This window comes from Amphiura filiformis, chromosome 10 (genome assembly GCF_039555335.1).
Source record: "Amphiura filiformis chromosome 10, Afil_fr2py, whole genome shotgun sequence".
Taxonomy (NCBI): domain Eukaryota; kingdom Metazoa; phylum Echinodermata; class Ophiuroidea; order Amphilepidida; family Amphiuridae; genus Amphiura; species Amphiura filiformis.
The window spans coordinates 40,780,660-40,924,838 of NC_092637.1; the positions used below are offsets into that span (position 1 = coordinate 40,780,660).

The window sequence follows — 144,179 nt, forward strand, 5'->3', positions numbered from 1 at the left end:
CATCGCTCGCAGCGAATGCCCCAAAATTGAACTTCATTAAGGGGGTACTACACCCCTGGCCAATTTTGTGCATATTTTTGCATTTTTCTCAAAAATTCGGCAACTCAAGGCAAGTAGTTACTGATTTATTGATCAAATATTGGTTTTCCCTCATTTTTGACTGTAACTCCGCAACTGTTGTCTGTGCTGAAATAAAATTCCCAGTGCAGTAGTTGTAGTCCTTGCCCCTATAATATACATATCTTACTTGTCACCAATGCACTATAATTTTGAGAAAAATACAAAAATAAGCACAAAATTGGGCAGGAGTGTAGTACCCCCTTAAAGTTTCAGCACTTTCAATGTATTCGATTTATCGTAATAACTTTGCCTTTATTTCTGAAAACGAAAGAGTGAGTGTCAACGGTGCTTGTTTCATATTGGTATGAATTATCTTTTAGACCTAGAGAGTGAAATGACCACTACATACTAGAGAGTGATTCAGCTCCGAGAGTGATTCGACTACTTGACCACTCACCTAGATCTAAAATATAGACGGCAAGGCCTGAAGTCTTCCACCAATGTAATTAGCCAGGGTTAATTATTTTGAAACCCACACATGCTCTGTTATATGGCTTTACCTATATCTTCACAATCAGAGTATTTCAAATGGAAGTTACCAAATTATTTTGGGCCTAAAAAACCCTAAGGGGACTATTATTTTCTTTAGACCGGGGTGGTCCCAAATTTTTCCAAAAGTCGGCGTCAATAAAATAAATTGCAACCCCCCTATTTTGGCAACAAATATTTTATGACCCCCCCACCACCGATACACCAAACCCCCTAAACAGGCTAAAATTGTATTGAAATCACTCTTTTTGAATATAATAAACACACTACATGTGGTCATCTTGTGACTCCCTTCATTTGGTCATCAACAATTTTATGACCCCCCCTATTTTTCTTTCCAAAAATTTATGACCTCCCCTCCCCCCGTATATTTGGGACCCTCTTCCGAAGAAAATGATAGCTCCCTAAGAGCTTGAAAATGTACTCCAAATCAGCTGCACATCCCAATATCAACCTTTTCACTAGGGTTGAAGATCTAAAAGCTCTATGTTGATTACTCTGATGATTATATCATATAAATAACCAATCAGGGCTCTGTATAGATGAGTTGACTTCAATGGTTATTGACAAAAGCAAGGGACTGGTCTACGATATGCTTGAACGAACTGCATACAACCACTACACAGTTCAACAGTCTTATTGTGTGATGTGGCGGGAGTTTTAAAAGCACAGGTCCTGAACAAAATATGATGCGCGTGCATACTGCCGGCCAAGGAACAATGGAAATTGCTGACATACTGCCTGGCAATGATGTCACAAATCAACTCATCTATTAAGCAAGGCTGTAGTGTCCGTGGGGAGTTAACTCAAATATAAAGCACTGGTTTCCCTGATACCTTCCTGGATTTGATCTTCGTCTGTCATGAAGTACGCCATCGTTGCCACACGAGGTAAGCGCAGATCTGGTGGTCGGTGAGTCATCCGTCGCAGCCATCGTACGTATAGGAAGATAAATATGCCAACCGTTATGAAGCACACCACCAAAATATATTCTGTGGACACCATGGAGGCACGCAACCAAGGAGGGCGGTATGACTTCTGGAAGATGCCCTGTTGGATTTCCCTGTTCAAAAGAAATACAATTCAAGAAGTTCTTTTATACTGACGTCTCTAGCTGTTACCTGGGTGAATAAGCTTATGGCTTTCGGTAAGAACAAGGTTTTAGAGTAAATCCAGAATGAAGTGTCACAAAAAATTAAATGGAAGAATAAATCAAATATATCCAAGCTCCTTTATTATATCTGGGTCTCATGCAAATCTGTCTGTTATCCAGCCAAATGATCTATCAAACTTGAGGAAAAACATGTTTGTCAATGCCATGACATTAATTACTAGCATCAAAAAATCACCCCATAAACCATTTCACAATATACAGGAACTAAAACCTTTACCTATAATGAACGACAGAGATAAAAAGACTTAATCGCATCTGACGTCATCAAACTCGATCAGGGTTTGAAATACAAATGTTATGATGATGACCTACTGAACGCGTCTGTGTAAGCGGGCACCTTGTTGTTAATTTTGCACCTCCAAACATACAAACCATCTCAAAAGTTAGGTCTATATAGTAGGAAACTTTCTTTCCTGAAGGTACCATGTCAACAATGCCTAGAAAAGTTGCTTTCGTCATTTTCTGCTATTCCTTTTCTCCGATCAGCACCAGATAAATCGGCCTTCCTTTTTACGCGCTATATATATATTAACCAATCAAGGATCATAGGGAATTTGATTGACCGTGACGTCAGATGCGATGAAGTCTTTTTATATCTGTCTTTCATTATATGTACTACTGCCCTTATGTCCCCTGGACCTCCAAACAAACAAACTCACCTTAAAGGTAGAAACCTAGTCCTATGTAGTATTGCACCAAGTGTCCATTGGACTTCTTTATCATGTATCAGACTAACTGTTCTTAGATGCTCATAATCTCTAGGGAACCTATAGCCTTCATGGAGTACTGTGGTAATCCAGGCAGACTTGAAGCATTGATATCTGCAGTAGGAATGAACAGAAGCAGATTATTTGTATTTATAAAGCTTGTGAAGTTATAGTAAATCATCATGTTTGTGGATTAACCCTAACCAACCCAAGTCTCACTAAAGTTCACTATTTAAACTACTGTTAAAAAAAACCCGCGGGTTCGGTTAGGGTTAAAGAAGAATACAGGGTGTCCCAAAAAAAGGAGGCCCCTCATTGCTCCCTCTTTTTCTCCTATTTCTGAAAAGTTGATCAAATGTATTTTGGTATTTAAAGGAATCTTAAATCGTTAGCTTTAATAAACCGAAACAATTATTTCAATCGGCTCATAACTTTTGAAGATATGCCCTTTTAAAGAAATGTATCCTTTTTCCACGGGGGAGGTTTGGCTACTTCAAAGATTGAAAAGTGCATATACCATGCATGAATATAAAACATTCCTCGATGGTAACTTTATAAAATAACAACTTTATTTTAGGGAATGGGCTTTACCGGTGGGCTTATGGGTTATGCATTTTGTTAAGAGTCATTAATTTGGGCAAAACTGATGTGGGATGGGACTTCTTTTGCTATACTTGCAATTACTTATGTTTTTCTCGGTGATTTTATGCCTTTTTGTTTTATTATGTATCTTACTTTATTGTTTCTTGCTTTCTTTTTATTGACAACATAAGCCATTTCTCTTTTTGGAATAAAAGGTAGCACTGAAAAGGGCTGTTTAGTTTATCTTTGGTTCTTTTGAAGTGAGTTTACTGTGCTGCTCTGCACTCTACCTGGTTGCCTCCGTGACGAATACAGGTTTCAGCGCTAGTTCTCATTGCATTAATTGCGTTGCATTACCATTCTTGTGCTACCGGATACTTGCGAATGCAGCAGTAATACTGGGTTGCGAAGATGTTTGAAGCTAGCTGGTGATCCTCGCTTATAGTGAATGCTTTCCCGAGCCTAATGCTATTATCTATCCATGTCATTAACCGTGTGTTTCGTTTAAATCTTTGATGTAGCCAAACCTCATCCGTGGACAGAGTGAAAAACGGGTACATTTCTTAAAGAGGGCATATCTTCAAAAATTGTGAGCCGATTGAAATCATTGTTTTATTTTATTAAAGCTAACTTTTGAAGGTTTGTTTACATACCAAAATACATTTGATCAACTTTTCAGAAATAGGAGAAAAAGAGGGCGCAATGAGGGGCCTCTTGCATGTGTAACACTTATCCCACTATCTCTACATACAATACATTACAGGGAAATGACTAACAAACAGAGTTTGGGTCAATCCTTCATGTAATTATTTTGTGTAAGCTAATCCTAACCCTTATCCTAAACCTAATTTTGTGTAAAATTACATGAAGGAATAACCATAGTTTGGCAGGCACATGAATGGCGGAATAGTCTTACACTTACACATTCTGATTAACCCGACAGCCAATGTCCTGAGCCCAGAGCATCCCCATCATTTTGTACCCCCAATTGTGGCCCCATAAAAACTTTCCTGACCCTGCAGTATCCATTTTCAAGCCAGAGATCCCTTGAACTTGGCATTAGGTCCATCATGATAGCAATTGGGGTACCAAGACCCAATACCTTTATAATTTTGAACTGTCGAGTGCTCGTCGCCCATTGAATTTTGTGATAAAATACTTAATGCATCATTGTTTATTTATAGATTTATTTTACTAGGTATTGTAATATTTGGATTGAAATCTCCAGACTGTAGAAAAAAAACCCAATTAATTCAGCAAAGTATAGCCTCTGCACCCCGACACATATGTCTTTAATTATTTCATTTCTGCTCTGCATTTGGTCAAGATAAATTACAACAAAACTTGCAGCGTTTGGATCCCAATTTGGGGGAGAGATTACACACCGATCTTCAAGACTTTTTGGATTTTTCTCCCAAAATAGTGGGGTAGGACATAACAAGGTACGTGATATTATTATTACCCATTTCAGTACGAAAAATGTATAGTAACAAATAGGAGCATGACCCGAGGGAAAAAATTAAAATAGAGTTAAACCACCCCTTTCTTCTTCTTTTGCTCTAACCGGGACAGATAACCCCCTGGACACTACTGGTCATCTAACAATATTTCTGATTGGTTGATAACTTGATGCTTATTTCAATTGCCAATTATAACTAGGCTTTAAACTATTTACATTGTATGATCTAACTTGCATTTGCAGATGATCTTATTAATACAATCCTTGATTGATTCAAAATTGGACATAATATTCATTTTGGCCAATCGGCAGGTAGTTCTCATGGGGTTAACGGCACGCCAAGGCTGGTTTATACATGCCTGGTGACCAGTAATATAAGGTTGTCATTTACTTACTTTAATCTATGCTCATCAGCTTTGGAATAAAGTCCATTTTTATAGTGCTGTTGTGATGTGGACCACCTTGTTGTACAGTAATCCTGAATTCAAGAAAAGAAAAACACCGTTCATAACCGAGATATAGCTCAGAGGTTGTTGGGATTGTCCTATCTTTTGTAATACATGCCATGATATTGTCAAGGCATTGTATTGTTCAACAAAATTACAAGAAATACTACAACAGGGGTTATTGATTAAAGTTTAAAACTGTTGATCCAAGCACAATAAAGTTATTCCTACTGTGGAGATATCAGCTGGAATCTTGCTAAAAATATGGATTGATTCAGCCACAAGAAGGAATCGTAGAACGTCTTGATCTTGATTTAAAAGGATTTATTTCAACTTTTCTCATCCTCTCTCTCTCATTGTGCCAATACAATACCTTGAATGGCGGGATCCATGCGATCCCGCATTTATTTGGAGTGCCAATCCTTAATCAAACAGATTAATCTGCACCCAATTACCATAAATCGGATAAAATTACATTAACCGCCAACACCAGGACATAACATCTTCCTCGGAGCTTTCAGATGGCTCTCCATCTTTCATCAGCAAAAATGAGAATATGATGATATTTTATCAGTTTCGCCGACGAGCCATGATTAAAGGAGGAAATAGGAAAAGTGATCCCGCCCGGGAATTGAGCCCAGGACGAAACCACTGGTTTACGAAACCAGTAACTATGATGATATTTTATCAGTTTTGCCGTCATTCCACTTACTTTGGCTTCTTTTTGGAATGCATCATGATCGTATGTTCCTCCCATACGCAATATATCCTCCATACAGTACCAATACTCGCTGAATCCGTAAAACTCACTATTCCCAAATTCTATCTCCGGCTGAAACACCCCGTTAAATGAACATGGTGGGCTTTGGCAGGGTACTGTCAGGTTCAGCAGGGGCTGGACGGTGGCTTGACATGACTTGAAATCCCTGTACCTTTAAAGTATTTTATCGTACCCTGATAGTCAATGGTGTCTTCCATGTTTAATGACAGGCAGGGGTCCAGAATGGGAGACTCTTGACTTGTACCTGCTGTGTTATAATTGCTGGAAATAAAGAGAAAGATACAACGTATTATTCAATATTCATACAATGAGAATCATGAGATGTAAGTGTAGATCTCAAAAACTTGTGTTGGTTTATGGAATGATGCACAGCGTCATCATCCCTATATCTTCGTGTCAAAAATTGCCGTGATAGTACGGCGAATCCTCTCGTTTTTCAACAGCTACGCATGGCGATTTTGTTCGAGATAGGCCGAGCGGCTCAGGCTAAGCATACCATTTACACGATATGAGATACCACAGAGCCTGCCACAGAGTTTCTATCCTACGTTTTTTACGATTTGCACATGATCAGTACCCCATATGATATTGCCATTACAAGAACAAAATTTTGTTTTGTTTCCAATACACTAACTGGAAATGCAATACACTAATTAGCGGCGATTGCTGTTTGCTGCGGATATATTTTACTGCATTTTATCCATAACGATTTTTAAATCGTTCATCAAAATTATGATATATTCAACTGTTTGAGAATTACAATTATATAAAGGTGCTGTATAGAATATTAAATCACAAGTCTATAATACAATGTACATATATCGACACACTGTGCCACTTTCTTTATCTGCGTAAATAATAGAATATTGATTTCAATCGAATTGAATACATCTCTCCATTTTGAGTTTGTACTTCACCACTGAGCGATCTAGCGATCGATTTCTAGCCAATCAGATAGGACTCCTTTTCTTGCGTTCGGTGAAATACCAATCACCCGTCGCTCACCAACGGAGTATTAAGTTTATATTTATAATACAGCGTGTCGACACTGTGTGATGTGGGTCCGTAGTAGGCAGCGACAACCTGTGAAGTTTGCTGCGGCTTGTGGATCAACGTCTAGGCATTGTGCCTGTGCGTAGCACACTATAAATCATTGCGCTTTTTTGGCCAAATTGCACTCTAGTTTTGAAGATGAAGTGTAATGAGCAAACTCCCCTGTATGGAAGTTGTGACCTTAATCACCCACACCAGGGGGCTGAGATTTCAAATGGAGTCACTCATTCAGGTAACCTTATTTGAAATTCACATTCCATGTGTGGAAGATTAAGGTCATGTCATAAGGGGGTGTAAGGATTTCAACTGGAATAGCCCAATGCTATTTAAAGGAAGGTGACCTGATATATTTGGAAAATCGAATTCTTTAAAACTTACCTATAACATAAAATGTCGTCCATTTCAAACATTCATGCAAAAAGAACATGTAAATGTTCCTTGTAAATGTGACTAATTCCTTATGGAATTACTGACATATTATACAGTGTGATTTTGGTAGTCTACAGTGTTTTTATTGATGATAATCATCATGATCATGTAATAAATTGATATCAAATGAGAGATCATATTTTTCTCATTAACATATTGAAATTAAGAGTTCCAAATCGGTGTATTTCCGAAGATATGATCAAAAACTGTTGAATTAGTCTAAAATATGGTATACCATATTTAAGACTAATTCAACAGTTTTTTGATGATTTCTCCGGAAATATACCAATTTGGAACACCTAATTTCAGCATGTTAATGAGAAAAATATGAGCTTTTACCTGATACCAAAATCAGCATTTTGATGGGGTAAAGTGAGGGGATGAGGTTGTCAATCAGGTTACCCAACTTTAATAATAGGAGCATTTATGTGTACAGAGAATGCTTATTGTTAAAAAGTTGTACAGCAAACATCCCCACCTGTATCGTAACAGAAACATTTTCAGTGTAACTTGCGACACGATACGGCCCTGGGGAGGTTGTGAGTTGGTGCATAAAAGGCCATTCTAAAGGCCATTTCTGCAAATATCTACAAAAACATTACAAACTCAAAATGTTACCGATTTTAAAAAGTACCCATTTTCTTCAGAGAGGTCCATGAAATTCTAGGTAGCTATCTCTTTTAGTATTAACCTTTTTAATGAGGTACAATAGGTATTAAAATACCTATTGTACTGTTTGATATTGTTGCATAATGAACATTTTCTTATATTTTTTTGCTCCATATCCCAGGCACCCCTGGTCCAGGCACATACTGTCTATAAATTGACATTTTTTGGTATGAAAAGAGCACTTTTACCCATTGCAAAACATGTCAAGTGATGGAAATATAAAGGACATCTCTTGAAAATAAAGGTATGGAAAAAAAAAAGCACTCTTGTACAAATATATCCCCGAAAGTCACTCACAAAGACAGTAATGCTCATCGCAAGCAAAAGATTATAATGTACCGTATTCGTTCCAATAAGCGCCCATTCCCCAATAAGCGCCCACCCAGGGTATTTTCAATTTGCTGAAGGGTACCATTAATGTTGAAGTGACAGATAGACATTGATACAGTGAAATAGCTGGAGGACTACAAGTTCTGTGTAAACTTGCAATACATTTTCTGCATCAGAAAAGAACGTCTCCGGACCCTTTTATAGCCTACATCAATTTGTCTCTAATAAACACCCCTTACAAAAAAAATTAGGTAAACAAGGTAAAAAATAAGCGCCCATGCAAAATGACTTTGTTAAGCGCCCTGGGCGCTTATTGGAATGAATACGGTACTCTCAATTCACTTCACCAGCCAATCCAGAAACTACACATTTTTAGTCCAGAAAGGTCCAAGTGAGTCTAGGAAAGTCAAGCAGCACCTACCTCCTACTATTTGATACCGTTGCATTAATGAGCATCTTCTCATATCTTGCTCTAGCCACATTGGCTCCATACCCCAGGAATGTTGTCACATACACTCTGTAGTCGTGGTCATAATCATGAACATCACAACCCAGGTTGAACTCTGCCATTAGACTTTTGGCCTGTTCTCCCTGTAAACACACAGCAAGAAAAATGAATTATTATGGATTTCTGTGGATAGTATGCAGAACTTTAACCCGCACCATTGAGACATAGTCAACATATAGTGCTCCTAGAGAACAACCCTAACCCTAGAAAACCCTAAATCCTGGAGCACTAACCCTATTACTCCAGGAACATTATTTGTTGACAAAATCTCAATTTTGGATTTTAATGCTTGGAAATTAAAAGGGCATTTCGTGATCCACAGCCTCATCCCCCACTTTTTTCAAAAAAAGTTGAGATTTTTATACCACTGGAAACCTCTAGCTACATAATGTTTATGTACAAAAAATTTCTTGCAGATAAATTCGTTTAGCAAAAACTATCATCAAAATTACAACAGTGGGCTATGGAGAAGTGTAATACACATAATCATGCATAACTCGCAAACGCAAAATCAGAATCAACTCAAATATCTACTGAAAAAATGTCATAAAAATAGGATGCTAGGATCACAAAATCCTCCTTTAAATATATACAAATTATAATATGTGACCTGCTACCACGAAATCAGCGTAAAGTCGCAAGGTGTTAGTCACTCAAAATGCCCTGGCTACTGCATTGGTGTTCACTCACCTGTTAAAGCCAAAAAGTATGTCTGTGAATGGGGGCACAATGGACCATTCACGAAGGATAATACTACTGATTTGTACAGGTGGCGGAAAACAAAGAACATCAACTTAGTCAGACCAAATATATCAAAACTACCAACTCAACAAAATGAGTATAAAGTCGCGGCGACTTTACGCCGATTTTGTGGTAGCAGGTCACATATATATGTAAAATGACTGAAGTTGAAAATTGATAAAGCAAAATGTTTCCAACATACCTGCACTCCAGTGAAATCTGCTTCCACATGACGTGGGACCTCAAATGCAATCTGTGCTGAGCCACCACCCATATCCAGTATCCCGACGGTGCGTTTACGAAGCATTGTGACCGTTGTTTTCTTCTCATCTTTGACCTCTACTTCAATCATGGGATCACCTGTGTATGGATGTTAGTAATTTTAGTTTGTTTTTAAATGTTGATAAATGATTGTAAGAATACACCAATTGCATGGTTGTAGTTAGCCAAAATTGAGTACCGGGCAGCAAATTTGCTTGATTTAGCAATAAAGGATAAATTTGGTATTTTTTGTTTGTTTGAGTAGTGGACTCTAGCATCAAAATGAACCTTCAGTGGTGGGCTCCAGAAGTGTGTGGTGAGTTCCACCGTCCACTGCTGCCCACCGTAGCTACAACCCTGACCAAATGTTGTCTTTATTTACTGAGGTATTCTGTCGGTCGGGCATCCGGGCATGAACCGGCTGACAATAGCACTGGTGTGAAAACAATATTCGCATTCACTGAACTCTGGAGTGTATCACAAGCTATCACACTATTGTGCCAGGTTCGACTCTCTGCTAATAAAAATATGCGATAAGTTGTTTTCACTCCAATGCATGAATGGATGTTACCTGGCACAGACCAAGAGAATAGCTATTTGTGTTATAGACCAGATGGAAAAGTCCTCTTTTGATCTATGCACTGGTGCGTTCACCTTCTAATAACCATGAGATCATTGGTTCAAGTCTTGGCAGGACCAAGTGAAGATAAAAGCATAATCATGTATGATGCGGGTTATTATGCTGACTATTACTAAGGTATGCAGGAGCCCCGATTCTATGTAATGACAGACAAGAATGCTGTACTTACTATTTTCCGCATGGTTGAATCTCCCCAATACATAGTTGATGCCAATCCAAGCATAGACTCCTTCTTGTTTCCCACTAATCACCTCAACATGAGTATCGGAAAACAAGAAATCATACTGAACAGGAATCCCTGTCCTTAACTCTAATAGGATTGCATCTTGTTTACTGTGAAGATAAGGAAAATATACAAGCATGTCACATCAGGACCACAAGTGTGTTTCCACATTCAAAAATAAACAAAGCAAAGCATAACGTATCAGAAAAGAAGAAATGGTACTGAACGGAAATCCCTGTCCTTAACTCTAATGATATAGCATCTTGTTTACTGCAAAGATAATGAAGAATTACAAACATATCTCATCAGGATCAGTTTTTGTGAATTAGAATTAGCCCCGCTCGCAAGTTGCGACACCCCTCGAATAGCACAAGCAGCGAGCGAACTTACAGCAAAACTATTGTTAGGATATCTTAGATCACCATGTAACAGCAGACCTTCTCAACTAGTTTATTTGAAGTGCTAACCGCTAACTAGAAAATTTTAGTGATCATGAAATGCCAATGATGTCAAGGGAGTTTGCGAGTTAGCGCATGCACATAGTGGGTAAGTAAGGTGCAGTGGTGAAGCTTTATTGGGGGTCCGGGGGCAACACTCCAGGAAGCTCCAGTATTTTAAGGTTTTAAAGGCCCAAATTGGTTATTTTCAATTGTTCCCCATTGTGTTTATTTGTTCTTGTGCCCCATTATGTTTATTTGTTCTTGTGCAGGATGCATATATCCCCAACAACATGAGCGATGGCTTTCTTATTTGGCAAAATTGGGTTACGCCAATCAAACAATTTTTTAGGCCTTATTTATCTTGTTTAGTATACTAACCTCTGTGGGAGCATTCTCATTCCAGCTGTGGCCAGAATATAGAGTGGAGTCTCTGGATGTTTCTTGAATGGAATGTGTTCTGCGGCGAAGTCTAAGAGTGGGCTTATGTAACTCACTGCTTGGGAAGGATTGTCAGCAAGACTAGTTATACCTGGAAAAAACAAATTAAATAGTTTTAAAACAATAAAATATGTCGCTCCATGCAGTATGCAGCTCAAACCACAAGAAGATATCAGAAATATCCCAGCATGCAGCATGAGTGGGTGCATTTTGTTTTGTATCAAATCCGTATCTTCTTGTACAGACGGATTCCCTCGATAAAGCTAAATCTTTAAGCCCATGAATGAGGCAGTAAACACAAATAACAACAGTGATTTCATGATGATCCCCTATTTCAATATTCATAAGTTATTCTCTAGTTTTCTAACATTTTTTCTTCACTAAATATTTGAACCAAGCGCACTTTTGACAGAAGTATAATTTGAGCCCTAATTGTTTGGTAATCAAAATGGAATTTTCAGCGCTGCACAGATAATTGGTGGATGTTACAATGTACAACGTGTGGATAGGTTTGCACCGGGTTCGTCTGCAACCAGCCTAGATTCTGAGGATACACCAGTGGCATTTTAAATCTTTGAATCCTCTGGAAAAATGTGCTATATAAATCTAAAATTTATTTATTTATTTGTATTTATTTATTTACAAATATATATACATGTATGTTTCACCCACCTGGTTTAATTTTCTTGACGACTGGATTCCTTTCATTATCCCTCATCTGCTGAATATGCAACAGTTCATTTGATCCACCCGAATGCTTCGGCCAGAAATAAACAAACACCCTCGTACCACTACTCCCAGCATCTACCACGATCCCATAATATAAGTTGGGGTCACCTGTATTGGTCGATTGCATGTGTTCGTATTTGTTCACATATTCTTTGTACGAATCGTACTTGGTGGCCGAGTTTGTACGAATTATAATGACAACGATTAATGTCACGATGGCCACAGCTAGAAGGAGACAGGTGAAACGTGGTGCGCAACCACTGATGCGGATATGCCATACTGCTGGGAGATAATGGCAACATATGCCCCATCTGCAATGAAAAAAATATACGGCAAGGGTGAAAATAAGTGGGAGACATGAGCCGTTTAGCTCCCCAAAACCCTGAGATGTCCCCTGGTCCCATCTAAATTTAAGCTGACCAGGGGACACTTTTCTTCAGAAACTGGCCCCTGGTCACTACACCCAAAAATTCAATTCCATAGCCATTAATGCATGATAAACTTATTCAGAACAAATATTGGCCCCTTGTTGATTAAAAGTGGCCCCTGGTTCCATGTTGAATGAAGTCAACCAGGGGCTATTTTGTGTAAAAAGGAGCCCCTGGTTCATCATTTCTTATTTTCACCCTTGATATACGGTCAGTACTATATGACGAGGGGAGGATGATATTCCCTATACATGTAAGATCTGAAATGGAAAAGATACGACTATAGGGTCAGTACTCTATGATGGTGGCGAGGTGTGGTGAGATGAGCAGTCACTGACGCAGATTGCTCTCGCAATTTGCTTTCTGACTCATAGAAGTTTTGTCCCTGGAGTTTGATTATTGAATCAAATGCCGCCAAAAAAACCCAATACCAACTCAAAAGCAAACATTGCTTTCATTCTATGCAACCGCCTAGTACTAGGGTGGAAAATTCTGTGGATGAACAAGTTGAACAACCGGCTAGCGAGGCTGGCACTGGTGAAACCCAGCGTGAAACTCTGCCGGCAATGGCAATAATGCCATGCATTCAGTGCAAGCAGGGTTGCATACAACTTTTTGCTGGTGCATGTAGGTTTTCTGTTCCACATGCACCAATGCACAGACATGCCAACTTTGAAATCCAGATTTCCGTACTCAGAAGAACAAAAATCCGTATTTTGCACCCAAAAACCGTATTTTATAAATATGTACCTTTGCATACCTGCCAACCCCAGAAACCCCAAAAGTAGAACACATAATTGCGAGGGAGCACTTGTGCGACCGAGCATGTAACAGCCAGGGTCAGGCCGCGCCGTTCCCAGAAAAAAAAAATTGAGGTCACAGAAAAAAAATTGAAAAAAAAAAAAAAAAAAAAAAAATCAATTTTTTTTTTTTTTTTTTTTTTCAAAGTTTTTTTGAAATGTTTTCCTACCCACCCACAAACCTTACTGCATGTATTCAAACCACCCAACCCCAACTAACCTTTAACATAACCCAAACCCTTGCCCTATCAAAAATGTACCCCTCAAAAGGGAATTAGGGTAGAAATTGATTTCACCTGAAAATGACAGAAAACCTGACCTATAGTATTAAATGTATTGCATGAATGTGTTTAGTTTATAACGTTTTAATTACTTTAAATTTGCCTCATTTCAATTTTCATGGAAATTGTTATTTTTATTGCTAACAAAATAAAAGACAAACCTTTCACATAATTTTGGAAATTTGAAAAAAAATCTAAAATTTTGGAAATACAAAAAAAATACATTTAAGTGCAAAAGCTTTTTTCTTCTGGGTAAGAACTTTTTTCTTACATGCAACAGCTTTTTTATTGCAGGGTAGAAATTTGATAAATAGGTCATCATATACAAAATGCATGCATGGACCTATTTATCAAATTTCTAACCTGCAAGAAAAAGGATGTTGCATGCAAGAAAAAAATTCTTACCCAGAAGAAAAAAGCTTCTGCACTTAAATATATTTTTTTTTGTATTTTCAGAATTTTAGATTTTTTTTTTAATTTCCAAAATTATGTGAAAGGTTTCTCCTTCCTATAAATATAATAAGCCATAAAAATAGCTAATTTGATGAGATGAGGCTAAATAAAGTAATTGAAACTTCATATATTCAGGCATTTAATAATACTAATAATTAGACATGCTATATGGTCATTTTCACGGTAAAGGGTGTAACTTTGGATTTTTAACATTTTGATCCGTAGTTTTTTAATAAAGCCACAGAATTCCATGATTTTTGGCCACATAAGTCATCTAGTTAGCAGCTACCTTGGGTAGCATAATCATCTTCGGGAGTGACTGCGTTCAGTTTTAGCAGGCTTAAATGTACCTAATATTGCCATTTTGAAAAACTGTAAAAAACAGTAACATTTTTGTAAAACCCTGTGTTTTCTTCAGTTAGTTCATGGATAATTTTTCTTATCCTGAAAGTACGGTCATATGTTCAGTAAACACTGCCACATTAGATTTAATTGTGAACAGCCCTGTATTTTTGAGAACCGGACTTGATATTTGTCGCTTCGAGGCTTCATTTTCCGTTAACAATTGTTAACAAATTTTGTGGGTATAGCTTTGGTTCATAATTCTTGGTTATTTCTTCACTTCTTCTTGATTCATAACAGTTGATATCTTAACTTGAAATGGGTAACAAAAATTAGTTGATTTGCAAGCTTTTAAAATTTTTATAAAATCTTGACTTCAAAGAGCCGATTTTCCGTTAACTTTTTTGACGCCTCCGAAACAAACTGTTCAGCAAGCTTGGGCAAATATAAATAAAAGAGCTCATCCAATCTATTTATCAAAATGTAGCAAAGTAGATCCTCAAGTCACTTGTTTTTAAATCATGGAGATATATATCACCGTTTGAAAATGGGACCCAATACAAACTTTCCGTTAACAATTGAAGCCTCCGAAACAAATGAAGCCTCCGAAACAACAGTAAACTTAATTATCATCTATGCATATCTAAATTGGTATGTTCCATATTGATATCTGCATTGTAATTGTTGCATGATATGTGCAGAATGTCATAAATTAAAAAAAATTGATATTATGGTTAATGCTTGAAAAATATACTGATATCCAAGAAAGCCCGTTTGGAGGCTTCACATGCAAATAACACCATACTTAACAAATGGGTGAAAAAATTATCATGTTATAAATCTGCAATATCTGCCGCATAGAATCATTGATTCAATACACACAAGAAAATAACAGCTTAGATGATCCCAACAGTGTTGTTTTCAAAAAACTACTTCTGCCATGTTTAACCATTGTAAACATGAAGCCTCCGAAACAAAAAAAATGACTTGCTGTGATAATTTAATTTTTGTCACAACTGAAATTCAATACTTAGAAGCAAAGCATGAAAATTGGTAATTGTGATATTTTTTACCTATTTTTTCATGTCAACTTGTAGTAGTTAGCCAAATATGTTACTTTTATGATCACCTGTGTTGTTAACTGAAGCCTCCGAAACACAAATCGCTTGAATTGCCAATTCTAAAAAATAACTCCAATTTCTGTGAAACTTGGCTGGGAGGTTCCTTTCATCAAGTAGTATTTGTACATGAAGTTAGACATTTAAATTATTTTAGGAACCCAATTAAAACTTAAAAAATATGTTTAAGGTTGGGAAATTTCCATTGCAAATGACCCTTGATGTTAAAAATTTTCAAAATTGCAATTACAAACATAGCAAAACATGGTATAAAATTTAACTTATATCTGTTGACTTACTTTGGAATGGGATTTCACATGTATTCCAGCTTTCATGTCATAATTTTCTGAGCTTATGTAAAATACATTTTTTTTTTTTTTTTAACCAAAATGTTATGGAAATGTCAAATTTTTTATCAGAAATCAAAAGGTTTAAGCCTTGAAACACTATTTTACTGGAATTTAAGTTGCTTCTATGCATGATTACAGTAAACAGAAACATATTTAAGTGGTTTGAAATGTTGACCCTAAAAATCAAAAGTTACACCCTTTACTGTGAAAATGACCATATACATCTAGGTCCGATTTTGGGGTGAAATCAATTTCACCCCTAATTCTCTTTTGGGGGTTGGGCAAGGGTGTTAGGCTTGGTTGGGTTTGTATATTTATAGTAAGGTTTGTGAGATAGGTTAGAGTTTGTGTAAGGCCAGGAAAAACATGTTATTAAAATTTATGCTATAATTACTTGACCATCTCGGAAATGAACATGATGGATCCCACAAGATAATTCTGAAAATGAGGAAGTCCAACACTCAACTCTTGTTCATTGTTGTATTGTAGAGCATAAAATGTAGCGTATTTTACACATTACTCTTATCATACAATGCATTCTTCATGCACATTAGTACCCCCCCTGCATGGGGGCCCCCTCCCACATACCCGAAGAGGTGGGTGTCAACAATTTTATGAATCATCATTTTAATATTGTGCATTATATATATCAATTTCAGCCATGTAGGCCATGTTATTAGGCAAAGAAAAAACTTTGAAGAATGCCTCTCATGTACAAAAGTATAGGAAACTGAACATTTAAAACCACTTTTTTAGGATGAAGGAAGCATTTTTTTCAAAAACGTCTGAAACAGGCCAAGAATTACTTTAACATAGATATATATGCATTTTTTATGTCACAAATGGCCTCTTTTGGGGTACTAAATCCTAAATCTGCTAAAATCGCTTGCGCTCGAACCCTGCGGCCTCGACCCCCGCAGGAGCACTGCCTCCTCGACCCACATGGATAATATTTCAGAGGTTTTTTTTTATCAAAGCCCACTCTCATGCCTGAATTAGAGCCTCAGAATGGTCTAAAAAGTCTAAAATCCATGAGCTTGTTAGGCTTTTTGAGCCCCTGGACCCCAACCATTAAGAGCGAGCGACAAGGTGCTCGCGAATTTCACAGAAAATTTAAAGCAACATAGTTTAAGTTCCCAGACAGGAAATATTTTTCCTGTGCCCTGGCCAGGGTCCAGGGGCCCACCTCACAAATTTGCAATTAAATTTGGCAATACCTAAGAACCATTCCATCAAAGTAATTAATCACTGTACAGAAAGATGCTTCCTTTACGAGTTATCACTCATTGAAAGTGCTACTTTGCTATACTTTACATATAAGGCGGCCATCTTAAAGTCGTCATATTTCCTTAATTACATGACTGATCAAGCTGATTTTTGGATAGGTGATGCACGGTTGAAAATAAATTATTAAAAGATTTGGTGACCTCAGTCAACCTTTGACCTTCTATGTGACCTTTGACCTCACGGAATTGGATAAAGTATGTAGACCAAACAAATTGATATATTTCTGGAAACATTGGGTTTTGTTACTTCTAATGTTGTTAGAAGCATGCTTTGTTAAAACTTTCCAGAAAATAATTGATCATCATCATGATCATCATCATTATAGTATCAGTCGGTAGGCCGGCCTAACATCGGATTAATGCCAATGTCAATTAGAAGACTGTACTGGGTATAGCAGTTGTCTATGCATGGTTAAAGAAAAATATTACAAATATTAATGTGCCACTGAGTGCACCATTGAGAAAACAAAGTCGGAAAGCATCTTGCAGGCTTATTCTGACCTAAATAGTTAACTACCTCCAGAAGACATAGCATGTGTAGCAGTTAGATGAAGATGCTTAATAAAAAATATTAATGCGCATGAAAAATCCGCAAGTCAGGAGAACATTATTTCAAAAATTCTTGTAGGCCTATAAATATTTCTTTAATGTGCATGCATCGTGCGAAAGTCGGACGTAAAAGGAGGTCGGAAACCTTGTAGGCTTATTCGTTTGCACCAATAGAGCTAAATAGTTAACTAAATACCTTCAGAAGACATAGCATTTAAGGTAGTTACTAAAAATATTAATGTGCATGAACAATCTGCAAGCCAGAAGAAAATTATTTCAGAAACCATCTTGTACGCCTATTAAATATTTCTTTAATGTGCATGCATGGTGCGAAAGTCGGAAGTAAAAAGATGGTCGGAAACCTTCTTATAGGCCTATGCTTTTGCACCAAAAGAGCTAAATAGTTAACTAAATACCTTCAGAAGACATAGCATTAGGTGGTTAATAAAAAATAATAATGTGCATGCAAAATCTGCAAGTCAGAAGAAAATTATTTCGGAAAGCATCTTGTAGGTCTATTTAAAAATAATAATTTTTTAATGTGCATGCATCATCGAAAGTCGAGAGAATAACGATGTAGGCAACCACTTTAACAGGCCAAGAAAGTGGTCAAATGATATATACCAGTAATTCAGTCGGGAGTCTAATCTTGCAGCTGTTTATCTTTTTAAGACACAACATTTTATTATTTCGGTCAAAATTCTGGAATTCCGTATTTTTGGGGGTTGACCGTACTACCGTATTTTTCACGTTTTACCGTACAAAATACGGTGAAACCGTACTAGTTGGCATGTCTGAATGCATGTAACTTTTTTTTTATAAATCGCAGGCCTTCATTTTTGAAAATTACAGGAGCTCTGTTAATCACTCTCCTGTGTTAATACTAAGGTGCTCAATCTTTTGATTCAAGAAGTGAGGAGCTCAGTATATCATACTCCTGAAATGTTGTTTAGAAGAGCTGTAGGAGCTCTGGTGCAATTGAGCTCCTCGAACATGAAGGTCTGATTAATCGAACCCTGCCCCGGATCCTCCATTGACAATGACAAATCTTACTTGTTGGAGTATAATAAATCTTAAAGTAGGCCTACCGGTAGTTGTTCAATTGACTTGGGAGTTTTTGTATTTGAAAAAGAACATAATTTATCTACAAAATGACACCAAACTTTCTACAATAGGCCTACTAGGTATTATACTTTTAGAATAAACCAAACTTGAAGTTTTTGGGTAACCTATTTGTGACACGATCAAGGGAAATGAGTCGGATGTCGCTAATATTGATTTTGAGATATTGGCAAAGAAGATGTCAAAATTCTTTTGTTTTATATTGTTTTCAGCGATTGATAAATTGAAAAAGAAAAGTCATATCAACATTAGGCCTGACATTTTCGGGTAATTTTGTACCCGGTACCGGCAGCGTTTTTTCGGCGGGTAAACCGGCACCAAATTGCAAAAAAAAAAAAAAAAAAAATTTCAAGATGTTTTGAATTTTTTGAAATCATTAATAGAGTATGACATGAATACAAATTATCAATTTTCATATTTTGTATTTTTAATATGAAAATTGATAATTTGTATTCATGTCATACTCTATTAATGATTTCAAAAAATTCAAAACATCTTGAAATTTTTTATTTTTTTATTTTTTTTTAGGTCAACCATGAATGATCCTAGCGTTTAGGTCTAGGTCCGGGGACACTACAAAACCGAAAAAATAAAAAACAATTTTTTCTTTTTTTTTTTTTTTTTTCTTTTAAATTTTGGGTACCCAGGCAGGGTATTTCCTGCCCGGGTAATGTAATCTCGGGCGGGTACCCGAATACCCGTCCGAAAATGCCAGCCTTAATCAACATGGGGTTTTCAGTTTCTGAAAGCTCTAAATGTCCTCTTTAGAAGCATATGTAAAACTCATTTTCGACCAGGGTCGACATGCGACTCATTCCCTTTGATCATGTCACATTTATGACATGTGACCAGCCATTTATAACTAGCTCGAGAAGTCTAACCAAGAATTTGCTCACATGCTCACCGATAGCTTCACATTCTAGGTTAGAGACCATTGCATTCAAAATCTAGTCGGATTCACTGAGTGAAGCATGACACCGTGTAAAGCAATGGAAGTTCAGAAGTAAACACAGCCGATCACGACAGGCGATTGCATAAAAAATGTTGCTAAAATTACAGTTTTTACACGTCAGCAAAATTTTAGACTGTCCAAAGAAAGTAGGCAAATTTTGCTCCTCCCCCGGATATAGTTGACTCAATTCACTCATCAAAATAACTTTCATCCAAATTTCAACATTAACAAAATAAATAGCCTCCGGTGCAACAAATTGCACCGCTGCCCGACCAAAAAACAATAGCAATGCACTCTACTAGCATCGAATGCGTAGCCGTAATAACTATCGACCGTGTGCAAATTAAATTGAATTTTTTTCGAAGCTACAGTTCTCAAGTAATTTTAATATATAACCACCATGATCATGACCGAGTGTGGTTAAACAAACAATCATTATTGCTCACATTCATGACATTATAACAATACAATAACAACATTGGCATTGCATGATTTTACATGAAATATGCATGACTGATTTTTTTTAAGCTTACCTAGCCATACGAAGCCCAGTCTCCAGACCACAAGTACAACAACCACCGATGGTAGTTGAAATCAATTAAATTTATAAAGTAAGTTTAAACCTGCTAGATACGTGGATGAATTCCATTGCGATAGGCCTAATGTAACATTTTTAGGCAGTAAGCTTACAATTTACATTCGTGCACAGTTTGCTGATTTTCACACAGCTGTTCTGTTCATCAGTTCATGTGCCTCTCACAAGTGCAGTATTGCCAAAATTGACACCTTTAGGGCGCGAGGGTTACGATGAAAAGCAACAGAATTTATATTCTCCATTCAAGACGGCACCAAAAACTAGCCCAAATGGGCGTCTATTTTGCACGAAAGCAACATTTTGTGCAGGCACCGATTACGTGGATCTATGGAACCTGATTTAACTCTAGAATTACTACGAAAACCAAGATTTTCCTATATCAATAATTTTTATGCATAATTTCATTTTTAACTTTGTCATTTTGTATTTAAAACTGTTTATACGTAAGCAAATTTTTCATATATTTATTTATATCATATTCTGATAATAAAAATAACGACAATTTCTCCATTTTCAGTCATTAAATGTTATATACTTTTCACATTTTAGAAACATGGTTAATTGATTGATCGAAAGAACAGGTTGCCAGCTTCGCACTTGCAGTATACTAGATTTGGGGAAACGAGTCCACATTGAGGGCGCATTACGTGTGTGATTTTCAATCAGGCCTGTTTTCAATCTGATTTTCCCAGGGTGATTTTTCCCTGATTTTTGCTGAACCATGAAATGGTATCAGCCTATATGTGTGAATGTTACTAGCTTACTTACTAGCTTACTTACTAGCTTACTGACTAACCATTTGGTCTCAAATGGACATATCTCTAAATGCCACGAAGGTATGACCCCATGAGTGGTGTCATATGAAAGAGGAAAACATAAAGAATATAATAAAAATATTTCCAAACATCAAAGGTCATCCTGAGGTCACAGGGGTCAAAAAAGGTCATTTTAACCGAAAATGCTCCGATTGAGCTCAAATTTAAATGCAATGATCCTTACAACATTCTAAACATGTTTAAAACGTTCCTCACGGACCAACCTGGGTAAACAAACAAACAATTAAAAAATTTATTTCAGGTCATTAAGGGGTCATAAAGGGGTCAAAGGTCAAGGTTTTCAAAATGCTCCAATTGAGCTGAAATTTAAATGCAATGATCCTTATGACATTCTAAACATTTCAAAAATATTTTAAAATTCATTTAAGGTCATTAAGGGGTCATAAAGGGGTCAAAGGTCAAGTTTTTCAAAATGCTCCAATTGAGCTGAAATTTATATGCAATGATCCTTATGACATTCTAAACATTTTAAAAACATTTTAAGATTCATTTAAGGTCATTAAGGGGTCATAAAGGGGTCAAAGGTCAAGTTTTCCAAAATGCTCAGATTGAGCTGAAATTTAAACGCAATGATCCTTATGACATTCTAAACATGTTTAAAATATTTAAGGTCATTAAGGGGCAATAAAGGGGTCAAATGTCAAGTTTTCAAAATGCTTCAATTGAGCTGAAATTTAAATGCAATGATGACAGTATAGGCCTACCACAATATACTGCCGAAGCCACATGGTTCAGCTATGGTGCGCGTGCGGTTATCGCTCTAGTTCCAATTTGGCCGCAACAATATAAAATCGACACAGAAAATGGAAAAGAAAATTAGCTCCAAAGCCTATGGTCCTGTGTTATATAGTAAATGTAATCCTAAAAACTACAGAGGTATTGCTGTCTCTGGTAAATATGCAAGTTATTTTGTCTTATTCTTCATAATAGATTGACTGCCTTTTGTGACTCGAATGATATTATTCCTCGGGAGCAAATTGGCTTTCAAAAAGGATCACGTACACAAGATCATATTCTAGTTTAAAAAAATTTAATTGATAAGTATATTTCTGCTTCAAAAAATCTCTATGTATGTTTTGTTGATTTTTCATCAGCATTCGATACTATTTGGCGCAATGGTCTAATTAACAAAACTTTTCCATACTGGTGTTGGTGGAAAGTTCATTAAGATTATTAGATTATTCATAACATGTATTCTTCAGTTTTGTTTACTGTCAAATGTTCTGGTAAAATTACTGATAATTTCAAGTCATCAGTGGGTGTGAAACAGGGCTGTGTTTTAAGTCCCTTGTTTTTTAATATTTTTCTTAGTGATCTACCGTTAATCTTTAATGATCTTTGTGATCCAGTTATGGTTAATAACTCATCCATAAATTGTTTGATGTATGCAGATGATTTGGTCATTATCTCAGATTCGGCCAAAGGTCTTCAAAATGCTATTAATAACCTTCATGACTATTGCTTAAAATGGAAGCTCAGTGTTAATTATAACAAAACTAAAGTTATGACTTTTTTAATAAGCGAGGGCATTTACTTTCTAATCAAATTTTTTATTATGGTGGCTCAACTATTCAACTTTGTAACGAATATACATATTTAGGTATCATATTCACACCTTCTGGTTCATTTTCAAATGCCATCAATTTTCTCAAAGAAAAAGCTTGTAAAGCTTTTTTCAAAATAAGGGAGAACTTATATAATAGCTCTGGTAAATGTAGTATTAAATTATTTCATACACTTATTAAGCCAATATTGTGCTATGGTTGCGAAATTTGTGCTCCTTTTCTACTCAAAGGTCTCAAAGATGGTAATTTCATTGATGTTTGTGATAAATTAATTTCTGAAAATCTTCACATTAAAATTTGTAAGCTCATTTTAAGAGTACATCGTAAGGCTACAAATAATGCTGTAAGAGCCGAACTTGGTAGTTATCCACTATTGATATTTATGCTTTCTTTGTCTTTAAAATATTGGTGGAAGTTAAATAATGACTGTATTCTTGGTTCTACATCTCTTGCTGTACAATCGTTAATTGATAACAGAATGTTACTTATACTAATACATTTAGTTGGAGTAATGGCATCAAAAATATTTGTAATTTAATTGGTAATGATGAAATTTGGCACAAGCCTAATATTCTTCATAAAGCATCTATTATTACAGAGGCTAGTTCATGTATGCATTCTGCTTACAATAACGATTGGAATTCACGTGTAACCAATGTTCAATTAAAGTTAAGAACCTATTGTTTATTTAAAACATCCTTTGAATGTGAAAACTATGTTCACTTACTCAGTCGTAGTAAAAGATCTAACTTCTGTAAACTTCGTATAAGTGCCCACAATCTCATGATTGAAACGGGTCGCCATTCTACACCTCGTATTCCACCTGAAAATAGGATTTGTAATAATTGTACTAAATGTGATCTTGATGAACCCGAGGATGAATATCATTTTATTATGAAATGTAGAGCCTATGATACTATTAGACAGGGTTTTTTGTCTGATATTAAGTCTATTTTGAATACCACAAACTTAAATAACTATGATATTTTTATTGCTATTTTGGGTGCTAAAGATAATGATATTTTACAAATTGTGTGTGTTTATATCAATGCAGCTTTTACCGTTCAGGTATTACATGTTAATGTTTATACATATAGTAGTGTTTCTTGTTTTCATACTGTTCTTTGTATTTGTTTTCTGACTATACCTATAGTTGTGTGGTAATTGTCAATAAAGACCGCATAGGTCATTGAATCTGAATCTGAATCTGAATATAGTAAAAAAAATGAAAATTAATGTTTCAAACATTTTACCAACACGTCTCATTTGAAGTGGTTCATCCTCTTGAACATTTTGACACCCTTTTTTTAAAAATGGAAATGGGTTAAAAAATGAGAGAGTGCGGGCAAAAACAATCACAAAGTAGGTGGGATTTAACCCCACCTTTTTTTCCACATTAACAATCATTCTTCTGAGCAAGTATTAGTCTTTTAAATGACCTTCTGTATTTTATCATAGACTCTGAACTTGGTTTAGATGTCTGGGAGTTCATTTAGACATTTTTTACTAGATTCAAATTTTTAATGGGGGTTTTAGATCAAATTTACGATACGAATCCCTTCTCCTAATCCTCCTCCTCCTAATCCTCAACCACCCTTGGCACCTTATGCCAAACGTCATAAGAAAACAATTAAATATTATTTTAAAACAGGATAGAAACATGAGTAATAGAATAAATTAGCCTCAATTTAAGACCTAATTGAATCTTCTAAGCCGGCTGCACATCAAAATGTAACAAAACCACCTTTTTGGGTGGATCCTATAATTCGGCCCAATTTTAGTTCACAGAGCCTCCACAAAAAATGTTGAAATTTCAGTTCGTCAGTTCTAATAGATCCCAAAGTTTGGCGCTCCGCGCTGACACGCCGGCCGGCACCCCTAACAAAATCGGGTTGAGTGCCCCCCCAGCTAAAAGGTGCTGACAAAATGATGAGATCTTCACTTCTTTCCTCACTCCAACTAGACTTGTTGTTTTCTGTTCTGAAGAAAATCTTTGATCCAGTCGAAGATCTTGAAAGAGATTCATTATGCTCTCAGTTTGGAGATGAATCGTTTATTGGGTCAACTGTGTCGAAGGCCTTTTAATTATTGCGTAGTCAAGATTATGACATCCACTCCAAATCCTTCATCTAAGCTTAGTTCTGCCTGAGACGAATATTCAGTGGTCATACATAATGGTGTGGTGTTACAGGAGGCTTCTACGATTAATGACATGGAAAGACCGGAGAACAAATCCCTGGATCCCCGACAAGATATTGGTACAAGTCTAACCATTGCTAACCATCAGAAGCGGCACTACGGGCATAATGGAGAGAAAGCTATAGTACTTTGGCCATATTGTCAGGAAACATGGAGGTGTAGAAAAACAAATTTTGCAAGGGACTATGGAAGGCAACTTGGCGAGGAAGAGGACGTCCACCAACATCTTGGACTAATGGCGTAGGCCTAAACTTGTGAAGACCATAGCAGCGCTACACAGCGCCACCTGACACACACAGAGAGAGTGATCTTCCACTTCTGAACCCGTGTTATTAATTTTATTCTTATAGCTTCTTATGAAAGTTGGTTGATTAAAAATGGTTTTTCAATGATTAGGGGAGAGCGGGGAGTGTTCGCCCTATATTTTTCTGATCAGCCTAGCGGTGTCAATTTTAAGGTTAGGGATGACCTGGTTAGCCCATGTGAAAGCCCTATGTCTTAGCTATATACAACCACAATCCCAGAACTATAGGCCTTACAATAGCAACAGGATAGAGCAAACAAAAAAGTTTTGCAAAGTGGCGAACTTGCCCCATATTGGGGCAGGTTCGCCCATATGGGGGGGTAAGTTCACCCTAATCACAAAAAAAAGGTTTAAACATTGCATAACAATAACATATTAAATGCAAACATTTAGCAAGAGTATACAGGGCATTCATTCTCTTCTGGGGAGTCACTAAATTTGTTGCAGGGGGTCGGGTCAGGGTAAAATGTAGGGGCTCAAAGTGAGCTTAAACGTTTCATGTTTACAACTTCGGGGAGATTATGGATTAGGACATAAACGGTGGTATGAGTAATACTGATACCACATAACTTTAAAAAACATGCTTTTTAGTAGTTTTACCTTGTTTAATGGTATAATTATAAATATTTTGCATAATACGCCGATGGGGCATGTCCGCCCTCCAGTTTGGGGTAAGTCCGCCCGGGGAAGATATAGGGCGAACATGCCCCATCCTCAAAAGGGCGAACGTGCCCCTTGTGCTCATTTTTGTATTTTCTTCAGGGTATGAAAAATACAAATCGAATAAGGAGTTTATAACTGCATTAAATCTTTGACAAATCCCATATGTTCCCAATACAGATTTCCATTAAAACCATCTGTATTTATGTATCAATGATAATACAACATTATTAATGCAAGAAAAAATTGTGTTTTGGTGTAAGTTTTTTGTTCTGGCTGCAGTTCGATGAACACGTCCCTATATGTCGCGAAGCTAATATGAGAAGTTTATAATGACCTATGTCACCTAATTTTGCCATCACCAAATTCCCCGATAGCCGTAGTGCTGAGAAACAAGGGGTGGGCGAACCTGCCCCTAGGGCGAACACTCCCCGCTCTCCCCTACCCTTTCTTGAAGATCGGTATCGGTGAAACCGCTCTTGCCAGTTTCCAGTTGTCTGGATAGGCCTACAGCATGATAGCATTCCTCGAGAGCTTTCTTAAAGATCAGAAACAGAGGGCCAGTCAGCTCATTCTTAATAGCACTATTTCCTTGAGGATATTATTATGTTTTTCGTCTATATCTGGCGACCAATCTGCTTTCTCTGCTCCACTCTGAGCTCTTCCATGTCTGTTAAAGTTGGTGGTTCCCCATTCGGTTCATGAGTGAAGACACTCTCAGAGAATTGTTCGGGGGGGAGCAAACTGGAGGGGAAAAAGAAAAATATGGGGGGTGCAATCCTGGACCAATGGACCATAATATGGTTGCTTTAGTTATCTGAACACTCTGCATGTCGTGAACTTGATGGCAGTTTGACAAACCGGATAAAACGACACATGACACAAAAAAGTCCCATTCCTGCCACCAACCTTCTTCACTTGATGGCTTGCCTCAAATTTTGCTATAACATTTTGTGTGATGATCATCTTGATTGTAGGCCTACTTTCATTTTTCAAATGATCTGTCATCAAGACTGTCCCTGAATCTCAGAAAACAGCAAATGAAGACCTTGCACTATGTCCCGGCACTATGGTAACTGAGTACCGTAATATGGGGTAACTTCGGTCAGCGGGGTAACTTTGGTCGGTCAAATATATTTTTTTTAAATGGTCATATTTCCGTAGGCCTACAGCAATATTGTTTTTAGTCATATTTGGTCTCAATTTGTTAAGAAATACATTTGGAAGAAATAATAGTCGCTCATGCCCAATTTCCTTGAAATTTACGAAAATATCGGCATTTTTGACCAAAAATTAGCACTTTTTTACATTTTTTTCAGAAAAAATAAAAATCGATATTTGTGAGCAAGGATGTGTGCTTGATTAATTTTGCAAGGGGTCAAATGTCACAAAAAACAAAAACTTGCCTTTATACAGCGAAGATCAATTTTTTTGATTTTTTTTCCTTCATGGAATGTAATACTCTGACCAAAGTTGCCCCAAATGCGGGGTAACTTTAGTCAGGCTATTTTTAACCCCTATGGCACCCTTTCAAAATTATTTAAAAATCTTTTTCAACTTCAAGGTGTAGAAGGGAACCCTAATGTCATAATAAAAAGAGATAATTAGAAATATAATTGGTTTTGTTTGGAAGCAGTGGTTTAAAAACTCTGAAAAGTGCCCAAAGTTATCCCATTTTACGGTAATGAATTTGATCTTCCGAGGGATGGGAGATCCCATTCCAGGTGATTCCATACTTAATGAATAACTTATCACTTTTAGCCACATAATTAGATGAAACGTGTCTCGGTACGGCCCACAAAGTATAAGAGGTGTGGACCTGATTATGTCAACCTATCAATTTTGTGCATGAAGATTCTGGGACTCCATCTAGAAGACACCCCAGAACACTCAAATGTTAATGGATTTATGTTGAAACCACTTTTATCAGATATCTTATGCCACTCATCTTTCTTAGTTGCTTCTTTATTAATTATGATATAGGCCCTATTATTATAATATTGCACAAGCACGTATAATTAATGGTGACGTCAGCAAGTTTTTTGGACCTTGGATGATCTTCAAGGACGCTCATCCCACCCTAAAACTCGAAGGACCGTTCGTTTTGAGTTTCACAAACGGGGGGGGGGGCAAAAGTTTTGGTTACTATAAAGGAGGGGGGTCAAAAAAGTTTGGAACAAGAAAATACTGAAAGAACAAGAGCATAAAAAATAATTAGTGGTATACCCTATTTGTGCAACGCTCCGCGGGCAATAATTATTTAAAGAATCGGAGGCGACACCTATCCTTAACCCTTTAGCCCAGAGGATGATTTAAGCACTTCCCAGCAAGTCTTGCGGTTAGCACAGCTGTGTGAGTGAACATGACACCACTGCCCGCCCACTGCATACACACGTGCATGGTGAAATTTGAATTTTGACAGATATATTTACAATAAAAACACCTTCAAAAGGTTGGTCGATTTCACATTTTATGTTATCTACAGAAGGTGTGAATTATCCTTCATGCATACATCACTTTAGATCTGAAATCGACCAAGTAATAATGACACACGGGCAATTCTAAAACAACATCTTTTGCACAGAGTTCAATGGGATTTGAAAAGTAAAGTGGCAGTTGAAACTCTAGTGATAACACTTTTACAGTGCATGATGGGGCTTCCTTAAATCATCCTCTGCCTTTAGCCCTAGCTACGCCACTTGACAGGAAGTTGGGAAGAGTTAAATTGTTATGGATATGATGTAATGGTGTATGGTGTAAAAACGAAAAAGTTGAATGTCAGATCAAAGTCATCCGAGGTGAATTAAGTAATGCCAATCACAAATTGTTACAGGTCATTTGAGGTGGACTAAGTTTATATTTGGATTGTCAGAACACCTTCCCCAATCAGACACATTTCTCTTGTTTGGCTTGACTTTGCAAAGAGCGTCTAATTTCGGTCTTGCTAGATTTACTTCGCAACTGTTTTGCTTAAAAGTATGCCCAGCTTAGAAATAAAACCACAATTTGCTTGGATTTTATTTTATTATTGTTTTCTGATATGTTCGGGATAAAATGTTGTGCGTATATTCTTTGTTTAAAATACAAAATTAATGGACTTCTTTCTATGCTAATATTACATTATTGTTTTAAAGAGAAAAAAAAAGTATCCAAACAGTTTGGCGCCCATTCCTTTTTTAAAGGAATTTTTATTTGTGTTACTTTTATTTATTGGTTATGAATGAAACATGTATTTTCAAAAAATTAGAATGCATAAATTTAAATAAAACTTCATGCAAGTCACAGCATGTGAAAACACCTTCAACTTTCATAGTTTCATGTTTTTAGGAAACAAACCTATATTAAAAATGTGTAAACAAACATGTAGGCCTATAATTGTGACTGAGTTAGTTACTGCACAAATGGAGTAGGCCCCCACCCCAAGTTGTTTTTTACCCTCTTGGAAAGGAGGGGGTCAAAAAGTTTTTGTATGTCTAAAGAGGGGGGGGGGTCAAAATAATTTCGACTCCAAAAATTTCCAAGTGCCCAACCGTGTTTTTTGTTGTTGCGAATTTCCTTCATTTCTAAAATTAAACAATATTATTTATTTAATTTTTTTGCACTTTCGCTGGGACCACTAAAAGTGCCTTTAATTATGAACGATATACAATTCTGACCAATCGTGAAGCTGATTTTTTGTACGTCACGGGGGTGTGGCAGAGGTGTGTCTCCCATGTGCTCATCACGTCGATGTAAACAAACTGCACTGTGCATAAATTTACGCTTGCTGGTTTCCAAAATCATTCGCCAATAACGAGGAAAGAATGGGGCATCCAAAGCTAGCAGGGAATAAATTCAAGGTCACTTTCGTGTATGAACTGCGCCACACACTCTTGTGTGTGCTTTTATACTGTGCTGGTTTCATCTGGTTCCAAACGCGTGTGGGCATATAGCCACTTTCGATTTTAACCCCTAGCATGCATAGGTCAGCTGTGCTTGGCCTTGCTTAGACTCGCTGAGTCTCATGGACGCCGTTCCTATACATGTCCATCAGACTCGTATTTCCCATTTTGGATGTCAATGGGAAATACACACTTAACGATTTGCGCCGGTTAGAAACTTGAAAAAAATCTTTAAAATTTCATCAATGTATATAAAAGTGGTACCAACCGTATTGTGCTTGCTAATTTAAGACTCGGTTGAAACAAAATTGAGGATCGAAAGCATTTTAGTGTCCAAAAAGGCAAAATTATCGTCAAAGTTCTGCCGAAATCGGCACCCTTGCGAAGGGTTCAGAATTCGAATCGGGAACGAAAATATCCGATCTTTGCGATCAAAAACACAAAATTACAACTTTAAACGTACTATTGGCAAAAGACATTATTACCAAACAATACAGAATAGAAAATTTGACATCATTTTCTCAAAATATTGAAAAATTTGCTCACTAGACATCGAAAAAGTACGCAATCCAATTCCCGTCCAAACGCGTGGGAAACTGAAAGTGCGATAATCGTGACTAGCCTTGCTTGGGTCTGCTGAAAGTTTTGGATTGCTGCCATTTTCTGTGTCACACCTATGATCACCGAGAAAGAAACGTACCGGTACATCAGAAATTGATCGAAATTCAAGGGATCATTGGCAACGAATTTTGCAGCGAAGTCAACAGAGCCTCACGGAGAAAACATCGTCATCGCATTGGTTTGCACGAGTGAAGGGGAATAGGGGACATTGGATTCGATTGGACTTGCACTCGACGAGTTTGAGTGCGCTCTCTGTCGATTTCCAGGGACCAACAATAACTTTCACATAGCGTTGATGTTGTTGATTTATGCAATAGCAGTGCAGTCAATAGTCAGCGCGTGACCTTCAATTTATATGTTTGTCCATTGATTGTACACAGCCGTTCTTCCGGGAACATTGATTGTTGTGTCTGATATTTATACGCTCATTCACTGCACGATGATTTCAGCAAATACGAAGCCTGTTTTGCGTGCAGCATGTTTGGGTTCATTAAAAACATACTTGAGAAACTTTGGAACGCAAACGCGTCGAGGAATTCCAGGTCGGTATGCTTTATCTGGGGCAGGTCAGAGCCCAAAACTTGGGCAGGTTCCCTCATGGATGAAATTTCCAAGATGGACGCCTGCTTCTCTGAATTCTCATAGAAGTCTTCATGTTTCAAGTGGATGTCTTCAGGACCAAGAACTTGGCCATGAAACTGATCATGAATCAGATGATGATGTGATGGCAGGATCACATGATCAGACTTCACAGACTGTGATACATTATGGACGTGGAGGGTAAGTTTTAAAATCTTCATCATGTTCATATCAGCATCATTTATTTCATGATTTTTAGGCAAACCTATTTATAAAACACATTTTGTTACCAGCCAAACACAGCAATTCATGTCCATCAAGATCAAAATCATCCTGCTTGTTTATCTTCCACCTGGCCTGGAATTGTTAATGTACGATCTTATATTAATATGAATTTGGTTAATTTTTTTCAAACCTGATTTTTTGGCATATTTGTAATGTTTATACATGTCACAACTTGCACCTAAATGGAATCAGCCAAATTTGTTGTGTTTGTAGGTAAACAGAGCAAAGTTCGACATAAAGTCATAATTCAAGAAATTATGACTTTATGTCCACCCATAGTCTATGGCATAGAACTGCATGTTAAACGGCCAAAATAACAAGCAGTGTTTCTTTCACGTTACCTCGTTATTTCAGCTCAAAATGGACAGAAACCATTCCCGATCAATATTACTAGTAATATTTCAGCATTTTGAGTATAGGCCTATAATGACAAATTTAAAATTTGAAGGAAATCGTACATAAAGCCTTTAAGGGGGGGGGGGTACTACACCCCTGGCCAATTTTGAGTCTATTGTTGCATTTTTCTCAAAAATTATAGCGCATAGGTGACTTGTGTAAGATATTATACTAGGGGCAAGGACTACAACTACTGCTCTCAAAATTCAGCAACTCAGGGCAAGTAGTTATTGATTTATTGATCAAATATTGGATTTCCCTCCACAACGCACAACTGTTGTCTGTGCTGAAATAAAGTTTCCAGTGCAGTAGATGTAGTCCTTGCCCCTATAATATAGGCCTACATATCTTAGGGGTGGTGCAATAATTATGTGTACCCCCCGGGGGGTGAATTATAGGGGGGGGGCAAAGATTTTTTGGCAGGCCAAAGGGGGGGGCATTTTTGGCAGGTCGAAAGGGGGGAGGGGGTCAAGCGATTTTGGCAGGTCGAAAGGGGGGCAAGCGATTTTTGGCACAGATATTTTGGGCACCGTGTCTATATTACGCCCTTAAAAGGTGTAGGAAAACATTAGGAGCACGTTAAAATATTTAAGTTCCTGCTCGCTACGCTCGCATTATATGATAAGACAATTTAAGGTTATAAATTAGGGTTCCCCATATTAAATCTTAGTGTGTAAAGGGGGGGCAATGATTTTTTGGCACGTCCAAAGGGTGGGGGGCAAAGGTTTTTTGGCACATCGAAGGGGGGCAAAGATTTTTGGCACATCGAAGGGGGGGCAAGCAATTTTGGCAGACCACTTTGAGAATTCACCACCCTGGGGGTACACATAATTATTGCACAGCCCCTTACTTGTCACCAGTGCACTGTAATTTTTCAGAAAAATGCAAAAATAGGCACAAAATTGGCCAGGGGTGTAAAAGCAGTATCCAGAAGAAGAAGAAGAAAATGTTCAAATGATGGACGGCTTTCCTCCCAGCTATCGGGAGATTACGGGATGTTACGGGCCAGCTACTTGAAGTAAAGCATCGTCCCGGTACATTATTATATTTTCATAAAGGCTTGTGAAAGTTGATTCCAAATTCCCTGTCGCCCGCCCGCTAGACTGCTTTGCATTCCTTTTTTCAACAATTCATACTGGTCATTCCATGCATAAAACACAACACATCCACATCCCCAGTGACTCGACTGCCTTGCCCATGGATAGATAAGCTGTACTAATGTTGGATCAGAACAGGATTGGTGATTTTCCATGGTGAGAGGGATGATAAATGGTCTACTACAGTAGACTACCCACCCGCCTGCATCACCTTTTCAATTTGACCAAACTTTCATTATTTTCAGAAAAAAGTCAATTATCTGAAAACTAAGATGGAAATAATCAAAATTGAAACTCTCAAAATGTCTGACATCCCCTGCTGATCAGCAGTTTTTCTTAGTTTTAAAAATAAAAGGTATTACCTCTATCATTTTTCTAGTGATTACAAAAATTGCAAATTTCATTTTATTTTAATATTTAAAAACAAATTCAAATCTTTGCTTTTAAAATCTGTTGCAAAATGTCTGTAATGTTGATCTAAGCATTAATACCTGTTTGAGATGGTCTTTCATCAACAATATAGGTAAAAAGTTTTAACAAAATAAATGAAATTTTCCAAAATAATGAAATCATGACCTCATATTTCACTGCAAAAAAAAATGTGATGTGAAACTATCATTTCATTTCATATCTAGCCTAAAGCAGTATGCAGACTTTTTATTCTACGTACAATACTGTGTGTAATAATGTATCTACGTTTAGCCGTTATTTAATCTATTGCCATTCTATTTCCACATTTTCCAGTAATGTTTAAGTTCTATACTTCTAACGAATGTTTGATGACGTAAAATCAATACGGTATATATTTCTACCAGATAGTATACGTAACATATAATTATCGATTTTACGTCATCAAACATTTGTTAGAACTTAAACATTACTGGAAATAGAATGGGACTAGATTTAAATAACGTATCTATATGTTACATACAATATTATACATCTAATACTCGGAGTCTGCATACTGCTTTTAAAAAGTTAACTTCGAGGACCGGGACTACATAGAAGAATTCCCCAAAAAGTCCTATTGAACTAGGTCTAGAAAGAATAAGGATTTAATTTTAAGGGGGTACTACACCCCTGGCCAATTTTGTGCTTATTTTGGCAATTTTCACAAAAATTACAGCACATTGGTGACAAGTAAGATATGTATATTATAGGGGCAAGGACTACAACTACTGTACTGAAAATTCAGCAACTCAGAGCAAGTAGTTATTGATTTATTGATCAAATATTGGTTTTCCCTCATTTTTGACTGTAACTCCACAACTGTTGTCTGTGCTGAAATAAAATTTCCAGTGCAGTAGTTGTAGTCCTTGCCCCTATACATATCTTACTTGTCCCCAATGGGCTATAATTTTTGAGAAAAATGCAAAAATAGGCACAAAATTGGCCAGGGGTGTAGTACCCTTAAGCTGTTTCATTTCACAAATCGGGATCATATTTTTCTTATGATTTCTTCCCATGTACAGAATTGCCAGTATTGAAGATTTGTTGTTCCATATCTTGAGTGGGGAGGATGGACTACTCTCAGTGGGAACCTTCCTAGAGGTAGGTAAACAGAGAAGATGCATAATGTAGCCTTAACCTTCCCAGAATCCTTTGGAACATGATAAATGGCCTCATTTCATCAAATTAAAGAAATGACACCTAGGTATTTCTTTGTATGCATGTTTGTTCCATTCGTTTTCAATAACTTTTAAAGTTGAGAATAAACAATAAACATGGGTTGAACTTTATGAAATTAAACATGGGTTGATATAGTTTATGATAGTGTAACTAACCAGTAAGGCAACATCGTAGAATGTTTTTATCACATTTTTCACAGTTTATGTATAATATGTTAAATTAGGTTGGTTTTGGGGCAAATATCTGGCGCTTTTAACGTGATTTTTTTTAACATGATAAAAATATAGTTGCGTTAGTTGGCGACTAATGACTATTGGCGAATTAGTCGCCCAAGCCTAGATACATGTAGGACCTCAATTTCATGCCAGTTTGCAAGAATCCAAAAACATCTGAATTGCATTACTTACTACATGATTCAATGAAAGAAGGTAATTGATTCTCGTAATGTTCGAGATTCGAGAATCATTACAAGAGTTGATTCTGCGATTCTCGTCGAATCTGAGGCCCTGCTAGAACAAAGTCCCATTAGTGAAGAGTGGTCACAACTAAAATGACTCGTACAATATCAGCCTTCTTATTTAAGGGAAAATGCACGATGTGGAGAAAATGCCCAACTTAGCGCATTTTGAGTATGATATTGCTCATGAGACCGTGAATTTGTTAGGATTTTTCAAAATAACCATTTTGCAAGTAGGCCTACTCATTTTCCAAAAACCTGAAATTTAAGCCCCATATTAAAATTCAAGAATCCAAAATGATCTGCATCAAAATCCTTGAAAAAAAAGTATAGAAAATAGACCATCGCAAAAAAAATGAAAATCTAGTAAGAAAAAAATTCATTTTTTGAAATATATTGCAAATTCAGAATTTTTTGTGAGAAAAATCATGTATTTTTGAAAAACATGAGCACAAAATTTTCAAAAACTGGCTTGCACATACAGTTTGCTCTCAAATATCGTGCATTTTCTCCAGATGCTTCAATTAAGAATGTCAGTAAGCCTACCTGTAGGCCTATGGTAGCACATCTGTTTGAGCATTTCCCTGGTTTGTGAGGAGATATTTTGAGCTGGACCCCATTATTTACAGGTCATAGTGGGTCATACAGGTGTCCAGATAGAGTTCCCTGGTACAATAACAATAACACAGTACAATAACAAAACACAGTAGGCCTACCATACTGGGACAAGTACATATGTACATGTACCTACTTACAGGTCACCAATCACCACTGCACTACTGGTCCTGCATGCTTGCACCCTGGCCTGGTGGTTGGTCATTATGGATCGACACACCATTTGCGTCTTACAAGGGGTGGGGGGATTTTAGGACTGATTCATTTTATACATAAAATCTGTGAAATAGTTTAGGAACATAAAACCGAACATAAAACCAGGCATAAAACTAGCTGTTGCATCATTGCTATTTGTAAAATGGTCACATTGGTTCAAATTGTACTTAATATTTTCTAATGTTTTTTGACCGCAAATTTTAATTTATCATAACACGCTCAATAATCATTAATTAATAATTAATACTATTGTAAAGAGAATATATGTTCCGATGCTAAAATTTGCAACAAAACCACATACAAGTTCTAATTTGAAACTTTTAATGATCAGGGTCCAATGAGTAAAATTTTTTTTAAAGTATAAATTTTGGCCTACATCTACATGGCCACGCGTTTTGAACTCGCCACCCAAAAATTATGGTGGTGTTACGTATTTTCAAATTATGATCTGTTCAATTCATCATACCTCGGCTAAACAAAAAGATAATGTCATGGTTTTGGTCTCATTTGAAAGCTAAATAATACCACTAAATAACCTGTAAATATGAAGGATATAGCTTCTCAACTAACGAAGCTGTGGTTGATTGAATTGCGAGCAGTCAGGGTGGTGGAGGAGGGGAAGCGGAGGAGGGGAAGCGTACACACAAACTCTATGGGAACGCTGACGTTTCACGTGTGTAACTTGAATAAATTCACTGCTACAGGGGCTATAAACTTGGTTTTGGTCTTAATTTACAGCTAAACAATTCTGCTAATTGTTTTTAATCATTTTAAACTCTTTATGATTGGTTTATTCTATCAAATTCAAACTTTTACGTACAAAACCACCCGTTTTCATATTAAACACTGTAGTAAGTAATGCGGATGTCTTCAAAATCCGAAAGTTGCTGTAAAATTGTTATAAATCCTATCATAGTCAAAGTATACATTTTCTGATAGGAAATTTGATGAGGAATCTAAATATGGACTTACTTTTTCTGTATGGGTTAGGGGTAAAATGTTGCAGTTCAAAATATGACAAATTGTAAAAAATTCTAACATACTTTTGGACACCCTGTATTCCGAGAATACCAAACAGCTGTGATTTTTTTTTCTTCCAAAGTCTGTAGGCTCCCCCTATCCTCTAACTAAATAGATGTTGTTTTCTTTCAGTTTATTACTGCAAGTTAGTAATAAGCAATGTGTTAAGGGGTACTACACCCATTGATTTTTTTTGCATTTTTTGCATTTTGTGAAGAAATTACAAAAAAAATTGGACAAAGTGGTATGCAAAATGAAGGGGCAAATCTTCTCGTTTTATTGGTGGTATCGGTATCAATGTAGCTTACATGCTTTTACAGATAGAAGCCAAAAGGAGGTACATCACTGATGATTTAAATTCACTTCATTTTGGAAAGCTTACTATCAACGGATTTCGTTAAAATTTTGGATATGTGTTGCTAACACATTAGGGAAATAAAGTTGATATGTAAAATGGGAATAAGTGGTTCCTGATTTCTTTTATGACTTCATGAACTTGGTGCTCCACAACTATCAAAAAAGGAACTGGTTAAAATGCTTCTATTTTCAATGTTGAGCTATATTTTGTATTTTTATTATTGCACTGAAACTTAATTAAGCCATAGGTAACAGGTTACAACAACCATACTACAGCAATGATGAAAAAAATTGTATTTCTTGTCACCTATACAACCATATTGGGTAGTTTTCCGTAAGCTTACCTTTTGTGATTTTGGTAACTATTTTATATTTATTTGTGAAATCCGTCTCAACTAGGCATTCTAAATTGTACTCACCATTTACATCCCAAGGTATATTAGTATATCCACCATGCACTTCTCGATATATATCCAGTTAAAGACAGAATATCAAAATTATGCCTCATATGATATCACAGACTCTCACATGTGTATTCAAAATTGATGCTTAAATTTGACCTGAACCAATTGACCTATAACCTGACATACGGTGACCTAATAGCCTTTTCTTCTCCTAACAACTAATGACTATGCATCCATTGTATAAGTGTTTATTTAATTTATTCAGTGTTATATCATGGTAGGTATTTTGCATGCACCAATATAGATTTTGTATAGAGAGTATAACAAAGGATTTAATGTATTCTATTCATGTACCCTACTTGAACATTTTGAAAAGAATAAATTATGGTTTGTTATGAAACACAGATCTGAGTTACTAGGTTACAGTAAACAAAAAATATATAGGGTTAAAATGACTTACTAAAATGGTTGAAAGTCACTTTATATGTAGATATATTTTATAAGTTAAGGACATGAGGTGATAAACATATATATGTACTTAATAAATTTGCAAGAAAAAAAAGAAGAGGGGTACTGATGAAAATCGGGGTATTATATCGCCTTAAGTAACCCTTTTTGTATCCGGCATTTTTTTATTCCACCCTGTATAATTTCAAGGTCACCCTGTATAATGAGTTGAAATATGTATTGTTACATTCCTTATGCCTTCAGCTTTCCAAAAATGTATACTTTTGCTAGTTTAGGGTTGATAATTGTGGAGATATTTTAATTTGAAACTCGATTGGTGAAAAAATTCATATATTTGTGATGTAACGCTACGGGTGGCGAGTTCAAAACACATGGCCACATGTAAGTCTGATGTGCATTAACGACATGTCAATTGGCTGTTGTAACAAAAATGCAACATATTTTCAGGTTAAATTTTTTTTCAGTGATAAACAGATACCATACCATACCATTAAAGTGATTCACAAAAAATGAAATTGGTATTTTTCAACGGGACACCCCCTCATTTTGTTCATTTTGGTAATAAAATTATACCTGCAAAATATGAAAAAATTCAAAAAGTTTAGGGGTGCTACCGGTCAATGAACTTTTGTACACAAAGTCAATGGGAATTTTTGTCAAAAATTTCAAACGCTTATTTCAGGGCCTAAAAAGTCTACCAGGCTTGCAAAACTGAAGTAAATGTTCAATGATATACCTAACTTTGTGAAAACATGTTTTTTTACCAAATTAAAGTTCATAGTTGACTGTAATAATAAAAAAATGTTTCAAAAGTGACAGAGGGAGTGTAGCTCAAGAAAAGAATACCCTGGGATATCCCCTGGAATCCCACCAGGCACCCCAAATTTATACCTTATTGAACTGAACTGTTGATAAAAAAAAGATTAAAATTCTTCACATATTAGTTTACCCCAATGGTGATACCAGCTTTTGAAATCTTATGTAATAGTAACTATCAAAATCCATACATCTGTATCAGGGGTGGTCATTATGGTCATACCTGATGAAGATTTGTATTGTTTGAATTGAATGACCACAGGAAGGATTAGATTCACCATGGTTGAAAAGAAATGTATATAAATTGGGGTCACAACATTGGATAGTGGCCAGTTCAAAACTACACCTTGTGCAAGGTACTTGTGACAAGAGCTAGAGTGGCTAAGACACATTTACTACTGGATTACACATTAAACATTACACTACACTTACATAAAATTACAAACCTACACACATTCAACACTTGAATAACTTAATTTACAGTTACAAACCTACATACATTTAAAAAAAAGAAAGAACTAGAGCCCCATAAACACAACTTTATATTAGCCAAGTACCATAATATTTTGGCTGTTCCAGCAACTGCCTTGCCCCAAATGTAACAGTTTTCACAAAAATGCAATTTTCTGGAAAGCGGGTTAACATTTTTACAATTTTCATTAGCATTTATTTTAAGGACATTACTCACACTATGATCAAATATTTTTGGCACAATCAGGGAAAATTAACATGGCTTTTTTGTGTTGTAAAGAAAATGGCTCATAAATCCCATTGACTTTGTGTACAAAAGTTCATTGACCGGTAGCACCCTCTAAACTTTTTTGAATTTTTTTCATATTTTGCAGGTATGATTTTATTACCAAAATGAACAAAATGAGGGGGTGTCCCGTTGAAAAATACCAATTTCATTTTTTGTGAATCACCCTACATACCATACATGTATAAAATATCAAAAAATACATGATGATTTTTTACCATGTTCTGGAAATTGTACCACCTTTATATGCGACCACTACTGATATTTACTTTTATCTTATAATATTTTTGCAGGCGTTGGGCTCCAAAGGTTTATACAACAGATCCTCGGCTGAGTGAATCTATGGCTAATTTCAGGCACAAATTCTCCAGAAGATTTCCTGATGGATTGCATGACTGTATGCTGGACCAGGAGGCATTTAAAGAGTTAGTATCAAATTTGCATTCACTATGAACCACAGTGGCCTCATCCCAATGGCATAGTCCAATAACCTCAATTAAACAATCATAGTGCAAAATTTGACCTCAAGTTGTAGAGGATGAGTATTTGTACACAAATTTTCAAAGGTCATTCAATGAATGTACAAATGTATTGGGGTTAAAGAACTGTGCGCTAATAGATGAGAATGTTTTGGATCCTAGTGATTGGTGTGGTCATGTTGGTAAAATATGTAAATTAATGCAGTTCAATCCTGGAAAAAATTTTGACACTTTACCTTTCTCTCTGCCCCTGCTCTCCCAAGTCAATGTTGGATAAATGCCGTGTTGTCATCAGGTCTGTGAGACCATCCAACAATGAAGGGGGGGGGGGGAGGGTGAGATATAGGGGGTGGTGTCTGTGCTTCATATATTGCATGTGTGTCACTTGCCTCTCCAGATTTGATAGGGCTAACTTTCAATTGTTTAGTACAAGTGTGGGTTCTATTTTAGCACAAGTGTGACAACTATGTTTTTTCCAGGAATATTGTTTTTTCTTTCTTCAAAGTGTGAAGTTACTTATTTGAGCAGTAGATGTATATGTTGCTTGCACTGTACCATCAGTTCTTTTTACCATGTACCTAGATGTAATTTATTTTGCTGAATTAACTCTGAGATATGGGCAAATTGCATGCTTTTCGGCAATTTGGGAGGCCTAAAAATCAATTTAAACCAAAAATATACAAACAAAGCACGATAGATTTTGAAAATAGACTGCCTGCTTTACTGAAACCATGAAAAAGTAGAGTAATACATGGAGTGCCACAGGTCCAAATTTCCCCTTAAAATAGGGCCAAAAATGGAAAATCTCAACTTTGAGGGCGCTGTGCATCTAAATGAAGCGCTTCAGTATTTATTTTTTCTTCGTAACTCTCGAGTACTCCCACTGGGCTCTAGCCTGCCACAAAAAATAACTTTAACAAGCACTTCTTTAATAGGGTTAAAGCACCATGAAAGTACCAACTTAAATTACTAAATTTGATAAAACGCTTTTTCAATTACCCCCTGCGTAGAAACGATGCGTATTTTTTTCCCCTTTTTCCCCGTAAATGTGAAGAGGACATATGGGTCAAACATAATTAATATAATTGGGGTCTTTCTTTCATTAATTTATGTGACAAAATGACCCCCAAATATTGAAGGGTTAAAAGGTCCATAACAATGGCAATTTTGGTGGTTGCTAGGTGGGGCTGTTCCTTAGCAACCAAAATATTTGTGATTTTTTTTCCGCCAGATTTCTTCATTTTGGCATATTGGGAACACATCATGAGTATATCAGCCAATTTCAAGAGGGTCAATGTGGAACTTGCTGAAAATCCTGTTGATTTGATATGGACTGACCCAGTTAGTAGTTACATAAGTTGAGTTTTTATTAGATTTCAACCTCCAAATACCGGTAGTAGTTGTCCCAGTCATACTATTTGGTGTCACTAAAATAGCTGAAATTGTGGTGCAACCCTACACAATTCAAATTCATTTGAAAATGGCATTTGTCCAGGCTATCTTGACTTGTAGTTGGGGGATGCAAGCTGAAAAAAAATGATGCAAAATAAGTCTGATGGTGTAATTCAGATTTTAAATACTACCATTGTGAACGTGATATGAAATGGAAAAAGTCAGATAGGGTCAGTAAATAATTTGGTGAAAATGAGTCAATATTGGCAGCAAATATTGTACAAATACGCTTACGTGCAGAACTTTGTGCATTCATGCTATATGATTCACTGCTTGGAAACTTATTTTTGCAAGAAAATATGTACAATAACTAGCCTCAATTATGCATAGACCATCGATGTTAGAGCGATGCAAACTGACATTTATTTTAGATGTTAGTATTCTGTTTGCAAATTTATTCTAAAACCCCAAGGCTATATATAAGGTGTGACACAAATAATAATTATGTGCTCTTCAGAGATTGAGTTTTAAGGTGCGCGAGTGCGATTGCACACCTTAAATCACCTGTCCGAGTGCGATTTATAGCACACCTCAATTGTAACAAGAAATGTCTTTAAAAAGACAACACCATGGATGAAATTCATGTTTCATAATTTTACATTGACAAGTACTTGGAATGCTAGTAAGTTTTTGTGTGTAGCACATGCACAACTAACCGGGTTGGAAATGTTGTTACCACAAATACCACCAATGACATACTATAAGCTAAATTCAAAAATGTGTGTTAAATAGGTCTACATTTAATTTATACTTAATTTATACTTGTACAAACAAAGGGATCAATGGAAATCACATCCACCAAGTTTCGCATCAATCCAACAATCTATATTCAGACGACTTTGTGATTACGTTTTATGACATGACTTTGAACATTCTGACAATCCAACAATATACAATGTATACTTATTCCACCTCAGGCTCATCAGATGACCTTTAACAATTATAATCAAAAAGACTGATTACATGTACTCAATCCCAGGGGTCCCTGGCTCAATTCAATCTTTATTTTTTGAATATGTTGATTATATTGTTACTACTATAAACTGCCCAGTTGCTCTACCAAAATGTATAAAACCAAAGCAACTATCTACCCCAATTACTGGTATTTAACCCCCCCCCCTCCCCCACTAGTGTCATATTCAAAATTCCTGGGCACCGAAATTGACTAGTGCAATGAAGGATAACGACAATTGAGCACAAATAACCATGACGTCATTGCACTAGACAATTTCAGTGCGGGAATTTTGAATATCGTGTGTTGAGAGATGGGTGTTTTTATTTGTTTTTATGGTCAATATGAGCCGATGAGTTTGTTTTTAAAAATAAAAACCATGTGATTCCGGGTGTGATTCATGCTTGATAATTATTTTTTCTAACACATAGGGCATAATGTTGTGATTGCCAGAGACTTCCTTTAATAGCACACCAGCTGACAGCCCGCCTTAACATTTCCAGAAGTGTGATTTGTAGCATGTCTGTTATTTTCAAAACTCAACCCCTGGCTCTTTAAGAATAGGGAGAAAATCATTTTAGATTTTGAATGTAAGTTCAGGGCGAATGGGGCAACCAGCATTTTTTTGTTGAAAAATGCAGAATTGCAGGTACATTTTCAGATCCCCTTCACCTCCCTGAAAATGTTTTTTGTTAGGCCCAAAAAAAATAATGGTTTGTCTCAAAGCTCACGAGTGGTTTGAAAACAAATGCTGAAATGCAATTTTTTTTTTCCCGACTTTTTCATGGAATTTGGAGAAAAAAATCTGATTTTCGCTAATTTTTCTGGAAAACTAAAAAAATAATTATTTTTAAATAAAAAAAATTCTGCATTTCTTTTTTTCCAAATCTCACGATTTTACAAATGCACGCGCGAGCTTTGAGACAAACCTTTTTTTTTTGCCTTAACCATTGCCCAATCAAATTCAAGGTCGAATGTTTTCTCACAGTGCATCACAGATTACGTGAACGTGCGGGCGGGCGGATTTTTTAATTTTTTTTAATTTTTTTTTATTTGCGTATTCCTGGACCTAGCTAGAGCTAAATGCTACAATCATTCATGGTGACTAAAAACCAACATTTTGTTTCTTTTAAAAAATATGCAGTTAAAGTTATAATTTGTGTTCATGTCATAGTCTTCAAATCCAATGTATTTTGAAGTCACTAAAAATAATAGACTATGACATGAACACAAGTTATAACTTTGCATATTGAAGACACAAAATGTTTTTTGGGGGCTTTTTTAAAATTTTCAACCATGAAAGATCTTAGTATTTAGCTCTAGCTAGGTCCAGAGATACTCCAAATCTGAAAAAAAATTGAATTTTACTTATTTTTATAAAAAAAAAAATTGAAAAAAAAAAAAAAAATATTGGTCAGGCCTTAATCTGAGGAGCGGGCGGTGGAGGACAAACAAACAAGTTTTTTGTTGGCCTTATAGAAGGTGGGTGAAACTATTAAAGATCAAATTTGCCTGATCTGATCATATCCCAATTCACTATTTTAAAATGTTGACACTATTATTGTGTGTATTTATCTATTGATATAGTTGATAAAGTGCTTTATGTCAATTCAATTGGGACAATTTATTTGTTTTTGATGATGTCACGGTCATAACTCTCCATTTCAATTTTGACATTTTTGCATTGTGTTTGTTGTTTCAGTCAAAGTTTTAAATGAATAGGCTAAAACTACACAATTGCAGGGGCTGCAATTTTGGCATGTATCTGAAAATATAGGCTTAAGTATCGCATCGTGCGGGTTAAACGCACTGAGTGTACACGCCCGCGTACAGAGGCGGTTTATTGGCACGCTTGCGGCGCAACCGCGAAAATGCATTGACGTCACTACCAAACTTGAGGTGAACCACATAGAACTGCACATGCCATTGTATGAAAGTGTACACAAAATCCCTCACTTCAACTTTCAATTACTCGCTTATATCAGGGGAGCTTAGACTTTTGTTTGAAAAAAATATCTCTAAAGTATTGTGAAACTATCCATAGCTCTCAATATCTAAGCGGCTCTTGTTTATATTTTGTATACATTTGCTTGGAGCAAGCAGATGGCAATACATGATGGGATACTCCCCTGCTGTGACCAAATGTATGAGTAATGAAAAGTATATTATATTATATTCACCCCCCCAATACTCATTGCACCTCTAAATGAATAAAGGGCACATTCAGAACATGTATGAAAGTGAAAAGGTCAGCTGATATTTTAAAAGTTGAATGAAAATGGAGCATAGATATCCACTATGCCACAATGGCCTCATCCCAATGCCATAGTTCAATAACCTCAATTAAACAATCATAGAGCAAATTTTGACCTCAGTCAAGTTGCAGAGTATGAGTTTGTGTACCCAAATTTTCAAAGGTCATTCAATGAATGTGCAACTGCATTGAGGTTTAAATGTGCGCTGATAGATGAGCATGTTGTGGATCCTAGTGTAGGCCTATCAGATCTGTGGTATGGTCTCTTACCATACATGTACAATACTTTTCAGTGGTACATGTACAACCACTTCCTTGACTTCCCTAGTACAACAGATCCAACTACCAAGTGCCAAATAAATGTAGGTCATGTCCATTCAGTATAAGCCAAGGCATTCCAGTCACATCACCTGTAATTCACCCCACAAGTTTAGATACCTGAGTTTCCAAAGCAGCATACAGTTGGGTAGATAGTATTATTATTTTAAATTGTCTTATCATACATTGTATAATCCGAGCGCATAAACGTGTTCCCCGGGCGTGTTCCTAACGTTTTCCTACAAAATGACAAAAGTTTTTAGTAAAAAGAATTGTAGCAAGATGTAGGCCTAAACCCAGGGATGCAATTTTAATAGTGCCAGTAAAAGATCAATGTGAGTCCAACTGAATAGTCTACATGTATGCCTGTATGTAAAGTAATGTGAATATGAAGTGCAGGTCACAAAGTTATGACCCCTGAAGCTAGTTTGGCTACAGAGGTCAAATGCAAGGTTGCAATAGATCTACTTCTATATCCAGGGTGTTGGCTGGGGAATAAGGCAGAATCTTTATATAAACAAGCAACTTGGGTCAAAGATGTAGTGTGAATGTGACCCATGATGCAGCCTGCAGGTATCAGCAAAAATATTAAAGTTGAATACTTAAGGCCAAATAAAAAAATAAACATGTTTCACGTCCCCTCCCGCTTCCTTTTTTGAGGTTTCTTCAAATATATTTTTATTTTTTGAAATTCAGTTATAACTTTACAAAAAATATGTCTAGGAAGTTGGGATGCATTCTATAGCCTTGTTAAGATACAAGAAACACTTTAGGAAGGTTTTGTGATCATTAGAGGGGTGTAACTCTCAGAACAACAAATAAAAAGGGCCTCCTCCTTTTTCCAGGCATTATTGTATACGCTAAAACAGCTCTAAGTATGGGTATTTACACCAATTTTGCGATAAAAATAGAAAATAAAAAGCCCCTCTTCCTCCTTTTTTTTTTCGAAACCCGGACGTGAAACATGTTTTATTTTTTACTTGGCCTAATAATATGTTAAATTTAATTGTTATAAAAGTTTCTGCACAGTCAGTAGCACTCCAGAAGTAAAATCCATCAAAATCCATGGAAAACTAAATCTGTTCAAAACAGAACTTTATAATTATTTTTTTAAATTACTATACTCACAGTCCACAGAGTGTAAGACACAGTTAAGAATTTGGATTTTACATTTTCTTTACCTCATTTTGGTATGTTTCTTTCATTTGCTAGCAAATTAAATAAAAGTTTCACATGTGATTTGATTATAATATGTCAACTGGATCACAATATTGAGTCCTGAACCACAATCAAAATGAACGATCCTGTTACAAACAAGTTATTATTTAAGGGTGGTGCAATAATTATGTGTACCCCGGGGGGGGGGGGAATTCTTAAAATGGTCTGCCAAAATTGCTTGCCCCCCCTTTGGCCGTGCCAAAAACCTTTGCCCCCCTTTGACGTGCCAAAAACCTTTGCCCCCTTTTGGCGTGCCAAAAATCTTTGCCCCCTTACACATATGCAAGATTTTAGGGAACCCGAATTTAAAACCTTAAATTGTCTTATCATATAATGCGAGGGCAGCGAGCAGGAAATTGTGCATATTTGAACGTGTTCCTAACGTTTTCCTACGCCTTTTTAGGGCGTAATATAGAAACGTTGCCCAAAATATCTGTGCCAAAAATTGCTTGCCCCCCCTTTCGACCTGCCAAAATCGCTTGACCCCCTTTTCGACCTGCCAAAAAATGCTTGCCCCTCTTTTGGCCTGCCAAAAACGCTTTGCCCCCTATAATTCACCACCCCGGGGGTACACATAATTATTGCACCACCCCTAACCACACCAGTACCACATGTGAATATTGGGCTGCTCAGGGCCTGTTGGTTGGCATATTGTATTGGGCTATTATTTAGGCCTAACACCTATAGAAACCATATTTTTAATTATTTTTTCACAATCATTATTTACCAAATTTGTTTCTTCTTTTTTTTCCTCCTGCAACACAGATGCATATCAGATAATATCGTACTTATTGGAAGAGCCTTACAGAACAAGTTCATCATTCCTGACTTTGAGAATTTCACACCACATATTGAAGAAAAGTATTACTCTGCTATGAATAACACAGGAGGCCAGGTAAAATGACCTCATATCCAGTGGCACAGTTCATTCACCTCTATTCAGTGATCATGTATGAAAATTTGACCTCAAGTTGTGGGGTATGAGTTTCTGTACCCAATGCATTCATAGGTCATTTTGTGAGTGTACAAAGATATGGTGTTAAAGAACTTTGTCCTGCTAGATGAGCATAGTGTATTAAGTCAAGGTGGGGGAGGGGGGAGTTTACCCCAGGTAAGGTTGTGGGTTAACATTTAAGAAAAGTGTTATATGCGGGTGGGGTTAAAGGGTGGAAGGTGAAAATTTACATTTAGTGTATGTGTGTCTTTTTAATGACCTTTAACCTTGCTTTTGCATCCCATCAGGTAGCAACATACATTCCTCAGTTAGCGAGAGCGGATCCCAACCATTGGGGCGTGTCCTTGTGTACCGTTGATGGTCAGCGTTTCTCCATTGGCAACACAGAGGTGCCTTTTTGCCTTCAGTCCAGCTCCAAAGCTATGATGTACACATTGGCCTTGACGCTACACGGCCCTGAATATGTGCATCAGTATATCGGGTTCGAGCCTAGTGGGAGACCGTTCAATGACTTGTGCCTAAATCCATTCAGTAAGTATTCTGTAGAAGGATATTGCATGGGTTTAATAGTGATTAGTGAAACACCAGAGAAGGTAACTTAGGGATGAAATCAAAACTCGACCAGCAGTTGACCGCCATCCTTGTAAACTTAAGGGGGGAGGGGAGCGAAGTCATCAAATTTATGTCCAAAGCTATGATTTACTCTAGATGTACACATTGGCATCAACACTGTACCTGTAGTGGCGTAACTGGGATTTTATTGGGGGGAGGGGGTGAGTCCATGTTGGGGATGGGGGCCAGGGCTGTCAACTTTTTGGAATTGCTTGGCGTGAGACAGAGGCATACCGGGATTTGCCGACTACAATGTTCATTTTGACTCGTGATTATTTGAGCCACGGCCCTCGAGAATATGAAAAGCGAGTGGGGGGGTAGGGACAACAAATTATTTTGACGATGCATGAGATTTTACTCATTTTCCATCTGATCTTTTTGCATGACATTTATTACCTAGGCGTGAGATTATACTACCTTGGTGTGAGAAAGTGACCCAATATGTGAGACTCACAGCCAATGCGTGAGAGTTGACAGCCCTGATGGGGGCCCAACTAGTTCTTGTCAGGAGAGGGATTGGTTACCTGATCCCACTGCTCCTAGTCTCCTACCGCCATATGTGCATAACTTGTTTGGGTTGCATCTAGACAACAAAAACAAGAAAAACAGCATTTAATTTTCAGTTAGCTTAAAAATGAATATAAATTGGTAATTTCAATTTCATCAGTGATATCATCTGTCGTTGGGCATAATAGAGGTCAAATTTGTTGATCACCAAGCAGAGAGAATGCAATTCATTATTTTATTCTGGTCCATTGAATTCTCTTGTTTGGTAATAAATAAATGCACATCTGCTGCAGTTTATCTGCTTTCTTCATGCATGCATATTCTGGAATATGCCTGCATGGTCAAAATTTAAACAGTGCATGATTAGCTATGATTTTATTACTGAATTATTTATTTATTAGTACTATTTAATATACAGTCCTGAAGGCATTGCATTTATGCTGGTTAACACGATGTGTGTTATGCATCACTAGGATCCACAACATGCTCATCTATCAAGGCATAGTTCTTTAACCCCAATACATTTGCACATTCATTGAATGACTTTTGAAAATTTGGGTACAAAAACTCATACTCTGAAACTTGAGGTCAAATTTTGCACTATGATTATTTAAGTAAAGTTATTGAAATATGCCATTGGGATGAGGCCATTGTGGTGCAATGTGCATGGTGGTATTCAGTGCAGAATAGAACAGAATACTATTTTGGCTTGACAGAAATTTCTAATATAAACCCCCAAAATAAGCTCAAAAAGTTGACTTTGTGCTCATTTTGTTACAAAAAAAGTAACAGTGCATGTATGACTAACAAATATGTAGTCAATGTTTTCATTCAACATATTTATTCAAATTTGTCAATAAGGGGCTGTGCAATAATTATGAGCCCGGGGGGGGGGGTAAATTTTCCATATGGCGTGCAAGGTCTAGAAATTGAGGGTTGCCCATCATTTGAATAAAATTGCCTGTCCTAATTTGACCTTTTAAACATTTACCAGACATCTATAGCCCATTGGGGGTTCAAAGAGTTCAAATATGTGCTGATATGGCCTTGTTCTACAAATTGGGTCTACGAAAAAGGTCAATTAGCTTCTCAAAACATACAATTTAGGGACCATTCACAAACACTTGTAAGGGGGGGTCTGATGCAAAAAGGGGGCCCTGAAAATTTTTGACCCTCCTAAGGGGGGGGGGGCCTGAAAAAAATGACCACAAATTTTCCTGGAAAAATTAAATTTATATGCTTATAAATTTTTTTTTGCATCAGGCCCCCCCTTACAAGTGTTTGTGACGGCGTGCCCAAAATGCTTGACCTACCCCTCGGCCTGCCAATAACCACTTGCTCCCCCCCTTGGCCTGCCAAAACTATCCCCCCCCTCTTTGTACATGCCAAATATTTGGGATCCAATTTGCAAACCTTGTCCCCTCTCTGCTAGCCAATAAATGCTTTCCCCCACCCCCCAGCTTTTGGCTGGACAAAACATTCTCCCCCCTCCAGCAATTTTACTCTCCACAAGGGTCATAGTTTATATTGCACAGCCCCTAAAATGATTTTTAAACATTGCAACAGCTTTCTCTCATGCTATTTATTCAGGCTCATTGCTAGTCAGATTGAAATAGGTGAAGGATATGTAGTAGTTCATGATGTGTCATGCTGTGGGCATGAAATTCTTTCAGCAAGCCTTTTGCACCTTACTCTTGAGGATATATTCACAAGGTTTTATTTTCATGTTATTTGTAGTTGGCTAAAAATAAATGACATGTGTATTCACTTGATCTGACAGCCAGGAACATTGTCCCCCTTTGCATATTAAAAGGCACACATCCAATGTAGCAACCAGCCCGGGGGGCCACTCACATAAATTGTCTGTATGCATGCGTGACCAAAACAAACAAGAAAAAGGGTGTGTTTTTTTTTAATAGGCAAGGCAAGTTTACAAGAGTGACGCATTTAGGGTCTAAAAAACACTGATTTTCAAGAATAAGGGTAGTTTCCTGAAACTGAACAACCTGTTTAGGTTACTTTTTCAAATTTTTGGTAAATTACCAGTCCAAAAAGGGTAATTTTTTCATTTTTACTAGCCAAAAAACTCATTAGGGGGTAAATTTTATATTAAATTACCTTATTAAGGGCCTAAATTTGCTGGTAGGGTAAAACTCGTTTAGGGGGTGTTTAAAGAGAATTTGGTCATGCATGCGTACACTATCATACTTGAGTGGCCCCCCTGGGGCAACCAGCTCGAGGAAGGGGAATTATAATGACTAGAGTTGATACCCGTATATGCGTAAATGATTATTAAGCTCAATATGCCCATATGCATAACAGCAACATAGCTGGACCCACATGACCTTTGACCTGTTTGATGCCCTTTGACCTCGGATGACAATTAATTAATTCATTCATTTATTTATGTATTTATTTAACTGACCATTTCTTTCTTCAGTTAAAGGGTTTTATAATACAATCACCAGCAGGGTTCCCGTTAAGGGTTTTAAAATGTGCGTCATGTGTGACGCAAGTTTGCTGACAAGATTGAAAAAACTTGCGTCCAGACAGATTTTTGTGTGTCCATCTGAAATTCACGATCAATCATACCGGGAAACGCAACGCAACGGCAACCCCTCGTTGCTAACACACGTACATGTACCCCGGGTCTACCTCATCAAATGTTGATTGTTAAAATAAAATTTTCGCCGTGATATTCCATCTCCAGTCGCTATGATAATTTTTCTCATTTCTGCATCAGTTTTGGTCCGGAACATGGTCAAAAACAGATGCCAAAACATGCTCAAAGTCTTTCAATCTTTAGCAAATTTTCGTACTTTTACTTCCGGGTTTTACTTTTACTTCGATCCATGTGTTGTTGATGCTATAAAAGCTAAAACACGCGCTGCCACAAATAATACAAAAAAAGGTTATCGTTTGGATTTTGTCTTTAAAATTGCTTTTATTCATCGTAACAATAATACTAATAAAGGAAACGTAGATTATTTATGAAAAAATAAACTTAAAATATTAAAAACTGAATATTGTCAGGTTGTGATAAATAACTAAATAAACATTAACTGCACGTCGTCAGTCCAGCATGCTTTGTAAACAAACAATTGCATCAATTGGGACTTTCCCCATCAAACAGCAATCGCGACGGAAAGCATGCAAAAAGTGCACGATTTCCTGACGTTGCATTTACAAATATTGCAGAATTTACTTCAATTCTTAGCAGGTTGGTCAAAATTTTGGGGCTTTTATTATCGTAAAAATAAAACAATTTCTTATTTTTATCATCAATTAATGATTAAATTTAGAAGTTTTGTCTGCGTCCACAACTATGTGACATGGACGCAAAATACTTGATTAGCCATGTGAACTTGCGTCCAAATTTGTAAAATACGCGTCTGGACGCAATGACGCACACTAACGGGAAGCCTGATCACCAGCATAAAGTGGTATAGGTCTAATCCTAGGGACTTTTATTTAATACCATAGCCTGATTCCTCAGATTTATTTTACCAAGTTTAAGCCCAATCCAGCTGATAGGGTACTGTTTCACCCGTTGACCCCTTTTGACATTTGACCCTGGATGACCTGTTGGATGACCTTTGACCTCAGATGACATCACTTATTTACCGTAATTAATTAAATCAATTAATTAATATATTTTTATTGTTTTACTGACTACACTTTCTTTCTTCCTTCATTTAATGTGTTAATATAAAACCCACATTGGCTTTGTACTTTTATAGCAAGAGTTGGTATATTGTGCAAGGTACTATACATGTATCAGCTTGATCATAGCATATCATCAGAGCTATTTATAGATTAACCGAGAGGGCATTCAGGGTGCAATACCATACTGTGGATTTTGGATAAAACAAACAAAAAATCACGTTTTCGCCGATTTTGAGCCCAACTCTTTACCGATCTCAACCGAATGTGACCTCCGCATTCCCCTCACATCAAGGATTCCACCCACCGAGTTACAGCCCAATCGGACCAAGTTTAAAATTTGACCTTTGACCTTCGACCTCCGATTTCGACCAAAGGTAGCTTACGACACTCCCGTATTTTCCTGCATCCCCTGTGCGAATTTGGCGAGGCTGGGATCAAAACTGACGGAGCCTTTTACCCACATACACACATACATACATACACCCCTACACGCAACATAAGGCAAATTATAGTAAGATAGACAAAGATAAAAAGACTAGTTTGCGTCTGATGTCATCAAACTCCGAGCACGGTTTGTTTACAAGTGTCGTGATGATATGAGTTGCTGAACACGGCGGTAAAACCGGGCACCTTATTCGTTAATTTTGCACCTTTTAACATACAAACCATCTCATAAGTTAGGTCTTAATAGTAGGAAACTTTTTTTGGCGAAGGCACCATGTCCACAATGCCTAGAAAAGTTGCTTTTTGCCTTGTAAGAGTACGTATTTTTCGCCATTCACTGCTATTCCTTTTCTCCGATCGGCACCAGCCAGATGAATCGACCTTCCTTATACGCGCTATTAGCCAATCAAGGATCGTAGAGAATTTGATTGACAGTGACGTCAGACGCAAACTAGTCTTCTTATCTTTGTCTTTCATTATACCTATGCAACCACTGGTTTACAAGGTTTTTTTCCTACATGATGTCAGCCCGACCAAAGAAATAATACAGGTTATTTTCATGGGTGAATTTTTTGCAGTTTTAAATATTCTGAACGGCTTCATAGTTTCTCTTATTCACAGTTTGACACATAGACTACATATCAAAGCTAATGGGCTAGATATATTTTTGCGGGGTTTTAAATAGCGGTTAGGCCTATACCTGTTTAACTGAGAAAAATAAACCCCCGCAAAAATTTCCTGTTAGGGCCTCAGATTCAAAGTTAAAGCCAGTAAAAATACACCTATTGCCTAAAAATAAGAGGCTCTTTGACAGGTCCGTAACCAGGATTTATTTGGGGAGGGGGCTGATTTTGAAAAAGTGGACTTTTTGTTCAAAATTGGAACCTTTTTGGACTAGGGGGCAGGACTGGAGGGTCCAAAATTTGGACCTTTTTGGACCAAAAACGCATAAAAAAACCCAATTTTGTCGCTCGCTACGCTTGCAATTGGGACTTTTTGGGTAAAAAAAATGGGACTTTTTGGGTCATAAAAGGGGACTTTTGGGGCGAAACAAATCACGAAATCTTTAAGAATTGTGAAAAATTAAAAACTGCTAAAATATCTCACTAAATCAGTATCTTAAAAACGTAATTTATTTATTTATTTATTTATTGCATCATATTTACCCAGGGTGGCCCGATCAGCTAAAATGCTGTTCTTACACGGGGCCCTGCATAACATTAAAAAACATACAGATACATGAGATAATTGAAAGAGACAGCCAGGGTCTATAATATTATACAATCTGGTGTGACTTACACATGTATGACAGCTAGCAACAGGAAAAGAAGGAAATTGTTGTGGATGTATAACTGGTATTTTTCAAGGAGACACAAGTTCAATCATCACCTGTCTTATCTGTTAAACCCTAGAATGGGTACATGTACAGACCAGAAGTTTTTAATTATCTAAAATCCCGCTAAAATCCTGATCAAAATTATGATTAAATTCAAGATTGATTTTTATGTAATAAAGCGTACAAATGTGTGTGAACCTGTGATCACTAAAAAAAAAGAGACAGGCATTTTTTGGGGCGTCACCCATCGGACGGATAAGACTGGCATCACGTGTCGTTTGTCTGTCTGACAGTGTGTTCCATCAACAATTATGCAAGGCTTTTGGGTAAAATTTGGTCTCATATGAACAGTTCAAATCTTCTTGCAACCAAACTTTGGTCATAGCTGCAGTATGTGGGAACCCTCATCTATTGGTTGTGTTATATATCAGGTCAAAGGTCATTTGAGGTCAACTTGTAAATATTGGCTAAAAATACAAAATCCCGTCTCACAAGAACAGTTCAAATCCAATTGCAACCAAAGCCAAAGCTGCACATGGGAACTTTCGTTTAATGGTTGTGTTCAAACTGAGGTCAAAGGTCATTTGAGGTCAACTTGTAAAATTGGCTATAAATGAACAAAAAGTGTTTCACAAAAATGGAAAAAAATGTTTCACATGTATATTTACTATGCATGCTGTTGATGATCGGATGACCTGTACGGTACTAAGGTTCAAAGTTTATTCAAAGTTTTTTTTAATGTGTGCTAAATGCCTGTATCATAACCGAATCATTCTTTGAAGTCCTGAACCATGATCAAAATGATCATCGCACAAAGTGTATCACATCACATTTATGCCCAGAAACGGTAGGGGTGGCAATTTACAAAACAGGGCGAGTGATTTAAAGCACCTTGAAAGTCACAAAAAAAAAATTCTTGACTTGTGCCTTCTCCACTAAATTTGTGCACAGCAGAAACTACCTGGTTGATGGTGAGAGGATTAACAATGCAGGGGAATAAAAGTATGGTTGTCCGAGGTGCCAAAAATTGTTTGTTTTAAATACTAATTTTGATGTTTTATTTGTAATATTTTTAATCATGTTTTCATTTTTCTTAACATTATAGATAAGCCACACAATCCTATGTTAAACTCCGGTGCTATGGTTACAACATCATTAATTCAGGTGAGAATATGGTACTCTAAAATTAGTCATTTTAGTGGAACTTTAATTTTGGCACTCAATGGGCTATTCCAGTGGGCTATTCCAGTTAAAATGCATACTCCCCTGTGGAAGATTTTGAAAATATCTTCCACAGGGGGAGTATGAATTTCAAATGGAATGAGCACATTAGGCAGTTCCATTTGAATTCCATACACCCTCTGAGAAAGATTCAACCTGAATCTTCAACAGAGGGAGGATAGGTTTCAAATGGAGCTGTCTAAAGTGTTTATTCCTCTGAAATTCATACTCCCCTGTGGAAGATATTTTCAAAATCTTCCACAGGGGGAGTGTGGATTTGAGATGGAATATATCCCAATACAGCTGTTTCCAGGAAAATTTCCAGCACTTATTATTTTGGTTAAAAAAATTATCGTCCTGTTTTGCTAAATGAAACATTAAGAGTTATCCTATAATCTTTTATCTAACTGGAAATAAAAATCAAACTTACGTATTTGGCCAAGTTTTTAAAAGGGCCACAAACACACATTTTATGTAGCAAGGTGCTACGTGGGTCCCGGCCCCCGCACTCCGTGCATCCACAGGTATTCATGCTTGTCAGTGAACTTTAAAAACACCCCCTTTTGCATCTCATTTCGGGAAAAACACCCCTTTTTTTAGCGATTTCGCGAATTATTTGCCCTTCGACAATACCCTATTTTCCCTAAAACGTGAACAATATTTCTAATATACCTTTTCTGGCAGAAACGCGTAGGCTGCTCGATGAAAATAGCCTTTTTGTCAATTTCGCGAACATATGGTTTGAAAAACACTCCTTTTTTGTGTGTTTCGCGAATCGCGTTTCTTCATCTGAAAACACTCCTTATTTCGCGAAATTTTCGACGAGCATGAATACCCGCGGATTAACGGAGTGCGAGGGCCGGGACGTGGGTGCAGGCAATAGTCGAGTGTGTGATCTAAGAGGAAATGGCCTTGGAGGAGAATAACTGTGTATGGTTTAAAACTGATGCTTTGAAGACTAAGCAGCGCTAACTTATTAAGTTACATAACTAACTCAAATGTTTCTAGGATCACTTCTTTTTGCAGATGTGTGCTCTTGTCTTCTGTCATATCAATACCAGATACATGTGCCATAATTTTTGACCCAAATCACCAAATAATATACACAGAAAACATTAAAAAAATTTGGGAAGTTTAACATTTTTTGCAGTCCTGGAATATGGTAATAGTCAGTGTCCGAATTAAGAAAATAAAAGGGGTTGTCCCAAATTTTTGGTTGTCCGTAAGCTGCCACAATCTGAAACAACTACATGAGACTCAATAAAGTGGAGTGAGCATAGTCAATTTATGAACAATTACATATTTAACAATTCATCAGTTGTGTCAGGTTTGAGCAAACTACTATGCTGAATAAGTGACTTTTGGCTGTAGATATTTGGTTGTCCGCCGGACAACTAGAGCATTTTTTCGGTTGTCCGATGCATGTTTTGGTTGTCCCAGGCAAACGGACAACCAAAATTTCGAAAACTGGTAATAGTTAAGAAATTCAAGTGGCAATTAAACAACAAAATAGAAAGGAACTTTACAGATTCAATTTTTTGGGATTTACTGAAAATCTTCTCAAGATTAATTTTCAATTTCTGTGGTGATGAGGTGCTTTAAGTGTAAAGAATTTTATATTAAAGTAATTATTATATTTTAATTTGTTATCAAGATATTTGAATTCAACTGATCCCTTTCAAATTGTATGAATTTAAGGGCTGGGGTATGAACGTTTGGACAGTATTTATTGTGGGACATTAGAGCACATCAGACATATCGAATTGCATTCTGAATACGAAGAATGTCATTCTGATATCAAATAATTTTGATTTTTGAAATTAGCAATTTAATACACATTTTATGGCAAATCATTAAAATTGATATTTTTGATATTTAACAGTACTTGAAGTAAACTTTATAAATCTGATGATTTATACTTAAAGTGTATGTAGGTGGGATGAAAAGCCGACGATCAATTGAAAATTGTGACCTTTCGTATTGAAGATATGGATTTTTTCCCCCATAACACCAAAAAAATTAGGTCTTTTGGGAAAAAAATCCATATCTTCAATATGAAAGGTCAAAATTTTCAATTGACCGTCGGCTTTTCCTCCTGCTACATACACTTTAAGAATATGTCATTAGATTTATATAATTTACTTCGAGAACTGTTATATATCAAAAATGTGAAAAATATCAAATTTTTATAATTTGTCATAAAATTTGTATTATATTGTGATTTTCAAAAATGAAAATTATTTGATATCAGAAAGACATGCTTCAGTATTCAGAATGCAATTTGATAGGTCTGAGGTGCTCTCATATCCCACAAAAAATACTGTTGAAACGCAATAAACGCTCATTTTAGATCCCTTAATTTATGATCATTCTAAAAAAATTGCAATATCTGGATTGAATGAAAAAAAAATCAAAGCAGTAATTTTAGATTGGGGTGACTGAAAGTCCCAGCAAGAAATTGCAAAAATATTCCTGACAAAAAATTCTTGTCGTCCATTCAGGCTAGTTCATTAGTGAGTTCATTATATGATACCATATATTGTGAGTTCATTTATGTGTAATAATGGCATGCATCATTAATTGGTTTCAAGTTGATTTAATATGTAATGCAATCAAGGTATATTAAGTCATTCATTGCTCAAAATAAGCTGATAATGATATTCAAAATCAAACATTGCATCTTCACTTCTGAATACATGACATACATTATTGCACTTACATGTGCATGTACATGCAGTTTAGATAAGGTTTAATTTGCATTATTTATAGTCTCTTAGGGGGCTATCATTTTCTTTGGAGGTGGGGTCCCAAATTTACAAAAAGTCAAGTGTCAATAAAATTGCACCCCCCTATTTTGGCAACATAAATTTTATAACCCCCCTCTCCATCATAGATACACCTGACCCCCTAAACAGGCTAAAATTGTATTGAAATCAGTTTTCTATAAACACACTATCTGTAGTCATCTTGTGACTCCCTACATTTTGGTCATCAAAAATTTTATGACCCCCCTATTTTTCTCTCCCAAAATTTCTGACCCCCCTGTATATTTAAGACCCCCTTCCAAAGAAAATGATAGCCCCCTTATGTCTGTATGTACCGTATTCGTTCCAATAAGTGCCCATGCCCCAATAAGCGCCCACCCAGGGTATTTTCAATTTGCTAAAGGGTACCATTACTGTTGAAGTGACAGATAGATGTCGATACAGTGAAATAGCTGCAGGACTACCGGTACAAGTCCTGCGTAAACTTGCAATACATTTTCTGCATCAAAAAAGCTATTAGAACGTCTCAGGACCCTTCTATAACATACGTAAATTCGTCTCTAATAAATGCCCATTACGAAAAAATTAGGTAAACAAGGTAAAAAATAAGCGCCCACCCAAAATGACTTTGTTAAGTGCCCTGGGCGCTTATTGGAATGAATACGCTATTTATGTAATCTAATCAATCTCAAAGCAATGTACACCCAGGCATGGTAATTTTCCATTTTAATATGAAATCAGATTTTTCATAGCGAAAATATGTGTGTTTCGTTGTTTGTTTGTTTTATTTGCAGCCTGATGATTTGAAGCTTTGCAGCTGGGTTTTATTATGCTGTTTTGCAGATTTCTGTACACTTTTTTCAATTTTTTTTGCAATTGAGAAAGGATCAATGTGTGTGCTGTGGTGTCTTCCAGATTTATGCTTCAGTAATTGTAAAGATCTCTCATTGAGCTCATGCAGCCATAAACATTGATAATTTGTTATCCTTATGGGAACCAAATGCAATGACCATACATGCTCAGATACAGCCAAGTTAATTAATAAGTCATAGTCATAGGTTTTTTTCCCTGAAGAGTGAATGTTGTGCACAGATTTGTCACTAGGTGAAAAAAAGTTGCATTGCTTTTTTGAATTTATTCAAATTTTTATATACTAGTAATATATTTTTTTATTTGCTCAAATTTTTATATTTTTGGTATAAATTTTTAAATTTTTGGTGTTTCATGTAACTTTTTTTTCATTCTTTGAATTTTGAAGACAAAAATGTGTATGGTTCTCTACTGCTTGATGAGAGAGAGAGAGGAGGGGAGTGCCAGATGAGGGGGGGGGGGTCAGTGGCGTAGCTTCATCCCCCAATCGATCTCAAAATTTAGAAAATATTACTTGAAAATTGCCGAAAAATGGCTTGTACCTCCCAATCAGACCCGGTTCCTCCCCCCAATCATGGTCGGTGCCCCCCAATATGATGACCCACGCTATGCCACGGTGGAGGGGGGGGGGGGGGGTGCCAGAGGGGAGGGAGAGCTAAAAGGACCAAGTGAGAGACAGATCAGAGAGAATTTCTATTTTCTGGTGAGATGAAAACAAAACCAACAACTTGATTCAGCTCTCTAGTTCTATGTATCTAACAGGTACATGTACAGTACATGCTTCTTTTTTTTTCCATTTGTTTGTTTGTTTATTTGTTTGTTTCCAATAATACTGATTTCTGTCAATCACATCAGAGCCAAATGAACCAAGCAGACCGATTTGAATACATATTCAAGAAAATGATAGAAACAGCAGGTGGTGAATATGTGGGCTTTTGTAACGCTATGTAAGTTCAGAAGAGCCTTGAAGGCGCCGCATTTGTGCACAGACCCAGACAAACGAGCACCTAGACTAATGACTTTGGTTCGATTAGTAAAGCCGACACAGCATAGCAATAATTTTGGCAAGGACGCAAACCCGGAACATGTTGGATTTGATGCGGGCGATAACAGCGTAGCAATCACCCAAACAAGCGCGTTTTTCATTTCTTCGCACCTAGTTACTCCGGACACTCGGTCAATATCACTGTGGATACGAGGCTTCACCTCCCGCTGTGGTAAGGGATGGGCACTCATAAGTCTAGGTGATTAGTCTATGTGCACAGAAAGGTTTGAAATGTGTGATTTTGCAAAGGTTTGTATTTTAGTAAGATACTAATCCCCATTTTTTTTTTATTGTTTTCATTTTTTCTCTCCTTTTTCATTTATCTTGCCCAATGCTTAGTCCGATTTAAGTACAGCGGATCGTTTCGATTACATCATGTCCAAATTCAAGGAGATGTCGGGAGGCGAGAATGTCGGATTTTGTAACGCCACGTAAGTTAAATAGGGTTTTCGGTGGCACGTTGTCGTTGCTTGCGACTGTCCGGTTGGCTTGGTTCCTGCTTCAGTGTTGATCCTGATTGATTTTCATTTCTTTTTTTTTTTGCTTTAAATGTTGTGCTGATTTTTTTTTAAGCATACGCATTTTTATTATAATAATTCCAGTCAGACGTGAGTCCCGCTGATCGATTTGACTTCATTATGCAGAGATTCAAAGAAATGGCTGGGGATGAATACTTGGGATTCTGTAACGCATACGTGAGTAAGCACTCTGGGCTCATGAGGGCGCTGTTAGTGCGTACAGTTTGATAGGTTTATGAATATTTTATCATAATACTTTGAAGTTTGTAATTAATCAAGATTTAAACAATAAGTTTGTCAAAATTATAGCATGATTTGAAATTTACCAAAGTTTAAGGGATTTGGACAGTGATATTTTCATATATTTTTTTGTGGAACCTGAGAGCACATCAGACATCAAATTGTATTTTGAATACAAGGAATGTCCTTCTGATATCAAATAATGTTGATTTTTTTAAAATTTGCGATATAATAGCTTATTAGATGACTAAAACAACAGGAACCGAAAAAAACTCAAAACTTGTTCTACTGGCAGAAGAGGCTAAATGACCCTAATAAATCTAAAAAGTCTGAAAAATCTGCATTCTCCCCAAGAAATCTGTTAAAATGAATCCACTTCAGGCATACAGTTACGCCCCCCCACTGTAAAATGGGCTATTCCATTTAAAATTCACACTACCCCGTGGAAGATTTTGGAATTATCTTTCACAGGGGGAGTACGAATTTCAATTGGAATGAACAAATTACGCAGCTCCATTTGAAATTCAGCCTCCTTCTGTGTAAGGTTTAAGTTGAATCTGTCTTCAATGTGTTCATTCCATTTGAAATTCATATTCAGCGGTAGTGTGGATTTTAAATGGAATAGCCCAACCTGAGTCAGTTGAACAGTAGAACAGATTGTAGTTTTTGTTGTTGCCTTATACATATATAATTACATAAATGTTCTAAATCAGGGAGTATAGAACTGTACGTCACTAAGGCCTAAAAAATGTTTGATTGGCGCATAACCCGACCGACCCCAAAAGTAGGCCAACACTGGCTTTATTTATTTATTTATTCATTTTTAAAATTTAGAAAGAAAGGTCTTTCTCAAACGCAATTTACAGCTTTAAAAGTAAAGAAAAAAAATCCCTACCTACCTACCCTATTTTTTTATTACGCCAATCAAACAATTTTTTTAGGCATAAGCCATATCATGAGCCAAGAGCTTGCAGCTAGCGTGTATATAGAAGTCCATTTCTACCAGGCATTATACCAGGACATTATACAGTCTCATTTGCATGCAACTGACCTGAGGTTGACCTTATGCACAATTTATCATGAAGGTTAAAAGCTCAATGCCTTGACCAGCGTTCGAAATAGGGCCGGTCAGCAGGCCATTGGCCTGTAACTTTTTGGCCTGGCCGGTAACTTTTCTGACTGGCATCTAGTTGCCAGCCTGGCTGGCCGGTAACTTTTAAGGTCAAGCCCAGCTGGCCTGTAACTTTTTGAGGCATATTTCGAACACTGGCCTTGACCTTACGAAAAGGTCAGCCATAACTTGCAACTGACATTTTGTGTATACATATGGCATGAAATTGATCTTATACATTTATTGTTACGGTCAAAGTTCAAAGTCATGAACATTAATCTGCAACTGACGCTATGTCAGGGTCATGACATGCAAAAGGTCAACTTCAAATTGCAGCAGATTACCCTAGGTATTAAGATACGCCTTAATTAACAGCATAATTATTTTTGTATAGGTTAGTAGACAAACTGCTGCTATTAATGAAGTATTTTTGCTGGACTATGAAGTTCAGTCTAACAGAGGCAGTTTATGTTTCTAATTACTCACATTTTGCCCTTGCGCAAGCTTGCAACAGTGCTTTACTTGCAGCAGCCGTGAGTCAGCTGGGGTTGGGGTGGGGGTGGGGGAACATCCCAAACTGTAAGACAGACCAGAAGGGGAAACATGAAGGGGAAACGTGGCATGATATTGAATATACATAGGCTATTATTACTTAGGTCAAAGTTCAAAGTTGTGAACCTTAATCTGTAACTGACTTTCTGTCACATGTATGTCAAAGTTATGACCCGAGTTTGACCGTATGCTTAGGCCCTCAGACAGACTGGAACATCCTATACATTATTATCTCAACGGACAAGAAAGCGGTCTCCAAATCCAAACTCTACAAGCACTTAAGAGAGTAATAAATAGTATTGCGCACTCACAACCCTGTCCAACTTTGCCAAGCAATCAAGGAGTATGTTTTGGACGGTATCAAATCAGTTTCAGAACCCAACCGCAAGACGGACCAAAAACCAGGCTGGTTAAAATAGAACTTAACGATTCACCGTAACTTGAGATGATTATGTGGTGTCCCAAGATTTCTTCGTAGGAATGCAAGGGGTGCCTGGTGGCCTGCTCTTTGTAGCATCAACATAGTATGCCGAAGGTTTTGTCATTTTCACTTACGTACAAAGCATGGGACACAATGATCGGGTGCGTAACGAAATTGGTCATACGGATGGGGTAAAAACTATTGAAAAAAAATTGGGAGCAAAATCTAAAAGAGTATATTGAGGTGCTGCTTTTCACATCAAATTTAATTCTTTATTTAACTTTGGCTGTTAAGGGACCATGCAAATTTTCTTTTCGTGCACAGCATAAGAAAAATGGCAAACCTGATCGTGGGAAAATAACAGTTAATACATTTTTGTAAGGAAATGTAAAGAAAATTAAAAAGGAGAGAAAATTGAATTAACATGGATTTTGAATGTATATTGCAGTTTTCATGCAAAGGCTGATAGTGTAGGCACAAGCCTTTTAAACCAATATGTTCTTCATGTACCCAATGGCACTGCTTTTAAAGTGTTTGAAAGTGTACCGCCTTTTCTGCATAAAAGCTTCATTTGTGCTTCCATTTCAGGTTGAATTTGTGTATGTTTTTAATGAATGGTTTAGTGATGTTCTCATATCATAAAAAATTCAAACCAAAATGTGTTAATTTGTTGTGAAGCATGTTTGAAAAGCAGCTGCACCATCATTGGCATGTAATATTTTGTTCTATTGCACCTCATAAATATTCATGAGCTAATCATGCCAATTCATTAGTCAATCGCAAACGACACAACTAGCAATTTCTCTGTGTTTTTTGTGACTATTTTTCTACAACCTCATCCACCGGCCACATCCCCATAGTAAACGTACAGTGTGAGCTAAAGCAAAATACTTCATGGTTTAGCAGTCAAGTTAGCTCAATCGATAAGGCGTTTGACTATGGTGCGTGAGGTTGCGGGTTCGAACCCTGGTGGTGCCTAGTATGCTCTCGTGGAAAAATTGAGTTCGCTTGAAATTCCCCTGGACAAGGAACTCACTTTGTCTTGTTGTAACCCGTACGAAACTCGGGGAGCTGATCCTGGTTGCGATGGTTATTTGTGGTTTGTCTAGGGTGTGCGCTCTTGAAGCAGCAAAGTCCCTGAATTGTTGTTTAATGGTTTATGGAATGATGTGGGGCCATAGTGGTCAGCGACAACCTGTAAAGTATGCTGAGGCTTGTGGATCAACGTCTAGGCGTTGTGCCTGTCGTGCGCACTATAAATCACTGCGCTTTTTTTTTTTTTTTAATCTGGGAAATAGGGCAACTATATTCAGCTGTAGTGACAGAACATTGTTGTGCTAGCCTCACACTTGTCTAACACAAGGGGGAAGTTTGGACATGATTCTCTTGCTGTTTGAAGTATTGCACCTAAGACATAGAAACTGCTTGCTTGCTTGCCTTTTCTTTGCACCCCCAGCATTTCAGCCACAGACTGCTGCGGACTATTCGCAAACATATTCTCGCATATTCATAAGTGCGGATCGTTCAATCGTGCGTATAACTATCACACCAGTGTTGCATACCTTCGGGTCATAGAGTGTTGCGTGTCTTCTCGTTTACGCAAAATATTATAAAAATATGTGCTTAGCAGTTTTGTCTGCCGAACTTCATGGAACGATCGGCCCACATTAACGGATGATGCTGGGACCTCTGTAGTACATTGTAGTCTTTGATTTCAGCTTTCCCACAGCATCCATTGCCATTTTGCATAACCATGCAGCTTTTTGCATAACATTTTGCTTTTTGCATAACATTTGCATAACTTTTTGCATAACCATGCAGCTTTTTGCATAACATTTGCTTTTTGCATAGCATTTTGCATAACCATGTAGCTTCAGGTTGCACCATTTACTGCATATTATTTTCCTTTCTTTGCAATATATTTGACACTCACTATAGATAGAAACTCCTCCCACATGGTGGTATATTCATACAAGCGCCCCCCAGGGGGGTTCTCAGTACAAATGACCATACGGGGACGTGCCGCAAATATGGGTAGCATTTTCAGCCTTTTGGTATATCAATGACCCCTTTTTCAAAGCCTATTTTGGTATATAAATGGGTCCTTTTTCAAAATTTTCTCAATTTTTTTTGGAAAATAGCCCAATTTTTCCTTAATCTAGCTAAAATTTTCCCAAAATTTTTGGGAAAATTTGTAAAAACTAAGACAATTTGGGTTAAATACGGCCGAAAATTTTGACTTTTGGTATATAAATGGGTCCAAATTTCTTGAAAAATTGGTATATTTATGGGTCCACTTTCAAATTCTCAGTGGCACGTCCCTACCAAAACCAAACTTGAGTACCCCCCCGGGAAGCGCCCACACTCTACTCACCACCCCCAGTGACAACCCGGCATAAGGACAGGACTTGAAGGGTGAGGGAAGTTAGGGCAAATATTAAACAGAATAAAATGCACATTCACATCTTGAGTTTTATTTCGTTATACAGGCAGCAATAGACATTTTCAAACCGAAGTCTTCAAAGCCAGCTGTCATTTCTTTATCATGTCCCATTATATAATAATATTTGGGGTCATTAAGTGCAGCACTTGCTCTTTGCGTATTTAGCTGCCTTACTAGTGGGCACTTGCTCATTTATGCGCTTATAACCGAGTATGCACTATGCAGTTTCCATGGCAACGGCCATAAATGCATATGCTAATTTCCCAGTAAAATAAACAAAAAATGGGTGTAAATGGCCGTGTCCATGGAAACTGTCTTCTCTTTGAATTCTCCTAATAGCATAAAGTTAAAGAAGACCTGTATATCAATATTATAAAAGTGTAATTCAAACTTTTATAATGCAAGAAATTGCTAAAAATGGTGAAAAAGGGTCATTTTTTGGCTAAAATGACCAAAAAAACATGCATTTTAGGCCTAGTAATGAATTTCAAGAGGTCATAGGTCAAAAACCATAGGTCACAGAAAAATTTTGTGATACACTTTTCAAGATGCAAAACTGAACAAAAAAATGGCATTTTTACCCATAAATTGAATGTATTGAATTAAGTGATGAATTTGTTTACATATATATCAAATATCCTTGTGACATGTGTTCTGCACACCTGAAGTTTTTACTCCATTTAGTTTCAAGAAATAGCCATTTTTTAGGTAAAAAATAACAAAAATCCTTAAATAGAGTGACTGTTGCCATGGAAATGGAATAGAACTTGTGGGTTACAAACTTGACAACTCGTGGGTTACAAACTTGACAACAGATCTGTTTGAATTTCAAGATTCTACAGACTCTTCTGAACATGTTGATATATGATTTGTCCATTTGAAACATCTGTCCAACGACACGGAAATTTCATGGGGCTGGCCCCTAATACCTTCCTGTAGAATATTTGCATGTTATGATGTGACACTATACTAAGTTACATTAACATTTTGTTTGCCATTTGGTGTGTGCATATTTTCTTCTGTTTCATCTCTTTAACTTGTAATATTTTCAAAGGACCTCTTTCAGGGTATTAGACTGTTACATATATATAGCACATACTTGACCAAATCCACCATTGCAATTTGTTTATATGTAGGTTCCTTTCTGAGAAGAGCACCGGTTTCCGTAACTATGCCATGGGTTACCTGATGGAGGAACATCGCTGCTTCCCTCCAGGCCATACTACAATGGAGACAGCAGAGTTGTACTTCCAGGTATGTCAACAAGATGGGGGAGGGGGTTGTGGAGGGGGCTGAGAGGAGGGAAGGAGGGTAGGGCAGAAGGGAAGGAGGGGAGAATAGATAACCTCACAATATACTGGGACAATGGCGACAGCTGAGTTGTACTTCCAAGCATGTCAAGGAGATTAGGGGGGTTGTGGAGGGGGCTGAGAGGAGGGGAGAAGGAAAGGAGGGAGGGGGAGGATAGATAACCTCACAATATACGAGGACAATGGAGACAGCTGAGTTGTACTTCCAGGTATGTCGAGGGGATGAGGGGGATTGTGGAGGGGGCTGAGAGGAGGGGGGAGGGGAAGGAAGGGAGGGGGAGGAGAGATAACCTCACAATGTACGAGGACAATGGAGACAGCTGAGTTGTACTTCCAGGTATGTCGAGAGGATGAGGGGATTGTGGAGGGGCTGAGAGGGGGGGGTGAAGGGAAGTAGGTGAGGGGGAGGATAGATAACCTCACAATATACGAGGACAATGGAGACAGCTGAGTTGTACTTCCAGGTATGTCAATGGGATGAGGGGGATTGTGGAGGGGGTCTGAGAGGAGGGGAGAAGGGAAGGAAGGGAGGGGAGGATAGATAACCTCACAATATATGAGGACAATGGAGACAGCCGAGTTGTACTTCCAGGTATGTCGAGGGGATGAGGGGATTGTGGAGGGGGCTGAGAGGGGGGGGTGAAGGGAAGTAGGTGAGGGGTAGGATAGATAACCTCACAATATACGAGGATAATGGAGACAGCTGAGTTGTACTTCCAAGTATGTCAATAGGATGAGGGGGATTGTGGAGGGGGCTGAGAGGAGGGGAGAAGGGAAGGAAGGGAGGGGGAGGATAGATAACCTCACAATATACAAGGACAATGGAGACAGCCGAGTTGTACTTCCAGGTATGTCGAGGGGATGAGGGGATTGTGGAGGGGGCTGAGAGGGGGGTGAAGGGAAGTAGGTGAGGGGAGGATAGATAACCTCACAATATACGAGGACAATGGAGACAGCCGAGTTGTACTTCCAGGTATGTCGAGGGGATGAGGGGGATTGTGGAGGGGGCTGAGAGGAGGGGAGAAGGGAAGGAGGGGAGGGGGAGGATAGATAACCTCACAATATACGAGGACAATGGAGACAGCCGAGTTGTACTTCCAGGTATGTCGAGGGGATGAGGGGGATTGTGGAGGGGCTGAGAGGGGGGGGTGAAGGGAAGTAGGTGAGGGGGAGGATAGATAACCTCACAATATACGAGGACAATGGAGACAGCCGAGTTGTACTTCCAGGTATGTCGAGGGGATGAGGGGATTGTGGAGGGGGCTGAGAGGAGGGAGAAGGGAAGGAGGGGGGAGGATAGATAACCTCACAATATCACGAGGACATTGGAGACAGCTGAGTTGTACAAAAAAGGTATGTTGAGGGAATGAGGGGGATTGTGGAGGGGTCTGAGAGGAGGGGAGAAGGGAAGGAGGGGGAGGATAGATAACCTCACAATATACAAGGACATTGGAGACAGCTGAGTTGTACAAAAAAGGTATGTCGAGGGAATGAGGGGGATTGTGGAGGGGGCTGAGAGGAGGGGAGGGGGAGGATAGATAACCTCACAATATACAAGGACATTGGAGACAGCTGAGTTGTACAAAAAAGGTATGTCGAGGGAATGAGGGGGATTGTGGAGGGGTCTGAGAGGAGGGGAGAAGGGAAGGAGGGGAGGGGGAGGATAGATAACCTCACAATATACAAGGACATTGGAGACAGCTGAGTTGTACAAAAAAGGTATGTTGAGGGAATGAGGGGGATTGTGGAGGGGTCTGAGAGGAGGGGAGAAGGGAAGGAGGGGAGGGGGAGGATAGATAACCTCACAATATACAAGGACATTGGAGACAGCTGAGCTGTACAAAAAAGGTATGTCGAGGGAATGAGGGGGATTGTGGAGGGGGGCTGAGAGGGGGGGAAGGGAAGGAGGGGGAGGATAGATAACCTCACAATATACAAGGACATTGGAGACAGCTGAGTTGTACAAAAAAGGTATGTCGAGGGAATGAGGGGATTGTGGAGGGGCTGAGAGGAGGGAGAAGGGAAGGAGGGAGGGGAGGATAGATAACCTCACAATATACGAGGACATTGGAGACAGCTGAGTTGTACTTCCAGGTATGTCATCGAGATGAGGAGGGTTGTGGAGGGGGCTGAGAGGAGGGAAGGAGGGTAGGGCAGAAGGGAAGGAGGGGAGGATAGATAACCTCACAATATATGAGGACAATGGAGACAGCTGAGTTGTACTTCTAGGTATGTCGAGGGGATGAGGGGGATTGTGGAGGGGGCTGAGAGGGGGGGGGGGGGAAGGGAAGTAGGTGAGGGGGAGGGATAGATAACCTCACAATATACAAGGATAATGGAGACAGCTGAGTTGTACTTCCAAGTATGTCGAGGGGATGAGGCGGATTGTGGAGGGGGGCTGAGAAGAGGGAAGGACGGGAGAGGGAGGATAGATAACCTCACAATATACAAGGACAATGGAGGCAGCTGAGTTGTACTTCCAAGTATGTCAAGGGGATGAGGGGGATTGTGGCGGGGGCTGAGAGGAGGGAAGGAGGGTAGGGCAGAAGGGAAGGAGGGGAGGATAGATAACCTCACAATATATGAGGACAATGGAGACAGCTGAGTTGTACTTCCAGGTATGTCGAGGAGATGAGGGGGATTGTGGAGGGGACTGAGAGGAGGGGAGAAGGGAAGGAGGGGAGTTGGAGGATAGATAACCTCACAATATACATACATATTTTACATACATATTTTATTTATTTCCATCATATCAAAATACATGCAAGCAAATTTAACAAAACGGCAAAATAGAATTTAAAAAAAGATGGCGGAGATGTAACAAAAGGCAAAAGCCTGAATTGAGCGTTACACCACCTTGAAAGAAATATTAGGCTAATTAATATAATACTAGAATTACAGAAATTATACTAGGATAATGGAGACAGCTGAGTTGTACTTCCAAGTATGTCGAGGGGATGAGGGGGATTGTGGAGGGGGCTGAGAAGAGGGAAGGACGGGAGAGGGAGGATAGATAACCTCACAATATACGAGGACAATGGAGGCAGCTGAGTTGTACTTCCAGGTATGTCAAGAGGATGAGGGGATTGTGGAGGGGGCTGAGAGGAGGGAGAAGGGAAGGAGGGAGGATAGATAACCTCACAATATACTAGGACAACGGAGACAGCTGAGTTGTACTTCTAGGTATGTTGGGTGGGATGAGTGTGATTGTGGAGGGGCTGAGAGGAGAAGGGAAGGATAGCCTCACAATATACTAGGACAATGGAGATAGCTGAGTTGTACTTCCAGGTATGTCAAGGGGATGAGGGGCATTGTGGAGGGGGCTGAGAGGAGGGGGAAGGAGGGGGGGGAGGATAGATAACCTCACAATATACTACGACAATGGAGATAGCTGAGTTGTACTTCCAGGTATGTCGAGGGGATGAGGGGGCTGAGTGGAGGGGAGAAGGGAAGGAGGGGAGGGGGAGGAATGATAACCTCACAATATACTACGACAATGGAGATAGCCGAGTTGTACTTCAAGGTATGTTGGGTGGGATGAGTGTGATTGTGGAGGGGCTGAGAAGAGGGGAGGAGGGACAGACAGACAGACAACACAACGATGTACAAAATTTCAGTAACAATGTACTAGAGGGTACCATGATGGAGACAGCTGAGTTGAACTTCCTGGTATGATGAGGGTGATATTGGAGAGGGATGGAGAGGGCTCAGAAGAGGGGTGGAGGGATAGAGAGACAACACAATGTACAAGAATTACAAGTAATCTGTGATACTACATGTACAATGGAGCATGGTTATTTGATGGCATATGTACAGGTCGTATGAAAATGATTGGCACCCATCAATTTTGAGTTTACTGAAAAGCATGCGAGACACATGGAATCCAACTGCAAAATGTTAATATATAATTCTTTATTGCTGGGAGCTGCTGATGTGCAAGATTGCGTCCAGTTTGTATACTCGCTGTACTAAAATTGTGATGCTTTTTTTTTTCAGGTATGCTCAATGCAAGTCACCTGCGACTCGGGCTCGGTCATTGCAGCGACGCTGGCCAATGGCGGATCTGTCCAATCACAGGACAGAAAGTGTTTGAACCATTCGCGGTGAGAGACGCCCTCACACTGATGTCATCATGCGGAATGTATGACTACTCAGGGCAGTTTGCTTTCCAGGTAAATTGATATGTGTGTATGTGTTAGGTAAGTTGCTCATGTCATAGACACCCTGCCAACTACATATTTTTAGTCAAAAGGTGTGGTTAACAGCTGAAAAGCACATAAGCTGGCTAGCATATTCTGTGTATGGATGAGTGACTAAAAAGCCACTTATGGTTAGTCGTATAAGGCCATCTTAATTTAGTAGTTTGTCTCAAGCCCTTCCCAATTTGAAAACCTAATGCGGAATACGGTTGTTTTAGGGTTAATAAACTTAATATTGTTTTATTTGAATTTTGTTTTATCTGTTGAACGAGCTTTTTGACAAGAATAGACCACTGTTTCATTTCTCAAGGCAGTTTCACAGTGGTCAAGATGAAGAATTTTATTGAGATTTACGATTTAGGCTATTTTGACGTCTGACAGACGTGATATTTTTGTGTGTGGATTTTGAAAAAAATAGCAAAAAGGGGGCAATATTTTTAATGCGCATGGGGGCTTTGAGATGAACTATTAAATTCAGATGGCCTAATAGCGCTACCGAGGATAATGATGGCTCTTCTTATCTTACCCTGAACATTGGCATGTTGTGATACTTGTAGCACTTTTAAAAAGTTCATTATTTTGCTTAATACAATTGACCGCATCGCCAGGGTATGGTCGGTATAGAGTAAATATGGAATTGCTGGGATATGTTCATGTTCTGGATCTGGATATGGTTGAGTCGACAGCTTCAACTGGTTAAACGCGTGCAAATATGTGAGAGTGTGCGAAAAAGTACTTTATGAGCCGCCTCCTGAAGCTGTGCAGTGTTTGTGCTGATGTGATATCTTTCAGTCAGGTTGTTTCAGTCAGTAGTCGTGCGTGGCAAGTAGGAGCACTTGAAAATATTCTTGGTTGTGTTGCCCGTTTTCAGCTTGGATTTAGTGTATGTCCTTGTCCTGGTGTCATGGCAGTCTGTAAGGTACATGTCTCGGTGGATGCCCACAAGTCCCTTCTGGATCTTAACCCCCTCAGCACTACCTGCCGATCTAACACTACCTCTGATTGGTTAATTACATGATATTTTCATTTTAATCACCAATCAGAATGGAGGTTTGCAAATAATTCACCCCAATTTTTTGTGTGATGAAATTATTCCAACAATGTTGCTGATTGGGCCAATTGATAATGAAAACTTCATTTTGGCCAATTGGCAGGTAGTTCTCATGGGGTTAAACATTGCAGATAGGCATGCTTTTTTGCACCTTTCTTGCAGTTTGTCCCAATCCAAAGTGTTCAGCATACTGGTAATGCTGCTATCTCTCTTTTAGTTGTTCATGGTGAATCTAGCTACTCTGATCTTCTCTGTATATGCCTTCAATTTTCTTGATGTCTACTTGGGTGTGGGGTTCCCATGCACATGATCGATGCATATTCCAGAGTTGGCCTTATGAGGCTGTGGCTTTGATGTTTTTGCGGGTATGGCTATCGTAGTTGGTATAGGTGGTGTTTTAGGTGAAGTAGCAGTAGGAGAATGGACCTTAGGTGAGAATACGTTCTTGGATGTGATCGATTTGGGTGCTTTGGGCATTTCAACTTGGGCGCTTTAGGTGTAATTGTAGGGGCTGCTGATGACATGGCCTGTGTTTTAGGTGAAGTAGCAGTAGGAGAATGGACCTTAGGTGAGAATACGTTCTTGGATGTGATCGATTTGGGTGCTTTGGGCATTTCAACTTGGGCGCTTTAGGTGTAATTGTAGGGGCTGCTGATGACATGGCCTGTGTTTTAGGTGAAGTAGCAGTAGGAGAATGGACCTTAGGTGAGAATACGTTCTTGGATGAGACCGATTTGGGTGCTTGGGCGTTTTACTTGGGCGCTTTAGGTGTAATTGTAGGGGCTGCTGATGACATGGCCTGTGTTTTAGGTGAAGTAGCAGTAGGAGAATGGACCTTAGGTGAGAATACGTTCTTGGATGTGATAGATTTGGGTGCTTTGGGCATTTCAACTTGGGCGCTTTAGGTGTAATTGTAGGGGCTGCTGATGACATGGCCTGTGTTTTAGGTGAAGTAGCAGTAGGAGAATGGACCTTAGTTGAGAATACGTTCTTGGATGTGACCGATTTGGGTGCTTTGGGCATTTCAACTTGGGCGCTTTAGGTGTAATTGTAGGGGCTGCTGATGACATGGCCTGTGTTTTAGGTGAAGTAGCAGTAGGAGAATGGACCTTAGGTGAGAATACGTTCTTGGATGTGATAGATTTGGGTGCTTTGGGCATTTCAACTTGGGCGCTTTAGGTGTAATTGTAGGGGCTGCTGATGACATGGCCTGTGTTTTAGGTGAAGTAGCAGTAGGAGAATGGACCTTAGTTGAGAATACGTTCTTGGATGTGATCGATTTGGGTGCTTTGGGCATTTCAACTTGGGCGCTTTAGGTGTAATTGTAGGGCTGCTGATGACATGGTCTGTGTTTTAGGTGAAGTAGCAGTAGGAGAATGGACCTTAGTTGAGAATACGTTCTTGGATGTGACCGATTTGGGTGCTTTGGGCATTTCAACTTGGGCGCTTTAGGTGTAATTGTAGGGGCTGCTGATGACATGGCCTGTGTTTTAGGTGAAGTAGCAGTAGGAGAATGGACCTTAGGTGAGAATACGTTCTTGGATGTGACCGATTTGGGTGCTTTGGGCATTTCAACTTGGGCGCTTTAGGTGTAATTGTAGGGGCTGCTGATGACATGGCCTGTGTTTTAGGTGAAGTAGCAGTAGGAGAATGGACCTTAGGTGAGAATACGTTCTTGGATGTGACCGATTTGGGTGCTTTGGGCATTTCAACTTGGGCGCTTTAGGTGTAATTGTAGGGGCTGCTGATGACATGGCCTGTGTTTTAGGTGAAGTAGCAGTAGGAGAATGGACCTTAGTTGAGAATACGTTCTTGGATGTGATCGATTTGGGTGCTTTGGGCATTTCAACTTGGGCGCTTTAGGTGTAATTGTAGGGGCTGCTGATGACATGGCCTGTGTTTTAGGTGAAGTAGCAGTAGGAGAATGGACCTTAGTTGAGAATGATCCGGCGTCCGATTTGGGTGCTTTGGGCATTTCAACTTGGGCGCTTTAGGTGTAATTGTAGGGGCTGCTGATGACATGGCCTGTGTTTTAGGTGAAGTAGCAGTAGGAGAATGGACCTTAGGTGAGAATATGTTCTTGGATGTGATAGATTTGGGTGCTTTGGGCATTTCAACTTGGGCGCTTTAGGTGTAATTGTAGGGGCTGCTGATGACATGGCCTGTGTTTTAGGTGAAGTAGTAGTAGGAGAATGGACCTTAGGTGAGAATACGTTCTTGGATGTGATCGATTTGGGTGTTTTGGGCATTTCAACTGGGGCACTTTAGGTGTAGTTGTAGGGGCTGCTGACATGTCCTGTGGAATCTGCACCAGTGAGTAGAGCCAGAAAGAAACTTTTGAATGTTGTATAAAGCAATATCAGAGGAGAGGTATGTTGGTTAGAGAGCCATTTAAGATATTGATACATACATTTTTGTATAAACAAGAAACTTGAAATTAACATGTTGGTGGACAGGTAGCCAATGAAGCCTCGCCAGGTAAGGAGATATGTGCTCACGTCTCATAGCTCATGTAAGATTTTGGCTAGAAGTATACCCTAGAGGCCATACATCTTACGGCAGATACAAAAATTGATTTCATCAGAGTTACAAAGTTTAGGGTCTGGTTTTGTTGATTCTTTCCACATATTTGCTTTTGAATATTTTCGGCGCCTAGAATTGGTGCACTTCAGCCCCAGGTGTGTATCCCATTCATGATCATGGTCCACCCAGAACTGAAGTACACATCCCATTGAAAAGCAGAATTTGCAGACAAAAGTGTGAAGTTCTTGATGAAGGTTTCCAGCAGATCCACATCCACAAGGCGATTGCCACATTTGCCATCATCTATTTGAGACTCTGGTATCTGGGAAATTAAGGATCAAATCCAAATCAATAAACACACTAAACACAATGGTACATTTTCAGCACAATAACAATATATTTTATTGTTCATATCCAATGATGCAGCATTCACAAAATAGAATGGATTTTTATAACAATACAAAAATACAGCAGCAGTAAATTTAGTGCGATTAAACAAATATGATTCTGTTTTGCTAAATAAAACTTAGGTGAAATTTAATGTTTGTAAAGTTTTGAATTTTGAAAGCAAATCTCTGTAAAAAGTCTGATCTTGTTCATTTGTAATAGACAATCAAAGTAACATTGCAGTTTTCCATTTTTTGCCCGGACGGCGTGAGGAGATTCCTATTTACAAGTGTGCACTCTACATGTATATTCCTAATATTTGTGCCAATTATATCATTCTTTTGCAGGTTGGTATGCCGGCTAAATCCGGTGTATCAGGAGCCATCATTGTGGTCATCCCTAACGTGATGGGTTGTATGTTATACTCGCCTCCACTTGATAAATATGGCAACAGTGTCAGAGGCATGCAGTTCTGTAAGGTAAGGACCTGTTATGAGGCTAAAATCAGGAATTGAAAGGGTGTGTTCCAAAATGTCCAAGCTGTCCCGGTGAGCTGCCCAGAATTGTGTTACCAAATTCAAAACACTCACATATTTGCTACTCCTATAGGTTAAAGACCACTAATAGGCCTGGGCGATACATTGAAATACGATGAGGAACTATTTGTTTTCATGGCATTCGAAAAGACTGCATTAAAATCGCTGAAATTGATCAAGTTATATAGCCAAAAAAGTACTTTTTAGAGTTTGATGCTTCAAAATGGTACATTTTCTCTCATTATATGACATTTTTGATGTAATAGTACCAAAATTCATACGCACGGCTTCGGTTTTTAGTAAATAGTCGCCTTATCATATTGTAACTTTCAGCTTCGAGGGCGCACTGTCATTTTAAGGTGTTTACGGTTCTCAGGTCAACCCATGTTGAATTTTTGATCATTTGGCATCTAAATCATATAGTTTCACCTGATATTGGTGGCATTGAACTGTGAGAGTTCTGAATATGAGAAAATTCCACCCGAAATTAGGCATTTTCCCATTGAAACACGTGTAATACATAATTAGTGGTATTTAACCTATAGAAACACTGAATTCTATGGATCTGATATTCGTCATGGAGACTTTTCTGGCTATTTTTTGCTTACATTTCTCAATATTTAACTGTATTTGCCCTGGCAAGAAAAGCGTGCATCTTCTTCGACTACTAAGGTATGTTTTAGAACCCGTTGAGGTAGTAACGGGTTGAGGGGGGGACTTGTGGCATTAGTATTGGGTTTACGGCTGGTTTCTGTGATTTCAGGGCTTCTAAATTCAACAACCTTCGCTTCCCTGCGTATACATATAGAAAGCTTAATGATGATGAAAAATCAATGTTGATGATCATATAGACATGCCACTTTGTTAATTAGACCCACATGCACATTTTGTTGGTATTTAACCTATAGTGAGCCAAATTGAAGTAAATTTGGTTTTAAAGAGAACATAAATCAAAGAATTCTTTTACTGGCATATGGCAAAAAACCTGACGGGTCGCGATTTACCCAGGAGCCATCGGTACCAGGCCCATTGGTACCAAGAGGTACAGGCCTCCACTCATCCTAGGTCCCCTTCACCTACGGCACTGATGTTATACTTAACTCTACTAGATAAATATAGCAGCAGTGTCAGACACACACAGTTCCGAAAGGTAAGCACCTGGTTCACCTGTTACATTCTGGTGTATCACAAGCCATTATTGTTGTGGTCATTCCTAACATATGGTAATTTCTAACATAATGGGTATGATGTTAGCTGATACTTGACTCCCCTTGTCAGAGGCATGCAGATTCCTATGTAACATATTATTTAAAAAATAGCTCTCCTAACATACCAGGCACATATATGAAACTTTTCATCTTTTTAGCTGATTTTCTCTTTTGTTATTCCTGAAATTTATGCATTGTTATTTTCAGCCCAATTTGAGCTTTTTTAGCATGATTTTTTCCTATATTCCTTTTTTTTTTCACAAATGGTCAGTTTCAGGTCTGCAGGCAGTCAAAACAGGTGCCGTTCAGTATATGTGACTGGACACAACAAATCAGCCGTAAAGTCGGCCCGGTTAATTTTGTTTTATTTCGTGTTTAGAAAATATATATCATAAGCTTTAAAATGGTATATCATTTGACTTCAAACGATATCCAGAAGCGGGGATATGGTTTGTTGAACTCTGTTCCTTCAACAAAATTGTAGCTTTTTTCGGTTCTACATGTGTCTCTTTTTCCACATTTCTGGTAATAAATATCAAACAGTCAAACGGTCATTTCAAATCATCCCCAGGTCAATGAGGTTCAGGAATGTCCTCTCATTGTTAATTGTTAGTTATACATACAATGCTTTGTTACCCACCACTTGAACAAGATCTAGCCAAAGCAAACAAAGACAAGAACTATTCTATAGAAATAGGTAGAAGCTTATTATCCTCTTCAGCAATATGATTATTGATTGGTTTAAACAGTGCTTGATGAGATACTTGTCGCCTGATACCTATGAATACGACCTTCACATACATTTTACACTGTAACTCAATGCAAGTTGCCGAGTTTACGCCTCATTCGTAGTGTCCACTCACATATAAGAAGTGCATTACTATATGTTACCATATTTTTGTTTCCTTATTTCGGTTTATCAATTTAGGACTTGGTTACCACCTTCAACTTCCATAACTACGATGACTTACAGCATGTCGCAAAGAAGCTGGATCCAAGGCGTGTCAGGTGGGAGAGTAGGGTAAGTGATATGGCATAGCCAGAGACCTTGGCCATGAAAGAAGCTGGATCCAAGGCGTGTCAGGTGGGAGAGTAGGGTAAGTGATATGGCATACCCAGAGACCTTGGCCATGAAAGAAGCTGGATCCAAGGCGTGTCAGGTGGGAGAGTAGGGTAAGTGATATGGCATACCCAGAGACCTTGGCCATGAAAGAAGCTGGATCCAAGGCGTGTCAGGTGGGAGAGTAGGGTAAGTGATATGGCATACCCAGAGACCTTGGCCATGAAAGAAGCTGGATCCAAGGCGTGTCAGGTGGGAGAGTAGGGTAAGTGATATGGCATACCCAGAGACCTTGGCCTTGAAAAAAATGGTTAGGTCTTAAGGGGGTTCTACACCCCCTGCCCAATTTTGTGCCTATTTTTGCATTTTTCTCAAAAATTATAGCTTATTGGTGACAAGTAAGATATGTATATTATAGGGGCAAGGAGTACAACTACTGTACTGAAAATTTATTGATCAAATATTGGTTTTCCCTCATTTTTGACTGTAACTCCACAACTGTTGTCTGTGCTGAAATAAAATTTCCAGTGCAGTAGTTGTAGTCCTTGCCCTATAACATACATATCTTATTTGTCACCAATGCGCTATAATTTTTGAGAAAAATGCAAAAATATGCAAAAAATTGGGCAGGGGTGTAGTACCCCCTTAAAGCTGGGAAAGATTTTAAAAATCCAGTGTGGAAAATGACATTCTTATACACATGATGAAATGTTTTCACTTATTTAAAGTGTTGATTACACAAGTCTTCCAACAAAATTTTTGTAACATATTTTTACTGATATTTTTGTAAACAAATGTGGGAAAAAAAATTTATTGGCCAATTTCTTGTGAAGGCGCACCGCGAAACAAATGTGAGCAGCAGCTTTCAGACACTTTAAATTTTGCCTTATCAATGTGTATAATGTTGCCTGTCTCAGAGCTGCCAACCCTTCTTGATCCTGCAGAAGACTTCCTCATTTACTGACAATCTTCTGTCTTCTGCAAAACATATTAAATCTTCTGCATTTGCAGCCATCTGGCTAAATCTTCTGCATTTACAGCCATCTAGCTAAGAAATCAAAACAAAATCAATTATACACCCACTGTCCTGTCCTTTTGCCAAAAAAAGGTTGAGTAGCCTTGGAAAGGCATTTTTAAGGGTCTCAAAAAGCTAACATCCAGGAGCTTTCGGCGCCGCTGCCCTTGGCGCGAGAGCGCCACATCCTAAGCTTTTTTTACACTTCGCAGCAATCTTCTGCATTTACATATTCCAATGTTGGCAGCTCTGCTGTCTGCCCGTCTCATCCACACAACAGGGATGGGCTGATTTCTCGTCGGACAATTCACTTTGTTGACTTACCTCTTCAATGAAAATATGCCACTGTCCGTGGGTATGTTGAAATTTAAAGTTCCTTATTAGGCTACCAGCTAAATTCCTCATTATTGTTTCGCCTTAAAGAGGGGAGCGTGGCCTAACGGTAAGGCGTTGGACTGTGAATCCAAGGGTTAAGGGTTCGAACCCCAGGTCCGCCTGAGCTTGGCTGGCTCTTTGTGTCCTTGAGCAAGGCATTTCACTCTCCTTACTTAGTGCTTCGGAGGGCACTTTAAGCTGTCGGTCCCGTGTACATGCCTATTTTCTCACATTAATGTAGCGTGCACATCACAGGCTATTCGAAAAGAGCAGGGGATCATCCCGGTACTGTTGACTGTATTTCAAAAATACACTCATCTACTCTAGGTTCCAGAGTAAAAAATAAGTACAGCTTGTCTGTACGCAGTGCGATAATACTCATACATATCGTCGGTCGCAACACGTAGTGGCGTACGTGAAGGACAAAATATGTCTCCGAGCAAACCATTTTGGAAGGATATGGTAACTAATACTTCTCCACTGTTATCTCTCAGTAGCCCAATTCCATTTGAAATTGAAGTTTAAGGTTCAAACTATTAAACTGTGTCTTTAATGGTTAACAAGGAATAACTGTTATAGGATAATAGTTAGCTCTAAAGCTATACGCCACTATGTGAAACACAAAATTTGGAAAATCACTCTACGCCACTATGTGTTGCGACCGACGATATGAGGGAGGTACTTATAAGGAGGAAGAAGAAGAACTTTGTTCAAGGAGATACTATCCATTCCTAAATTATGTATGTATAATTTTTGAAGTAATTTGACCAATTTGCTGGTTATTTCTAGTGGTACCGCTGTTATATTGTAGGGAAATATATTGTAGAGGCTACATTTTTATGCAGGAGAAAAAGATAGTTTTATATTGTAGAGGCTACATTTTTATGCAGGAGGAAAAGATAGTTTTTAGGGAAATTACTTTTTTTCACAGTAAAAAAGGAGGGAACATGTTGTGGACTTGTTAACCCAACTTTGAAAAGACTGTACATTTTCTTAAGTCGCACTATTTTTCCGTCATTTGTAAAAAATGTTGACATCAAAGCTTGTTTTATGTTCTACAGGCAACTCAGATGATCAACCTCTTGTTTGCTGCTTACAATGGTGATGTGAGTGCCATGCGGCAATACTTCTTGCAGGGAACAGACATGTCATCCAGTGACTATGACGCCAGGACAGCCTTACATCTGGCAGCTGCGGAAGGTTAGTTAGATAGTCTGGTGGTTTTGAGGGTTAGCTTAGATATCAGGGTTGATGCCATGTGGCAATACTTCTTGCAGGGCACTCGCATGTCATACAGTGACTATGACAGCAGGACAGCCTTATATCTGACAGCAGCTGAAGGTCAGTTGGATAGTTATGAGGTTTAGGTAATCAGACAGAGTTGATGCCATGTGGCAATACTTATTGCAGGGCACTCGCATGTCATCCAGTGACACCAGGACAGCCTTACATCTGGCAGTCGCGGAAGGTCAGTTGGATAGTTATGAGGTTTAGGTAATCGGTTATCTGGGTTGATGCCATACTTATTGCAGGGCTCTCCCATCACCGTGTCATTCAATGACTATGATGAAAAGACAGCCTTGCATCTGGCAGAAGCTGAATCTGAGTTCAATAGTCACAAGGTTTATATTAGCAGATTTCACTTTTGATGCCATGTGGCAATATACAGTAAGCCAAATAATTAAGGTACCAGTTACGTTCACCCCCTGTATATCCTAAACAAAGGCAGATATGTCATAATTGGAACCAACAGCCAATAGCTGCATCTTTTAGCTCGAATTTAAGACCTCATTTGTTGAAATTGTTCAAGAAATAAAGTAATGATGATCCAAAAACCCAAGGAAGATGCCAATGTAAATGTTGCAGTTTGCTCCATTGCGTGCCCTATTGATGTGCACACAATGTGTTCACGAACAAGAGAACCAGCGCAGTGCTTCCATTGATTAACAGGTTAAAATTAGCGTTGTGCTTTCATTGATTAGAACACAAAAGTGCAACTTTTGATTTCGTTTCTTAGGTTTTAAACCACCGTTTCTTTAATTTTCAACAAATGAGGTCTTAAATCAGAGCTAGAGAGTACAGGTTTGGCTGCTTGTTTTAATTTTGACACATTTTTCTTTATATAGGATATACAGGGGTGAACACAACTGGTACCTTAAATTTTTGGCTTACTGTATACTGAATGATATTTTGATAGCATTTATAAAAAAATAGGGCGTTTATTAGAGGGGAGCATTTAAGAGAGAATATGCTGTTCTCGGATATTAGGGTTGGTGCCATGTGCCAAAGCATATTACAAAATTTTTGTTGTTTTGGTTTTCTTTCCCCATGACTTTCAGGACACAAAGATGTAGTGCTCTTCTTATTGGAGAAATGCAACGTGTCACCAGTACCACAAGACAGGTATGTATCGCAGACAAACATAAAAACACACGCACAAAAGCAAACACCTAGTTGTATGAATGGAATCATATAGAAAAATTACCATTGGTGATTTCAATGTTATGTGATATCCAGTTGCAGTAGTACAGGGTCTAGGTACAACTTAAGACATGCATGAATGTAGATGCAGGAGTACGGAGGATTACTCGTCCGATCTGTCCATCCGTCTGTCTTTCCGTCTGTCCGTTTAGGTAAGATGTGACAAGGGGTTGACATGATGTGAGTTGAGGACGACAAAATGATTCCATACCTACGTTTCACTTTCGAGTTGAGTGCCCAATGGGCAAGGCCTCAGCACACTTTTTTCAAAAATTTTTGACCCATCTTGGCCGGCATACCGCAGTCCAATTCATTCACTGATTAATGCCCACTGTTGACGTTTCAAAGCTTATAAATATTTTAACACACCCTTTTAATGCTCCTTTATTTAGCAACTGGGTTTAAAATAATTCATGGACATTCGTATTTCAAGTGTCAATGGTGATGACAATTTGTGCGGTGCCGGCATGATTCAAAGAGAACATATAGCTGCACTTGACAAAGATCCCTGTGCATGGAGAGATTTTTTTGATTGCCTGCTCCACAGCCGAAGGATGATAATGTAGCCAAGGGCAAATACGTTTTCCAACATCCATTTTTGCCGATTGTTTTACACACATGTATCCTCACACAAGCATCCCAGAATAGCAAGTACCTATTCATTTGTGAGAGATCCTTTGGCCAAAAGATGTGCAAAAACAACGAGGTATTGGAATCATTAAGTCCTCAATATAAACATCTCAAAAAAGTAACTAACCCCCTTAAATAATGAGCATAATTCAAAAACGGGTGATTGTATTACAAATCTGTAAAATGCGTTGGAAGCAGAATTTATTTCTGCACATTTTGACATCTCATTTGTAGCAATTGACTAAATATTGACGCGTCACAGCGCGCATTTAAATCAATGTAACCCAAGATTTGAAAGTTGCAGTAAATTCTATTGATTTTGCATTCAGTGTAATGGAAGGAAATCTGTGTAATGATATCTGAGTGTTTTTGTATTGTAAAAATTTGTATGTAAGTGCAACTTTCAAATCTGGACCTCACTACATTAAATTGATCGGTGTTTTATTGTTTTCTGGGTTATCGTATCAAATGAGGGGTCAAAATGCGCAGAAATAAATTCTGCTTCCAACGCATTTTACAGATTTGTAATACAATGGCCCCTTTTTGAATAATGGCCATTATTTAAGGGGGGTTAGTTACTTCTTTTAGATGTTTACTATGACCTGCACTATAGATACAAACACCTTAGTTTAAAGAGGTACTTGTGTACATGTATGTGGAATCTGATTCAATTTCAACGCTTTAGGGGGGTGATTAATTTAGTATAACTATAGTCACAGGTATTGGCATTATGCTTATTATTTCTTGCTGGTAGTGGTAAATGATCATGTTAATTACTTGTAAATCAAATTTATTTTGAAAACTGGTTCCATCAAAGTGTATGGAAAGCTACAGTGCCTCTTTAAACTGAGAAGTAGCGCCTGTAGAATTAGAAGCTAATAATTAAACAGTCATTATGGTTTGTTTTTGGAAGTCTCAAGGTGTGTGTATGTTTTTTTTAAACTCTGCACAAGTTTTTTTGTTCTTGCCACTCATTGTTATGAATTCAGACTAATTATTTTGTTTTAATAGATCAATGTTGTCATCAGTTAGCAGTGTTGTTAACATAAATAAAAAATAATAAAAAATGATAATTATATTTATAACATAAATAAAATATAGTTGGAATTCAAGAACTTTTGTATAACCCAATTTATGATTATCTCCAGTAATACACATGGTATGAACTTGCTGTATTACAGGCCAGTGTGTGATTCACCATTCTTAGTCAGTGGGAGTGGTCTAGTTCGTAGACACATTTCTGATTGGACAATCACATGATTTTGGGTGCCGTCTATCAGGCCGTAGACGACCCCACGTCATCATGCGTCTTGATAATCCGTAACAAGCGTGTAGAGATGCGCGTATGTATCGCGCTGGATGCGTGAGACTAGTGCGGAATACGCTGACGAGCAGCCAGCAGTACGCGCAACAGAATACGTAAAGTTGTAAACAAGTTTCGTTCATTTTATAATGAGGGAGTTTTATGACGGTAACTTAGTTTTGCTTTAAAAAATTGTTTACAGTTATTAAAATAATATTTAACTGACTAAGAATGAGAATAAACGATATTCTCTAAATCGTACACATGAAATGTTACCACAACACAATATTATCGACTTCAGTTTCACCTAATTTGATGTTATAACCATTGAACAGGGTTCTTTTGCACCTTAAGGGCTGGGGTATGAACGTTTGGACAGTATTTATTGTGGGACATTAGAGCACATCAGACATATCAATTGCATTCTGAATACTGAAGAATGTCCTTCTGATATCAAATAATTTTGATTTTAGAAATTAGCAATGTAATACACATTTTATGGCAAATGATTAAAATTGATATTTTTGATATTTAACAGTACTCAAAGTAAACTTTATAAATCTGATGATTTATACTTAAAGTGTATGTAGGTGGGATGAAAAGCTGATGATCAATTGAAAATTTTGACCTTTCGTATTGAAGATATATACACCTAAAAAAATTAGGTCTTTTTGGGGAAAAAATCCATATCTTCAATATGAAAGGTCAAAATTTTCAATTGATCGTCAGCTTTTCAACCCAGTTATAGGGGCCCCCCTGCTTTTTAAATATTCATCACAAAAAAAATCGGTTTTTGACATACAATGTAGAAAATTTAATTTCACAGCCTAAGAAAAGTTATCCAAGAGGCTTTTCTGTAATCATGTTGATATTAAATGTACACACTTGAGACTTCCAAAATGATAACTCACCTACTGTATATAACAATGTAACAAAATAAATAGATTAGAGCAGCATGTCAGCATTTGTACAGATGAACACAATACCATATGAGAACACAAAATGAGCAGAAAGTTACCAGGGATGAAAAGAAAATATGGCTTAATGAACATGCCAGAAAACAATAGGAAACAAAAGAATTCTACATTGAAATATTGACTTTAATAAGCACCAATTAAGTGAGGGAGCAACCCTAACAAGTATATCCCTTTAAGGTAGGAGCATCGGATAATAGACCCATGCAGGCAAATAGCCACTATTTCAAATCAGAATTATGTATCCATTTCAAATATACAACCAATTGAAGATAAGTCTTTACTTCACTGATTTTTAATGTTTCATGAAAATTTAAACAATTCTTATGTTTTTCTACTAATAATTATTGCTAGCCTAGAGGGAATGTGATATGGTCTCCATAGTTTGTGGGGTGGTTAATAAGCCTAATATCTAAATTCTCTCGCCAGATTTTTTGGATAAAGTGTTTATTTTTTGAGAAAAATAATTTTTTCTATTTTTAAATTTGGGAAATCTACAAACACCCATAACTTAAAATAGAAACACTTTATTAAAAAAAGCTGGCGAGAAAAGTTTCTAAATTTAATAACCTTTCATATGACACCTTGTTTGTTAAAATTGGCCCTATGGTTCGCTCAGACAATAATTATGAAATTGGGTCATTCAGTGTTTCTAGATCAAATCAAGAAAATTTGAGCAAGTACTAACATTACCTTCAAATATCCTCTGTATTACTGACCAATATATTGGAAAAAAAGTCACTAATATTATTTAGTAACATTTTTGTAATAAAAAGATCCAAAAAGCAGTTCTATAAATGGGATAGAAAAGAGAAAAAATAATATTTAAACATAGTATCCTTTTTCAAACTTTTACCAATTTTAGTGAACGAGGCTTAGTGTCAAAACCACTTTCTGTGCAAAGTCAATGGGGCTTTCTAATGATAAAAAATGGCATAACTCAAAAACGCTTTGTTGGCAAAAATTAAAACTTGACAGGCAAGTTTTTCTCACCCAATTACACATCCTGTATCATTTTAAACCAAATCTGTGCATGACACCGTAGCCGATGTTTCTACCTTAAAGCTTATGATTCAGCGGTTGTGACTAGGGGTGTGATTTTCGGTAATTTTGTGCCCGGGACCCGCACATTTTTTGGGCAGGTAACCAAATAGAATTTTTTTTTTTTTTTTTTTGGTTTTGTAGTGTCCCGGGTAATGTAATCTCGGGCGGGTACCCACGAGCTCGCCCGAAAATACCTGGCTTAGTTGTGACATTGCCTTATGGTAATAGAGAGCTCTATCTCTCCTCTAAATATCCCAACAAGAATTATGGGTCTGTACCCTTATTTACCATGTGGATTTTTATGGGAGGGCACTTTTGTTTATTCTCAGCACTGTACTTCATTATGAACTGCTTTTGAAAAAGAGCTGCTTCATGCATTCTGATCAGCCTTCTCAAAGCGTACTGTAACAACTATTTTATGTCTTGTATAATATTCTCAACACTGCTAGCTTTGTATGAATTTGTTTTTTATCCAACTGCTTCAAAATTATGTGACCGTCCGCCACAAATGGGCAGTAATGTTGGCATTTTAACTTTGTCGAGAAATTAGACAGGCAACCTTTTCTCAAAATAAGCCTCACAAGTTCACAGTGATATTTAACATGCCCCTGGTGCTTGTTTTCATGGTAGCAAAAATCAGTAAAAGAGTTGAGAAATCCTTCTGTTTATATCATTGTGTTTGAGAGGTTCAATGATCCATATCTCAAAACCAACTCTGCCAACATTAGCCTATTCATAGTGGATGGCAGTGGCGTAGCCAGGGGGAAAAGGGGGGAAGCTGCCCCCACCCTCTCGCCCCCTGTGGGTTGCTGGCTGCCCTGATATTTCAGATTTTTAGGCCTTTTTTGTATTTCTTGACCATTTTCGTTCCCTTAAAAGTTGTCTTGCCCCCCCCTCCCTTTGCCCACCCTCTAAAAAAGTGCTGGCTATGTCACTGGTGGATGGTCGCATGACTGCTCTTGATTTCTAAATCTGACATGCTTTCTTTACCCTGTAAATGGCTAGGCTTGCAAGTTGAAAACTCGCAGTAAACCTACTTAAATTTTCTTGCTAAACCTTGCATGCTTTTCTTGAGTCCACTCACAAATCACAGATTCTAGAAGGCTTTAAGAATCTGTGCACAAGTGTTCTTACATAATTATCATCTACCACAAGATATGATGTTACAGGACTGCACTGCCAATCAGCAATAGGCCATCCATTTGAAATCCATACACCCCCCCCCCTCCCCTTGAAGTCTATTTCCACCTTTGTTGATCTTGACCCCCCACTTCCCACATGAATTTGGTAGCCATACATCAGTATTTGAAGGCCCCCATAGAAAACTGTGAAGGAAAAAAAACACACTTTAGTCACAACTGACTGCTCAGTGCCAGAAGTGGTTAAGTGCAATAGCTGCGTTGTGAACATTTGGCAATTTACACACAGTATATGTGACCATCCAGCACAACTGAGCCCTGAAGTCGCCAATCATCATTTTTGAGATATTCAACCAAAATATTCTGCTTGAAATTAGCTTTAAAATGATGTATATCATGTCTATAGTACTCAGTTGTGGTGGATGGTCACACATTGGCATCTACTCATGGCAGCTACAAATGGCAGCTATTGCACTTACCCACTTCTGGCACTGAGCAGTCGATCTATTTATAGATTTCATTTGATTTATATTTTGGCAATGATAACTGAGGGTGTCTTTTAAGTACCCCATACCCGGCATGCTGCGTTTGCGTGTACATGTATATAAGGACTACCTTCAACAAATGCATTTCATCTGGCTTTCTGTGAAAATGTATATTGTGTGTTGAATAATGTCAATTAATTCATGCATGTCAACAGTTGATAAATGATTGTAATATATATGTATGCTATAAATTGGTGTAATATTGAAGGGGCATCGGTAACCAATACCGTACTGTTGCTAATAAATGTCCCACTCTGATAAAAATTTCTGCAATGAAAAAGTGACCACAATGCAGACATATCATGTGAGTAAGCTTAAACTGGCATTTGCTGCATGTCTCATAATTATATGGAAATTGCATGGACAAAACCTCCACTTGCATCCAGTTGCCAAATTGCTGTAGAATTTTCATTTTGAACAACTATTTTTGCATGAAAATGAACTTGCAAATACAATTTCGGAGTGATAATGTTCTAATGATAAATCACTGCAAACATAAATTATTTACATTAGCTAATGTTCAAAATGGCTGACCTGGAAGTAACTTTTATAAGTTTTATATACTTTGAGTTATAGGTTAATAACAGCGCATTAGTTATTTGGAGGGCATTGTGAAAAATCTAAACATTTTGCCTTTGGAACCGAGGAATATCCCGATATTCCGAGGTCCAAAGCAAAATATTTAGATTTTTCACAATGCCCGACATATAACTGATGCAAAGTTATTAACCGAATTCATAACCGTTATTTTTAACTCATCACTCAACCAAATCTCAAGATTTTATTCTCTAAAATTTGTTGAAATAAACAATTTTTATCAAAACGTATATTTCGCCCTTCAAAAAGTCGAACAGGCTAAAACGGACTTACCAATTACAGCACTGCGCAATCACGCCATGTGCAAATATGGTAGTTGCGTGCGCGCGAAGTGTTCCGGCGCAACAGATGCGCACACGCAGAAGTCATTGTAGCGCGTAAGCATATGCGGAGGTCATTGATGGATATCGCGGCGGTACACCACGATGTGCGTAAATCGTCTAACGACCAATTTGATTGGGACGCACAAATGGCGTGTTACGCGGAGGATATGAATGTGTTTTGGTACGCTTATATTGCTATTAAACAGGCATTAGAATTTTCAGGTTTAAACCTGAATTCAGGCTTTTTTGTTGTCCTAATTTCTGCATTTTCTTTTTAATTTCTGCCTGTTTTTTTTGCTTCTTTAGCCCAATTTCATGCACTTTTTCAGGCTTTTTTCAAACACTTCAGGTTTTTTCATGGATGATCATTCGCATGCCTGTATCAAAAGTATGGTTCCCACGTGACATTGCATGATAAAGTACTCTTTACAAATCGTCAGTGGTTTTTTTTTTTCGTGACCATATCTTCAGTCTTCTTTATATCACTAAATATTGTTTTTTCGTCAAAATTTGGCTTTAATAACCCCCCCTTTTGAAAACTGTCACGTTACCAGGGAGTTTATTAGGAACAACTACGGTATGCTTCCATAACTGTTAATCCTATGTATACTTTTGCATGACCTGCAATGCTTTAACATGCAACTTATTATTTTGCTTCTTTTTTTTCTTATGGCTTGTTTGAAATATTTCCTCCATTTTTCCCCAATTGTCATGGCAACCATGTCAACCATGTCACATACATCATCATCACAGATGGGGACACACGCCACTCGATGAAGCTGAAAACTTTGGACACGACGAAGTCGCTGAAATTATAAGAACGTACATAAGGAAGGCACAGTCATGAAGGTATAGATTGGGGGTACTACTACTCAAAAGGACTTGATATATGCACTGGGTGATTTTGGTGTTATATGTGTACACATTATATTGTTGTTATTTCGGCATATTGATGAATGCCACAGTATTACAAACCGTCTGTGTATCAATTTGGGGGCGCTGTAAATTTGCAGACTCCTCTGAATTCACAAACATGTCTGTGAATTCACATACTTTTTTGCATTTTTAGCTAGTTTTGGTGCAATGTGTTTATAATAACCGTATTGTTGTGGTTTTAACCATTTCTATGTGACATGATGGGGGCCAAAGGCGGCAAATTTGAAATTAAGATACAAAACAATACAAAATACATAAGAAAATAGATATCATAAACGTCATATTGAAAACCAAACATGCTAGACCTTATAGATGTGTTATAACAATATAACATCTGTAAACAGTTTTTTTACATGATTCATCTTTACAGTAACATTTTGATCTGCTTGAAAAATTGCACAGATAGAATTTTATTATTAAATTTACACAGATGAATATGAAGCAAACAAGCTTAAAATATTAACTATCTGAAGTACTAAACAGACTGCCGAAATATTTCACTTGCTGCCAAAATTGAAATGAGTGAAAAAGTATGTGAAATCACAGAACCCCCAATATATGATTTCATAGCACCCCCACCGAGATATAACCTTTGAATTGCATTACATCACTTGGTGAATATGAGTAGTGACCACATGGCACAAAAATAATTATGTTGGGTTGCCCTCTACAGTTAGTATAATACAAAGGGACGGTCTGTAGTTATATGGTGTTCATCAGTATGACAAAACTATTGATAAACATTGGCTATTCCAGTTGAAATCTATACACCCCCTATGGAAGACATGACCTTAATCTTCCACACAGGGAGTGTAAATTTCAAATGGGATTACCTGAATGGGTGATTTCATTTTAAATCTACACCGGATGTGTGGGAGATTAAGCTCATGTCTTCCAAGGTGTAGGGTTTTCAACTGAAATAGGCCATTCTACCAAATGTTGTGCTATCTCACTTGTATATCACTATGTGACCAGTTCCCATGGAAGTTACCACAGACCCTAGAACACATCTTATGTCAAGCCTTTGGAATTCCTTTATAGAACACAGACCATTCCTCTCTTGTGTGCCATCTTTATTTGTCTCAATGTTTGAGTGCAAACACTGCTTGGTAGTGAGCCCATCTGACACAATTTGAGGTAACAGGTCGCATACCCTAGAACACATCTTATGTCAAGGTTTGGGAACTCCTTTATAGAACACATACCATCCCTCTCTTGTGTGCCATCTTTATTTGTCTCAATGTTTGAGTGCAAACACTGCTTGGTAGTGAGCCCATCTGACACAATTTGAGGTAACTTTAGTAACAGGTCACATATTTGATAGTGTTGTATCATTATCTTCGTTTTTATTTTCATTTTTAAAAGTTTCTTCATCTCAAGCTTTTTTCACACGTCGTGTCATGATGCTGTTCGCTAGTATTTATGTCATTTCTGCAGTTTTTTCCCACAGACATTTTCCAATATCTTTTATATATTAAAAGAGGATTTTGTGATCCTAGCATCCTCTTTTTATGCCATTTTTCAGTAGATATCCACGGAAAAAGCTTATTCCCAAATTTTAAGTGGATTCCAATTTTGCGTCTGCGAGTTATGCATGATTATGTGTATTACACTGCTATATAGGCCACTGTTGTAATTTCGTTCTGGTATATCAAATTTGACAATACTTTTGCTAAATAAATTAATCTGCAAGAAATTTTTGGTACATAAACATTATGTAGCCAGAGGTTTCCATTGGTATAAAAATCTCAACTTAAAAAAAAAAAAAGTGGGGGATGAGCCTGTGGATCACGAAATGCCCTTTTAAATGATATCATATATCAGTAGAGTGTGGCTGTTTGCCGTGCATCATGTGCAAATATATAAAATGTTTGAAAGGTTTAAAGTTAGTTTGTAACTACTCTATGGTTTACAAGTACTGTATGAAGTGGTTTTAAACATTTTTATGATTTTAATCAAATTATAAAGCCAATTAATGCAAAAGTGTGGGGAGATATTCAGGCATATGGCAGGGCTGTCAACTTTTTGGAATTGCTTGGCATGAGACAGAGGCGTATCGGGATTTGCCGACTTCAATGTTCAATTTGTACCATGATTATTTGAGCCACGGCGCTCGAGAATGTGTAAAGCAGGGGGGGGGTAGGAGCAAGAAATTATTCATGATGTTGCATGAGATTTTACTCATTTTCCAGCTTTTTGCTTGAGATTTACTACCTAGGCGTGAGATTATACTACCTTTGCGTGAGACCATGAGAAAGTGACCCAATGCATGAGACTCGCGGCCAATGCGTGAGAGTTGACAGCCCTGATATGGATTTTGTGACAACAATATGCAGGCTCCTCGGAACAAAAAGGGTCCAAAACCTTCGAGATTTGCATATATTATAGGAGTTGATGTGTATTGTGCAAGACTTTGAAGTTCATCACACAACAATAACACAAAACCTTCACAGTATTGCTGTGCTTTCAGGGTGTGAATTATACCCAAAACACTCGCTCCCTTGCATGCCCTACCCCTCATATACTACTGTATACAGCATTACCAAAATGGCTATTTTGAGTCCAATTCTCTTTGTTTTGTATTTATTATTTTTAATTAGGCCAAGTAAAATAAATAACATGTAGGCCTATATCATCCTGACTTTCTCAAAATTGGGTGAGGGAGACCCCTTATTATTTGTTAATTTGTTAAAAATTTACTATTCATTTCTGTGTAAAATTGCAATTGCAAAGGCTTTGTCAACATATTATAAAAATGGTGAGGCCCCTAATACTTTTGTTATTTCCCCAAAGCTGTACCCCTAGCTTGCAGAAAAAGTGACTGTTTGCAAATTGTTTATAAATGATAACCAATATTTTAGAAAAAAAGTAAGGGAGCAAATAAGAAAAATAGCAAAAATATTTGAAATCTTCCAAAATCGGTGAGGACGGGGAGGATGTACATGTTATTTATTTTACTTGGCCTTAACCCTTGAGTTCATGACTTTTTACGGTAAGGGACCGTTCACAAACACTTGTAAGGGGGGCCTGATGCAAAAAAAATTCATCGCGAAAATTTTTCGGGGCCCCTTTACAGACCTCAAAAATTTCAGGGCCCCCTTTTTGACATGAAAATTATGGGTCAACCCCACAGAAAAGCATATAAACTTAATTTTTCCAGGAAATTTATGGTCATTTTTTCAGCCCCCCCTTAGGAGGGTCAAAATTTTCAGGGCCCCCTTTTTGCATCAGACCCCCTATACAAGTGTTTGTGAACGATCCCTAAGAATTTCATGAATTGGCAGATGAAGAGTTCAGATGCAAAAAGCGGCATTCAAATATAACTGGTCAGATGTAAAGAAAATGAGAAAATCTGTGGTACTTTAACCCTAACCCTACCCAGTGGCATAGCTGCAGGGGGGGGGGTGATCGCCCCCCTGGCAAAAATTGCCTATTTGGGCCCCTGCCCCCTAGTGCAAGGAAAAAAGAGGAAAAAGGAGGGGCGAGAGGAAAAAAGAGAGAAGACAGGGAGAGGAGGGAAAGAGAGATATTGGAATCCATACGATATGCAATCCCATACGATTATTATCAATAAGCCTGGCAAAATTATCTATTTGGGCCCCCGCCCCCTAGTTTGGGCCCCTGCCCCATACAGGCTTGCCCCCCTGGAAAAAATCCCAGCTACGCCGCTTACCCTACCCATGGTTTATTGGCTATCGGAAGGGAAAGAAGAAAAAAAAAAGGAGAGGTGAACAAAGAAGTCACTTGGTACCCCCGGGATTCGAACCTGGGACCCCTCGCATGCCACCCACAAGATCATCCACCTCTAGCCACGGAGGTTACGCTGCCCGGGCAGCGATTCCCTGTGTATATACGACTTAGTCTGATTGCGTCATCAAGTCACGTGGAATGCATGCACGCACAGTGGTTTCAATAGTGAGCTTTAGTGAGACTTGTTTGTGTAAGGGTTAAGGAGGGCTAAATCTTGGAAAACATGTATAATAACCCTACCCCTACCCGTGTTTTTTTGGCTATCAGAAGGGAAAGAAGAAACGAAAAAGGAGAGATGGTGAACAAAGAATTCACTTGGTACCCCCGGGATTCGAACCTGGAACCCCTCGCATGCCACCCACAAAATCACCCATCTCTAGCCACGGAGGTTACGCTGCCCTGGCAGCGATTCCCTGGGTATATATGACTTTTGCTGATTGCGTCATCAAGTCACATGGAATGCATGCACACACAGTGGTTTCAATAGTGAGCTTTAGTGAGACTTGGTTGGGTAAGGGTTAAGGAGGCCTAAATCTAGGAAAACATGTATAATAACCCTAACCCTACCTGTGGTTTTTTGGCTATCAGAAGGGAAAGAAGAAATGAAAAAGGAGAGAAGGTGAACAAAGAAATTACTTGGTACCCCCGGGATTCGAACCTGGGACCCCTCGCATGCCACCCACAAGATCACCCACCTCTAGCCACGGAGGTTACGCTGCCCCGGGCAGCGATTCCCTGGGTATATATGACTTGGGCTGATTGCGTCATCAAGTCATGTGGAATGCATGCACGCACAGTGGTTTCAATAGTGAGCTTTAGTGAGACTTGGTTGGGTAAGGGTTAAGGAGGCCTAAATCTAGGAAAACATGTATAATAACCCTAACCCAACCCATGGTTTTTTGGTTATCAGAAGGGAAAGAAGAAACGAAAAAGGAGAGATGCTGAACAAAGAATTCACTTGGTACCCCAGGATTCGAACCTGGGACCCCTCGCATGCCACCCACAAGATCACAGTGGTTTCAATAGTGAGCTTTAGTGAGACTTGGTTGGGTTGGGGTTAAGGTAGCATTTATAACCCTAATGCTCTCAAGTGTTTTTGGCTATGGGAAAGGAAAGAAGGAATGAAAAAGGAGAGAAGATGAACATAGAAGTTGGAGTTTCCCCCAGGTTTTGAACTCAGGACCCTTCGGCGTGCCAACTTGCCAAGCACTCCATCGGCGACCGGTAGCCAGCAAAAGCATGCGTATATATGATGGTGATTACCTCATCAAATCACATGGGATGCATGCATGTTGGTAGTTTCACTTTGTAAGATTCAGATTTGATAGAGTTGGGGTTAGAAGGCAGATGTTGGTGGCCTAGAACTCAAAAAGTTTGAAAGTGGCGTCTATCAACTTAAATGCATCTGAACTCTTCGGATTTTCTCCATAGTTACTGTATACAAAATGATCAGGGTTTTAAACTTAGAATTGAATGCAGCAGTTTACTAACAATAATTGATACTAAATAATTTCACCGTCATTAATCTAAAATGTCAGTTTCACTTTAACACATGCACCAATTCTTTTTACCATAATATCTCATCCATGTAATTTAAGACATTGATAATTTAGGAGTAGAGCCAATTTGATGCATACAACTTATATTGACATGGTTGGTATCCAACAGTTAAAGCATATGCTCTACTTTGCCCCATCCCCACTGGGTCATACCCCAAAATCCCTTTCCATACTACCCATATCGGGGCCTGAGATTGGAATTCCAGTTTCCTTTCTCACGAAGTAAGGGCTAAGAGTAAAATTGTACAATTGTGTTTGGGAGTGGCCTTCTCTTCTTTTCTCTTTTTCCTAGCTATTTTCTTCCATTTCGTGCTTTGTTTATCAAGCTATCTAGGCCAGCATGCATATATTAGCCTACACTGGCTATCCAGGCTTGTGCATTTGTATGAGCTTGGAACGGTCCATGGTTTTCCCATGGATTAGCATGTGTTCCTCACGGACCAACCTGGGTAAACAAACAAACAAACAAACATATAAACACCATTTACACAACCAATAAAAGAGCCTACACTTTCTCATGATTCCTGCATACGGATGAATAACAAACTAATTGACACCTACTTATTTCATTGAAATGGAATGCTGTATTTGTCAGTACAAATTAATACTCACCAGAAGATGTAATGAGCTAGTCCAGTTGAAATCCATATACCCCTTGTGGAAGATCTGGCCTTAATCTTCCACACAGGGAGAGTGAATTTCAAATGGAGTTACATGAATGGGTGACTCCATTTGAAATATACACCTCCTGTGTTGGAGATTAATTAAGGTCATGTTTCATTATCTAGGGGTGTATGGATTTCAACAGGAATAAGCCAATGCATTTGGTTGCCCAGTGTATAAATTATCTGACAATGAAGAGGACCTACAGGGGTCCCCAACCTTTGTTGGAACATGCGTTGACCCTATTTCATGATATCATTTGTTTTTACTTGCCCCACCTTATTCCTGACCCCAGCAAAATTACCTCGTACATTATGTTGATTGCTAAGTGACTTGTATCATCCAGTGTCGGTTTCTTATTTATATTGCTACATACCATGTTGTATTACCTTCTCCTCGTAGTACACACAATGCACTGCAGTTCCACAAGGATCTATAGGGCCCACAATGTATAAGTTCCCCCTAAATACTTTTTAAAATAAATCGAAAATATTTCACAAAATGCAATCATGTAAAAAGGTATGGGTAGCCGTATTTGTTTTACACATGTGGACCAACTTATAGCGTTACATGTCATTATGCGTTCAGTCACAATGGTTCATTATGTAAAAAGGAATGTTTTAAACAGTGTTAAAAGTTGCATCTGAGTCCATAGGAGTCAGCTCTCAAACAATACAGTAGGCCAGGTCTATTCATGTGTTTGTGAAAGAAATCCTAACTGCTATGGACTGAGGTGCAACTTTTAAAACAGCCTCTTTTCTTACACAATTAACCATTGGGCTATACATATCTTTTTACATTTTTACATTTCGTAAAATATTTTTTGACTTATTCTAAAATGTATTAGGGGGGAACTAATAAGTTGTGGACCGTATAGATTAGGTCCGCAATATAATGGGTGTTCCACAAGGATCTAAAATTGGTCCTAAACCTATTCTGTTGTCTCCACTTGGATCTAGATTGCTCTAAACCCATTCTGTGTTCCACAAGGATGTAGTAGGTAAAGGTAAAGATAAAGGAGGCGATCCTGTATAAACAGTTTAGGCCAGACTCCTCCATCTAATGTTGCTATTGGGGATTGCTACACCTCCTCTACAGCGAGCCTGTTGCCTTTCCAGCATTTAAGAATGCCGGTACCCATTTATACACCTGGATGCAGAGGCAATGGCGTCGCCGGGGCTGGAACCCGCAACCTTCCGATTTATGAGTCGGAGCCCATTCTGCTCGGTCACCATGCTCCCTACAGAGAATGTAGTATTAGACCCTAAACTTATTATGTGTTCCACAATGATCTAGATTGCTCTAAACCCATCCTGTAGGCCCCAAATGTATTCTGTAGATAGTTTTACTAATATTTCACACAGCACATACATGTACAACTCATACTACTCAACTCCCGCATGTTTTATTTTATTTTAATTCTAATAGTTAATGTGCTTTGTTTGCATGTTGCATTCATTAGCTAACAAATCACTTTGTTTTAAGCATACATGTACTCCATGCCTAATTAATCACTTTTGGTTGTGCTGCAACATTTGAACTAACAACTAATAAACTTACTGTAGGATCTACCATGTTGTTGTCAAGTACTTAATCATTTAAATTAGAATTGCGTAGACCACATACTAGTATTCAATGTGTTTCAGAATCCAAACCGGATCTGATCCACTCAGACCAAAGTCTGAAATTGTGACAATTGTTTACCATTTTGAACTTGTTTAGTACATCTACTACTGAAGTTGAAACCCCCATATCACTGGCTTGCTTTCTTACAAAATTATGAACTTAAATTATGTTCTTTTTCAGATGCTTTTTGTTGTATTTTTGCTGCTTATATATTTCGCATATTTCCCAATATAATTATTGCCAACTTTGGTCTGATTGGTCTAATAGGGTAAAAAGAAGACTGCATCATTTAATAGTTTTTGACTGTAAAATGCCTTGCATTATTTACATGACAACAAAGTCATGACATATAAAGGTGAATTTCGGATATGTTTGAAATTTTCAGCTGTTGGAATCGCATTTTTAACCAAAACATTTTGTTTGTTCTAGATGTTGGTGATTGTTGATTAATGATATGCTGGCACTAACGAGCTTTATTAATTAAACTGCTTAATCACTGCAGGTGGGGACACACTCCTTTGGACGAGGCAGAGAACTTTGGACATCATGAAATTGCAGATATCCTCAAGACATACGGCGCTAAACTTCAAGGCTGAGGGGGTCAAGCGGGAGGTTAAAGGTCAAAGCTGACTAATGGAACAAAGGTAGCTAATTCTTGGTGGCCATTTTGTAACCAATTAACATGTATAGCACCAAAGACGAAGCTGGTGACGGGAATTGTATTGGATATGTTAAACAGCATTAGTATGCTTATGTGTAGTGGTACAAATATTATCAAGAAAAGGGCAGCGATATGTGCCTTGTATATATTCCAGCTTTTTGTTATACCAAAATGAAGGTTTAGTTCCAAAAAGTGCGACATGTGGATGAAAAAAAAAATGGAATCATACATGGCTACCAGTATGCGAGTAAGGATTATTTGAAAAGAAGTACAAAATTAATGTACATCGATTGTGCAAAGATTTCTTGAGAAGATATGTCTTGAAAATATACTAACCATGTAGATTGTGGCATTCTTGTTGGAATGCTGGTATGGCTGTTTGATTTAACCCTATGAGAACTACCTGCCGATTGGCCAAAAAAAGTTTTCATTATCAATTGGACCAATCAGCAACATTGTTAGAATAATTTCACCACGCAAAAAAATTGGGGTGGATTATTTGCAAAGCTCCATTCTGATTGGTGATTAAAGTGAAGGTATCATGTAATTGACCAATCGGAGGCAATGTCAGATTGGCAGGTAGTGCTCAGGGGGTTAACACAATGGTCCATAAACTATATGTACTTGAGCCTAAAGAGTTAAAAGAACAACCAGGTAGAGATTAAAGAGGGTGTTTCTACTAAGAATGTTTGATGTGATGGACACAGCATGGGTGGGACCCTTATCCAGCTCATTAGAAACTGCATACAGTACCATTATTTCAAATGTCCATAGCATTCTAATCAAACCTTGTACGAATAGTTTTCTGCTGTACATGTATGTTTTGCATACTAGAAAACACACGGTGTACAAACAGAGGAAGTGCTCTGTGGAGGTTTTTTTGGTAAAGGAGTTTTATTATAAGGAACATGCTTACGACATTTAAACTTTGTCAGGGCATGAATAGTTGAATATTGAGACTGATGAATTTGCCACCGGTGGTGTATACATTATGTTTACATCCTTTTTGTATTAAGGTTACACAAAGAGACGTATAAAAAACGTATAAAAGACGTATAAAGTTGTTCTCTAAAACAGAGTTTTCTCAGTAATCAAATATCGCAGCGAGTGAAATGTTGGTGCATTGGATGTAGCTTAACATTTTTGGGTGTGTTATATACAAATTATTAGAATAAATTTTAAAATCCTTCGTTTAAAGCATTTTTACCCACCATGTTCACAAGATCAAAAACACGCTCCATGAGGTTTTTTTTCAAATGTGCGCTCCGTATAAATCCACACCGAGCGATTGTTTTCTTCTTTTTTAAAGTATTGTATTACAAATCGATCAAAGAAATAATGTTGCCATGGGGAAGAACCAAATACAGTACCGATTAAATTTTAAAAGCCCGTTTTGGGGGAAAATTTTGGAGAATTTGCTTGAGAAAAAGCTGGTTTGTGAAATTATCGATATCTTGATTACGAGGCGTTAATTTAGACATCTGAATACCTACATTATTTCTCAACATTCTGCCAATTGCTATTCCATTTGATTTTCACTCCAAATTGAAGCTAGTTTTGCAAAAAACGAGGTTTTCCTCCATCAGTTCGTTCAAAATTTCAGCGCCGACATGCGTGTTTATTCTAAGAGCCATAATGCGGACGCGATTGTAATCATATGTAATTGCATCCAATTATAGTTATATCATCCGCTTTGAGAACAGTCAATTTGTGTAAGTTGATCTGTGGCCGAGTGGATAGAGCGTTGGACTGGGAATCTAATATGAACTATTTTGGTGGGTTCGAGTCTCCGTGTGGCTGAATTTTCTTTTTTTTCTTCTCTTTTCTCATTTTTACTTCCTTTCTTTCCTCTTTTCTTTCTCCCTTTCTTTTATCATTTCTTTTTTTTTTTCATTTCTTTCATTTCTTTCTTTCTTTCTTTTTCGTTCATTTTCTTTCTCTCTCTTTCTTTCTCTTTTTCACTATTTCTTTATTCTTTCTTGCTCCTTTCTTTTTAGTTTTATTTGATTGATTCGCTGAGTGCAGTGAATCGTGATTGATTGTTTTTCACTTTGTAGGCCTGCTAAGTCTGTCTTGTTGATTTTCATCCCAAATTCGATTTACAAATAATTGCTTTTTGATATTGTTGTTGTTGCCTACCCTTACATTGTAATCAGGGAATAGCAGCATTGATTTCATCAAAGATATCAAGGCTATAAATTCAAAATCAACACATTTTCCAGGGCGTAGCTTGACGAAGTGCCCCAATCAATTTTAAAATTTATAAAATCCTTGTGAAAATTGCGAAAATGGCTTGTGCCACCCCGGCATCCGAGCTCCGGGCACGAGCTAAGCCAAGTTTCATAGCCTTTTCATGTCTTGACCGTGGATCGATATTCTATTGTAAGTAGGCCTACGTCCCGGTACGCTTGTTCATTTTATGCATGGCTGTTTCTGTTATGAACTTACGCCCCTCTGAAATCAAGCGCATGAAAAACTCTCGGCTAACCTTAAGGCCTTCCTTCCCTTTCCTGCAGTTGCAAGATACTTTGGGATACTGCTAGTATTCTAAAATAAACCAGATAGTATACATTTTCACATACAAAATAATATATTTTTGGATTAACCCAATTGGCACTACCAGCCAAGAAGAACTATTGTGGTTGGTTACAAGGAGGGCTATATCATGTATTCAGCCAATCAGAGAGATGGTAAGAATAGCCTGTATGGGTGAAAGGGATAGGTGCTCTATTTTGATTGGTTGGTCAGATGATTAAATCATGTAATTGACCAATCAGGGACACCGTTAGAAAGACAGTAGTGCCCATGGGGTTAACCAAAAAAGAGTGAAATTGAAACTTAAAAAAATAAGTTCTTGCTTGTAGATATTATTTGTAGACAATGGAAAGGAATTTTACATTCTGAAATGGACTACACAATTTAATATTAATGTCTAAAAAAATGAAATTTTATCAGTGAATTGTGAAAATTTCCGCTATATTTTGTATACCTCATAATGGTCAAAAAGCACAAAATGCATCTCAAATGTTTCTCCTTTGTTAAAGTCGATGAAGGATTTGTGACATGATCAAGGGGAATCAGTCACATGTCGGCAATATTAGAAGTTTTTGACATCATTTTCTGGCAGTTTACAAATGCTATATTTTCGATGTTAAACTCCATCAAAATTGGACATCTGGCTACCGAGTTATGAGCAATTTATCAATGGCTGAAAACAATATAAAACAAAAGATTATGAATACTGTTTTTGTCAATATCTGAAAAACAATATTAGCGACATCCGACTCATTCCCCTTGATCATGTAACATTTATGAAACCTCAGGTACTGAAATTTTTATTATTATGTAGATTAAGATTCATGTACAGTTATAAAAGCTATGTATATAAATTTTCATAGATGAATGTATTTCTTTGTAATGTAGTTGTAAGTGTTAAGTTCATGTGATCAAATCAAGCAAAAAAGAACGGTGTTGTGAACAGTCAATTATCGGAAATGTGCAACATGATAAGGAAATGTGAAGAATGGAATGCTCACATAATCGTTGTGGGGCAGGAAAAACCTTGAAAGTTGAACATGTTAAGGGATCTAAAATGAGCATTTATTGCGTTTCGACAGTATTTTTGTGGGACATGAGAGCACCTCGGACCTATCGAATTGCATTCTGAATACGAAGCATGTCTTTCTGATATCAAATAATTTTCATTTTTTGAAAATCACAATATAATACAAATTTTATGACAAATTATAAAAATTTGATATTTTTCAAATTTTTGATATATAACAGTCCTCGGTAAATTATATAAATCTAATGATATATTCTTAAAGTGTATGTAGCAGGAGGAAAAGCCGACGGTCAATTGAAAATGTTGACCTTTCATATTGAAGATATGGATTTTTTCCCAAAAGACCTACTTTTTTTTTGGTGTTTTGGGAAAAAAAATCCATATCTTCAATACGAAAGGTCAAAATTTTCAATTGATCGTCGGCTTTTCATCCCACCTACATACACTTTAAGTATAAATCATCAGATTTATAAAGTTTACTTCAAGTACTGTTAAATATCAAAATATCAATTTTAATGATTTGCCATAAAATGTGTATTAAATTGCTAATTTCAAAAATCAAAATTATTTGATATCAGAATGACATTCTTCGTATTCAGAATGCAATTCGATATGTCTGATGTGCTCTGATGTCCCAAAATAAATACTGTCCAAACGTTCATACCCCAGCCCTTAAAACTAAACTGAAAAGACATTAAACATAGGAGGTTATTCTTTAAACATGTTCAGGGGCCAATGACACATGCAAGGTTTCGTGAGTGGCATGGGATATGGGTTGACAATAATAATGATCTGGCTCCTATAGGCCTTTTAAGAAACATCAATTTCGCAAAAATTACATGCCATAAAAATGATCATTTTGTTCAAATCATGAAAATTTTGTGCGACAAAATATTGTGCTTTTCATTTATATATATGTGTCATAAAAATGTGACAAAAGAAAGCCAGTTTATATAACCCCCTGGACATTACTAGTCATAACAGCATTTCTGATTGGTTGATAACTTGAAATGCTCATTTCAATTGCCAATTATGACTAGGCTTTAAACTATTTAGGGTCAGACTTGCATTTGCAGATGATCTTATAAAATACCTTCCTTGATTGGTTCAAAATTCATTTTGGCCAATCGGCAGATAGTTCTCACAGGGTTAACAAACAATAAGGATTTGAATGGCAAATCAGATCACAACTCAAAAACAACTTTAGCGACACTGTCCTAACTTTGCTTGATTTGGTCACATGTTGAGGTCAGGGTTCACAAAGCTGAACCAGTGTTGCCAGATTAAGCTGTTCATTGGGCTGCATATGAATTAAGATTTGGAGCAGCTCATAAAATATCCTCAATCATGCTCCATACCCCAGCCCTACTTGTGGGAAGATAGGTGTAAGTTACAGCCCTGCCAGTGTTACTTTATGACCCCTGACCCCTGATTGTTATTGTTTATGTATCCACATTTTATATTTTTAATAATCATGTACATGCATTATATACAGTATTATAGATGAACTATTGAATTTACTCTATGTAGAGACATTAAGGGATCTAAAATGAGCATTTATTGTGTTTCGACAGTATTTTTTGTGGGACATGAGAGCACCTCGGACCTATCGAATTGCATTCTGAATACGAAGCATGTCTTTCTGATATCAAATAATTTTCATTTTTGAAAATCACAATATAATACAAATTTTATGACAAATTATAAAAATTTGATATTTTTCAAATTTTGATATATAACAGTCCTCGAAGTAAATTATATAAATCTAATGATATATTCTTAAAGTGTATGTAGCAGGGAGGAAAAAGTCGACGGTCAATTGAAAATTTTGACCTTTCATATTGAAGATATGGATTTTTTTTCCAAAAAGACCTATTTTTTTTGGTGTTTTGGAAAAAAAAAATCCATATCTTCAATACTAAATGTCAAAATTTTCAATTGATCGTCGGCTTTTCATCCCACCTACATACACTTTAAGTATAAATCATCAGATTTATAAAGTTTACTTCAAGTACTGTTAAATATCAAAAATATCAATTTTAATGATTTGCCATAAAATGTGTATTAAATTGCTAATTTCAAAAAATCAAAATTATTTGATATCAGAATGACATTCTTCGTATTCAGAATGCAATTGATATGTCTGATGTGCTCTGATGTCCCAAAATAAATACTGTCCAAACGCTCATACCCCAGCCCTTAAGCACTTGGAAATCACTCATAGCAACACATATATTTTCAAGTTAATAGGTTGAAGAATAGCAGAGTGTTGCCATTCTTGCATTAAAGCTGCTCTATGAATTAAAATGCTGTTGCCCAATTGGACAAAATAAGAAGGTTAATCTTACAAAATTTAACATCTGTTTTTATTGTAGTGGTTTTCTTAATAATCATGACTGCCTTGGACACATTATTTGGGTGTATAAGATACTGTATTAGCCTTTATTTTTGTCAAGGTGTTAATGTGTTAATCTGGTGTCCTTTATACAAAATTTAACATCTGTTTTTATTGTAGTGGTTTTCTTAATAATCATGACTGCCTTGGACACATTATTTGGGTGTATAAGGTGTTAATCTGGTGTCCTTTATACAAAATTTAACATCTGTTTTTATTGTAGTGGTTTTCTTAATAATCATGACTGCCTTGGACACATTATTTGGGTGTATAAGATACTGTATTAGCCTTTATTTTTTAATTGAACCAATCAGAGATGTGGTAAGACTAGTCAGTAGGGGATTTAGCTTGAATTCCTAAGGGATTTGAAATCTCTATATTGATTGGTTACTATTATCATGTAATTACCCAATCGGGAGCACCATAAGAAAGGCAGTGCGCATGGGGTTACTAAAGCTGACAATCAAGCTCTTGAGCTTCTCACATAAATCAAATGAGTTTTATTTTATTGTTGTTTTAGTTTTTGTAGACACCATTTTAGCACAAAAATCGAACACGCACGATTACCACTATACTATACTATACGCAGGTATACAGCCTTTTCAAATAGTGCCCTCTTATGTGACCCGGTACTATGAAATTACCTTGCTCGATTTAAGCTATACGCGTACACCTGCAAAACGTGCACAGTATACCCGAATAGTTTACTTGTATGTGATCGTAGCCTTTATATGTGACCCGGTACTATGAAATTGCCTTGCTCGATTTAAGCTATACGCGTGCACCTGCAAAACGTGCACCGTATACCCGGATAGTATACTTCTATGTGATCGCAGCCTTACTAATGCATATATACGGGTCATGCAGACGCCTGTTTTGTTGTGGTAGTCTATACTAAGCTTGTCAAGGTGTTAATCTGGTGTCCTTTATACAAAATTTAACATCTGTTTTTATTGTAGTGGTTTTCTTAATAATCATGACTGCCTTGGACACATTATTTGGGTGTATAAGATACTGTATTAGCCTTTATTTTTAATTGAACCAATCAGAGATGTGGTAAGACTAGTCAGTAGGGGATTTAGCTTGAATTCCTAAGGGATTTGAAATCTCTATATTGATTGGTTACTATTATCATGTAATTACCCAATCGGGAGCACCATAAGAAAGGCAGTGCGTATGGGGTTACTAAAGCTGACAATCAAGCTCTTGAGCTTCTCACATAAATCAAATGAGTTTTATTTTATTGTTGTTTTAGTTTTTGTAGACACCATTTTAGCAAACACCTTATATTTTCACAGGGTAATGTGGTACATAGCTCTCACATAAATCCAATGAGTTTTATTTTATTGTTGTTTTAAACTTCTTATTTTTGTAGACACCATTTTAGCAAACTCCTACATTTTCACAGGGTATGTCATATTTAACAATAGTTCGGTATCTGTACCTGATTGGACATACAGTCATAGAAATAAATAAAGGAGAATTGAGATTCCCTGATGGGAGAAAATTGTGGCGTATTCAATATTTGCCAGCGAAGTGTTACGTGTAATCCGATTATCACTATAACAACTGGATCACGCTTTTGAGTCCTGAATCATGATCGAAATGATCGCAACACAAAGTCTATGACATGTACTACCAATTCCAAAAGGTGCGTGATCCAGTTACCAGGGAGTTATGTAACCACTTCCCTGGCGAATTCAGAATGCATATGGAACTGATCACTGCGAATTGAAAAGAAATCTGTAGGAAAAGTTGCAATTTTGTTCACTTAATTGCTGGAAAAAAAATGAAATCATTAATTTGTAAGATGACAATGTTTTTATCATTTGTATTTATTGTAGTGAAATATTTTAAACAATATTTTGCGAGCTCAATGAATCAATTTTCCAAAGTGGGCAGAGTTCAGCCCACATTGTGTGGTGTAAAACCTGCCATTAATCTTCACTATGAATTCAAATCAATGCATATAACTTTCAATTCGGATATCTCTCTCTTAAAACACTTCATTGTTGTTATTGAACAACATTGGATGAATGGGGTATCAATATGCACATAAATAAACCAACCTATGTGTTAAAATATTATGAATACATTTACTAGTTTTGAAGCTATAGGCATTTATAACGGCTGCATTACTTTCTGTGACAGCTGTTGTATAATTTTAATGCTCTACGTGCTATCCACGCACTTCAATGGAAAAATTTCAAGTTTTGAAATATTTTCTCAAAATATCAAGAGCTATCTTAAGGGCTGTGGTATGAACGTTTGGACAGTATTTATTTTGGGACATCAGAGCACATCAGACATATCGAATTGCATTCTGAATACGAACAATGTCATTCTGATATCAAATAATTTTGATTTTTTGAAATTCGCAATTTAGTACACATTTTATGGCAAATCATTAAAATTGATATTTTTGATATTTAACAGTACTTGAAGTAAACTTTATAAATCTGATGATTTATATTAAAGTGTATGTAGGTGGGATGAAAAGTCGACGATCAATTGAAAATTTTGACCTTTTTCAGATTGAAGATATGGATTTTTTTCCCAAAACACCAAAAAAATTAGGTCTTTTTGGGAAAAAAAATCCATATCTTCAATATGAAAGGTCAAAATGTTCAATTGACCGTCGGCTTTTCCTCCCTGCTACATACACTTTAAGAATATATCATTTAATAGATTTATATACGGTAATTTACTTCGAGGACTGTTATATATCAAAAATTTGAAAAATATCAAATTTTTATAATTTGTCATAAAATTTGTATTATATTGTGATTTTCAAAAATGAAAATTATTTGATATCAGAAAGACATGCTTCAGATTCAGAATGCAATTCGATAGGTCCGAGGTGCTCTCAGAACTACTGAATCAATACTAGGCTTGTTTGTACTCATATTAATGCATTTTTCATGCTGATTCCAAATATGGTCATGAAAATTTACATTTTTGAAATTTTTGAATTAAAAAAAAAATTTAAACTTGTCGTCTGCAGTCGACACCCGCGTGAAGAGAGTTAATCATGCCGGTAACAGAGTAGTATTCAGAATTTGGTAACATATATTCAGGGTTAGAACTAGACAAAGTGTGTTGTAATTCATATGCGCACTTGTTTTCATCTATAAGGCTGTGATCACATAGAAGTATACGGTATTCGCTATACGAAATACGCTCATTCGATCAGGCTGAGTTCAGGAGTATACTATGTGAACTCAGCCTGATCGAATGAGCGTATTTCGTATATTGAATAGCGAGTATATGTCAGTTTACCAATTTTCTTCGTCTAATCAAATGCTTGTAACTTTACTTCTTGAGGTCACATTGCATTCAATGAGGTATCATAATGTGCAGAATTATATATAGTGCATCTATTAAAACAAATGAATTTACCCACATATGGTTTAGTTTTAAAATTAGGACGATTAGCACAAAAATCGAACACGCACGATTACCACTATACTATACTATACGCAGGTATACAGCCTTTTCAAATAGTGCCCTCTTATGTGACCCGGTACTATGAAATTACCTTGCTCGATTTAAGCTATACGCGTACACCTGCAAAACGTGCACAGTATACCCGAATAGTTTACTTGTATGTGATCGTAGCCTTTATATGTGACCCGGTACTATGAAATTGCCTTGCTCGATTTAAGCTATACGCGCGTGCACCTGCAAAAGCGTGCACCGTATACCCGGATAGTATACTTCTATGTGATCGCAGCCTTACTAATGCATATATACGGGTCATGCAGACGCCTGTTTTGTTGTGGTAGTCTATACTAAGCTTGTCAAGGTGTTAATCTGGTGTCCTTTATACCTCTCTGCTGTTATTGCTAACAAAGTGTGTTATAATTCATTATAAACTTGTTTTCATCTATGATTAATGTATACAGGCAGAGAAGATGATAAAAGTGGAGGTCGCTCGCTGCCCACATCAAATAAATAATATGTTCATCCGCCTGTTGACAATGATCTGATACGATCTATTCGATTAGTGGCCTTGCGAGTCAAGACTGTCTAGCTCTAAAACGGTGTATGCCTTGCTATCAATTTGCTACGTCAGTTGACTGCAAAATATTATTTCTGCATTGTTTTGCATGATCGGCGGCTAAGTTTGGAATATTTTCTCCACTTAGAAAACTACCGTATTGGTCGAGCGTGTGACGAATAAACAGATTGCCATAAGGAAGAAACAAAAAAAAGTGAAATGAGGTTATCTGGGGGGTAATCGGATTACATGTTCAAGCGATCTCCTCTTTTCTCATCTTCTCTGAGACGGGTAATACAGACTCCTGATGTTGTAGTCTAAACTAAGCGGGTGTTTATCTGGTGTCCTTATAACTCTGTGCTATTATTACGGGACAAAGTGTGTTGTTTATTATATTTAAGCACTTGTTTTGATCTTCGACTAATACATACGGGTCATGCAGACTCCTGATATGTTAGTGGTAGTCAAAACTAAGCTTGTCAAGGTGTTCATCTGGTGTCCTTAGTCATACCTTTCTGTGCTATTATGGTATCTGAATGCACCATATGCAAGGGTGTTCCCAGAAACCTTCAATACGAAGGGCGTTGCGTTTCTGAGACGGATATGGCAAAATAGTCTGAATTTGCATTATTTGTCCAAAAACCACTGATTTATACTTGCGAACTCTGTCTAGGCGTGCCATTGGTTGGGAACGCTGGACTTGGAGGCTTAGCCAATTCAGATAGTTTGCACCAGTACTGGTTTCCGTTAATACCATTTTTCTACCTCATTAGCCAAGCAGGGTTATTACTTTCATATGTGACATGTCATGTCAAAAGGAGACACTTTTGGGCAGGTTATCAATTTTGAGGTTTTTACATATCTTAAATATAGAGATATTGTGCTCCACAATACTGTTTTCCCCAATGAAATCGGACATTCCTAAGCGAAGATATTGAGTTCGTAAGTATGGCATTATAAAATTGGAAATTGAGATATCGGCCTTTAAAAATATTATTGACAATGTTGAGAGTAGGAATTACCTAGAAAAATGTCTCAAAAAATACAAGATGCCATTTATATTCGGTCTGAAACTATCAGACAATATTTTAAACATTAATAACATCACAAATTCGCAACAAACCCAAATTGTGAAAAAATCTCCCCGGCTGATTTTTGGCTATTTCTCCATTTACGATCCTGCCCAAAAGTGTTTCCTTTTGACATGACACGTCACATATTATAATGCAAATTAGAAACGTGCAACATATCATGTTATACCCAACTTCACTTGGTCTATTGTATATCAAATATTGAATTTATTTCAAAAAGTATTTCTTCAAGTTTTTTGGCATACATCATCAGCAGACTCATAGCATCATAGACATTGATTTCATACCTGTAGCTGCATGACTTCATGCTTGAAAGAACACATATTAAATGAAAGAGTTCACGAATTCAACCGTTGCAAAGTACTTAATTATTATGCACGTTTTCCTGATACTGGGTGCTCGACCGGGGTGCTCGATTATAATCCGAATGTACTTGCTAATAATGGTTGTCCAATTATACTACAATTTTTTTATACTGGGTGCCTGGTTATAATGCAAGTGCCCACTTGCAATTACCCTATCCTATCCTAGTCAGACAAACGGAGCATGATATCAAATTCTGCTGGACCATATCAGCTCATATCCTCCTGTAAAAGGATACTCATTTTTGTGACTTCTGAAATATCGGCAATATCTATATTCATATGTGATTACTAATGCATCGGAACACCTGTGGGATTAGAACCCACTGGGTATGAATAGGCTAAGTCCGTAGATGATGCATGTCAAGAATATTTTCAATTGAAGAAATGCTTTGTGAAATATAGAAACAAATCCAAATGGGTTGTTATTTTTATTTTACTCTTTATATATATTTTCCGTTAATAGGTGTAGATAGTAAGCATTAAGGGTATACGATGTATTGTTGGTCGAAGCAGCAAAATAAAAAGTAGTTCACAGCATCTTGCGAATGGTAGTGAGCTTTAGTAAAAATTGCATTGCTCAATTCATAGCGAGTGTGTAGAAAAATTCAAATATCACAAATACACTTTTGCAGGTCCTGTGGTTCTTGAGTTATGTTATAAAGAGGGCTGAAACAACAACATTTTTGTAAAATGTACATAACTCATTAAAAACAATAAGTTTTCAAAGTATATGATTTGCAGAATGAACTTTTGCAAAACACCAAAGTGTTATTTTTCAATAATATATTGATTCAGAGAATGAAAATAATTTTTTTTGGCTGCTTCGACCAACAATAACTCGTATACCCTTAATGGTGGATAAGAATGTCTTCCTAAACACTCATGTTCTAAACTGTGGTCCAGATCAAACTAGGTGGTGACATAGGTGCGTGTTTAGCTGGTCGCAATACCTATTGAATTGTGTGCGTAAAGTTAATTGCCCAGAGCTGTACATGCACTCGTACAAGAGTGATTTGTTAGCATGCTTGCAATGCTACCTTAAGGTTGGTCTGAACCCTGGAATTATGGAAACTTTTGGGCCTCATAACTGCTTAATTGTTGGCAAAGACTTGTTTATCTGTGAGGTCAAATTTGGGCCCAGCTTCACCAAAAATATTTGAAATTTGGGCTAAAATGAGGCTTTTTATGATTTTTTTGACCATTTTTGGTGCAAATTTCTCGAAGTTGGTCGAAATTAAAAAAAATGAAAAAATTGCTCCTAGATATTTTTATCTAGTTCTTAAAAATTAATAAAATATAAATTTTGGCCCAAGAATTTTTTTTTTACGTTGCAAAAAAAAAGTGGGCCAAAATAACCATTTTTTGGGATTTTGGGCCAAAATTAGCATTATGGCCCAAATTTGACCTCACAGATGAACTTATCAAGTCTTTGCCATCCTAAATATGTATACTTTTATTAGACTAACAATTTAGCAGTTATGAGGCCCGAAAGTTTCCATAATTCCAGGGTTCAGACCAACCTTAAAAAAGTATTGATGTCTCCACCAAACTTAAGCTGAACAAAAGTTGTAATGATGTCCCCCCATAAATAATTTAATTGTAAATCATCATGCTAATTATTGATTGATTTTTTAAGAAACTAAGGAATAATACATTATGCTTTGAGCTCTATACTATCAATACTGCAGTGTAAGGCTGAGTTCACATAGAAGTATACAGTATTCGCTATACGAAATACGCTCATTCGATCAGGCTGAGTTCATATAGGAGTATACTATGTGAACTCATGTAGTATGAGCGTATTTCGTATCGCGAATAGCGAGTATGTTAGTTTACCCATTTTCTTCGTCTTATCAAATGCTTGTAACTTTACTTCTTGAGGTCACATTGCATTCAATGAGGTGTCATAATGTGCAGAATTAGATAGTGCATCTATTAAAAAATGAATTTGCCCACATATGGTTTAGGTTTTTAAAATTTGGACAGTATACGCTGCACTAAAATCGAACACGCGCGATTCCCACTATACTATACTATACGCAGGTATACGGCCTTTTCGAATAGCTCTTATGTGACCCGGTATTATGAAATTACCTTGCTCGATTTAATCTATACGCGTGCACCTGCAAAACGTGCATCGTATACCCGGATAGTATACTTCTATGCGATCGTAGCCTTATATGACCCGGTACTATGAAATTGCCTTGCTCGATTGAACTATATACGCGTGCACCTGTAAAACGTACACCGTATACCCGAATAGTATACTTCTATGTGAACGCAGCCTAAGGCATTAAAATTGTAATATTGAATACTGACATACCCAGATGTTGAAAAAGCTTAACTGCATAAACGAAATATAGAGACTGTAGGCCTACTTTTGCTTTTCATGTTTTTAATTTACATGTGTGTAAATATATTTTATATATTCCTACCTCAGAATTATGTATCCGTTCATTTGTAGGTTAGAAAGCTCCGGCATCCCAGCTTCGATTTCAATATTTACCCATCAAAAAGTGCCTGAAATTTGTACAGTGTTAAGGGAAAGAATAGTATACAAATATTTAATATGCACGCCATTTAGGTAAAACCATATTTTGGGGAAAACAAGATGTTAAAATGCATCTATATGCAAATTTAATGTTGTCCAAATGATGCGAAAATAAGATATTATTTATATCAGCCGTCTGAGTGGTACAAGTAAACCGATGTTTCGCATAGTTTCTTTAAGTACCTGGTTGACTATAATATTAATTATGTAACATGTGCTGTGTGGGGTCAAAGTCATTTTTGAAAATTGATTTACTATAATTTTACAAACATTAGGTTATAATAGCAAAAACATCAAAGGTCTAGCATAGTTCTAAAGTTGTGAAGTTTTTTGATGTCTATTTTCTTATATATTTTATTGTTTTACTCCATATTTTTGCCTTAATTTCAATTTCAAATTTGCCACCAGATTGTGTCATACATTTTGCAGATCGGCTTCACACTGATTTAGGTTTCAAATCTGTCCAAATTTAATTTATTTTTACTGAGTCAGTCTGATAATAATAATAATAGTAGCTGTACTGTTGCTGACAAGACCCCTTGCTATCGTGACCTGCTGGTCCGTTCAGCAAGTCAGCCGTACTGTTGCTGACAAGACCCCTTACTATCTTGGCCTGCTGGCCCGTTCAGCAAGTCAGCTGTACTGTTGCTGACAAGACCCTTGCTATCGTGGCCTGCTGGCCCGTTCAGCAAGTCAGCTGTACTGTTGCTGACAAGACCCCTTGCTATCTTGGCCTGCTGGTCCGTTCAGCAAGGCAGCTGTACTGTTGCCGACAAGACCCATTGCTATCTTGGCCTGCTGGCCCGTCAGCAAGTCAGCTGTACTGTTGCTGACAAGACCCCTTGCTATCGTGACCTGCTGGTCCGTTCAACAAGTCAGCCGTACTGTTGCTGACAAGACCCCTTGCTATCTTGGCCTGCTGGTCCGTTCAGCAAGTCAGCTGTACTGTAGCTGACAAGACCCCTTGCTATCGTGGCCTGCTGGTCCGTTCAGCAAGTCAGCTGTACTGTAGCTGACAAGACCCCTTGCTATCGTGGCCTGCTGGCCCGTTCAGCAAGTCAGCTGTACTGTTGCTGACAAGACCCCTTGCTATCTTGGCCTGCTGGTCCGTTCAGCAAGTCAGCTGTACTGTAGCTGACAAGACCCCTTGCTATCGTGGCCTGCTGGCCCGTTCAGCAAGTCAGCTGTACTGTTGCTGATAAGACCCCTTGCTATCGTGGCCTGCTGGCCCGTTCAGCAAGTTAGCTGTACTGTTACTGCCACGCCCCCTTGCTATCTTGGCCTGCTGATCCGTTCAGCAAGTCAGCTGTACTGTTGCTGACAAGACCCCTTGCTATCTTGGCCTACTGGCCCGTTCAGTAAGTCAGCTGTTCTGTTTCTGACAAGACCCCTTGCTATCGTGGCCTGCTGGTCCGTTCAGCAAGTCAGCTGTACTGTTAGCTGACAAGACCCATTGCTATCGTGGCCTGCTGGTCCGTTCAGTAAGTCAGCTGTTCTGTTTCTGACAAGACCCCTTGCTATCTTGGCCTGCTGGCCCGTTCAGCAAGTCAGCTGTACTGTTGCTGACAAGACCCCTTGCTATCTTGGCCTACTGGCCTGTTCAGCAAGTCAGCTGTACTGTTGCTGACAAGACCCCTTGCTATCTTGGCCTGCTGGCCCGTCAGCAAGTCAGCTGTACTGTTGCTGACAAGACCCCTTGCTATCGTGACCTGCTGGTCCGTTCAGCAAGTCAGCTGTACTGTTGCTGACAAGACCCCTTGCTATCTTGGCCTGCTGGTCCGTTCAGCAAGTCAGCTGTACTGTTGCTGACATGACCCCTTGCTATCGTGGCCTGCTGGCCCGTTCAGCAAGTCAGATGTACTGTTGCTGATAAGACCCCTTGCTATCGTGGCCTACTGGCCCGTTCAGCAAGTTAGCTGTACTGTTGCTGACAAGACCCCTTGCTATCGTGGCCTGCTGGCCCGTTCAGCAAGTCAGCTGTACTGTTGCTGACAAGACCCCTTGCTATCTTGGCCTGCTGGTCCGTTCAGCAAGTCAGCTGTACTGTTGCTGACAAGACCCTTGCTATCGTGACCTGCTGGTCCGTTCAGCAAGTCAGCCGTACTGTTGCTGACAAGACCCCTTACTATCTTGGCCTGCTGGTCCGTTCAGCAAGTCAGCTGTACTGTTGCTGACAAGACCCCTTGCTATCGTGGCCTGCTGGCCCGTTCAGCAAGTCAGCTGTACTGTTGCTGACAAGACCCCTTGCTATCTTGGCCTGCTGGTCCGTTCAGCAAGGCAGCTGTACTGTTGCCGACAAGACCCATTGCTATCTTGGCCTGCTGGCCCGTCAGCAAGTCAGCTGTACTGTTGCTGACAAGACACCTTGCTATCGTGACCTGCTGGTCCGTTCAACAAGTCAGCCGTACTGTTGCTGACAAGACCCCTTCCTAACTTGGCCTGCTGGTCCGTTCAGCAAGTCAGCTGTACTGTAGCTGACAAGACCCCTTGCTATCGTGGCCTGCTGGTCCGTTCAGCAAGTCAGCTGTACTGTAGCTGACAAGACCCCTTGCTATCGTGGCCTGCTGGCCCGTTCAGCAAGTCAGCTGTACTGTTGCTGACAAGACCCCTTGCTATCTTGGCCTGCTGGTCCGTTCAGCAAGTCAGCTGTACTGTAGCTGACAAGACCCCTTGCTATCGTGGCCTGCTGGCCCGTTCAGCAAGTCAGCTGTACTGTTGCTGATAAGACCCCTTGCTATCGTGGCCTGCTGGCCCGTTCAGCAAGTTAGCTGTACTGTTACTGACAAGACCCCTTGCTATCTTGGCCTGCTGATCCGTTCAGCAAGTCAGCTGTACTGTTGCTGACAAGACCCCTTGCTATCTTGGCCTACTGGCCCGTTCAGTAAGTCAGCTGTTCTGTTTCTGACAAGACCCCTTGCTATCGTGGCCTGCTGGTCCGTTCAGCAAGTCAGCTGTACTGTAGCTGACAAGACCCCTTGCTATCTTGGCCTACTGGCCTGTTCAGCAAGTCAGCTGTACTGTTGCTGACAAGACCCTTGCTATATTGGCCTACTGGCCCGTTCAGCAAGTCAGCTTTACTGTTGCTGACAAGACCCATTGCTATCGTGGCCTGCTGGTCCGTTCAGTAAGTCAGCTGTTCTGTTTCTGACAAGACCCTTGCTATCTTGGCCTGCTGGCCCGTTCAGCAAGTCAGCTGTACTGTTGCTGACAAGACCCCTTGCTATCTTGGCCTACTGGCCCGTTCAGTAAGTCAGCTGTACTGTTGCTGACAAGACCCCTTGCTATCTTGGCCTGTTGGCCCGTCAGCAAGTCAGCTGTACTGTTGCTGACAAGACCCCTTGCTATCGTGACCTGCTGGTCCGTTCAGCAAGTCAGCCGTACTGTTGCTGACCAGACCCCTTACTATCTTGGCCTGCTGGTCCGTTCAGCAAGTCAGCTGTACTGTTGCTGACAAGACCCCTTGCTATCTTGGCCTGCTGGTCCGTTCAGCAAGTCAGCTGTACTGTTGCTGACATGACCCCTTGCTATCGTGGCCTGCTGGCCCGTTCAGCAAGTCAGATGTACTGTTGCTGATAAGACCCCTTGCTATCGTGGCCTACTGGCCCGTTCAGCAAGTTAGCTGTACTGTTGCTGACAAGACCCTTGCTATCGTGGCCTGCTGGCCCGTTCAGCAAGTCAGCTGTACTGTTGCTGACAAGACCCCTTGCTATCTTGGCCTGCTGGTCCGTTCAGCAAGTCAGCTGTACTGTTGCTGACAAGACCCCTTGCTATCGTGGCCTGCTGGCCCGTTCAGCAAGTCAGATGTACTGTTGCTGATAAGACCCCTTGCTATCGTGGCCTACTGGCCCGTTCAGCAAGTTAGCCGTACTGTTGCTGACAAGACCCCTTGCTATCTTGGCCTGCTGGTCCGTTCAGCAAGTCAGCTGTACTGTTGCTGACAAGACCCCTTGCTATCTTGGCCTGCTGGTCCGTTCAGCAAGTCAGCTGTACTGTTGCTGACAAGACCCCTTGCTATCGTGGCCTGCTGGCCCGTTCAGCAAGTCAGCTGTACTGTTGCTGATAAGACCCCTTGCTATCGTGGCCTGCTGGCCCGTTCAGCAAGTTAGCTGTACTGTTGCTGACAAGACCCCTTGCTATCTTGGCCTGCTGGCCCGTTCAGCAAGTCAGCTGTACTGTTGCTGACAAGACCCCTTGCTATCGTGGCCTGCTGGCCCGTTCAGCAAGTCAGCTGTACTGTTGCTGACAAGACCCCTTGCTATATTGACCTGCTGGTCCGTTCAGCAAGTCAGCTGTACTGTTGCTGACAAGACCCCTTGCTATATTGGCCTACTGGCCCGTTCAGCAAGTCAGCTTTACTGTTGCTGACAAGACCCATTGCTATCGTGGCCTGCTGGTCCGTTCAGTAAGTCAGCTGTTCTGTTTCTGACAAGACCCCTTGCTATCTTGGCCTGCTGGCCCGTTCAGCAAGTCAGCTGTACTGTTGCTGACAAGACCCCTTGCTATCTTGGCCTACTATCCCGTTCAGCAAGTCAGTTTTTCAAACTAGGTCAGCCATTAAAAGAAACTGTCCTGTTTTGTTGTATTATTAATTATGCCCGTTGAGCTGAACATTTTAGCCCCAGGGATCTAGGCCTACATAGTTGTGGGATAGGCTTTAACGACGAGAGTTCATAACAATTAATAAGTTTTTAGCGGGTTCGCTGTCGGACAAGTTTAGAGCTGTCAAGCTTTCGTCAGGAGTAGCTCTGACTTCTTCATCCAGGACAAAGTACCTAAGAATGAGACATGTAGATCGCCCCTTGCGTATACTGGTGGCTCTGAAGAGACTGCGCCGTTCTCTGAAAAATCAAATAAAAGAAACAAAATGATCATCTGACGTCAATAGATGATCGCCGACGATTTTATTTATTTAATTATCACACAAAAAGGCACGGGACAACCGACCGTGAAGGGGCAGTATTCAGTGAATGGTTCTTTTTAGAGCCACCAAACCTTTAAATTTAGCAGATAGGCGAGGTCTGCTTGTTCTCTGTTGACAAGGCATAGTCTTCAGTGAACGGCTCTTTTCAGAGCCACTAAACCTTTCACATTAGCAGATAGGCGAGATATACTTGTTCTCCGCTGTTGACAGAGACAGTCTTCAGTGAACGGCTCTTTTCAGAGCCACCAGTAGGCAAGGGGCAGCCTACGTGTCTTAATCTTATGTACTTTGTCCTGAAAAAGTCAGAGCCATTCCTGACGAAAGCTTGACAGTTCTAAACTTGTCCGACGAAGAACCCGCTAACAACTTACCAATGAGCTAAATTATACCCACCATTATGAAAATAGCAGTAGATCTTTAGGGGCCCAAGTATTTTGGACAACTGTAGAATGTAGAGAACATTTTGTCTCTAGGATCCGACTCCGACGTGAAAATACATTAACTTTACAAGAGCCCTTAGATAAATCACTGTGTATATACAGGGTGTCCCAAAAACAAAAAAGAGAACCCTCATTGCGCCCTCTTTTTCACCTATTTCTGAAATGTTGATCAAATATATTTTGGTATGTAAAGAAACCTTTATTTGTTAGCTTTAATAAACCAAAACAATTATTTCAATCGGTTTGCATATATATGTCCTTTTAAAGAAAACTACCCGGTTTTTTACTCTGCCCACGGATAGCAAACAGAGTGGTCATGCTGTGGAGTGGTCTGCAAGATCACCAGATCTCACAGTACTTGATTTTTTCCTTTGGGGGCAAAATCCAAGATCTTCCCAAAAGTATTACTACTGCATTCGCAAGTATCCGGCGCAATGATGGTATGCAACGCAGTTGGTGCAATGAGGACCAGGGCTGAAACCTGTATTCGCCAAGGAGGCAACCAGGTAGAGGGCAGAGCAGGCATAAATAACCAAGAAAAAATTAGTAATAATTGCAAGTATAGCAAAAGAAGTCCCATCCCACATCCATTTTACCCTTAAATTAATGACACTTAACAAAATCCATAGCCTATTAGCCCACCGGTAAAGCCTTTCCCTAAATAAAGATATTTTATCATGTTTATACAGAACTCATTGAGGAATGTTTGATAATTGATATTCATGCATGGTACGTGTACTCCTCTTCAAGCTTGAAGTAGCCAAACCTCCTCCGTGGACAGAGTGATAAACGGATACTTTTCTTTAAAAGGGCGTAACTTCAAAAGTTAAGAGCCGATTGAAATAATTATTTTGGTTTATTAAAGCTAACGATTATATGAAGAGCTTGTTTCCAAAAGGCGCTAAATCCATATTAGTGAAATAGGAGAAAATTAACTTTTTTTTAAATAAATTAAAAGCCTTATTGGTATTTATTCATTAATATTTTGGTTTTAAATGTTAGTTCTCATGTATTCTTTTATTAAACAGCTTGTATTGGATTTAGCGCCTTTTGGAAACAAAATATCCAATAACCGTGGATTTAGCGCCTTTTGAAAACAAAATATTCAATGAGATTCAAAATAATTTGCAATATTAAACAAAATACACACAAATACTTTTTTATAAAGCAAAACAGCACTTTATTTCAACAATGTAATGATATTTATTCACCGAAAGCTTGAAAATGTGAAAAAATTGTGTCAAATCATGCCATTTTACACGCAAAATATCGTCTGTGCTTGCTGGGGGTGTACTAGTGTGTGTAGGCTACAAGTTGAAATTCTAAACTTTTGTGATTTAAATTTTGATCAATAGTTGTCTGGTCAACAGGAGAATAGTCCTATGCAATTTTAGTCTTTAGGCTGCGTTCACATAGAAGTATACTATTCGGGTATACTGTGCACGATTTGCAGGTGCACGCGTATAGCTTAAATCGAGCAAGGCAATTTCATAGTACCGGGTCACATAAGGCTACGATCACATAGAAGTATACTATTCGGGTATACGGTGCACGTTTTGCAGATGTACGCGTATAGCTTAAATCGAGCAAGGTAATTTCATAGTACCGGGTCACATAAGATGGCACTATTCAGACTATTCGAAAAAGCCGTATACCTGCGTATAGTAGTATAGTGGGAATCGTGCGTGTTCGATTTTAGATGCACTATCTAATTATGCACATTATGACACCTCATTGAATGCAATGTGACCTCAAGAAGTAAACTTACAAGCATTTGATTAGACGAAGAAAATTGGTAAACTGACCTATCATGCCTAGACTCGCTAATCGCTATACGAAATACGCTCATTCGATCAGGCTGAGTTCACATAGTATACTCCTATATGAACTCAGCCTGATCGAATGAGCGTATTTCGTATAGCGAATACCGTATACCGTATACTTCTATATGAACTCAGCCTAATGGCCTACTGAGCACAGTGATTGGTCGGATGGATTTAACGCCTTTTGGAAACAAACTGAAATGGAGTTAGCGCCTTTTGGAAAAAAAGTCAAATTTCTGGCCCACGCACCCTGTAATGGGATTGAGTCCTTTTGGAAAAAATAGTTTAATTCCGTGAAACTAATAATGTAACACTATACATTGGTACCAATAACTCAATTTTTTCCAAAAGTGGATTTAGCGCCTTTTGGAACTTAGCTCTTCATATATGATCGAATCCAACGAAAAGTGTACACGGCATGTTCAGGGCCATAACCTAAAGCAGTATTCAGACTTTTTATTGTACGTACAATATTGTATGTAACATATCTACGTTATTTAATCTATTGCCATTCTATTTCCAGTAATGTTTAAGTTCTAACGAATGTTTGATGACGTAAAATCGATAATATATTTCTACTAGATATTACATGTAACATATTATCGATTTTTCGTCATCAAACATTCGTTAGAACTTAAACATTACTGGAAATAGAATGGCAATAGATTAAATAACGTAGATACAGGGTGAGTCAAAAAAAGTGCAATAGAGAAAAGAATCCATTTTTATTTAAGAACCGATTTGAACCTTTTAGGTTTTTAAACATTTTATAAATGATATATCCATTAGTGACCTTGTGTGAAAAAAACAAGGAATTAGCATTTACCGTTTTGTTTTTATGACACATTTTATAGCGATACCCAATTATAATGATTATAATGTTTGTCCAAGAAACATCTAAAATTTGAATTTCAGCCAACTCTGTGTATGGTAGATTTGGAACAACTGCTATTTTCTTAACCTCATTGGCATTGAAATAAAATGGAGCGCCCAAATTGTTATTGTCCGTGGTCTTGTTTAAGGAAAAGAAACATTATTTGTTGTTATTTTCATTTTACCTTTATTTTTAAAGATGTTTATTCTCTATCAAAAACATACACATATGTAGGCGGATTTTTTCAAATGTCGAAATGAAATGCGCGCAAATTGAAGTGGAGTGAATTATAGAATATGCAGTAAGTTGGACATATTGGGATTGAGTTGGAGTCGAGTGAGGTATGAAGGACTTAAAGTAATGTTAGAAAGTTTGTTTGAAAAGAAAAAAGAAATTAAAATAACGCAAAAATCAACCTTATTTAAGTTAAAGTCAGTTTCAGAGCTGGTGCCTTTATCGTGCATTGTGTGCTCTCATTCAAAATACATGGTACCTCGTGGACAAATAATGAAATTGGATATAGTAGCAAAAGGACTCATAAAAATTAAACGGTAGATGTGTTTGACTTCATTTTTTCACAACAGGTGACTATTGAGTGTGGCATTTATAGACACTTTCAATAATTGGACAGTTCAACGTGGTTCTTACATAAATATCGATTCTTTGCTCCATTGCACTTTTTTTGACGCACCCTGTATGTTGCATACAATATTGTACGTACAATACTCGGAGTCTGTGGAGCGCTTAAAAGTAGTCCTTCAAGGAGGACCACGCTCCATTTAGTACGATAGTCCACGCCGTCAGGCGTGGGTCCTTCTACATTCGACAAATCCTTACCGGAAAGTCGGGGGAAATGTCAAACTGATTTACCACGCCTACTGACAGCTACTAATGATATTCAGCCAATCCGATCGACTGAATATCATCAATAGCTGTCAGTAGGTGTGGCTTGCCTACCTGCTACCAGAACACTAGCTTCTAGCTTGGGATTGACACCAGTATTGCGTAACAAAATTGATTATTAATCCTCTTCAGTTGCATATGTGTTAATGCTATTATAATACTCGGTTTTACCCTCAGTTCACTGACCTGTAGGTAGCACACAATCAGTTCCTTTTGTCATCACTACATTAAATATTGTCCTGGTTAACCACGATTCGTTACTATTTTTGTAGAGGTTGTGCTTGAAATTATTGATTGGCTACAAACAAAGGATTTGAACCGATGTTCTTCACCGTAATCATTGGACAGTGCAGTCCATTAAATCAAATGTTGTCATCAACCTATTTGATCGTAGTGCATTTGTTATGTGTGTGAGACGAACTGTCTCGGTAGATTGCAATCATGCTTTTGTTGAATGGATTTGAGGAGTCCACCATATTTACGGTATGATACGTCATATGCACAACCTCTATTAATTGTGATAGTTGGCCTATTCGTTTAAGGGCTGGGGTATGAACGTTTGGACAGTATTTATTTTGGGACATTAGAGCACATCAGACATATCGAATTGCATTCTGAATACGAAGAATGTCATTCTGATATCAAATAATTTTGATTTTTTGAAATTCGCAATTTAATACACATTTTATGGCAAATCATTAAAATTGATATTTTGATATTTAACAGTACTTGAAGTAAAATTTATAAATCTGATGATTTATACTTAAAGTGTATGTAGGTGGGATGAAAAGCCGACGATCGATTGAAAATTTTGACCTTTCGTAATGAAGATACGGATTTTTTTCCCAAAACACCCAAAAAAATTAGGTCTTTTGGGTAAAAATCCATATCTTCAATATGAAAGGTCAGAATTTTCAATTGACCGTCGGCTTTTCCTCCCTGCTACATACACTTTAAGAATATATCATTAGATTTATATAATTTACTTCGAGGACTGTTATATATCAAAAATTTGAAAAATATCAAATTTTTATAATTTGTCATAAAATTTGTATTATATTGTGATTTTCAAAAATGAAAATTATTTGATATCAGAAAGATATGCTTCGTATTCAGAATGCAATTCGATAGGTCTGAGGTGCTCTCATGTCCCACAAAAAATACTGTCGAAACGCAATAAACGCTCATTTTAGATCCCTTAACATGTTTAAGAAAAATATAGAATTGGAGGACACACGCTTCATAAAAACTTTGGGTTTCACTCATTTATTTACTTTAAGGGGTATAATACCATGATTTTCATCCCAATGACAAAGTTCAATAACCTCAATTAAATACTCAATAGTGCAAATTTGACCTCAAGTTGCAGAGTATGAGTTTTTGTACCCAAATTTTCAAAGGTCATTCAATGAATATACAAAATGTATTGGGGTTAAAGAATTGTGCCCTCATTAGATGAGCATGTTGTGGATCCTAGTGTAAGACATGAAGACCTACCAATTGAGAGACTGATTATAAATTGAGTGGTTGCTTGAATCGATTACTTAATTGATTGATATTTTAACACCAAGATACGGTACATTAATTAGGAGACTACAATGTAATTTGTTAATAATCATAATTGATCGATTGATCAAACGAATGATTATCAATTGATGCTTGTTGAGTAGTTTATTTAATGCTTGACTGACTATTAATTCATATCAATCTAATAAGTTATTGTGATTCTATTTATATTATTATATTATATTGATTGACAGGATGACCATATCAATTAAATGATTAATCAATCAATTCATTAAATAATTCTGATTGTTTTCTTGATTGTTTGTTGAATACTTTATTGGTTGGTTGAATGAACCAACGATTGAGTGATTAATCTAAGAATCCCTTGAACTTGAAGAATGTCAGTTTGCAACCATTTTTCGAAAATCGGAGCAACTTTTAATTTTTCACCCCTAGCATGCAAATTGACCTTGGACCTGTCGAGCCTCAAAACTTGGTAACTATGTGTCCTACGTGCAAATATGTTACACTGTGATCCTTAGACCCAGACAAATAATTTCACATGTTTTTAGTGAATTTGGAGCATGTTTAATTTTTGCCTCCTATATGACTATGAGTATGTAGGGTGTTTGAGGGTCTTTTGGGTCTTTTTTGAGGGTCAAGGAGTTCCAACTTGCCGCTTGATGCTTATATAAGCACATTTCCAAAATAGAACCAGACTAAGATAATGACACTGATTTTACAAAATATATCAATATGATATCACGATTAAAGTGCGCTTCAGACTCCGAGTATTGTACGTACAATATTGTATGTACAATGTGTACGTTATTTAATCTATTGCCATTCTATTTCAGTAATGTTTAAGTTCTAACGAATGTTTGATGACGAAAATCGATAATATGTTACATACAATACCTAGCAGAAATATATTATCGATTTTACGTCATCAAACATTCGTTAGAACTTAAACAGTACTGGAAATAGAATGGCAATAGATTAAATAACGTACATATTGTACATACAATATTGTACGTACAATAAAAAGTCTGTATACTGCTTTAGGCCTACACTGGTAAACCAAGCTACTTTAAAAGTGTGAAGTGTTTTGATCCATGCAATCTCAAAATCAATCGATTGAGATGACTAGCGTACTCGTCCCAGTAACATAACAGATGCGGTTAAATGATGGGCGGGGTTACTAACCATATTTGGAGTTATTACGTTGTCATTAACTGGGTTGGTTCAGGTCACTGCTTATGGTAATTCGCTTGCGCTGCTGGGGGTAGAGCACCAATCTATAAGGACCAACGCCTGACGGCGTTGATTATTAGTGCTAAATATTGCGTTGGTCCTGTATGGACTACTTAAAAGTAGTAATCAATTGGCATTCGTTTTTGTATTGTGTTTATTCGCCTTGATCATACGCTTCGCGCCATATATAATAAGACCCCCTTCTGTGAAAAACTTAGACACCGAGACCCCAAAACATGCTATTTTTACCCATTTTTTCAAAGTATTTCTTAAAGTATTTTTAAAAACATCTAAATCAGTTATGAAAAGAAGTCATTGGATTGAATCTAAATTGATTTCCTGAAAGGTGTGTATTCAAAGATTGCCTGTTCAATTTTTCACATATTTTGTACATAATTATGAATTTTTTGTGATAATTTTTGAGTGGTATTTTTTACATTACCTACGAATACAATTTTTCATAGCACTCGATATATCTTTTAAAAATGGAAATCACTAATAAATGCGCAATTGATACAAGCTTTGATATGTCCAATACTGAAATGCATTGCATTCGGACATCTTTATTATTGTGTTTAGCTGCCAGAAATTCGAAATGGCACAAAGGTAGGTTTGGTAAAAAAATATGCATTACCTCCGAATACATGTTCAAAGATGTGTCATTTCCACAAACTGATAGAATAGTAAACAATAGTTAAGCAATATGTGCAGGGTAATACACTCTTTATTTCTACCAAGTTTCAATAACCTGCGTTTAAATATTTCTGAGATGTCAACAATAAAAGCGAGTATTCGTAGGTAAATTTCGGTAACCGAATGTTACCTACGAATACAATTTGACATCATGACAGTATTATGAAACACCGCCATTCATGCCAATGCCCATATTGGTACATAACGAAGGCCTGTATGTTTGCTATCAAATCATATGTCAATGAAAGTTGCGAATTCACATACATGCCCACCATTCCAAACTGAATACGGCTTAATTGTTGAAAAATATGTATTGAAATATACGACGGTCTGCTCATTTGAAAGAAAAATCAGATTAGAAGGGGATAAATACTTGGACTTGTCAGCTGTCATGTGTGTTTCATTTTAAACGTTTACCGACCTTCTGGTTTCTGAGTAATTTGTGTCCAAATTGGTTTATTCGAAGGTAACTTTTGACGTTTTCGCTAAGTTTACCTACGAATACCATGGACAAAAACGACTTTTCTCATTGTCTCATGATCTAGAAAACACAGTGGTTGACCCAAGTATAAAGCTAATTATAGTTGTCCTCAAACGAAAGACCACAAGACGTAACTGACTCCAAGATGGACTTCACAAGTCTGCAATAACGGTTTTAAGCGATTTGTGTGCAATTAAGCAAATTAAAGTCACTTTAGTGCCTTTGTTTCTTACTTTAATCCTCTTTCAACCACTGTGATCCGACATTAAATATACATGATAGGGTCTCAAGTATCAATTAACGCACATAAAGAAAATAATACATTCAAAGTGCTTTATAAAATGAAGATTTGATTGCGATATCCACCAAAAGTCTAATTCTTACCTACAAATACTGAAATGTTACTTACGAATACAGCATAATACATGACATGTGTAATGAAGTGTCCCTACCAATGGAAATTAATTGTCAAAAACTTTAAGCGGTACCCCCGGACAATATTATTACCCATATACGGATTCATTCAACAATTATTTATTATGTAAATTTGCTGTTTAACTACTTGTATATCAAAATGAAGTGTTCAAAATCTTGCTAAAAGCATCAACAAAATTTTGATCTAAGGTAAAAGCACTTATTCATTTGGACGTACCATCTGAAAGAGATCTAAAAACTACCATTTTATTCATTCATTATCATAATAGCAAAATATTAACCTCTAAACTCAATATAGAAATTGTTAAATCGCTCATGTTACCTACGAATACCCGGGTTTCTTCACCTATCATTTTATAAAGCATTAGGTGTATGCGTATAATTCCTAATATTCCTGAAAACAGATATCCCACTCGTTCTTATACAATATGTAAATTTATTCATACTCATTTGATAAATAAAATTCAGAAACTGACCTAAACTTCATTTTCAAAAATAAACTAACATACATTGACTAAGATCATATTGATCGCGTTGTAAAAATAAAACAAATATTTTCTAGTCGAGCTAGCATTTTCCTGACACCCCGTGGTCTACATTACACGAAAAAAGTGTTAATGGGAATATTCCATTTGTTTTAGGTTGATTAGTATTGCGATAGTGAAAGCATCCTAGTGGTATTCGTAGGTAACATTGGGTTTTGATGTCACATTTACTATCACACATCCTGGATTTATTTTTCAAGATTAGTGATGGCACTTTTGGTTCCTATAAGGCCAACATGCCATCAATCAATGGGCAAAAGGAAAAAAATGTGGAGACATTTTTATTTTGGACTTTTATTTTTGGCCCGTGGACACTTTTGGTTGGATTCAACCATATATAGGTTTCTTTACATAGCAAAATATATTTGATCAACTTTTAGTCCCAAACTTTGCATAAAAATTCTGGAAAATCGGTACAATATTAACAATTTTAGTGTTGAAAATCATCGTGTTTTACTAGAACTTGTTACTAAAATTTGAGTGATATTTACGATTATGTGCACATGAACAAACGAGGTCAGAATGCGGTTAGCAGTCGGATGTAAACACGGGAAAATGTGGCTTTTTTATATAGCACTAATTTTCTCAAAAATTAGTCGGACCTAAAATGTGTAGTCATTTTCAGAAATGTTATGCACGATTTTGTTCTAGTTAAGATGATATCAAATATATATTTCAAAGTTGGACGTAACTCGACTTATAGCCAAAACGCGACCCTATTTAGTACGTAAAGTCTCTGGAAAGCTTTTTGTGGTATGTACTCTTAATCTCGTTCAGCAGACAAAACTACAACCAGCGGGCATTTAAATTTGAGCTATCTGCAGTTGATAGCAAAATCACACGAATCCGACAAACACCAAATTGACATAAAACAGATAGAGAAATGTAAAAGCTTTATTTCAAAGTTTGTTTCAGCGTCATACGGTATTCGGATCTTGAGATATTTCAATTTTAATATTACCCATGTAAATCAATGCAGGAGCTCTATAGACATGTGCTGTGTGGGGTCAAAGTCATTTTTGAAAATTGATTTACTATAATTTTACAAACATTAGGTTATCATAATAGCGAAAACATCAAAGGTCTAGCATAGTTCTAAAGTTGTGAAGTTTTTTGATGTCTATTTTCTTATGTATTTTATTGTTTTACTCCATATTTTTGCCTTAATTTCAATTTCAAATTTGCCACCAGATTGTGTCATACATTTTGCAGATCGGCTTCACAAAGCTTTATTTCAAAGTTTGTTTCAGCGTCATACGGTATTCGGATCTTGAGATATTTCAATTTTAATATTACCCATGTAAATCAATGCAGGAGCTCTATAGACATGTGCTGTGTGGGGTCAAAGTCATTTTTGAAAATTGATTTACTATAATTTTACAAACATTAGGTTATCATAATAGCGAAAACATCAAAGGTCTAGCATAGTTCTAAAGTTGTGAAGTTTTTGATGTCTATTTTCTTATGTATTTTATTGTTTTACTCCATATTTTTGCCTTAATTTCAATTTCAAATTTGCCACCAGATTGTGTCATACATTTTGCAGATCGGCTTCACACTGATTTAGGTTTCAAATCTGTCCAAATTTAATTTATTTTTACTGAGTCAGTCTGATAATAATAATAATAGTAATTGAATGGGCTATTTCCATGTGACCTAATCAAAGATGTACGTATATTCCATATTGGTGTAAATATAAAATGCAATAAATATGTACTAGCACCTATTATAATGTACATGTTTTTATTAAGTCAATAAATAACTTTAAAAGAAATAAGTAATTGTGTGATTTTGTCTTTCTGCTATTCTTGATTGCTATCTTGGCCTGCTGGCAAGTCAGCCGTACTGTTGCTGACAAGAACTCTTGCTATCTTATCTTGGCCTGCTGGCCCGTCAGCAAGTCAGCTGTACTGTTGCTGACAAGACCCCTTGCTATCTTGGCCTGCTGGCCCGTCAGCAAGTCAGCTGTACTGTAGCTGACAATACCTCTTGCTATCTTGGCCTGCTGGCCCGTCAGCAAGTCAGCTGTACTGTTGCTGACAAGACCCCTTGCTATCGTGGCCTGCTGGTCCGTTCATCAAGTCAGCTGTATTGTTGCTGACAAGACCCCTTGCTATCTTGGCCTGCTGGTCCGTTCAGCAAGTCAGCTGTACTGTTGCTGACAAGACCCCTTGCTATCGTGGCCTGCTGGTCCGTTCAGCAAGTCAGCTGTACTGTTGCTGACAAGACCCCTTGCTATCGTGGCCTGCTGGCCCGTTCAGCAAGTCAGCTGTACTGTTGCTGACAAGACCTCTTGCTATCTTGGCCTGCTGGTCCGTTCAGCAAGTCAGCTGTACTGTTGCTGACAAGACCCATTGCTATCTTGGCCTGCTGGTCCGTTCAGCAAGTCAGCCGTACTGTTACTGACAAGACCCCTTGCTATCTTGGCCTGCTGGTCCGTTCAGCAAGTCAGCTGTACTGTTGCTGACATGACCCCTTGCTATCGTGGCCTGCTGGCCCGTTCAGCAAGTCAGCTGTACTGTTGCTGATAAGACCCCTTGCTATCGTGGCCTGCTGGCCCGTTCAGCAAGTTAGCTGTACTGTTGCTGACAAGACCCCTTGCTATCGTGGCCTGCTGGCCCGTTCAGCAAGTCAGCTGTACTGTTGCTGACAAGACCCCTTGCTATCTTGGCCTGCTGGTCCGTTCAGCAAGGCAGCTGTACTGTTGCCGACAAGACCCATTGCTATCTTGGCCTGCTGGCCCGTCAGCAAGTCAGCTGTACTGTTGCTGGCAAGACCCCTTGCTATCTTGGCCTGCTGGCCCGTCAGCAAGTTAGCTGTACTGTTGCTGACAAGACCCCTTGCTATCGTGACCTGCTGGTCCGTTCAACAAGTCAGCCGTACTGTTGCTGACAAGACCCCTTGCTATCTTCGCCTGCTGGTCCGTTCAGCAAGTCAGCTGTACTGTTGCTGACAAGACCCCTTGCTATCTTGGCCTGCTGGTCCGTTCAGCAAGTCAGCTGTACTGTTGCTGACAAGACCCCTTGCTATCTTGGCCTGCTGGTCCGTTCAGCAAGTCAGCTGTACTGTTGCTGACAAGACCCCTTGCTATCGTGGCCTGCTGGCCCGTTCAGCAAGTCAGCTGTACTGTTGCTGATAAGACCCCTTGCTATCGTGGCCTGCTGGCCCGTTCAGCAAGTTAGCTGTACTGTTGCTGACAAGACCCCTTGCTATCGTGGCCTGCTGGCCCGTTCAGCAAGTCAGCTGTACTGTTGCTGACAAGACCCCTTGCTATCTTGGCCTGCTGGTCCGTTCAGCAAGTCAGCTGTACTGTTGCCGACAAGACCCATTGCTATCTTGGCCTGCTGGCCCGTCAGCAAGTCAGCTGTACTGTTGCTGGCAAGACCATTTGCTATCTTGGCCTGCTGGTCCGTTCAGCAAGTCAGCTGTACTGTTGCCGACAAGACCCATTGCTATCTTGGCCTGCTGGCCCGTCAGCAAGTCAGCTGTACTGTTGCTGGCAAGACCATTTGCTATCTTGGCCTGCTGGTCCGTTCAGCAAGTCAGCTGTAATGTCGCTGACAAGACCCCTTGCTATCGTGGCCTGCTGGCCCGTTCAGCAAGTCAGCTGTACTGTTGCTGACAAGACCCCTTGCTATCTTGGCCTGCTGGTCCGTTCAGCAAGTCAGCTGTAATGTCGCTGACAAGACCCCTTGCTATCGTGGCCTGCTGGCCCGTTCAGCAAGTCAGCTGTACTGTTGCTGATAAGACCCCTTGCTATCGTGGCCTGCTGGCCCGTTCAGCAAGTCAGCTGTACTGTTGCTGACAAGACCCCTTGCTATCTTGGCCTGCTGGCCCGTTCAGCAAGTCAGCTGTACTGTTGCTGACAAGACCCCTTGCTATCGTGGCCTGCTGGCCCGTTCAGCAAGTCAGCTGTACTGTTGCTGAAAAGACCCCTTGCTATATTGACCTGCTGGTCCGTTCAGCAAGTCAGCTGTAATGTTGCTGACAAGACCCCTTGCTATATTGGCCTACTGGCCCGTTCAGCAAGTCAGCTTTACTGTTGCTGACAAGACCCATTGCTATCTTGGTCTACTGGCCCGTTCAGCAAGTCAGCTGTACTGTTACTGACAAGACCCCTTGCTATCTTGGCCTGCTGGTCCGTTCAGCAAGTCAGCTGTACTGTTGCTGACAAGACCCCGTGCTATCTTGGCCTACTGGCCCGTTCAGTAAGTCAGCTGTTCTGTTTCTGACAAGACCCCTGGCTATCGTGGCCTGCTGGTCCGTTCAGCAAGTCAGCTGTACTGTTGCTGACAAGACCATTTGTTATTTTGGCCTGCTGGTCCGTTCAGCAAGTTAGCTGTACTGTTGCTGACAAGACCCCTTGCTATCTTGGCCTGCTGGTCCGTTCAGCAAGTCAGCTGTACTGTTGCTGACAAGACCCCTTGCTATCTTGGCCTACTGGCCTGTTCAGCAAGTCAGCTGTACTGTTGCTGACAAGACCCCTTGCTATCTTGGCCTGCTGGTCCGTTCAGCAAGTCAGCTGTACTGTTGCTGACAAGACCCCTTGCTATCTTGGCCTACTATCCCGTTCAGCAAGTCAGTTTTTCAAACTAGGTCAGCCATTAAAAGAAACTGTCCTGTTTTGTTGTATTATTAATTATGCCCGTTGAGCTGAACATTTTAGCCCCAGGGATCTAGGCCTACATAATTGTGGGATAGGCTTTAACGACGAGAGTTCATAACAATTGATAAGTTTTTAGCGGGTTCGCCGTCGGACAAGTTTAGAGCTGTCAAGCTTTCGTCAGGAGTAGCTCTGACTTCTTCATCCAGGACAAAGTACCTAAGAATGAGACATGTAGATCGCCCCTTGCGTATACTGGTGGCTCTGAAAAGACTGCGCCGTTCTCTGAAAAATCAAATAAAAGAAATAAAATGATCATCTGACGTCAATAGATGATCACCGACGATTTTATTTATTTAATTATCACACAAAAAGGCACGGGACAACCTACTTGTGAAATCTCTAAAGTTGCACCAGCAGATAGGCGAGTTGCGCTTATTTTCCGCTGACCGTGAAGGGGCAGTATTCAGTGAATGGTTCTTTTTAGAGCCACCAAACCTTTAAATTTAGCAGATAGGCGAGGTCTGCTTGTTCTCTGTTGACAAGGCATAGTCTTCAGTGAACGGCTCTTTTCAGAGCCACTAAACCTTTCACATTAGCAGATAGGCGAGATATGCTTGTTCTCCGCTGTTGACAGAGACAGTCTTCAGTGAACGGCTCTTTTCAGAGCCACCAGTAGGCAAGGGGCAGCCTACGTGTCTTAATCTTATGTACTTTGTCCTGAAAAAGTCAGAGCCATTCCTGACGAAAGCTTGACAGTTCTAAACTTGTCCGACGAAGAACCCGCTAACAACTTACCAATGAGCTAAATTATACCCGCCATTATGAAAATAGCAGTAGATCTTTAGGGGCCCAAGTATTTTGGACAACTGTAGAATGTAGAGAACATTTTGTCTCTAGGATCCGACTCCGACGTGAAAATACATTAACTTTACAAGAGCCCTTAGATAAATCACTGTGTATATACAGGGTGTCCCAAAAACAAAAAAAGAGAACCCTCATTGCGCCCTCTTTTTCACCTATTTCTGAAATGTTGATCAAATATATTTTGGTATGTAAAGAAACCTTTATTTGTTAGCTTTAATAAACCAAAACAAATATTTCAATCGGTTTGCATATATATGTCCTTTTAAAGAAAACTACCCGGTTTTTTACTCTGCCCACGGATAGCAAACAGAGTGGTCATGCTGTGGAGTGGTCTGCAAGATCACCAGACCTCACAGTACTTGATTTTTTCCTTTGGGGCAAAATCCAAGATCTTCCCAAACGTATTACTGCTGCATTCGCAAGTATCCGGCGCAATGATGGTATGCAACGCAGTTGGTGCAATGAGGACCAGGGCTGAAACCTGTATTCGCCAAGGAGGCAACCAGGTAGAGGGCAGAGCAGGCATAAATAACCAAGAAAAAATAAGTAATAATTGCAAGTATTGCAAAAGAAGTGCCATCCCACATCCATTTTACCCTTAAATTAATGACACTTAACAAAATCCATAGCCCATTAGCCCACCGGTAAAGCCTTTCCCTAAATAAAGATATTTTATCATGTTTATACAGTTGTCATTGAGGAATGTTTGATAATTGATATTCATGCATGGTACGTGTACTCCTCTTCAAGCTTGAAGTAGCCAAACCTCCTCCGTGGACAGAGTGATAAACGGATACTTTTCTTTAAAAGGGCGTAACTTCAAAAGTTAAGAGCCGATTGAAATAATTATTTTGGTTTATTAAAGCTAACGATTATATGAAGAGCTTGTTTCCAAAAGGCGCTAAATCCATATTAGTGAAATAGGAGAAAATTAACGTTTTTTTTTTAAAATTAAAAGCCTTATTGGTATTTATTCATTAATATTTTGGTTTTAAATGTTAGTTCTCATGTCAGTAACTACAAAAACACCTGATTTTGAGATCCTGATTATAATGTTTAATTGTAAGTATTCTTTTATTAAACAGCTTGTATTGGATTTAGCGCCTTTTGGAAACAAAATATCCAATAACCGTGGATTTAGCGCCTTTTGAAAACAAAATATTCAATGAGATTCAAAATAATTTGCAATATTAAACAAAATACACACAAATACTTTTTTATAAAGCAAACAGCACTTTATTTCAACAATGTAATGATATTTATTCACCGAAAGCTTGAAAATGTGAAAAAATTGTGTCAAATCATGCCAGTTTACACGCAAAATGTCGTCTGTGCTTGCTGGGGGTGTACTAGTGTGTGTAGGCTACAAGTTGAAATTCTAAACTTTTGTGATTTAAATTTTGATCAATAGTTGTCTGGTCAACAGGAGAATAGTCCTATGCAATTTTAGTCTTTAGGCTGCGTTCACATAGAAGTATACTATTCGGGTATACTGTGCACGATTTGCAGGTGCACGCGTATAGCTTAAATCGAGCATGGCAATTTCATAGTACCGGGTCACATAAGGCTACGATCACATATAAGTATACTATTCGGGTATACGGTGCACGTTTTGCAGGTGTACGCGTATAGCTTAAATCGAGCAAGGTAATTTCATAGTACCGGGTCACATTAGAGGGCACTATTCAGACTATTCGAAAAAGCCGTATACCTGCGTATAGTAGTATAGTGGGAATCGTGCGTGTTCGATTTTAGATGCACTATCTAATTCTGCACATTATGACACCTCATTGAATGCAATGTGACCTCAAGAAGTAACTTACAAGCATTTGATTAGACGAAGAAAATTGGTAAACTGACCTATCATGCCTAGACTCGCTAATCGCTATACGAAATACGCTCATTCGATCAGGCTGAGTTCACATAGTATACTCCTATATGAACTCAGCCTGATCGAATGAGCGTATTTCATATAGCGAATACCGTATACCGTATACTTCTATGTGAACTCAGCCTAATGGCCTACTGAGCACAGTGATTGGTCGGATGGATTTAACGCCTTTTGGAAACAAACTGAAATGGAGTTAGCGCCTTTTGGAAAAAAAAGTCAAATTTCTGGCCCACGCACCCTGTAATGGGATTGAGTCCTTTTGGAAAAAATAGTTTAATTCCGTGAAACTAATAATGTAACACTATACATTGGTACCAATAACTCAATTTTTTCCAAAAGTGGATTTAGCGCCTTTTGGAACTTAGCTCTTCATATATGATCGAATCCAACGAAAAGTGTACACGGCATGTTCAGGGCCATAACCTAAAGCAGTATTCAGACTTTTTATTGTACGTACAATATTGTATGCAACATATCTACGTTATTTAATCTATTGCCATTCTATTTCCAGTAATGTTTAAGTTCTAACGAATGTTTGATGACGTAAAATCGATAATATATTTCTACTAGATATTACATGTAACATATTATCGATTTTTCGTCATCAAACATTCGTTAGAACTTAAACATTACTGGAAATAGAATGGCAATAGATTAAATAACGTAGATACAGGGTGAGTCAAAAAAAGTGCAATAGAGAAAAGAATCCATTTTTATTTAAGAACCGATTTGAACCTTTTAGGTTTTTAAACAGTTTATAAATGATATATCCATTAGTGACCTTGTGTGAAAAAAACAAGGAATTAGCATTTACCGTTTTGTTTTTATGACACATTTTATAGCGATACCCAATTATAATGTTTGTCCAAGAAACATCTAAAATTTGAATTTCAGCCAACTCTGTGTATGGTAGATTTGGAACAACTGCTATTTTCTTAACCTCATTGGCATTGAAATAAAATGGAGCGCCCAAATTGTTATTGTCCGTGGTCTTAAGGAAAAGAAACATTATTTGTTGTTATTTTCATTTTACCTTTATTTTTAAAGATGTTTATTCTCTATCAAAAACATACACATATGTAGGCGGATTTTTTCAAATGTCGAAATGAAATGCTCGCAAATTGAAGTGGAGTGAATTATAGAATATGCAGTAAGTTGGACATATTGGGATTGAGTTGGAGTCGAGTGAGGTATGAAGGACTTAAAGTAATGTTAGAAAGTTTGTTTGAAAAGAAAAAAGAAATTAAAATAACGCAAAAATCAACCTTATTTAACTTAAAGTCAGTTTCAGAGCTGGTGCCTTTATCGTGCATTGTGTGCTCTCATTCAAAATACATGGTACCTCGTGGACAAATAATGAAATTGGATATAGTAGCAAAAGGACTCATAAAATTAAACGGTAGATGTGTTTGACTTCATTTTTTCACAACAGGTGACTATTGAGTGTGGCATTTATAGACACTTTCAATAATTGGACAGTTCAACGTGGTTCTTACATAAATATCGATTCTTTGCTCCATTGCACTTTTTTTGACGCACCCTGTATGTTGCATACAATATTGTACGTACAATACTCGGAGTCTGTGGAGCGCTTAAAAGTATTAATCAATTGGCATTCGTTTTTGTATTGTGTTTATTCGCCTTGATCATACGCTTCGCGCCATATATAATAAGACCCCTTCTGTGAAAAACTTAGACACCGAGACCCCAAAACATGATATTTTTACCCATTTTTTCAAAGTATTTCTTAAAGTATTTTTAAAAACATCTAAATCAGTTATGAAAAGAAGTCATTGGATTGAATCTAAATTGATTTCCTGAAAGGTGTGTATTCAAAGATTGCCTGTTCAATTTTTCACATATTTTGTACATAATTATGAATTTTTTGTGATAATTTTTCGAGTGGTATTTTTTTACATTACCTACGAATACAATTTTTCATAGCACTCGATATATCTTTTAAAATGGAAATCACTAATAAATGCGCAATTGATACAAGCTTTGATATGTCCAATACTGAAATGCATTGCATTCGGACATCTTTATTATTGTGTTTAGCTGCCAGAAATTCGAAATGGCACAAAGGTAGGTTTGGTAAAAAATATGCATTACCTCCGAATACATGTTCAAAGATGTGTCATTTCCACAAACTGATAGAATAGTAAACAATAGTTAAGCAATAGGTGCAGGGTAATACACTCTTTATTTCTACCAAGTTTCAATAACCTGCGTTTAAATATTTCTGAGATGTCAACAATAAAAGCGAGTATTCGTAGGTAAATTTCGGTAACCGAATGTTACCTACGAATACAATTTGACATCATGACAGTATTATGAAACACCGCCATTCATGCCAATGCCCATATTGGTACATAACGAAGGCCTGTATGTTTGCTATCAAATCATATGTAAATGAAAGTTGCGAATTCACATACATGCCCACCATTCCAAACTGAATACGGCTTAATTGTTGAAAAATATGTATTGAAATATACGACGGTCTGCTCATTTGAAAGAAAAATCAGATTAGAAGGGGATAAATACTTGGACTTGTCAGCTGTCATGTGTGTTTCATTTTAAACGTTTACCGACCTTCTGGTTTCTGAGTAATTTGTGTCCAAATTGGTTTATTCGAAGGTAACTTTTGACGTTTTCGCTAAGTTTACCTACGAATACCATGGACAAAAACGACTTTTCTCATTGTCTCATGATCTAGAAAACACAGTGGTGGACCCAAGTATAAAGCTAATTATAGTTGTCCTCAAACGAAAGACCACAAGACGTAACTGACTCCAAGTCTGCAATAACGGTTTTAAGCGATTTGTGTGCAATTAAGCAAATTAAAGTCACTTTAGTGCCTTTGTTTCTTACTTTAATCCTCTTTCAACCACTGTGATCCGACATTAAATATACATGATAGGGTCTCAAGTATCAATTAACGCACATAAAGAAAATAATACATTCAAAGTGCTTTATAAAATGAAGATTTGATTGCGATATCCACCAAAAGTCTAATTCTTACCTACAAATACTGAAATGTTACTTACGAATACAGCATAATACATGACATGTGTAATGAAGTGTCCCTACCAATGGAAATTAATTGTCAAAAACTTTAAGCGGTACCCCCGGACAATATTATTACCCATATACGGATTCATTCAACAATTATTTATTATGTAAATTTGCTGTTTAACTACTTTTATATCAAAATGAAGTGTTCAAAATCTTGCTAAAAGCATCAACAAAATTTTGATCTAAGGTAAAAGCACTTATTCATTTGGACGTACCATCTGAAAGAGATCTAAAAACTACCATTTTATTCATTCATTATCATAATAGCAAAATATTAACCTCTAAACTCAATATAGAAATTGTTAAATCGCTCATGTTACCTACGAATACCCGGGTTTCTTCACCTATCATTTTATAAAGCATTAGGTGTATGCGTATAATTCCTAATATTCCTGAAAACAGAATCCCACTCGTTCTTATACAATATGTAAATTTATTCATACTCATTTGATAAATAAAATACAGAAACTGACCTAAACTTCATTTTCAAAAATAAACTAACATACATTGACTAAGATCATATTGATCGCGTTGTAAAAATAAAACAAATATTTTCTAGTCGAGCTAGCATTTTCCTGACACCCCGTGGTCTACATTACACGAAAAAAGTGTTAATGGGAATATTCCATTTGTTTTAGGTTGATTAGTATTGCGATAGTGAAAGCATCCTAGTGGTATTCGTAGGTAACATTGGGTTTTGATGTCACATTTACTATCACACATCCTGGATTTATTTTTCAAGATTAGTGATGGCACTTTTGGTTCCTATAAAGCCAACATGCCATCAATCAATGGGAAAAGGAAAAAAATGTGGAGACATTTCTATTTTGGACTTTTATTTTTGGCCCGTGGACACTTTTGGTTGGATTCAACCATATATAGGTTTCTTTACATAGCAAAATATATTTGATCAACTTTTAGTCCCAAACTTTGCATAAAAATTCTGGAAAATCGGTACAATATTAACAATTTTAGTGTTGAAAATCATCGTGTTTTACTAGAACTTGTTACTAAAATTTGAGTGATATTTATGATTATGTGCGCATGAACAAACGAGGTCAGAACGCGGTTAGCAGTCGGATGTAAACACGGGAAAATGTGGCTTTTTGGGTGGGTGCGGCGTGCCGCACCCACCCTGTATTCTCTGACTATTGACCTACTTTTTCACATGCCGCAGTGTTGAGAAAATATTCGTGCCGGTTATATCCCAAACACCCACAGAGGTGATAGATTACGGCGAGTTTTGTAATTATTACTGATTTTGATATGTAAGTAATACGATAAAGTCGTCATAGGCAGTAATGTGTTTGTATTAAAAGAAATAACAAAAGTAATTATTTAAGTAATAGAAATACTATTTGGAAATTGCAGCAAGATTTGCAGATGTTTTTATTTGAACAGTACCAGTTCACCAGTTTTGCTAGTTTTCCTAATCTTTGGGCTAAATTAATAGCATCGTGAAGGTCATATATATCATTTTATACTGAAAGCTTCGGCATGTACTTAAATACAGCTTGTATGTGCATTGTGTTCAGTGTGTACATATAGGCTATTACTTTTCAAATCTTGTGACAAATAGTGCTTGATGATGCTTGTATAAGGTATTATAGACAAATTATTAGAATGCATGTGCACCAGTAGAAATGGCCCAGGTTGAATAAAATAAATAAACATATGAATGAATATTTTATTCCTGGATTATTTTTGTTGGGACAAAATAATGATATAGTTTGACGCTTTGAAATACAGTTATGTTAATCATAATAAAGTTACAAAGTTAAAAAATAATATCGAAATATTGTAAAATCAAACATTTCCCCTCATAAGTTGCAATACAACATATTGAGGAAATTGATATGGCAGATTTTTAAACTTTGATATGGAAAGATACCCCAGCCCCGTTGTCTCACCAGAGAAGATGAGCAGAAGTCTTTCTATCTGATGATAAAAAAAACACTCTAGGTATGATTACGAAAATGTTTTAAATAACTATTATCTACAAAAGTTTTATAACCATGTTTTATATAAAATGTTAACATAAAACGTCTTGTGTTATGATGTGAAGGGTTAATATAAAAACAGGGAAAATCTGTTCCAACTGACCAGCAGAGAACAAAGGATAAGCAATAGATCAGATTAAAATCAGGAAAATATGACACAACCTCCAATGGGGAATAACAAACGTATAAACGTATAAAGTTAAAAACTCTTAACTTTGTTTATACGTTTTGTGTTATTCCCTATTGGAAATCGATGTTGTGTCATATTTTCCCTGTTTTTAATTGTGAACTTGACTTACTCATTCTTTCATTTCTCTTGACAATTTTTCATTTGCCCACCCTATTCCTTTTAAAGGAATTTTTATTTATATAGCACTCATTTTCTCAAAAATTAGTCGGACCTAAAATGTGTAGTCATTTTCAGAAATGTTATGCACGATTTTGTTCTAGTTAAGATGATATCAAATATATATTTCAAAGTTGGACGTAACTCGACTTATAGCCAAAACGCGACCCCTATTTAGTACGTAAAGTCTCTGGAAAGCTTTTTTGTGGTATGTACTCTTAATCTCGTTCAGCAGACAAAAACTACAACCAGCGGGCATTTAAATTTGAGCTATCTGCAGTTGATAGCAAAATCACACGAATCCGACAAACACCAAATTGACATAAAACAGATAGAGAAATGTAAAAGCTTTATTTCAAAGTTTGTTTCAGCGTCATACGGTATTCGGATCTTGAGATATTTCAATTTTAATATTACCCATGTAAATCAATGCAGGAGCTCTATAGACACCGGCACCAGAATCGAGCAAATTATGGCATGTCTCGCCACATTTTCTTTTAGTATAAAAGTCGGCACTAGGCCGAATGCAAAGCTATTATGCGTGTTAAAATTATTATCATGTTTAAGTTAAGTATATCTGTATTTGTAGCTTAAGGTATTTTATTTGTTCAGCGCCCAGAGGCTATCAGCGTTGGGCGCTATATTAAGTCTCTCTTATTATTATTATTATTATTATTATAAAGAAATGTTAAAATGACGAAGCTGACCAAAATTGCTATCTTCAGAAGATAGCAAGCAAAAAATAATAATAATATATTAAAAAAAACAAAAAAAACAAACAAACATTGCCTAGCACGCGTTGTAGATGATAGTACAGCGCGAAACGGCAAAACTGCATTGAACGGGGTTGCGCGCTCAGAGAAAAATCGGAATTGGGCCGACTGCAGAGCTATAAAGAAATGTAAAAATGACGAAGCTGACCAAAATTTAAAACGGCAGTTATAAAGCAGGTCAGTTGAATAGCGCGGCATATAGGCCGAATGCCGATTTGTTTAATTCGGGCAGAGTAACCGTGCGCGTTTTAGGATTTTTTCGCTATATCTACTGAAGACAGCATTTAGAATCTCATCCCGATTCATTGCATCTTTCTACTCTAGAAGAAATGCTTTTGCATTATTTTCTCTAAATTTTTTACTTCATGTAGCGGCGAGTTTTTTCTTTCTAATACATTAGTCCCGATCAGAAAGTTTAAAGCGATATTACAGACTCATCACTTTCCGCATCTGCCTGTTTCTCTATTTTTACATCTCTCCCCCTTTTTTTTTTTTAAATAGCGCAGCATATAGGCCAAATGCCGATTTTTTTTTATTCGCGCAGAGTAACCGTGCGCGTTTTAGGATTTTTTTCGCTATATCTACTGAAGATAGGCCTAGCATTTAGAATCTCATATAGTCCCAAATTAACGCCTATAGTCCCAAATTAAACCAAAACAAAATGTCGCAACATTTGAAATTTTAATTTGATTCTCAGTAGATATAGCACCAGTAGGCCTAATTCGATTCGAAAATATATATCTCGCGCAGGGGACAATGAAAACATAGGCCTGCATTTTATTTCAGCTATATACTAGTATTCAGTAGGTAGATCAAAAAACACATGCAATTAAAATTATAAACCAAAACAAAACGTAGCAACATTTGAAATTTTAATTTGATCTCTAGAAGATAGCACACCAGTAACATGATTCTATAAAATATCACTTTAGGGTTTATATACCACTAAATCCGCCTGTGAAGCGGTTTCCGGTAAAAGTTTATCACGCCTATAGTCCCAAACTTTGCATAACAATTCTGGAAAATCGGTACAATATTAACAATTTTAGTGTTGAAAATCGTGTTTTACTAGAACTTGTGAATGTGATCTCTACAAATTTGAAAAAAAAAATGCGAACATTTGAGTGATATTTACGATTATGTGCGCATGAACAAACAAACGAGGTCAGAACGCGGTTAGCAGTCGGATGTAAACACGGGAAAATGTGGCCTTTTTATATAGCACTAATTTTCTCAAAAATTAGTCGGACCTAAAATGTGTAGTCATTTTCATAAATGTTATGCAGAATTTTGTTCTAGTTAAGATGATATCAAATATATATTTCAAAGTTGGACGTAACTCGACATATGGCCAAAACGCGACCCCTATGTAGCACGTTTAGTCTCTGGAAAGCTTTTTTGTGGTATGTACCCTTAATCTCGTTCAGCAGACAAACACGACAACCAACGGGCGTTTAAATTTGAGCTTTCTGCAGTTGATAGCAAAATCACACGAATCCAACAAACACCAAAATGATATAAAACAGATAGAGAAATGTAAAAGCTTTATTTCAAAGTTTGTTTCAGCGTCATACGGTATTCGGTTCTTGAGATATTTCAATTTTAATATTACCCATGTAAATCAATGCAGGAGCTCTATAGACACCGGCACCAGAATCGAGCAAATTACGGCATGTCTCGCCACATTTTCTTTTAGTATAAAAATCGGCATATACAAATGTCTACCCCTTGTAAAGATGCAAACAAGATTGATGATATATAGCGCCATCATCGTTCAACTTTACTTAAAAATGACACACTTTTACATTACATCAAACAACCGTGACACCCCTATTCCGTAATGACGTAGTTTTACTTATACACTTCGCCTTAAATGGTTGTACCAAGAACTTACTTCCATGTTTCTACGAATCTCTTGTTGATTTGCATACCACTTATGCTTTTTTCAATAATTGTACATTATTTTAGCCCACAATTACGGTGAAATTTAGTATTACCAAGGCCAAAATCATGCTAAAAACGTGTGCAAACATTTTTGGCTAATATGAAAATTTAAGGTAAATTACAAATCTAATCTAAATATCAAAATCTCAGAAGGGGTGCCCAAAAATCCGACCATGTTGATGACGTTGTTCGACCACTGGCTTCACCCCTTCAAGTCATCTAGTTTGATCGACTACTCTATTTAGCTGTAGGCGCCGGGCTATAAACGGCGTACTCCTTAAAGGAAATCTGTACCATAAACTAATCAATGGCTCATCATCATCAGTCGGCTGCGGAGCAGGCGACTACAAGCTTTCTCCAACTAATGCGATCTTGGGCAAGCGAAACAATTTTGTTTGGCTGCAGCATCCCTTCAGTATCTCCCAGGAGGTGCTGGACATACTGTAAGTACAGTGTGCGCGGCCGTCCCGGTTTCCTCTTCACATGTGGTGGAATATAAAGCGCATATTCTTTCACAGGCTCGCCATCTTCAAGACGCAGTATATGGCCGAGAAATTTGAGTTGATGAATCTTGACTCTGGCAACCAGTGGAGTGCTGTTGGTCAGGTTGTAGATGGTTTCGTTTGGAATCCGATCCACACGCTTGATGTTTAACATGACTCTGTAGCAAGATGTTGCAAATGCATTGATCTTGTTTTCCATGTCCTTGGTAATTACCCATGACTCGCACCCGTACAGAAAGACAGTAACACACGTTGTCTGAAACAGCTTGATTTTTGTTTCGATTGGCAGGGACGGCTTTTCCAAAGGCGTTCCAGTTTCCAGAAAGCTGCCCAGGCTAGTGCTTTTCTTCTTTTTAGGTCTCCAACACTAGAGCCCATCTTGGAACCCAAATACCTGAAGTCTGTGACATGGTTGATGGTACTACCATAGACTTCAAGTGCTGGTTGGGCGTTACAGTTTGCAGTCATATATTCTGTCTTAGGTGCGCTGATTACAAGGCCTAGATCTGCTGCTGCAGTTGCAGTCCTAGTAAGCTGTGACTGGGCCCGGTCTATGGAAGATTCCAGCAGGGCAATATCATCAGCAAAATCCAGGTCATTCAGCATCTTGGCAGGATACCTGCTTCACCAATCAATGGCTAATATAGTTATATACCCCTAAATTAAACATACCAGACGGTCTATATGAATTTCGGAATATTCCTAACAAAGAAAAAGCACTTTTAATCCTTCGTTTCTGCGATTCATGGAAGCCGCCATGATAGCTCCTTTCTGCCACAAGCGGTACAGTGTAACCTTTCACACAGACCCGCGGCGAGCGTGTGTTGCTATGTCATTCGCGACCCCCACAGCGAATTTTGGTTTTCGCCAGCGCATAGGGCGCTGGTACCTAATTCTGAGATGGGGTTTGTGTACACTAAAGATTAGCTAAGATTATAGCCTTCTTCTATTGGTATGAATTTTTTTTTTTACTTCTCGTGGTGGAAATGTTTTTGATGTCTGCTAATTCGATTGGCAAGGAAAAGAAAGTATGTTTTGCCGTTTCAACGAACGAAAACGATTGAGTATTGCCAAAGTTATGTTTGAATTAATTATGACTTAAAAAGTTATCATAGGTTAGGCCTACACATATAAACATAAACTTGTTCAGCAATCAGCATATCAAAAAAATGACATGGTCAAAGCGGGGGAATGATCACGAGGTCATATCAGTGGACTACTGCATGAGCATAGCATGATGTTTGGTTGCCTGTGAGTGCATAATTGATATGTTGATAACAGATCTAATAATGTTGTGGAATCAAAATCTTCATTATATGGACCACATTGAAGTCAAAGTAATTATCTATCCTATCCTGTATCGTTTTATGGATAAAATTGACTCAAAATGTTATTGATGATATTATTGCTATCTTTAACATCAGTTTTGTCTTTTCAACGGGAAAAATCCGATTGAAAATAAAGTTTTTAGGGGCTAGCTATAATATTGAACAATATATCCCATATTTTGACATGCACTTATAGAAAATAAATACATTATTGTCTTACTTTATAAATGATAAATACTGTAAAATGACACATAACTAAAGTGAGGCCAATTTCTATCTTTTTTATTTGATTCATAAAATTACATTCAACAAAATGATTGAAGACTGAGAAAACACACAATGCAGACTATGTAAGATGCCATGTCCATAGCTTTGCAGGAGTTTCGGACTAACAATCAACACATTCAAAAAATACAGTTTAAAAGTGAAGATTGTAGTGAATGATCAGTCCTTTATCATGTGCTTGCCACTATCTACTTTATAGTAAACTATACATTGCGAAATAATATAAAATTATTTTAAAATAAAATGTGCATGTAAGTTGAGTTAACATAGCGAATTAACTAACAACTGCAGTGTATTTCTTGATTTTTATAATAAGCATGGGTAAAAAGCAGTAAAGACAAAAATACAGAACAATTTGGAGTAATGAATTAAAGAGTTGACAGGAGTTATAGGAGTTAATGTGTTTTGCTGTTTCAGTGTGCATGTTTTCACCATTGATGGTTTGGTGAACTGTCATGTAACATGGATGTAAGCGTGATCCTACAAAATGCCTTTCACGGTGACCCAAACTATTTACAAGACCTCTTCTGCATTGACGCTGGCCTTCCCTTTTAAAGGGAATTTTTATTAGTGCTGTTTTTACTTTTCGTTCTCAAAAGACATTGTTGATCATAAATATTACTTAAAATACATTTTTTTATGTTCTTCTGTAGTTTTATGGGTAAAAATTGTCGCGTTTTCTTTTGAACGAATGTTGAATCTGAACTTTGGTAGTATTCGCTTCGTGTCACCAAAGTTCACGAGCGCGAGTGCTGGTGGCACGGATTTCGCTGGTTTCAAAATCGGGGTACCGTTACAGCGTAATAAAATACATCGGGTATCAATATGGCCGCCGCCATGGATTGCAAAATGACCGTTGATCGTCGTAAGGAATTAAGATTTTCTCCTTTATTTGTACGTATATAAGCTTGGGACTTTTACTGTTTTCGTTTTTATTATTATTGCAACTATATAGCCATTGATTAGTTTATGGTTCAGATTTCCTTTAAGGCTCCTTAGCTAAACAAAGTTGCTAAAATAAGTGCCTGGTCATTTAGCACTGGGGGGGGGGAGGGGGTATCCTTGTTAGTACTACCCCGATGTTATTGTATGTATATTATTTGTATTTGTATTCGCAGAAGACCTCTTGCGGACTCGCAACATTTTTGGGACTCCTATGGTATGTATTGTGTCACAGTAAGGTCCAAATGTGCACTCAATTCACTGTGGCCAAGTTTTGATTTCCAAGTAGAATCCTAAGATCGGCAGTGGGGGCAGAAGCATTACAATCTAGAGGCAGAGTAACATAATTTGTTCTGATTTTACTGAGACATTCCATTTCAGATATAATCTTCACCCAAAATGAAGATGAATTTTGCTATATATGTAAAGATCCATTGCCCGAGAAACACGCAAAATATTGCTATTTTACGATATTTTGGTGCAAAGCATGGGCTAAAAAGGAACATGCACAGGGCAATTTTGGGGCCCAACATTTTTGGGGCCTTGGGCCAGGGGCCCAATGGTACGTACGGCCCTGTTCACAGTGATATATTGTGTAATTATTTAAACAGCCAGGCTTTCTTCCTTTACGCAACCATGACTCATTGTCGACGTGCGTGGGTTCGAGTCCCTTTCCCACCACCGTGTTGCGCCCTTGGGCAAGGCGCTTTGCCTTGCTTTCCTCACCCCACCCAGGTGCAATGTGAAGCTGTCAGGGGTAGTAACAGTCGTTGTACTGATGAACACTGCGCCATGTGTAGGCAGCAAACGGGGTTCCGACATATTCTAATGACGGCGGAATAAATGTAA

The 144,179-nt window shown here is 37.9% G+C and overlaps 2 protein-coding genes across 2 annotated transcripts; one reads left to right on the forward strand and one right to left on the reverse strand.

Moving 5' to 3' along the window:
• Window positions 1–504: 504 nt before the first annotated feature.
• On the reverse strand, window positions 505–20,635 carry LOC140162860 (ectonucleoside triphosphate diphosphohydrolase 4-like). The gene is given in 11 exon segments (XM_072186166.1): window positions 505–1,672; window positions 2,443–2,604; window positions 4,927–5,009; window positions 5,690–5,904; window positions 5,907–6,019; window positions 8,661–8,830; window positions 9,691–9,848; window positions 10,559–10,722; window positions 11,431–11,581; window positions 12,163–12,530; window positions 20,434–20,635. Coding segments are annotated over 11 exon segments (1,854 nt in total). The 5' UTR covers window positions 20,442–20,635; the 3' UTR covers window positions 505–1,410.
• A 10,174-nt stretch (window positions 20,636–30,809) lies between these two features.
• On the forward strand, window positions 30,810–97,266 carry LOC140162861 (glutaminase kidney isoform, mitochondrial-like). Its single transcript, XM_072186167.1, is given in 15 exon segments — window positions 30,810–31,341; window positions 34,391–34,469; window positions 39,951–40,082; window positions 47,096–47,225; window positions 47,573–47,816; window positions 54,956–55,014; window positions 60,091–60,182; window positions 66,173–66,290; window positions 70,343–70,406; window positions 70,409–70,518; window positions 74,854–74,985; window positions 77,179–77,271; window positions 79,762–79,900; window positions 81,040–81,103; window positions 96,773–97,266. Coding segments are annotated over 13 exon segments (1,422 nt in total). The 5' UTR covers window positions 30,810–31,341; window positions 34,391–34,469; window positions 39,951–39,999; the 3' UTR covers window positions 96,867–97,266.
• The last annotated feature ends 46,913 nt before the right edge of the window (window positions 97,267–144,179 follow it).